We start from the raw sequence: 144,179 nt of genomic DNA, 5'->3' as shown, positions 1-144,179 counted from the left end.
CGAGACTTCAGAGAATCATCCCAGGGTTAAGCCCTCGTCCACCCAAGTCAGCGGTGCTACCCCAGTTTACACCAGCGGAGGAGCTGGCCCTTTTTGTTTAGCAAACGAGCTCGGGATAGGACGTGGCCTGTTACATAATTGCGATGCAGAGTGTGTTTACCACAGCTTGAGAGCTTCTTGTTGCTCCAGCAGCCGCCTGACAAGCTGCCATTGCAGCAACTGCAGTGTTATTGCAAATTCACGCACTCCATTGGCGGGATGAGGTTTGCAACATCCAGATTGAGAGTTTCGTGGCCCCTCTGACTCACAACATTGTTATTAGTAGCATTATTGCTTCCCTGCTCTATCTGAGGTGGTACCCGGTAACCCACCATTCCAGCGACCAGGTGGACAGTTCCGAGCCACGGATGTGGCTCTGGTGGCAGGCTCGGCTGCGGGCAGTGAGCTCTCGAGGAAAGATGGTTTCACTCTTCCCATTTCCCTTGCGTTTAAGGCCTCATCTCTGCTGAAGCCAAATCCCAAAGCCCTTGTCCAGTCCTTTTTCAGGCTAAACAGCTGTGCTGGTCTGGGAACTACGGGAGAGCAAAGGAGCCACAGCAGAGACCGCTTGGCTTGCGCCCATAGCAGCGCAACAGGGTCCCTTCTCAGGCTACTGGAATCGAAGAGGAGTCAAAACCCTAAGTGCACCTTCAGAGCCAAACCGGACATATAAAACTCGCGTGAATGTTTTAAGCGCTGCGGTCAGTTCTCTCTCCCGATCCGGGAACAGTTTCAGGAGCAACCCCAAAATTACTGATGCTCAGCTGTCCCATAACATATTCTTTCTGGGGGAAATCCACTCCCCTTGTTGCAAGCCTCCGTAGCTGTAGGACAGGGCAAGGAATCATCTTTTTAGCCCATTGGGACCGGAGAAGTCCCGAACCCAAACTCATTCCTACGCAGTATCTTAAGTCCTTGGTTATACCAGTACGCACACCTGTAACCTAACTCCTGTATTCCAAGCAGAGAGCAAGGTTTAACGGTAAACAAGCTATTACAGGATGGGACCTATTTTCCACATGAGAACAGAACAATTAACAAGTGCACAGGCCACCCGTAAATACTCAACAAAGGGGATCTTCTGGTTTTCCTCGCGCAGCTTGTTTGCTGTGCAGTCCCGCAAGGACCGCCGCAATTTTCCCCACCTTCCAACAAACTCCTTTCCCCCCCACCAATACCTCTCAAGAGCAGCCTGTAAACACAAGGAGCTTTTCTTCAAACCAAGACTCGTGTTGTCAAAGCCAAGAGGTCAGTAAGGTGTTACACAGGGAGTACCAGTCATTTAAGGTCAAGCACTGTTGAGAGAATGAAGGAGAAAGAGCGGGAACCTCAGTCAGCGGTGTGTAAGACCTGCTCAAAGCCCTTTGTTTTCACCGGAGGTTAGCCTGCCTCCGGGGGCCGTACCTGCCGCGTCCAGCCGAGGTTCGCAGAGCGCAACGACAGATGCCGGCCCAGCGCGTCAGCGGACAAGGAAGCGATCGACGCTCTCATCAAAGCAGCGTGCAGGCGTGTGTGCAGCTAGGACACGAACGCTCTTTTACAGCCCAGCTTCCACCCAAAGCTCCGAAACAGGCCACAATACACACGCTTTTCTGACTAGGTCTGTGCCCCTAAGGAAACCTGGCCCCTCCGCCCTAGTATTTCCCCCAGCCCACCAAGATCCCATTTCTACCCACTCACTCCCACATCCCGAGGCACATGCCTTTTCACCGGATGGAAAGAAAAATCAGAAGACGGCGGCACACGACACCAAGCAAGAGTTGTGGCACACACAATCCATGGGAGAGTGTTGCTTGGCAATACTGCGTGCGCTTAGCTTCCCGCCAACGGACCGGCGTTGTCTCTGTGCCAGGAAATCAGCCAGTCAGCTAACAGGCAGAGCAGCGGCCACAGAAGACGGAGAAGCAGAAGGGAGCCGTCAAACCCAAGAGACACGCTTTCTCTCTTCTCCTCATGCGCTACAACAAATAGCAGGGGGGTAGCGGTGGGTGCGGGGAGCGAGGAACCGGAGAGATGCTGTAAATTTTGGCTTAACCCGTTTATCTTCCTAACGCATCAAGGAAGAAAACTGCTTAGTCAGTGGTTAAAGAGGGACCAAAACCAACATACTGACACGGTATCTTAGAGCTCAGGTTATGAGCAAAAACCTTCCCATTTATGAGCTGTCTTGGAATGGAAAAGGGTGTAATTTTGTCACTGAATGATTTAGAAGTAGGGTGAGTAAAACACTCAGGAACAGGCTGTTAGGAACAACCCTGCAGTAGGCAGGTTTTTGCCATTGCCGATGCTTCATTTCCTTCCCTTGGAGACGATGTTTGATTCCGGTAGTCGGTGACAAGACTAGAGCAAGAAGCCAGCAAGGGAGAGGAAAGGCACACAAAGAAAAAGAAGAAAAAAAAAATCCACTCACGTAGCTCTCGAATAAAACCTTAGCTTTCCAAAACCTGTCCTTTCTGGGAACTTGCTGAGAGTAGGGTTTTATTCCTGGTTCGTACAAATGGGTTATCCTTGGGATGGAAACGCTGCTCATCAGCTTCACTAACCTTTTTAACAAGGTGCTGCTCAGATGCAAATCCGGAGCAATTGCACAGAAGCCCAACATCACACCTGCTACCAGTTTAGCCCAGTAAGACCCCGGATAGATAGCATTACCAGCAACATGAAGTTCAACTTCACAGCAAAATTCAGACAGAAAACTTTTTCCTGTAATAAATAACAGAAGCTGCCCCAAAACCCAGAGTCATGTATCTTTCTTCTTAAGCCAACAGGCACTAATGGCCCGGATGGATTTCCCAGCCATTTCCAACACCGAGTTCCTCCCTTCCCCTGTTGTTTAAAAGAAACCCCTCTGACAGCCTTGACGGGCGTAGGAGGCGTAAGGCACTGATGACGTGACCTACCTACATGCCGAAAGCACGGCTCTGACTTTTCTGAGAGAAAGACACTCAATCGCATTAATTTTCTCTCACTTGCGCCTCCGTCACTGTGCTCAAAACAACGCTGAATTAATTCACACCTACATAAAGCAGAGGTTTAAGAGGCCACATCCGACGGTGTCAACTGACAGAGCTCCCCTGAATCCGAAGGACCTACTTGGCCCGAGTATTTCCTGGTGGGAAGACCTTCCCTTCGAGACACGGTACGATGCTTGCAGCACCAGTGAACACCTATGGGCCACCATCGGTAGTTTTGAAAGGACTTAGGGGACATCCCAACAGAGCTCTCCAGAGGGCTGCTTTACTAACTAGAGACTTCTTCTGACCAGCTGTGGTGAAAGGCAGACACAGGCTGTCTCTCACACGGGCAGGGAAGGCAGCTGCCTGGGGCGGCAAAAGCGTTTCTTGACTCTGGGTTGCGCAAGGGGCTGCAGCCCGAAGAAAGGGGCCAACCGTTCTCAACCTGCCTCGGGCCACGGATGCCTGCGTGCCAGACCTGAATGGGACTGACTACCATAAAACTCCTCGTGGCTAGCGATGAGAGGGTAAAGCAGGGGCAAAGAGTTCTCATTTCACCTTCCGATCTCGGCTGTGGCAGGAGGATGGCGAGGCTGCAGCAACATCTGACCGAGTCCATCCCCAGATTTTCCGTATAAATATTTATGTTGCAGTTGGTATAAATTGCAACAGACCTGTGTCAGGTTCCTTCTGTGAGCCTCGTGAAGCACTATGCCTTGCAATTCAACTGTGTCGTCAGCTGAAGACATCTTCCCTGGTAGGGGAGGCGGGGAAAGGAAAAAAGAAAAAAAGGGAAAGCTTCAGGTCAAACGATTGATTACGGTTTTGAATTACAGGGGGCTATTGATTTTTCATTAAACACCATGTACTGCTGTAAAGCGGAAAAAAAGTAATTCATTGATCAGAGCTGTGGGCCATGTTCACTTATTGGCTTCCTGCCACATCCCATTATTCCCAGTTCTAAATGTATATTGAAGTCAGTTCATTCTAATCATTGCCTCCTGTCACCAGAAATGTCTCTCAGTAACTATTAGTTTAATCACCCCTTTCTTACAATGGTAATGAGTGATAATATCCAGCATTATGGCAGATTCATGAATATTATTCATTGTATTACAGCTTTGCATTTCACAATGCTACAGTTAAGGGTCTGTCAGCATTTCCATTACAAAGCCCCCAGGCCTGGGACTTTATAAATCACTCCTAAAAATTTGCTGCTGGCAGAAATAAGGAGCGGAGGGTGTCTCGGTTCTGGAGAGAATATTGTTGGAACTGCTCTCTGCAAAATCTTTCTGGCCACAGTTTAGCTGCATGGAACGAGTGCTGGAAAGGGGAGGAAAAAAGGGGGGAGAAAGAAGAGGAACTTTGCCAGCTCAAGCTGCTTTTTCCAATTGATTAAAATGCCATCATTTCAAAAACAGGATGATCTTGCTGTTACATTGGACGGCGATTAAGTAGACAGGCATTCTCTTCTTAAAGCTGACACACAGAGGCAGTACTACCATACTATCTTGCCGATAGTGACACTTTAAATTTAAGAATGTCTTCTCCGAAACCTTTTGACTTCCGCAGTATGCTTTTCTCTGTACTGGCTGCTGGCTTTTATGTTTGATAACCTGCATTTTGAGAAAGCTGCTTGCTGTAGGGCCAAGCGTTGCCATCTTCAGATTTGACGTAGCACCTGCTTAGGTAAAACCTCGGTCTGGGGACAAAGGCAGGTACAGCTTTAGCAAAAGGTTTGTATCTGATTCCAGAATCCAGCCTGGAGGTTTAGAGGGAAGCTGGTCATATTTGGGGTTTACACCCACACCTGTCGGAAACCCTTCTGTTTCCAGGGACAATCCATGAAGTTGTCACTGGAACTACATGCCCTGAAACTGACAGCAGGCTCTGCCCCATTATTTTCAAAACTTTGAGCCGATTAAGATTTGCTGAGGTGAACAGCTGCCTTTACGCTACCATCAAGGAAGAGGAGGAAAAGCAGATATTGCAGGAGCCAAAGCTGTGCTATGATGATAGAAGACAACAAACAAACGAAGCAAACAGAAATTGACTCCCAACTGCTTCCACCAGCGTAGAACCAAGGCTGAAATATATAATGGTGACCATAAAGACTGTTTTTATAAAAATGCCCAGGAGATCGTCTTTTTTAAATGCTACCTTCTGCACTGACAAAACAAAACCAACCAACCAACCAACCAAAAAAGTTGTGACTGAAAAGGAGTCAAAGAGAACAAGAAGCAACAAGGAATGTCAAGTGGCCGCACATTCTTAGGCTACTTGAGGACTTTTTACACTTGTCGACTCAGTCCTAGTTTTCCAGATGCCGAAAGTGTCTCTGATACTCAAGAGCACGTACTTCAACTTTGCACTGGCTCTTTGAAATCACTTCTCCGGAAGGAGAGAGTAAACTTACCATGTTCTGTAGGGAGCCCAAAATAGGTAACAGAACAAACACCACACACGCACATGTGCACAGGCTAATAAACGTAAGACAAATTTATTTACTCCAGTATGTGAAAGCATTTAGAAAAGAAAGATCCATTATAGGAGAAAATACGGAAACAAAAGAGATGGGTACCAAACCATAATGTAGCCTGACACTGATTAGGTAGAATAACTATCAGATGGACCCTCTTCAGCATCCACACAGCGAAGGTGGTGTCAATAATGACTTTTATCTGCCACTGTGTAGGTATGCTCCAAGCCACTGACTCCCGTCTCAAACTCGTGCAGCGCTGGAAAAATTTACAGACAACTCATCTCAACTCCCTGCACGAGAGTCTACTGTTACACACAGGCCAAGTTTTGCCTCTACTGCTAAAACTGTAGCTGCTTGCTCTCAGCGTTTAGTCCAGAGCTGCAAGTGCTACCCTTTTCATCAGCATTTCATCGCCACCATGTCCATCACCAACATTCGCTGATGGCGTGAACAGAAGAGTCGCGACACGGGGTATCCGCTGTTCCTCACGCGCTCAAGGAGAAAGGGACCCCTCCGAATGAAAACATTCGCATGAGACGCCCGAGGGAGTTCCTCTTTTTCAGCAGGGGTTTTCGGGCCCTCCAACCCTGCTGGAAAGCAAGTTCCAGCTACAGGCAGAAAAACAATAATTCATTTACTTACCCATGTTTTCTTGCATGAAGCGTCTTTTGCAATGTGTTCCGATACGTTGCCTCTCCCTGAAGCCAACCTCCTGCTGAAGCTCTTCACAGTTTGTTGCGAAGGAGAAGATGAAGCCTGCTAATTCCTGCTTTTGACTCCACAGCCTGCACTTGAGAGGTCAAGTGGGGCTCAGAGTGACCATCTGGACAGAAAAGAAACGGCAAATTCCAGCCATAAACTTGCTTTTGTACAACGGGGCTCTGCAGAGATAGAAAGAAGGGTCCTACACACGACGCAGCAGAGGAGGCGGTGGCCACTGTAAAAAAATTCTAGTGAGGAAAAGAGCTAATGGGTGGGTTATAATGTGTGGGAATAAGGTAGAGGATGACTGCAGGGCTGGCAGTAATCAGCCTAGAGGCATCAGGTGAAGCCCAGACAGAGCTCTCGATTCTCAGAGGATGCCGCTAGGGTAAATAACACTTTTCCTAACCAGACACATGCACAAAAGAGCAGCTTATCCATGTCAGGTAGTTATATGGCTCCTATTATCACGTAAGCACTTCGCAATCTTTGCTGTGTTTATCGTCAGAACACCCTGACGAGGGAGGAAAACACAATTCTCGCAGACGGGATCAGGTTTGCCTGGGTACATTTCGAGTACGGCAGGGAAAATAGCGTCGGTGAAGCCGAAGAGAGTAGGACCCAGACTGTCAAAGACACTTCAGCCTTCAGAAAATCACTTCAAAGTCCATGTGCCAATACTTCTGAGGATTTTGACCGAAGTGACTAACCCAAGCTCACACAAGGAGTCCGCAGCACAGCAGTAGACTTACCTCCGATGTTCTCAGGGAAATCTTACTTTCATTCTTGCTAAGGCAAATACACCCAACCATGGACAGGAGCATCCTGCATTTGCATGGCATTCACCTAGCCTTACAAAAAGTTAGAGAGAGAAATCAAAGCTGTTATTTTGGCTGCCTGAGCATTCCTCGTCTCCCAGAAAACTCCGTGCCTGCAGCAGCCAGGTCATTTAAAATGGATTGGTTGATGCTATTAAATCTACACCCTCGGAATGAAGCCCTTAACGGCAAGACCTGGTTTTTTCTCTAATGTCCTTACCTTGTGCCAAATAAACAGCGTTGATGTCACATCGTTTGCAAAGGACAGAAACCCTCTTCAGAGCTGCAACGAACAGCCCTTCTCCCATGCCAGTACGTAGCACGCATCCTGGGGTAATACAGCCTTCATTTCATGCTTCGGCACATCTGATCTAAGGCTCGGATTCAGCAATGTATTCAACGATAGCTCGGATTCAACAACAGCTCCCACCTAGCTTCGCTACGAATGCCCCCGTATTTTATTCACATTTTTAACATTTAACCCGGTTTCTCACGGGAAAGACAAAAACCGTTCAGACTCTATACCTTCCACTTCTCCGGTAACTTTTGCGCACGCTAGTCTACTGGAACCAAGTCTGGAAGAGCGCTGACACTCTTTAAGACAGTTAAGCTCCTGCAAGCGTCATGAAAATAGGTGGCTGGTTGGAGAGCACAAACGTTTTACTTCAACAGCAGTTTATACCACATCTTCAGAGTTGACCCCTTCTCTGACTCTCTCAGGCTAGCTGTTTCTTGCTGAGTGTCTCGTCATCAGTCCACGCGATTGGTCTATCGGACTCCAAGACGGTAGAGCGCCGTGAAAGGTGTGTGTGCTTGTCAAAAGCATAGCCTAAATAGTTACAGTGCTGTAAATGTAAAGTCAACAGCTGCTGTACCTTACAGTTCAAGGTAAGACAGAATAGCTGATGTAAATTGTACCAGCGTGCTATCAACATAAAACAACAGGGCACAATATATTACTGCGAGCCCCGAGCACTTCACATCTGTCTTGACACCATCCTAAGTTTGACACCCATCAGTTCAAAAGGTAAAATACAGCTTGCAAAGAGAAACGTTTTGGCCCTGCATCAGAGCGCTCGTCCCTACAACGGGGCAGGAAGACAGTAGTCTCTGTTCAGGCAGCATTAAAGGATTCAGGCAACGAAGCACGAGGCAAATACGCTGATCTGTTCTACAGGAAAACACGTGGCAAGGTAAGCCTCAGTCCCGCTGGGTGCTTGCGCTGGCATATAACCTCAAGCACCGACGTCAAGAGAGCTGCCTGCAATCTTGAAGTTATGCACATACTTATGCTGTACCCATATACTAGGGCATGCTAAAACAGGATCTACCAGACGCTACCTCGCCGCAGCATTTCAAACAGACTAAATGATATTGCTTGCCTAAGCCAGCTTGGGACCCAGTCTTCACTTCACCACAAATTTCACCATGCCCATTACCAACTCCACTGATTTAAAAACATCGCCTCTGCACTCCTGATAGGAAGCCTGCTTACTTCTGAACAGCAGGCGGCTTGATTAGATTATATACTATTTTAAAGCCAGCAAATAGGTGCACCCATCAAACAGGATACAATACTGAAGGCTCACGTGACAATCGGACACTGAAAATGCGCGATACAAGCCATAGACCATACCCGCTCTCCTGACCCAAGCCTTTTCTGATCTTAGCATTGCTTGGACGGGAAGATAAAAATAAGTCACTCTTTATATAAAGTCCTGATTTTTTTTATGGGGCTTTGACCTGACAGAAACCCTTGGCTTTCAGCTATTCCTCACTTTAAAACCCCAAAACTTTTCCTCCCTCCTGCTGGGACAAAATCCTTCTGCTCAGGTTTAACTCAAGGGACCTGCGTGATTCTATCGAGGTTCTTGGTGGCATTTGCACGCTGAGCAAGAGACGTTGCTGGAAAAACAGGGCGGGAGACAAATGTACATTCAGCTCCGCTTCCAACACGTACCTGGGCAGAGCGCTTGCCTGCGTCTGGGAGCCAGGAAGGACTTCGGGATCCCTGGGTTCGGAGGGACCCAACAAGACTGCATGCCTTCTTCAAGTTAAAGCTTCAGGGCTTTGTGGGATGTCAATCTAAACTGGTTCAAAGAATTCAGGTTATACGTTAGCAGAGCGCATCATCACAGGCCCAGCCTCAAGCACATTAGCCATCACGCTAAGGCCTGGCACGCACCTACGCAGCTGGCTGAATCATGACTTGAGATCACAAGAGATAGAGAACAAGTTGTGACTATGGTCACAACTTCTCCATATTCATTCTGCAGTGGCACCATCTATTCTGGACACCATTAGAAGGGTTATTGATTTCCACAGATAATCCCAGTCGCCTCACTCGGATTCAAACCTTCAGACACAGACTTAGCCCTAGGGAATGAATGGAGCAGAAGCAGAGCAGAGGCAGACACAGCAGGCGTTTGTGACTGTTAGTGAGCACTGAATATTGCCAACCGTTATAAAACACAGGAAAATAGCAAGCGAGGCTTTAACCGGTTTAGGTAATCCTGCAGGGAATACTACCAGTAGAAACGAATACATATGCAAGCAATAGCAAGCTGCCTGGGAAAGTGAGCATTTTGCCTTCGATAAAATGCAACACTTAAACTGCCTTTGGTCCAGCATTAAGGGTATTATTGAACATACATCTATCCCCAAAAGATTCTTCCTCAATATCTACACAGATCTTACCCTCTCGTGTTCAAAGTTTTAGCACGGGAGGGCAACGTTACGCTTGTGGTCTGAATTAAGAGCGACTGGTTTTGCTTGTCTGGAAGCAGTCCAGATTTCTCCCTAAGTACCTGGGAGAAGAATTTGCCCACGTGGAGACATCTCCCAGCCCGGATGGTGACAGCAGTCACTTGTGATTTCTTAGGAATACTCAGAGTTTCTCTATTTAACCATCCTGTGTTGTACTGTTGCACTTGCATTGTCCTAGACCTGCTCGCTCACCCGCTCCTGCTGTCGGTGTAAACTCAATTTGTCTCTCTTTCCACAATCCTTTCTTCCTCTGCTAGGAGGGCCGTATTGCTCTCCATTGTGCAATCCTGCTGCATATGCTTGTAAAACACTAATGTCCCTGAGAAAGGGAAAGGGTGAGGGCCCACACGCGACATAATAGCATTGCTATGCCAAGAACAAAGCATCCCCAAATGGGGGTGGTTGCGGTACAAGTGGCTATCAGAAAGTCAGTGCAAAATTCAAGAGGCTGAGCACTTTCAATTACGATTCAAATCTGCCATTTAGTTCATCATGTTTATTTAGGCATTAAAAGCAATTTGCCAAGCACATGTCTGTCACATTTAGACACAATGGGCTGGCCTGTAATTAGGAAGTATATGACCTCACTGGCTTTAATTGGGAGAAGCCTGCATCCAATCCGTTTACCAGATGATAGAAGGCAACTGGCATTAGAAGGGAAGTTCGGTGTCAGCTGGTAAAATGCGCACAATACCTGCTATAATGGCCCCCAATTCATCATCACCCCCTCTACCATCAGGACTTTGTCAATCGTTTGCTCATCAGTTTGCTCGTGTACCAACACAAGAGATCAGCAGACAGATACTGCATCATAGAGAATGATTGCAGACCCGGGGAAAAAAAAAAAAAAGGAAAAAAAACCAGGAACGGCAATTTCGGCTTTGGCCAGGGAGCAGGGCAGGCACAGGGCCAAAGTCGGGCTGAGCCTAAGAGGCTATAACTCTGCTGACTTTACACCTGCTTATGTTGGTCCAGAATTTAGCCCACACTACCCACGAGGGTATGCCGTAGCTTAATGCGCAAGAAAAAAAATATTTAAGACTGAAACACGCCAGCAAAAGGCACTAATAAGGAAAAGACTGTTTGTCGTAGGAAAATGCAGCAAAGAACTCCCAATTCTGCTCTATGCGTCCTACTGCACAGAAAGTACAATTTTGGCCTGGTTCACAGCCGACAGACACATCTCTCCACCTCCACTGCACTGCTCCTGACCGCTGGACAGGCCACATAACCGTGACCCATCCCAGGCACTGATTCTCAGAGGCGAATACACTTCTTGTCAGTAGTCCCAAACACAGACCGTCAGGCTCCAAAGGGATCTATGCTCAGGCCCACGTAGTCCTGCCCACTGATTTTTTTCAAAACAGGGAGGAGAGAGGGGAAAAGGTATTGTGTATGAACTACACGTAAAATTATTATTGCTTTTTTTTTTTTTACTGTGATAGCAACGGAACCTGCAGCTCTGCTACATTAAGACCTGGACAAGTTCAAGAGACGGGGGCAAAGAACGTGCAAAACAAGCATTAGAGAGAAGAGAGGCTCACGTTCACTTCCACCACCAACAATCTCCGTACGTTAAAATCACATCCTCTGTGTTTTGGGACTGACTTGTCAGCTCCATTTGCTGGTAGAAGGATACAATGATTTCCATACCTTTAAGAACAGGTCCCAGGTCAGTCACTGCATTTACTTCTGTCGGCTCTACTGCTTCGCCTTCATGTAAAAACCAGCTCCGCTCCCTCTACTGTAAGCAGCCTCTCTCTTCGGCTAACAATATCATATCGCCAGGAAAGAAGCAGAAAAAGTGAAAATTCAGAATTTTCATGCCTCAGCTATTTCCAATATTTAGAATATATATATATATATGTATGTAAATAGCCAGATAGATAGATAAATAGACAGATAGATCAATAGTTTTTTACCTTGATTTGGGCTAAAAAGCTAAGATCTCAGAACATTTTTCAGAACAAAATACTTGAGCCCATTTTCTATCAGAAAGTAACATGTCATTAACCATGGAATAAACCAACAAACCAAACACATTTCAGTCGCTCCCCACAGAAGTTGCCACGAGTCAGATAGAGACTCCTTCCATTGTTAAGAACGTGACTTTATGCCAGCCCTAACAAGACCGTGCGCACATCTAAACAACCTTAAAAAACCACAACAGCTCTGCTGTGTGGGCCAGGACGTTCCTCCACAAGAGCGACCTGGGGAAAGCAAAAGAGAGAAGAATGGGAGATAGAGCCAGCTACCGTACAACTCGCTTTGATACTCCTCTGCATGAAGTGAATTATATAAATGTCTGACAGTCATATATGGGGTTTTTCAGCCTCAGACACAGAGCATCGAAACCCTGAGAGATGTAAATGACACGATAGAAGTCCTGCGGCATTCCCAGTCCAGCTCCTATTTCTGTTGAGCATCCTCCAAAAGGCTCGGACATTTTAAACGGTACACCAGCCAAAACGTTCTCACTTGTAAAACCAGCCAAAGACCAAATACGTCCTCCTTCCCTTTACACAGCCTTCTGGTACGGCCTCAGTAATTCCACCTCTAACTCGGAGATCGGAAGGAGTGAGTAAGCACTCTCTCACCGTCATCCCGGAGGAGGGGAACCAGCCTCCCGTCCCCCTGCAAATTGCAGGGGAACCTTCAGGTGCCAAGAAAAGCCTAACCTGTGATGCGGGAAGTCAACGGGAGAGGTGAGCTCAGGAGGGGAACACGCTCCAAAGCGGGAGATCTTGTCAGCTCCTCCAGAACACTGCTGTTTCACAGGAAAGCTGAGTAAGCAGCTGGTCCCGAGGGACTCAGTAGCCCCATAATTTGGCTGTGCTTGCCGCAGCTCCCGGGCATTGGGCATGTAATCCAAAGAACATTCAAAACCAGGGAGGCTGGAAACGGGGCGTATCTGCATACAAGCGTTGCCTTTCACTCCTTTCTTGGGTTCAGACCCTCTGTCCTGGCCAGACCTTCGTTTTGAAGAAATTGTCATAATTGCACTGACCTTACCGCACAGGATTTACTTCGGAGAAGGAATACTTCCGAGATGCTGATCAGATGTTATCAGGCCAGGGGAAACGTTAAATGCCCAATGTAGTTATTCCGGCACTTCAATCTCTCGCTCTGCATAGTGTGGGTAGCCCTTCAGCACAACGGCAGGACTCAGTCTTCAACAGAGATTTTGCAAAGGAGGGCAGAACATTTACAAAGATATTTTTATTTCTGCTCAGTTGGGCATAAAAAAAAAAGGCTGATATATATGAACCGTTAGCACGTTTCTTAAAAAAAAAAAAATTTGCCGTAAGTGATACGCATCCGCTGCTGATCCCTAAGTGACCCACTAGAAGGTGCTTGTGGTGAACTCAAGCACCGTGACAGAATGGGTTCACAGAGATATGGGATAATCGTGCTTTGTCATTACTTGGGAGTACAGCGTGCAAGGTTTCTACCAGGTGAGCTGGTAGAAAGAAATCGCCAGCTTCTGATAGGAACATCTTGTTAAAGAACAACTGCATTCCCAGCAGATTTCCACCTTTTTTCTTCCTCTCTGTCAAACCTGCTAACCGCTTGGTCTTTCGCGGCTGACATATTTTACTGGGGCAACAGAGAACGTAAGCAAAGTGAGACAAATATTCGGGCGCAAGGAAACGCACCAGGTAGGTGGAAATAAAGGACAAAGTCACCCGGCTCTCCCACATAACTAGTTCCGCTTCTGTTCTGAGCACAATTAATGAGCTCTAACACCAAGAAATTGGCCTCCTAAGTGACAGCCAAAGCATGCACTAGCTGTAACAAGGCCTCTTGCTTCCTTCCATTTGCAGTTCCTTCCTTCGCGCCTACGCTAAAATAACCTACTTCTCCATGTGGTTTCTGCTGATTTCTGTCTGCTCTTGGCCTGCTTCAGTTTTCCTCTGGCATCCCAGCTCATCGGGTTCATCCCATGCTCCCGTCCCAGTCCGCCACGGAGTCCGTCTGAAAGACCTGACAAAGAGGGAGAGCCCAACCGTTTACTACAGGGAGCTGATTTGTATTCAGAGCACGACTGGGGGACAGACCCCAGCCTCCAGCCACAGCTTTAGGATATGAAGCTGGGCCAATGAGGGAGAGAGAAGCTGCCTGCTTACTGTTTCCAGCAAACATAAAACATGACTCCCAATGTGTGCTCCCAATCAAGAGGGGCTGGGGGGGTGGAATTAATAGCCATCGAGCGTATCGTGTACTAGATTGATGGGTTAAATAAGGAACCAAAAAAAAAAAAAAAAAAAGCACGCAGAGCAAACATACAGGGGAAGGCTTACTACATTATTTGCGTAAGAGAAAGGGAGCAGGCGATGGGCCTTGAGGGCATCCAGAGCAATTAAGCCCCCTCGCTGTTTTCGGATAGGCAGGGCTGGCCGCGGCTGTGACTTGTGTGCAAGCCCGCGGACATGGCAAGCTCCTCTCCGGAAGCTGCTCGCTGCTGCTGCCGCTGCTCTGACTCGGAGGCATCGCACGCGAAAGCTGTCAGCACGAGAGCCGGTTGTTTGGAAGCAGAGGCTGGTGCTGGTGGAGGGGGTGGGGGTGGCAGGGGCTGGGCCGTGCAGCGCACAAATGCGTGCCCACGGGCTGGGGGAGCCCCCAAGAGCGTGGGGACGGGGTGTCAGTTGCAGAAAACACAGTGCCTGGCACGGCACACGGCTAGAGAGTGGAAGGGAACATCATTTCTTTAAACTCATCTTGCATTCAGCCAGCTGCATATAAATTTCCCTCTATCTCATCAAGCTCTCACTGTTTGGCCTCCTCTGACTGATATTGGCTCATCATACTTAATCTAGGGTGAAATTTCCTCGTCTGAGCTAAATTACTCGCAGCCATCAAGGGAAACGATATTTATTTTTCGTGGGGCTAATGACCTGTCCCCCGGACCCACCCACTGATGGTTATTTACTAGGGCCCAGATGCTTGGGCTCAAAATGAGTGCTAATGTCAGCGGGGGCCATTTCTCATTCAGGTCTCTGATTGAATTGGAGCGATCCCATTGACATTGACTCTGTGACTTTTAAGGCCATTACCCTCAGCAAGAGATGAACCTCTCATCATTGCTCCAACACTGACAGCTGATTAGCGACAAATTACAAGCGGAAAGAACCTAAGACTTTGTTGGGTGAGGGAGGGGTGGGGGGAGGAAGAGGAGGAGGGATTCGGAGGAGGTAGGGGGAAAGCGCAGAGTCGGGGAAGGTGGAGTGAGTGGTAAAGAAAGAGGAAAGAGTGGGAGGGGAGAGCAACACCCAGAAGCTGATGCAGCCTGTTGGCATGGGTACTGCTCTACAGGCTTTCACCGAACGCAGAACAGGGCCCCAAGCCAAAGGCTGGAGGGAGCGCTGAAGACGCACACTGACTGCAGAGAGCTTGAATCAGAGCGCGGCTGGGAGGAAGAACCGCCACTTCGAGTCACTGAAGAACAGGGTGAAGGGTGAAGAACGGACAGCAGGGCCAAACCACAGCTGGGCGGTCAAAATGCCACCCGGGGGGGCCAGGCAGACAGCTGGGTGGCCGTGCCCCAACTCTCTCGGGAATCGCAGGTCCCGCGAAGACAGAAAAATCTCCAAGGAAGCAAAAAGCCGCTGCTGTGCCCTGGCAGCCCCAGGGGTCGAGTACGGCTCTGCCACCAGCTCTCACTGCGCACCCTCCGTCAGTCCCCTCACCTCGCTGCCTCCGTTTCCCTGCGAGGAGGCTGGGCGATCAGGAGCGACACCGATCCAGACAGCACCTTCCCATGGCTATCAGCCACTGATGCCTGACACACAAAACACTCGCTAAGCTGAGGCGAAAGGTGCCTGACAACCCTGAGACACGTTTCAGTCACGGCCCTTGCATTTTCGGTGTTCTTAGTTAACAGACAATAAGTAACCAAACGCACTGTCATCGTGACATTATTTCGCAAAGCACAGTGGTACCCGAGTTTCTCTTTTCACCGCTATTCTGTTACTTGAGGATAAAGCTTTGATTGACTCTGGGCCACACTCACAGTTTCGTTTCTAGCCACAGAAACGCAGCCACTTCTGCTGTCAAAGACGGGAGCCAGCCAGTAATGTGCACCAGCTTTCTGTTCCAGCTCCTGCAAGAGAGTGAAGAGTGGGTGTTATTTTAAAGCTGCCAGAGAAAAATTCCATACCTTAAAAAAAATGCTACCCGCTGTAGATACAGTTCTTATCTGGATGATTTGTGAGGCAGACTCTGCTCCCCTAAGTAAAAGGGAATATTTTTAGTGCCACAATTAATATAAATGGAGCCATCCTGAAAGGCATTACAAGGAGGCTTGTTGCTCTGCAGTCCTGCATAAGCAGGCTTGGAGACTCTTTACAGCTCACAAAACACCAGGCCCATTTAAAAGAAAAAGCGGCGTGAAATACAAACGGAGAAAATGCTTGCAAGGCTGAACTGTCACGGTCACAACTGCCCTCTCTGAAATAAAAACTGGCTTTGGATACTTGGGCAAACGAATGCAGTATGCCTAAGTACAGTCTCGGCATGCCATGTGAGCACCTGAGCTGTGATTTCTGTGAGTCGAGATCTAAAAATCCAAATGGACCTTCAACAGCAGTCACGGATGTTTGAATCTCAACCCCCATCTGAAGAAAAGTTGTTCCGAGGGAACCCGGGCCCGTGGCCAAACCTCCCCTTGCTGTTTCTTTACAGCGGCATTTGGCAAGTGTCTGCCCACCATTTCTGAGGAAAACCAGCAAAAGCAGTTGCACTGCTCTCCCCTCTCCTGCCCTTCCACTCTCCTCTCCACACCATTTCTTTTACTGATCTCAGGAGTTCGCTAGGAAAGATATCACATACTCAGACACCCTAAAAACCTCTCGGGGACTTGGCAACGAACAATGTATCGGACTAGCTGTACAACTCATTGCGTTTTATGGCCTGCTTAGAAAAACTGCGACCTCATTTATGCTGATGTAAGTCTAGAGCTAATCCATTCAAGTAGATTTAGATACCCCACTGCAGAGCTGGCGGGTCTGTGATCAGGGTTGGCTATAGTTCACCAACTGACACATACTTTTGATACAGCGACTGACTAACAACCCCGGACAGTGCTCTTCTCGTGTTACAAGCCTCGTCCCGCCTTCTGTCCTGCACATTTAACACTCGACGGCTTCCACAGAATATCCTACGAGTGAACGCAGGTTGTCTTTTTTTACACGAGCATAAGGCATGGCGAGCGGATCAGCACGAAAGACGTGCTAAGGGACGAATGTCCATCCTCTTGCCAGTCCGGGTCTGATCCTCACGGGAAGTTTCCCGGAGTACTGCCCAGGTTTTGAAAGACCCTGGTAGCAAAATTTCCACCCGAGAGACCACTCCATGAGCTCACCGCCCTCACTGAGGTTCTCCTCATACAGGGAACTCGTACTCCAGCACTTAACTCTTCCTCTAACCCGATTTCTATCTACCCACGCTAGCCCATCAGCGCGGCAGTGCAGCGAAGCGACCTGCCCCTTCAGCACTGGTCAAACCTGTTTTGAGAGAAAGCGTTGCCAAACCACCACCTCCCGGCGCTGCCGAGCTGCGTAAGGCTCTTCCCTCTCCTGGAGCAGGACAACATGTACCTGGAACACTCAACAGAAATAATAACTTTCTACAGAAAACAGACGGGGTTTGATGAGCTCTTTTTGAAGTGAAAGGAAAAAAAAAGGTTAACTGGCATCCAATAGGGTCAGGATATTAAACCCATTTGGTGTACAGGAACGCTTACATCTTCCAACTTCAGACAGTCTTCCCCCAAGAACAGGGCAGAAACAGAACGTCCTTTCCCCGCAGAATTTATTTCCCCAACAAATGCAGGGTTGCGGGGGTTTTATCACCTTCTAGAACAAAAAAGAAATCTAAGTAACTGAAGCAAATCTAGCTGTCAGTTGGCCAAACAAAACACAATCCATTCACTAACTGCAGCATCACAACACTTGGTCATCAAAGTACATCTGAGAGCATACAAACATTGCAAAAGATCTTGCATCATCCCTTAAAAAAACCAACACAAATAAAAAGGCAAAGAAGAGATTTCTTGCAACACGTTCTGAAAAAACAAAATGAAGCTTGCTAGTCTTAGGAGGTTTGAGCTAAGCTGACAGGTAAAAGCAGCTCCGATTTCCGGCTGCTGAGCAGCAGCGGGAAAGAAAAGCTGTCGGAGTGCCCGCCTGCCCGCGCGAGCTGCACAGTTGCTGGGGTGGGCCTGTAAGGCCACGCATCCAAACAGGCTAATGTTCCCCTTACCGGCCTGATTGGTCAATTTGGATGACATATTTTGGGCATCTCTGCTTACTCGGTGACTGCAACTTGTACACCGTCCACAAATCCCCATCTGTATCTACAGATGGTCCACTTCTTTTTTTTCCTTCCTTTCTCCATTGTATGTAACAGCTCTTCGAGGCCGCGGAAAGGAGAGAGAGAGATGCGGGTTTACTGTATTCTGCTATAGAAGCCAAGTAGACGTTCGATTCGACAGAAATAAGGAAACCCCAAATTCTGAATCTGCAATACCGTCCACTCTGTACCGTCAAAAACCTGTTTCTCACCTTCGAGCTTGCACACAAAGCACAACCTAACAGCAGCATTTAAACACTGACGTACATTTTTTTCTAGGACAAACCAGAAAAAAAAAAATCTTACGGAGTTTTTAACTATATGATCTTTATTTTTACTTTAGTATTTAATACGCTTTATCCCAGACTTGGTAAAACATTCTCTTTTTCTGCACCTTATGAGGAACGATAAGATTTACCCAAACCCGGGAATACTTTACAAAGCCTGGAAGATTGGTGAAGCGCCACAACGAAATCGAGCTCCAGTTCTACTTGCGCTTCAAAATATCTAACTCTCTTTTCACATTCCCCCATTCTTAACCCTCTATTTTCTTCTTCACTGTTGAACGGTGACACACAGAAGATGGAAAAGACCTGTTTCACCACTCATCCAACTTCCTTTTGCTTAAGCTCTAGTGAAACTGAACCAAAACCGGGGGAAACAAGTTAAATAGAGAAGATTAAAGAAACCTTGTCTGCATACACATATGCTCACACATACACTGCTTCTTTCAAAATGCTTCTTCTGAACGGAAGAGTTCATTTACCTGTATGTTAGTATTTAATGCTGGGCTGTTTGTGCTGTCAACCAAACTATTCTCAAGACCCAAGGCTTTTGCCTAGGAATTTATTTGTAGTTATTTTTCATTGTTATTATTATTGTTAACTTCAAAGAAAACAAATAAGGATTCAGAGCCTAACCATGCTCCAGTTCTGCAAAGAGCTAGACACGTGTTTACCTTTTAACGGAGGCCAGGGAAAGTCTCGTCCTCCCTCAATTTTGAGCTGGGCTCTTGTACTAGCTTTAAATGCGGCCCCCCCCACGTAAAGCCAAGGATGTGAGCAGACATACAAAGGATGACGACCTCTGGACTTGTTCAGATTTTTCTACAATGCCTGGGACCGCAGTACCCAATGCTTCAGTGTCACGAAAGTAGCACCAGGCATGGCACAGGTGATTTTTTTTCTTTACAAACTAATTCCACATCCTGTGTCTCTGCTCAGAGGCACCAAGCCCTGTGGAGAGTCACGCTTCAGGAGAGAAGTAGCCCCTGCGGTCCTGACCCCATCGAGCCACGGGGGTCCACAACAGCTTTTGTAAGACTTCCTGAGTTACGCTGACTACCCGATCACTTTCCAGCTTAGCAGGTAAGGCTACGCCACGTATTTTGTTTCCCGGCAGTTTGATTTCGACAATGCGTTTTCCAGGACCAGCCCTGCCTCGCTACATGCTTGCTCCTCTTTCGCTCCGGAGCAGGTTGGATTTGCAATGATCTCTGCGCGTATTTCTTACTGCAGGGCGCCACCGTCATTACTGAGCTGCATTTTTAAAGCGGCTCTTGCGTTTTGCATTCCTTCATACTACAAAGAGATCTTTTCTTTCTTTTTTTTTTTTTTGTTTTTGAGCGCATATTCTGGGTAGTTCTGCACTTGTAGAGGCCCACCTTGAGCGCCCTTAGTGGGATTTAATTTACATCGGTCCAACCCTGAAAACACATTTCACACGATATTTTGCCAGCTGGGCCCAAAACTATTAATCCATTTTTAAAATGCAGACCATTTTGTTTTTAATCACACACTTCTATTTTGAGTTGGGTGCACTGTAATCCATGGAGTTCTGTAATTTTCCAGTTCATTTATTTTGGATTTAATGAGCTGGTAATAATGTATATTTCCAGCTGAAATGACTGCCTGAAATGCGGAGCAGAAAAGTCACAAAAGTAAGGAACTTCAGGAGGGAACATTGCTGCCTGAAGTTTTATGGAAATAAAATTCCGCAACGTGAAGACGTGGAAGAGTCAAGAGATATCTGCCCGATATCACAGAGTGAAAGCCATGGTTAAGTGCCGATTTTCCTTTTTTAACCCTTTTTTTTTTTCATTTTTAGTACTAATTGCTATGCTAGGCTGGAACGTTGAAGAAGTTTTGATGCACCTCAGTACAGCATCAATTACAGCTGTGATTTCTAATAGCAGAAGGGAAATCCCTTCTTCAATAAAGCCTTTGGCCCAACTCCCATTGAAATCAGCCCAGGAAGACTCGGGTGATGAGTCCGCAAAGTTAGGCTCCTATCTTTCACTTGGGCAGCTAGGCGAGGGGGTTGATTTTTGGAGGCTCTGAGCAACCAGTAGCTCTGAAAGACGCTTGAAAATCAGGCTACTTAATTAGACGTAAAAATATGGGGCACTATTTTATACGTTGAAGCGTACTCTGAAGTACATTTCTTTCGTGGCTTGGAGATACAAACTGCTTTTCCTCTGCTCCAGGAAAGCAGCAACCAGAAGTTTCACACGTTCAATGCATGTTTATGTCTAGTGTGGGCTCTTCTGCTCCTTCTGGGCACGTACAATTGACACTATCATGTCATTATACCATCGAAATCCTTTTTGGTTTGCCAAAGATGGCAAGGATTAGATATTTACAAAGTAGCTTTGCTTTGTGTGAAAATACATGGCGTTTGCATCTTGTTTAATTTAAAAATAATCAAAAAAAGTTGCATCTTCTTGTATAGCACCTTCTCAAATACACTAATAGGTACAAAATCAATTCAGCGCTCTGTTCTTTGTCAGTCTCACCGGGTGCCAGAAAAGCGGGAGTATTTACAGCAGCTACGTTAGACAACTGTGTTCACTGCTACCACGCGCAAGCCAAACTTTGTGCTTTGGCATGGCTACTGCCGCAAGGATCTAGCCCGGTCGGTTCTGTGTCATCTAGATCTCAAGAGGAGACTTGGCAAAAAACCTCGTCTGTCTCTAACAGTGAAACTGCTTTTAAAGATGTTTAAAATGTTAGTTTAAATGCTACATTCACAGTCCTGCTCTGCAAACTGTAAACAAAAGCTGATTAGGCAAAAACTTTTCCCATGTAATCAGATTCACTCCTCAGTTTAAAAAAAAAAACACCAAAACCTCGTAAGGAAAAAAAAAAAGTCATGTGGTTTATTTTCACTGCTCTACACAGAGCGCTACAAATAATGTGGCTGTGCTAATTGGTACCCATTAGGGCACTGAATCAGAATCCCACTGCCCCAAACAGGCTGCCTTTTTCCTGATAATTATAACGCTAGGAAGCGACCCCCCAACAATTTCGGGGCTAATCACAGAGAATCCTGTATACAGTGTAACGTTGCATTATTCAAAAAGGTAATGAAATTCCAGGAAACATCAGATGCAGCAGGTACATGAAGATAATTTTGTTTTTATAACCAATTTCAGTCAGATAAATACTAGAATCCTTTCCAATTTTCCCCCCATGAAACTAAAGTGTCACTGAGATTTACAGCCCCCTCAAGTTCTCTTTTCAGAGGAACATTCATTTACATAAACAGATAATCCCAGATAAAAATTTCCATTAGACAAAGGTGAAATGGATCAATTTTCTCTGCCAAGACAAATCTTAAATCTTGAACAGATAGGGTCATTATTACACCAGGCCCATTTCAGAAATAATGTATTAAAAAAAAAATCAGCCGATAGCAGCCATTTCCAGCTTTCCAATTATCTTTAAGAAAAGCTTATTCTGTGGACAATAAAGCACATTACTGCACAATATGATACAGTCCATAAAGATCACAATGTTTTATGAAAGGTTAAAGAAAGCTCAGCACATTTAGGGGAATGTCATAACCCACAAAGTCTTTCAAGACTTAACGGAATCCACACGCAGGCTGTGCAAATATTGTGCTGCGGTTTGCGGTGCTCCCCTCCTGGTATCAAAACAGCGCACTAGGAAGCATATGCCACCCCGGTTCCACCCTGGAAATTGGGTATTCGCGTGCCATAAAACGGAAGGTAAAGGAGGCGCTTGCACAGCTCTTCCTCCTCCGTGGGGGAAGTGAATTCACCCATCCCTACTTTGTCCGCTAGAGAGGAAGGGGTGGTCGCTTACGAATACTTACCAAACCACGGGGTCCCTCTGCCCTCGTCTTCAAGACCAAATGGCTCGCCTCAACCCATAGGGAGGTTTGACCACACCAAGGAACATGGGGGCAAGTGACTGTCCATCTCGCCCGGCGCGTTGCCCCTTCCCTCTCCACCTCCACCCCAAAGCTGGTTTTGACATTAGCGCAGCACGGCGGAAGCACAGCCTCTCCTCCCCGTCACTGCCCGCTCGCTCCCCGCCGCTGGGATCCCGTGCTCCCCCACCAGCCGCTGTAGCCCTCGATGCAATGCCAGAGCAGAGCACCCAGCTCTTCAGCTCTTCGCCTGGCCCAAAGCTCCGGAGGGGGAACACGGCGAGGCAAGGCAGCCGGGGCAGGACTACCCTCCTGCGGCAGAGAGGCCACACCGCTCTCGAGTGCCACACAAGTTTGTCAGGCTCCTGGGAATGGAGTTTATGAGGGGTGACAGCAGCAAGGAGAAAGTGCTAGAAATCACTGCCTAATAGACACAGCCATCAAACCAAAAACCAGCAGCAACTTACCTGACTCATTTTTTCATCTAAAAAGAATCAGATCTATTTGCCGTTTAACTAACAGCTCCTTACAGACATCACGTGAGGAACGGGGAGAGCAACGATATGGGACTGAATGAAACCTAGCTAGCAGCAAGAAATAAGATCCCATCTTAAGAGAGAACCTGCAGGAAGGCTTTATACCGTTCAGTGCCAAATCCAGTCCTAAGGAGCGCTCAGCCTTCTCATGATTTAAGGTGATAAGGCTGCACGAATCCCTGGGAGAGCTTTAGAGACCACAGTGCTTTAGGTCTGTGGATGTGCTGTCACTGGCTCTGAAAGACGAGAAACAGGAATTACCTGAAAAAGAAACGGAAACCAACAGGCACATCTGGACACGTTTTTCCCAACTCTTCCCCTGTACCACAGTGTAAGGCAAAGTTATTTTCACTCCTTTGTTAAGGGCAGCACAAGACCATCGGGTGAACTGAAGAGTCTTCTCCTGAGCGGGGACCCGAGTCAGTGACTTTGTTTCTCACGTCTTTTAACAAGGTTCTTTTAATGCTCTTGCTGTGGACTGAAAGCCCGGTGGAACAGAGGCTGCTGGTTGCCATTTGCCCTTACGGCAGCTAGCACTCAGGATCCCTGGTTTCTCTTCTCTCTGGTCATCAACAAAACAGAAAATGCCAAAACTATGGAGTAACAGCAACTCTTTCACCTCTGGAAGGGAGGCCACCATCCATCTAAATGCAAGAAAGATGTGAATCTGCACAAGAAGTTTTCAAACTTCTCTTCAAGGCTCTTCCGGTTTAGCTTCTTTCAGAATTTTTTTGAGACACTGACCTAAAGGCCAGTTTCTTCACATCAGCATGATTGTATCGAGCAACTGCTAAAACAGAGAGGGGTCACGGCGTTCCCTCTAGGACCCCATTCCCCAAAGCTGTTATTCAGTGCTTGTATATTTGAACCCCTCAGAGAGAAAGCGATGCGTCGTCAGAAGTTGCCCCGTTCATAGGGGGAAAGATGGAGCAGTATGAGTCTTCATGATGACTAACTTGTTCTGTAGGAACTGATACTCGCAGAGCAAACATTTGTACTTGTGGACGTAAGATCTCTTTACTGAGTCTAGCCACCATAAAGAGAGACGTGCCAGATCTGAAAAGAAAAATCTAACTATCTGGAATACCTAATCGCTGGTAAAACAAATCACCACAGGACCAGTAATGAAAAGTTTCTTCCTGCATTGCTAGAAATGCAAGTATCTTTTACTGACACCAGAAGAAAAACCTGACATTATGCAACTAAAGAATTATACCGTTCAATATAGCTATATATCCAGTTCATTAGTTAGCTGCCAGCACTGATGTTGAATGAAACTATGCACGCTGTAGGAGATTAACACTGCTCTGAAATTACATCTGGTCAGATTTTTCAAGCAACATTTGTGCTTCTCTTTCTGTCCTAAAGAAGCAGGACGGAAAGCCTGTTGCCGACTCCTACAACTTGAAACTGATTGTGAACTACTACAAGCATCGCTTTGCGCAGAATTTCTGAATGACTATTGGAATTGTAACAAAATGACTTCTGCTTGAAAGAAGGTGATTTTCTGTAAAGTAAATAAACGCCCCAGCAGTGAACTTAAATAATTACTTAAAAATAATCACAGAAAATGCACCTGTTCTATCCTACCACAAATAGCAAAAAGCTCAGAAACAACACCACTTCTTTTCAACTTCTTAAACTCTCTTAGCCCATGTGTAAAGGATCATTACAGTTGAAAGAGGATGCAAAAAAGTACAAGATAAAGCAGAACCTCACCTCTACCAATGCCGTCTTTCAGACATATAGACACGATGAATTCACTCTCTGCGGTTTAGCGACACGTAAGACCAAGTAAGAGGTATGCCATTTTTGAGAGGGACAGAGTGTTTAACTTGGTAGTAGGTTTAAGGCTGAGGAGAGCAGATTTCAAAAAGGCTACGTGATTTACCGACCGCTGCACAGAAGTCATTGTAGAGGAGGGACTTGGGTTGCCCAAAGAGGGGTCACTGGATCATATTTCAACTCTAGATTTGGTCCCACATGCTTCTAAATAAAATAAGATAACCGTTGTAACCCCGGAAAAGAAAAAAAAAACAAGCAGGCTTTTCCTATTGTCGTGGTTTAACCCCAGCCGGCCACTGAGCACCACGCAGCCGCTCGCTCGCTCCCCCCACAATGGGATGGGGGAGAGAATCAGAAGGGTAAAAGTGAGAAAACCCGTGGGCTGAGATGAAGAGAGTTTAATAGGCAAAGCAAAAGCTGCGCGCGTAAGCAAAGCCAAACAAGGAATTCATTCACCGCTTCCCGTCGGCAGGCCGGTGTTCAGCCATTCCCAGGAAAGCGGGGCTCCATCACGCCTAACAGTTACTTGGGAAGACAAACGCCGTCACTCCGAACGTCCCCCCTTCCTTTTTCTTCGCCCAGCCTTATACGCTGAGCATGACGACATATGGTACGGAATAGCCCATTGGCCAGCTGGGCCAGCCGTCCCGGCCACGCTCCCTCCCAACCCCACGCGCACCCGGCAGGGCACGGGAAGATGAAAAGACCTTGACCAGCGTAAACATTACTTAGCAACAACCGAAACGTCAGCGTGTCATCAACCTTATTCTCACACTACATCCAAAACACAGCACTATACCAGTTAATAGGAAGAAAATCAACTCCATCCCAGCCGAAACCAGGACACCTATGAAGCAATACAACTACGGCAGATCAAGCTGGGGTCTCATCTGCCTCATTGCGCAACGTTTCAGGTGAATTTCGATTGGCCAAAGATGTAGAAATCACATGAAAAGAAAAATAATTTTGCTTTTCTAAAGCGTCAGGCAATGTGATTAAAGCTGTCAGGCGCAAAAATCAGCATGGCTTGAATAAACAGACTCTTGCAGTTTACTGGAAGACAGTACATGCCTGCCTTGATAATTTTAGGAAATTGCTTTAAGTTTGAGCTGAGAAAATCTTCCAAGTAGAGCCATACTTCCTTTAACTGCTTTCGGAAACTTTTTTAATGTGTGGAAATACTTACTATTGCAATCGCTGGCGCATCAGCCATAACATCTAATGATGTGGAGATTGTTGCCTTATAAAATTCACAGCTGGGTAGCTACATGGCTCAAGGCTAAAACCTATTTTAAAATCCAGTTTTTTAGGAGGGACAATGTTTATTAAAACATTTTGCCCATTAAAAATATATGACATATCATCGGTCATTCCATGTGATGCAGTGCCAGCCCTTGTTTAGGCAGTCCACTTGGGATGACTGCTGAAAACCTGGCAAGCTCGTTTGACAAGTCCACATCCTAATAATTTACTAGTCCATCAGAAAAAAAAAAAAAAAAAAAAAAAGAAGAAAAAAATGCATTCCAGCCGCCTGAAAGAAACTCACCAGTGCCCCTCACATAGCGTGCCCAGACACTTGCTCTCACATACAGCCACAGTTGGTCTCTCCACGCTGACAGTCAGAGATTGGCATTCAAAAAGGAGATAATTGCTTAATCTCCTCATGTCAGAAGTTACATTGAAATAATAATGAGGCTGTAGGTCTCTTTTTTTTTTTTTTTAATATATGTGGTAGAGGGAGAGATGCTGATATTCTTTCAGCAATTCCACGGGTATTTGGCACCTGCTTCCATGAGTTGATGCATGTCTTAACTCGGAGAACGCAAAGATGAATACTATGAGGCCAAACAAAAATACCAAAATTGCTGTCTCTTCTACCATTCACCCATCTGCACTGTGTAAGGACAACCTTTGGTGCTCCACAGGAAGGACCCCAGTTTTCAGGGGTGAAACTCACTCTCTCCAACAAGTACTCCCACTGAAGCGGGATTACCGCGGGAATGACTGATCACTAATGCGAGTGATGGAGTTCACCGTCTGATCCCACCTTAGAAACAGCTAGTGTGTCTGCAATCATTATTTGACGACATTATCTGAAAAACCCTGAAGAAAGCTGAGACGACTTGAATACAGAGGGATGGACGTGCAGTCCAAGTCATCTATTCTCCCAGGTGATTTGCTACTCGTCCTGCAACTCCCTCTCACTCGGGCTGGGAGCGGCAGGTCTCTCCAAGAGCTGAGAAACACCACAGCCATTCAGAGCTGTGGGCAGGCTATGTTTCAGGCGGGCTTTTCCCTACTGCAGCAGCACGGCCAACGAGGCCAGGCAGGAACTAAGAGGTCTCGCTCCCTGAACCTCTGACACAGCTTCTGGATAGCAAAGGGCAGCTCGGGGATGTGAGAATGAGTGCAGACTGCACTACCTGAATACGAGGAGGATGGCGGGTCCCCAGATCAGAGGTGGCAACCGTGTTCTGTTTAGTCTTTGCCCCGTCATGCCCAGCCAGACTCCTCACCGCTGGTAGAGTTACCTGCTCTTCCTACTCGATACGCAGACGAGAGGGCCAAGCACAGAACAGACAGAACTCACTCCACAGCTGTTAACATGGCTTTCCTGCCACAGCAGAGGTTTCCTCAGGGAAGTTCAAGGAGGGGATGCACACAAATACGTCCAAGGGACCCAAGAAAGCACAGCCTATTCAGTAGGTCTTTGGTTTTAAAAGACCCCAGCTGAGCCTTTGCTTTGGACTAAATCTTCAGCAAAAAGAACACCGTGTTTTACACTTGAAACAAAAATGTCACCATCGCTGACAACCAGGAAAATAACCCTGACCTGACTGCGCATCCCCTTGTATGACAAAGCATGGATACTGTTATTCATACTTGTACTGTACAAATGTTCCCAAAATGTCAGCCTTTCCTAATGATACTAAAGTGATACAAAATTAAAGTGCAGTTCTGGGCAGGGAAGCGACTCTATTAAAAAGAGAGAGTCAGAGGGAGACCGTGGCCGTTGCCCATAGCTGTTCCTAGCTGTCTTCCAAGTTCTATATATTAACCAAGCTTATGTACAAAAGCCATTTTTTTAACTACTGTCAGCACTGCACAGTCAATACAGCAGCAATAGAGCAAGCTGTTCTGCCTCATGCCTCATCAACATTTCTCACACTCTGAATCAAAGCACGAACATTAACAAATTCAGCTGCCCTTCAAAACTTCCAGCTCCAGTCAGGAGAAAGCATCTGTGGCTGTTCAACTCCTTGCAAGGCTGCCGAAAAAAATCCTAGCATGCCAGCAATACCCGTAATAGGCAAGCCCGACTGTTCTCCATGACACACGGCCGTAGGACAAGCAAGAGAGCTGTTGAGCTCTGCTCACTTCCTATCGCTCCACAATATCCATGCTGCACTCCAACTACCACTCAAAATCCCTCCCTAGCAGCACAGATCACCGGGTTAGCTGTAAGCTTTCATAACTCACTCATGTCATTCGGCATGTCTACGAGAATCAAAAGCTGTTAGAAGGGGAAGAGGCACGCTTCAAATGTTTGTAAGATCACTTCCTAGTGACACAGCAGAAGCTGACAAAATAGTAGCTCTAGTGATATGCCTGGTGTGGAGTACAAAGCTTTCAATCCACCAGTCACTCCGAAGGCAGGAAGGCCGTCAGAAGGCATCCATCAGTTTCGCAGACTGTAGGAAAACATGAAACGGAATAAATATGGGCTTTGGGCAAGAGTAACGCAACTCTAACTCCTTATGGCTTAATGGGTACAGCACGAATAGGGAGTTAAATCACTGCCTCATTTTACCCAAGTATGGCATCGCAAGAAGAGACCCTATTATCTTTATTCCAAGGTTACAGAAAAAGGAGCAGAAGCGTAACAAAATTCTCAAGGTTGGTCAAATTCACGTGCTCGCCGCTTTCGGGATATGCTGATGAGTCTTCCATGACTGACAAGATACGGTACGAAGCATGGTTTGTGAACCAAAGGAAATGGCAAGGAAGATGCAACTGGAAAACAACAGAGGAAAATTCTAACAAATGCTTCTAAGACTGTGAAATGACCTTCTATGGATCTTGCTTAATGTTTGATAACTAAAAAAAATAAATCAACACATTAGCTTAAATATGTGGAATTAACTAATGAAACGGTCAAATAATTTGATGCAAAAAGGGGAAAATTAGTCAGTAAAGCAGGCTACCGACCCCCTTCCCGCTCTCCTCCGCGGAGAACTTCCAGTCCAAGTAATGCTGAAAAGAAGCATGCTAGGGCTCCCAGCCTCACACAGAGATGGGACTGGGGCATCTACTAGCATAAAAAGCAGACAAACAAAAGACATCACTAATTATTATATTAAAAACAATTGCAGGATTTTGCTAGTTACACTGTACTTCATTCTTCACGGACCTCCCAGCGCTTCCTAACACATTGTCTCCTCCATACATCTTTGCACTTAAAGGTCTCGATGATTTTGAGAAGCTAGACAGACAACGAGGATGAGAGCGGGAAGATGATGATCACGGGATTCCAATTTTAATAATCAAGATAACTGAGGAAGACCAAAAATCTCGTAAGACAAACTAACCAGCAAGGGGAAAAACGCAATCCTGGCAGAGAGGCAACAATATCCACAGTGCAGTCAGGAAAATGAGAGAATTGTTTGCTCCCCGTTTCCCAGATCTTTCCGCCCCAAAGCGTTTTTGGAGGCAAGGCAAACCTTTATTTTGACATCTCCAATTCTCAAACTATACCACTGCTACTTAGCGGAGATTTAGGCATTTAGCAACACAGTCAGGGAAAAAAAATCATGATGTGCATGCGCTCATCTTGGCAGATGAAGAAAAAACAAGACAAAAGTAAGTGCAGATGATCCCAAATGCCAAGTACCCAGGCCTGGTTTGGGCTTAAAGCGGCACTTCACAGATCAAATTTAAGAACATACTAAAAGTTTGGAAGGGATTTCGAAAAAGGTCAAGTCGATTTCGGCATACAAATCCTCATCAGAACTAAATGAGAACTTGTGTCTCCTGTCACATATACAACAACATTCAAACACCTGCAGAGGTCAGTCAGCAGCAGTATGGATTTACAACAAAACTGTTGGAAAGGGCACCGAGAAATCATTCTGAGCGTCCGCACAGGTCAAAACACGCTTAAACGTCACTGAAAATCCAGCCCCTCTTCTCTCGCGTGCTCTATTGAGAACCTACCCAAGAAATTACAATCGTGTAAACCAGAACTGTAGGACTATTTTACAGAAAGGGTATTTTGACTTTTAACAGTGTTTTAGAAACATGATCCCTTTTTGGGAAATTTGCTGTCAGACTTGGACCAGGTGAGGGGAGAGTCCAACTTTCACAGGAATGGTCTGGTCTGGTCTGGTTCTTACTTTACCAAAGTCAGAAACCCACACGGTTGTCCAAGAGCGAAATTACCGTATCGACCAAAGCTGTCCACAATTCCTGGAGTTTCACCCTCATCATAAGTAAATCAACTAAACTCGCCACAACTAGAGAAACAAAACCTCTGTGGTCAAAATAGTTTCCCTCGAAATGCCTTCTGTCATGGCATGAATTCCAGCTGTGATAAAATTTTATAGGCAAGCTGGAGTTAGAGAGAACTTGAAATGCGAAAAAAAACCACAACCCTATGCTGCTAAAATTCAGGACTCCACAGAAAGGAGTTCATTTTTTTCCCCTACCAACTTCACTGGGAGCAGGCTGTTGTGCTAGGAAATACCATCCCACATGATTAAGCACCTTTCCAAACAGCTTCTTTCTTTCCCTGAAAATCCCCACATTTCTCGAAAAAATTCCTTTATTGTCCCCTGACCACTTTCACCTTCAGAACCTATCCAGAAAAAAGCCGTTTGTCAATAAATTCCAGTTCTTTAGGTTCAGGACTCTATTATGCTGCACAATTGTTCATATGCGTCCGCTTAATACGGAGGGAAAAGATGCTGCTAAATTGGAAAAAAAAAATAGTAGGCTGGGCAGAAGAAGTGCCTTCTTCCATTGTGTGCACAGTGCATTTTTGCTGACTGTAAGCTCTCACACAGCAGGAAGAAGCCCAAATGCCATCCTCGCTCTTGCTATTGGCAGCTGTTCTCTTATCACCAAAGAGAATTTATCGCACCACTGACAGATGCTGAGATTCAGAAGCCGGAGCTGAAAGCCAAAGGGATTGAATCAGAAAACAAAAACGCTGGAAAAAGAAAAAAAAAAAAAGGAAGAGCCCTACCAAAACAAGTCACTTCACTGCACACATCACACATGCATCTCTCCACAGGGAGAGGAAAGAGAGCCTGAACCTCCCACGGCAGATGTCAGGCGTGCTGTTTCGGGCACTCCTGGAAGCCGCTCAGGCTCTATACCGAGGAGCACGCTACAGGAAACCACGGAGAACTTCACCACAAAAATCCTAGCGGGGACAGTGCGAGGAAGAAAGATGTATCGTCAGGGAAGAGGGCCTTGAAATCAAGCTTTCTTAGTATTAAGGTCACACTAATTCTAAAACACAAGGTACTTGCATTCCTACTGCTCTCTCGTGAAGGGAGTTTGTAGATCAGGGGTGTCCGGGCATTTCTATTCTACCTCCCGCCCCACTCTTTCAAAGAGTCTTTGACTTCCACAAAGCTATGAACCTTATTTTCTTATAGGCAACTCCACCACATATTGACATCCAGTAGTTAATTTCACAGATGCTTTGGCTACTTCCAAGGAAGGATGAGAGAGGATGTATCTGTTTTACATGGCAAGGGGCTTTCGATACCTATATCTCCTGACGCAATTGTCAGTAAACATGTATTCTATACATGGCCGCTTGCAAGCTTTCTTTGCACATTGATACAGAACCTAAAGTGCTTTATGCACATGAATAAATACACGGTCTCTGTGGTCATAAACCGGTGCCTGTATTTTATCGACAGGCTTTGCATTGAAACATACTCCTGAACGCAGTATTCTGAAGTACACTTCCTTCTTCCCATCCCCAGGAAAAACACAACTGTTTTTATACACAGGCAAAATAAAACAGAGCTATGCACTGACACAGCTGTAAGCATGATGCAAAGGAAGACACGCGATACCTTCGACCAACATTCCCAAATACGTTTTCTCAACCAAGCTCAGACTGATGCCAGATTTCCTTCTTGGGCACTGAACTGCCTTTTCTGGAAAAGTCAGAGCAAGCCGAACTCTCCCACGGCAGCAGATTCCAACAGTGGGAAAAGGACTCCCAGGGCACCTCCCACTTATTTGCTCGCAACAAACACATGAAAAGCCAGAACCCCGCGGCCAAACATCAGGAGGAGGTGCCTTGCCGGGCACTTCAGAAGAAGAGGATCAGGATCAAACGCCGCGCCACAGCTACTTCAGGAATACCGGCACAGACCTGATGCGCACTGCTACGAGAAAGGGCACCGCCGGGATGAGAAGCCCAGTCTCGGTACCGGTCCTCCGCTGGTCAGTAGCCGATGAAGAGGCAGCCCCTGGAGCCGGCGAGGACACGGACCCGCGGCCGGCAGGGCGGATAGCGCGGTGCCAGGCTGACACCTGCAGGGAGAGCCAAGCGTGAGCGCGGGGAGAGGATGCCCCGCCAACGGCCTCCCATCCCTTCATCGCCCACCCGCCGGAGCCAGCCTCCTTGTCCAGCTGGAGCAGTTCTGGGACGGGCCTGCCAGAAACAGGGAAACCAGGGGGACAGAAAAAGGTTTCAATGCCTCCAAAATCAGCACCTTTCAGTTTCAAAATCGAGCAACTTTTTCTTTGCTCCCATTTTGTCACGCGCATTTCAGATACTTGGTTTGGATAATTATGCTTCCAAGTCAGTTGCCCCCTGTGGCCCCCTGAAAAAAAACCAGCAGAATGGAGCAGGGCATTAAAAGATCCTGTCGGTGCTACAGAGCCGATACTACGTCGTACGAATAAGCTGGCTGTTCTTTGCTAGCTTTTCCTCAAACAGCAGGCTAAACAGTGGTTGCGGGGTTACACTTCACGCGCCTGAACAGGACATTGTACAGGTACACTGCTGGCGATAGGAGAAGGGAACTCAGCAGGGCGCAGTTAGGGTTAACAAGAAACAGTTGGGCTCATTTGTGACCTCCTCAGCCCTCTCTTTGAAAGCCTTCCCCACCTTTGTCTGCACAGGTGATTTTAGGTTCAATAGAGAAGTATGGAACCTCTCAGGTACGTTCATCTTCACTCCCAATCAAGCTTATCTGCCAGTAAAATTAGGGATATAGAGTATAAGAATTAGGGCAAGCTACCTTCTTATCCAAGAAGGTCAGTTTAGGTCAAAGCTATCTTGCACAGATGGCTAATTTCAATCACTTACACATACAACACAATTGTTCAATAAGCTCAAAATAAATAGTGTAAGTAATTAATTTAAAGCTGCCCTAATTGTTTCTCAATTTTCCCTATTAATTTAACCTACAACACTTTTCCTATCAAAGCTTCAAAGCTTTAACTTAACAGCCAATTAAAGCTTCCTTTATTAAAAAAAAAAAGTGCTGTCAGCTCCAATTGCTTCTGACTGAGCTCTCTGAAGCACTTGGGATTTCATTTAGAATGCACAGGGCTTAGAAACAAAGTGTTTTTTCCAGGTATAATGTTCTCAGCGAGCTAACGATTCAATGAACAATTAAGACTAATTAAGGTTTTAACTTGGTAGCAACTTTCTAAGCAGTGTTTGGCTCGATGAAAGCGAGTCACCACTCGAGCCAACACTGAACCTCCTCATTTATCAGCAGGAGCTGGCAGGAACACGACTTCCCCAGCTCCGTTTCCCCGGACAGTCGGAGTTCGCTCACCTGAATTAACGTGGCAGCTATATTCTTATTCCTTTAAATGCATGTGTCTGCATAAACATATATTATGCCCCTCATTCTCCAAGTGAATAGTGCAAAGTGATGAGCCAGTGGGAAACTTGTCAGGAAAAAATATTGCCATCACGTAGATACCATTCTTGTTAGGTTGGTCCCACTAGTCTAGTTCAGAGATTTTAGCTTCCAAGTGCGCTAGGTTAACCAAAACAGGACAGTTCACTATTTTTAGCACAGCTGATACAGGTCAGCTGGAAATTGAACTGGTCTTCCACCACACAACAGAAACGTCGGCAGCCTTTTTTATTTCCGTTTTGAGCAAGCTACCAGATAACTCCTTTGTGGCCTCCTAAGATTTTGTTTCTGGGAAACCCCGTTATCTGTATTCTCAGTCCTCCTGTGACCCCGTTACGTGTGAGACTCGCCGAGCCATCTCCCGAGTATCGGCCAACTTAGCTTTCCCCAGCACCGCACCACTCCACAAGGTGTTTTATTGCGCCGTGCTTCCCCGTGTACCTAATGCGACTCTGCTGTCTGCAGAAGAGATATCCTGTGCTCCATCCTAAATGCAGCCAGCAGTACGATCCGGGTGTCTCCCCTCCTGGCAAAAGAACTACGTCTATGGATCTTCTTTCGGAACGCATTTTCTCTGTGTATCTTGTCCTAAATTATTCTTATTAATTTCAGTAATAGCAAGCTCAGGTGAAGGGAAAAAACAGAAACAAAGAAGCCATGGAAAGGAAGAGAGAAGCTAGGTAAAATAGGAACGAAGCATTCAGAGACATGCTTCAGATACATCCCGGAAGGGTGAGAACACGAGGAAGTTCCTTTGAACTAAGTCTGCTGAATTACTGCTGTGAACACGATTCCTCTGGGTAACTCTCCAAAGTCCTGCGGTACATTCAGGAGAAAAATATACCCAGCACGCAGAACAGGTACGAAGGAGGGAGAAGGCATGAGGAATACAGTCAGCAGGTCCGCAGGGGCAGGAGGAATACAGTTTTCAGAGCACGGATGTTAAGAAATCTCAGTGAATGATTAATTAGCAGAAATATTCAAGAGCTGCTGTTGACCAAAACCAATTTAATTTGGGTAACCAAATGGTCTAACATGGAAATTTGGGGGTGATGTAGCACAGCTGGGTACATTGCAATGTCTAGAATTTGAACACCTGGTCTTTACTGTCATTCTTCATTTCAAACACCCACCACCCTGCATCTTTTACTTCACAATACAAATCTCTGCCCTGGGTAAACCTTTCATACTTGTCACACTATCTCGGAAAAATGCTCTCACATTTTCTTTAAAGAGACAAAAGGCCTTCGAAGAATTCTACATGGCACATTACTGGAGGGGAGGGGCAGCTGAATGAGGATTACCATTCAGCACACTTGTTTTCAACTTTGAAAACAAGAGCCAGATGATACCTAGTGAATGACTTCTTTCTCCCTTTTTTTTTTAATTAGGAAAAAAAAAATTAAAAGCAACTGGCAAACAACCCAAAACTTTTCTTATTTAGGCAAAGCAAATCCTTCAGAAGTGTCTTTCTCACGACTAAGATGCTTTTTTTTTTTGGTACTTCATAGGGTACATAGAAAAAACCACAAAATGCTAATGATCAGTATCACAATTAACCAGAGATTGCTCTTGCAAGACGCAAGTACAATTCCCACAAACAGTGATCATCCTCAGCACTTTTTAACTTCACATGTCTGTTTCTGGCCTCTGTTTTAGGAAGGTTTGCATCGTTCAGGTCCACCTGAAAGAAATGGCTGATTTTCCCAAAGGAATACCTTTCTCCAAAAGTTTCTCAGAGACGTACAGCATGTCCTTTCCGACAAAATTCTCGGCCGTGACAGCCGCGTAACATTTTCCTGGATATCTTATGTTACAGGAGCTGTAACTGGAAGATGTCACACCCACGCCGACGGCTGCCAAGCAGTGCAGCCTTTTGCACCGCTTCCCCCCAGTTTGGGGCACTTACGGACACCCCCCCCACACCACGCAGCCACCTTTCACCCTACGTTGAAATCTCCGCTCTCTGAGACTGGTTTCCTTCGAAAGGCTTCCAGAAGCACCTCACCCCCCTCCGGCCGCCCAGCCCTTCCACCTGGATCGCTGCGGCCGGGGGCGGCGGGAGAGCCTCGCCGGCGGCGCTGCTGCCCGTGCAGGGCGGAACCCGGCGAAGAGCCGGGGGTCCCTCACAGCCCCGCCCGCCCCGGCGGAGGGGCTGCGCCCGGGCCGCCAACGGCCGCGCCTCACGGCCGCCCGCGCGCCCCTGCCCGCGCGGCGGGGAACAGCGCCCCCGCGCGGCCGCAGCCAGCGCCACGTGCTGCCGGCAGGGCGCGGGCGCAGGCGCGGCGGGAGGAGCCGCCGCGCTGTGACGCCATCGCCTCGCGACGCGGCCGCTCGCCCTCCCGCTTCGCCCAGCGCCCTCACGGCCGGTGCCCGGGCGGCGGCGGGCCGGGGCGGGCGGCGTGCGGGAGGCCCTCGCGGGCGATGCGGGCGATCCCCGCGGGCGGCGGCCCGTGAGGGCGGCGGCGGCGGCGGGGCGGTCCGATGCGGCGGCGGGGCGGCGGGGCGCTGAGGCGGCGCGGCGGGCAGGATGCACCAGAAGCTGCTGCGGAGCGCGCACTACATCGAGCTGGGGAGCTACCAGTACTGGCCCGTGCTGGTGCCCCGCGGCATCCGCCTCTACACCTACGAGCAGATCCCCGTCTTCCTGAAGGACAACCCCTACATCACCGACGGCTACCGGGCCTACCTGCCCTCCCGCCTCTGCCTCAAGAGGTGAGGGCGGCCCCCGCCGCACCGCCCCGGCCCCGGCGGGCCGAGCCCCGGCTCACCGCGCCCCGTTGCGTCTCCCCGCAGCCTCTTCATCCTCTCCAACGAGACCGTCAACATCTGGAGCCACCTGCTCGGCTTCGTCCTCTTCTTCACGCTGGGCATCTACGACCTGACGGCCGTCCTGCCGGCCGCCGGCGCCTCGCGGGAGGACTTCGTCATCTGCTCCGTCTGCCTCTTCTGCTTCCAGGTAGGGGCCGGCTCCCCGCCGGGGCGCGGCGGCCCGGGCGCGGGCTGGGGAGCCTGCTCAGGGCAGTGCCGCCTTTGGGAAGGAGAGCGTTAAAGCCTCGCTCGCAGGCCTGGAGCAAGTAGGACTGCAGGGCAAGAGGGGCTCGGGTCGGGCCGGGGAAACTCAGGCTGCGTTGCTTCTAAGGGTAACTGACAAGCTCGGTGGCTGAGTTGATTTTGACCTGTTTAAAATACGGAGTGGACCAGGGAGGACTGAGCATAGCTCACGGCCTAGGAGGGAGTCTGTGAAAAACCACTAAAATGTCCCAGGCCGTATTTCACAGCCTCAGCTGGGCGTGGGGGTTCAGTAGAGTCTGACGTGGCTCCCAGACAGCATCAGTCGCTGCTGGAGAGGGTCAGGGAAAATGAGCCACGGCCTGGCGCTGGTCTGGAATGGCAGTAGGGCGTGTATTCTAACTTCTTGTCTGTTCTCAACAGCAGAATTCAAGTGTGTCATAATTCGACCGCTGAAGCTCCTGTAAAGTATGCTGTCCTTAACAAAGCGTGAAGAGCCAAAGAGCGCTGTGTATATTCCCTGAAGAGTACAGGATGCCTTGGCATAGCTAGAAGCAGGGAAAACCCCCTTGCTGGCTTGGAAAGCAGTGCTGTTGTGCTCTTCCCTAATCCTGTTGAGGGTTGCAGAGAAACACAAAAACCATTTCTCAGGGAAACAATTTGATGCCAGCCTAGAAGCAAATAAGCGGCCTGTGCGTAGGAGTTTAATTTCTTGTGTGTTCCCTCACTAAAGCAACTTGGGTGCCGGGCAGTCAGGGCCGATTTGGGCTTTGGTTTCTGCTGGTGGTAGTTTGGCCAAGCAGAATTCATCGTCCCCCTGTACTCCTGCAGACACGGCCCCGCTGCCTTGCGTACCGGCTTTTCGCTCGGCCTCATGGTGTAGGCCGCAGTAGCCCGATTTTCTTCGCTGTGCAACTTGGGGTGATCCAGTATTGCAAAGTTTTCTGTTCCTTCTCCAATCTGCCAGAGAAGCCTCCATTAGTTTCTGTTGATTATTGGCAGGAATCATGATTGCCTACACCAAGTTGCACTGCAAAACACGTGACGGGTCAATCGCATGCGCTAAGCTTCAGAGTTTAAGCTTGCTGTACTCTCTGTTAATTTTTAAGGGATTAATGCATCCTTGTTTGAACATTTGTACAGGTCTGTATGCTTTGCTCAGTAGGATATCATCTTTTCTGTTGTCACCGCTCAGAGAAGACCAGCCGACGATGGATGGCGTTAGATTACGCGGGGATTTCCATTGGTATCCTGGGCTGCTATGTGTCAGGCGTGTTTTATGCATTTTATTGTAATAATGTAAGTTTGAAGCGCTCGTTCATGTAACCTTTAGTTCCTGGGGTCTCGTTGTTGTAGTTTCCAGTCCGTAGGAAGGGGGTTCGTTGCAGGGTGTCCAAATAGAACATTAGCCAGGAGACAGAGGTGGAAACTGAAACGAGTTCCTTCTGGCACCAGCAGAACTTAGCTTGCTGGAGTGATAGGCAAATTGAGGTTTTCCTTTCAAGTTGTCAACCGCAGAAACCTCAAGAAAATATTTAAATTTATAGGAAGGCAGGGTAAACTTTACAGGTCCTTCCTTCGTCAAACGCATGAGGCTGATTATGGGATGCGTCCCCATCACAAGTAACTCAAACGTCATTTCCCACTAGGTAACTTACACGAGGCAGAAACAAGCTTATTTTCTCTTCATCTCATAGAGAACAAGTAAAAATAGTTCCCTTCAAAGGCCTAGATGACATCCACGTCTGCAGCGGATGCAGCGATCGGGTAGTTGAACAAGTCTGCTTAGGCCCAGCTGTATGTAAAACGTTTTGGTGAAGGTGCTGCTTGGAATAAGTGATGTTCTACCAGGTGTGCCCGAGCAATAGAGACCCGTCCCCTCACTGTCCCTTGACTTGTATTTATCAAGCCCCATCGTTTGTGCTCGCAGCAGCGAAAGGAGAACTGGTATCTCATTACACATTTAGCAATGTAAACTTTCTACCCAGAGTTTACTTCCACACATGATGAGAGCACCCACAAACTTGCGTTTGTTTCTTTTTTTCTCAGTACTGGCGTCAGGTATATTTGATCACTGTGCTGGCAATGATCTTGGCAGTATTTTTTGCTCAGATTCATCCCAGTTACCTCACGCAACAGTGGCACAGGCTGCGCTCCATCATCTTTTGCTCAGTGTCTGGATATGGAATTATTCCCACCATCCACTGGGTTTGGCTCAACGGCGGTATTGGTGCATCTATTGTACAGGTAAAAAAAAAAAGAAGGAAATAAGATTCCCTTTTGCTTTTCACTTCCCATCTTCCTTCAGTCCTCGTACACTTCAGGAAATGAGGGGGAAGCAGCCGTGATGAAAATTTCTTGAAGCACAAAGTTTTTTCGGACGATACGATCCGAGTGCAAACACTTAGAAATTTATTGAGAAGCAGTAAACAGGTTGAGTAGATTAAATCTGCTTTACTGATTTAAAACCGCACCGTGAGAAGGAAGACTGGGTGCAAATGTGACCGAGCGTATCTGCCCGCGGGACAGAGCCGGCTGGGTAGGTGGGACGCGCCCTCGCTTGCCCCAGGGCGAGGGACAGGAGCGACGCGGTGAGTCGGCTGCGGAGTGGGAAGCAGCCTGTCAGGCTGCGCGAGCGCTCTGGGCTGTCCGCCTCCACAGCCCGAGAGGAGAGAGGGGAACCAGAAGACACTGACGGGATGATTATTTGCTTCCTCTTCTGTTCCCTGGGTTGGCAGCAAAAATCAGTATTTGCCTACTCAGCCCTCTGCCTCTTACGCAACCCTCATTTAACATCACTGTGAAGTTACTGAACTATTTTCCTGTTCTTGTTTTACCACTTAGAATTATGCTCTGAAAAACAAGCAGCACAGTACAGCTAAAGACAGTAAAGTATGCCCCAATATGAAAACCCCAGAAATCATTGCAGTTACCCAGCGACCTAGTCTTGCTGAAGAAAAGGTTGCCTTTTCATGGTAAGCAGTAACTGTGCTCGTTCTTAGACTGGCCCTGCTGGGGGACTGTCACCCGGAGTGATAGTTTAGGCCAGTCCAGAGCTGCTGTTGAATGCGGAAGAGCAACATTTATGAATACATGTAGTCTGTAGACAGGACGCTTAACGCTGGCCTTCTAAAAATCCGATAAACAATAGTTCTCCCCCCACTTCTTCCCTCATTTAGTTTCTCCCGGTGTAGCAGAACGGTGGGTATGGTACGCATTTTGTTTCCATACTTCAGAAAAACGCTCCACTTGTGGTAACAAAACTTGCCGTTAAGGAAAACAAAAAGCAACTCGTGAATGGGTTGCTTGATTATTTACCATCCAGCGCGTAGCAGTCCCGTGGCCTTGGGTTCTAGCGACTGCAGTCCCGACCGGTAAATGAAATTTTGCACTGAAGTCATCCTTCTCGCTTATCCTGGCCATTCTGCGTAAGCTCAGTGTATTGGAAGACGTCCTTTCACCGACAGATTTCACGTCTGCTGCAGGCTGCACGGAAACACTAAGTAGCTTCTGTATTGTAGCAGAGGGGTCGAGATAAAACAAGTCTCTTCCCATTCAGATTTTCCCAAACTTTGGCATTTGCTTCCCTGTTGGACTTTGTCCATAGATAACATAGGCAGTGAAGTAAGATTCAGTTTCGTCATGCCCTTTTCTTTTTTTATCTTTAGGGACTTTTTTTTTTTTTTTCTGTTTTTACCTTCTAACAGAATAGGAGAGCTTCCTTTTCTTTTGCAGGAGTTTGCTCCGCGTGTAGTTGTCATGTACTTCATCGCTGCTGTAGCTTTTCTCTTCTATATTTCCAAAGTTCCAGAAAGATACTTCCCAGGTAGGAAATTCTCTTCTGGGTGTTTTTTTCTGCAGTTAAGCTTCCTGCAGTGTCACAGTCCTTGCTGTGAGTCCTGAACTTCCTGTGAGAGAACAGGTTGACCATGTTCTACGTGAAGTGTTCTCATACGGAGTAAAATGTTGTGCCTATTTGCATGAAAAGAAGGCAGACAACTTCTGATCACGTTCGTTAAAGAACTTGCACTGCCTCCCAGCAAGCGGAGAATACGGTTGAGCTTTGGAGGAGACCGATTGCTCATTGCATTGCATGAGTTACTGCTGAATTCAACAACTTAACCACTTGCCCTTTTTCTTCCCCACAGGACAGCTGAACTACCTCGGCTCGAGTCACCAAGTATGGCATATCCTTGCAGTGGTGATGCTGTATTGGTGGCATCAGTCCACAGTGTACATCATGCAATATCGACACAGCAAGCCCTGTCCTGTGTATAGCACGGACTTGTGAGCGAAGGTACAGCAGTTTTCATACTCGTGGGAATAGGATATTCTAACGCCTACAGCGTTAACTAATCCCGGTTTTAACTTGTCACAAGTTTCAGTCAACCTCCCTAATTAGCTTCCCTAAAGAAAATGCTGATTGGTGTAATGCTCGCTCGTAAATATAAAAGTAGCGATCGTGATGCCAGGCGCTCTGCCCATCTGTACTGCTGGATTGCATGAGGCTCCACGAGACTGCAGCGCCCTTGAGCAGTTTCAGAACAGGCTGGGCAGAGCTCTGGCAGATCCCTTTCAGCTCTGTTTCACCATTTTAATAGCCTCAAGCAGTCAGTAGTGTTTGTTCCTAAGTCGCCTTTTCTTCAGGCTTTGGTCAGGTTGTCAGCCTACTAAACTCTGATCTGGATTTTTTGGAAATCAGGTAAGAGTTGATAATTTCATAGGCACAGTAAATGACTAAACTTGTTTCCCCACTGTATTTCAGAGGCACTGCGATGAAATTTCTGACTTTGAGGGTCTGGACCTTACCTAACGAGCTAAGCTATGAAGTTAAGCACTGAGGCAGTTCCTTTTCTGACTTCTGGACTGTTAGCCGCTTGCTGGGACAGTATATTATCAGGAGTTTTGAAAAAAAACAACAGCATTTTCTAGGATCTGACAATAATTTCCTGTTCTGCAATCAAGCACGTAACAGGTCGTCCTGGAGCGGGAGGAAAGGTGGGCTGTAAAACTCAGCATTCGGATCACAGCAGGACTTTCTTTGCTTGGTAAACACAAACAACAGAAGACATTACCCTTGCTGAGCTAACAGGCCCATATACCAGGTTGTCAGGTTTTATTCAAGGGCATAATTAAGAAACCGCCCCTGACAGCGTGCTTGTAGAACCGTGGTAACTGTGGGACCCGGTCTTGGATCTAAATCACAGCGGTACGCTGTGTTGCATCCTTCAGAGTCTTTGAATGACACGCTTACGCTTCAGCATCGGAACAGTAACGTATAAAATTGAATTCAGTGGACTCTTGTACTTTTCCGGACAAGCTCTTTTCCTTTTTCGGGAAGATAAGGTCACATGTCATCCACCATAGCTGTATCTTCGTTTCACATCTTAAAAATTGCCTCCCCCAATATGGGTAGTGCCATTACTTCAAGAAATTTCTCTAGATCCCTTCGGTAATTTGGAATTAGTATTCTAAAATATTTCAGGAGTAGCAGTAAGCCTCTGTGTTCATGTTCGTTACTATCTTGCAATCAGTAGAGTTGCTAAGAATTTTAAGTTACTTTCGTTTAGCAGGATGAAATAACACACCCCGAGTAGTGAACCTGCTGTGGATTCAAATCACTGAACTTTGGCCTTTTAATTGCGATGTATTGTACTGTACTTGCAGACTTTGTTACCGAAAATGACTGATCGCCATAAACTTTCCACAGTTAAGAGGTGGCCTTGGGTTTTAGAGTCTGTCTTGAAACGGTCTCTTACAAACTCTAACACGGGGGAGACACGAAATACGCCGGTTATGAGCAAGCCGTAGCTCAGCATGATTAAGCTCAGTGGGTGCCCCTTTTTCAAACAGGAGTGGAATTATTTGGATTTTGGGGTTAGAATAAACATTTTTAAGTGGCTGTTGTATAGCAGCTGTGCTTGTGTTTACAATTCAGTGGAGCAGTGGTAGCAAATGCTGCTGCTTCACACCATCCAGCGTTAGTCAGCGTCAGCCATGCGGAGATAACTCCGTGCGCCTCAGAGGCTGTTACGACTTAATCCCCAGTGGTTAAAGTTTGAGACCACAGCTGTTGAAGGACGCGATTGCACCGGCACGGCTAGACAGGAGGAGATACCCTCACTGTTTCTGCTTTGACTACAGGCAGAAAAGTTCTGTTCTGCGATTATAAACTCTCCTAGCTGAACTCGCTACAACTCCCCTTGTGACCTGCAGCGTGGCCTTCGACGCTGTCCCAGAATCTTCTCTCGTTTTTTTATGATCGTCTGCCAGCAGCCAGCTTAATACGCACTGGTAGAGGCCTTGTAAGGTTTCAAACCTGTTGTCTGACACCCGAGGCCGAGGAAGAAACAGCACTGCTGCGCAGCGGGCTAGGAAAGCCTTAGGCAACCACGTTAAGAGCTGCGTGACACACGAGAAGCCCTTAATGGACTATCGGCCTTGTCAGGGCTGTGCTATTGCCTCTTTCCTCTCGGGGAGGGTTCTCCCTTGACGGGATTTAGCACCCTCAGCGCGGGGGGAGGCTGGCTTCTCGCCGTGCCCTCCTCGGGGCAGGCGGGCTGCTGTTAGGTCCCCCCAAAGCTGCCTCCTCGCCGGGGCTAAACACGCCCCGCTCCCTCAGCCTTTCTCGTCAGCGGTGGGCCAAGGAGTACGGAATAGCGATGGAAACGTACTGTCGGGCATCTGAACGGATCGGGGATGGAGCAGACAGGATACTGCTTTCTCTACGGGGATGCTGGAGGGTAATGCTAACTGTCCGTTAAGTTCAGGGGGTGGTTTTTGGGTTTTTTTCAACTCCAGAAACAAGTAGTGGCAAGAACTGACTTTGCAATCAAGATTCAACTCCCAGACCTTTAAGCCTTTCAGTGTAAGCACTGATTTTTTAATTTTTCTTTTTTTTAAACTTGACAGCCAAGCAAGCTTCAAGTGCACTAATTACTACTACTGAAGCCTGACAAGGAACCTGCAAGTATAAAAGCTTGTTTCCAGTGTTACGTGAATGATAATATTTAAAGAATGTGTGTTTGTGTACTGAAAGCATACTGACTTGATAGTTTGCTAATGTATTTTTTTTATGTAAACTCTTAACTACTGTAGCAGTTTTCACTGGATAAGGAAACTGACGGCAAAGCTGCACATTTTTATTACCCTGACAAAATTTATCAAGCTGCATGATGGTCTTTCCTGTACATACTGAACCTGTAAATAAATTTCAGTTCATTGGCTGTTTACTGGGAGTAACACCATTCTTGCATCTGACATAGGGAACCGGCAGATGTGAACTGCTCAGCCACGCAACTTCTGTCACCTCCCCCGGGTTTTACACGTACAGGGAGACGGTCTGTTGGATTATCAAGGCACAGCACGGACAGGCAGGGCAGGTGTTCGAACTGCGTCCAGTATTGCGTGCCGTATATGCTACTAGCGTTTTTGGCGGAGCATCTCCAGATGCATCCGCTGATGAACTCAGCTTTGCAACCCACCCCCTTTAAGATGTAGATAGTTTCCAAGCAGGGCCTCGTTCGTATCTTAAGAGCTCCGGCCATTGCTGTTGCTGTGTCCTAATCAAAAGAAGGAAAGGTTCACCCTGACTCTGCTTCGGCTGAAACCACAGTACTCTTTCCCACCTCCACTTCGTAACCGTGCTTTTCCCCTAACAGAAGTAGTTCAACTGCATGCAAAAACCAGTGATGAGCAATCAAGTGCTACAGTTACGCTGCAAAAACAAACCAGAAAATTCCAGCCAGAACTTTTCGTAACTGCAGGGGCTGAAAACAAACCCACCCTCTATCAGGAATGGCACAGGCAGAAAAGCTCCGACCCTAGGAAGCTATCTACCTATGCAGGCAGCCTGCAGCGGGCAGCTGCACCAGCCAGCAGGGAGGACCCTGCGCCCTCCGTTGCCAGCACCCGTTCTCACCCGGTCCTGCAGCACAGGGCTAGCGCGCCCACAACAGTTATTACCAGTAACCCTCAGGACTGCCCCGAGCCCTCTGCCTCTCGCCCTCTGCCAAGCCTTTAAACCATGGGCAGCGTGCGGATTGAAAAGATCGCATTATCCATGAAAAACTAACTTGAAAGCAAGAATTTTACAGCCACGGTTGTTCATTTTCGCGTAAGCTGAAGCCTCCAGTTAAACTGCATTTGCTTGTAACAAAATTAGACTGAAATGGGCAATAGGCAGAAGACAGAACAGCTAGGACATGAGCTACTCTTTAGTAATTCAGTCCCGCACCATCTTTTCTTGACCGTTTTCAGCCTTACTTCAGCTTACCGAAGAGTAACACCAGTACAAGCAGCATCCAAAGAAACTGCTGTGGTAAACCATCGGTAGGAGAGGGTCAAGTCACATGAAAATTGTGTCTATAAGATTAGGTGCAGAACTAAGTCCACGGAGACAGCATCAGGAACTGCACTTAACATACTGCCTATAGAAAAGGGACCAAGCTTCGGTTACCGCCTAGGAATCAGAACGCATCCTTTCAGTACTGTTCTGCAGGAAGGCTTTAGGGAGTAATACTGAACCTAAGGAATTAAAAATAGTGTATGATCAACAGGTTTTTAATAAGTTGGACAAAGAAAGATGATTGGGCAGCAAATACAAGTATTTTGAAACATTTTTGAAAGAGCGACAGCAAGCCTACAGCCACAAAAAGCCATCAGCAGAAGCACCATTGCTTACGGTGAATAACTTAAAGCCTAAATGTGAATACTTAATAATGCAATGTTTAAGGAGATCTGCAAAGTCACCGTTATCACGTTTGTTTGTTTATTTAACAACTGCAAGTATTTTATGACGTACATCAGTTTCACAAAAAAGTTAAAGTTCTCTGTTTAGTGGTACACAAAAAAGCTTTAGAAACTTGAAATCTAACAAGAAATGGAAGTGTAGTTCAGGAAAGTGCACTTAAAAGCTGAATGCCAGCAATTTTAAAATAGTTTTTATGCTCTTTAATATTAGGTGATGCCTTAGTCACGAATTTAGCTATACACACAATTTCCTTGCTTTTCCTTTCAAAATAAGCACTACACAAAAGTAACACAGCAGCCACCCTTTGCACTTGTTTTTCGTTTGCAGCTTTCACTCATATTCGCTCCCTAAAGTCACACAAAAGTGATTGTGGCTGCCGTGTTACGGAAAACACAGCAACTCCAAGAGATACATGATGTGTGCGAGCATGTGTATATTTTATATATATCTTTCATATATAAAAATACACCATATAGTATAAAAAACTCCAGATAAACTCTTATTCTCACAGTAGCAAATATATTCACAGTACTTGGTTTTACTAACTGGGACACCCAGAATGATTAAAAGTTATTTCCTCCAAAGCTGGTTTTCACAGGTCCCACATTACGCAGGTCAGCCAAAGCAACTGCGCGCATCTCAAGGCCGTTTGGGAGGCTGCAGAGAAACACGACTATCTTATTTTTCTTTCAGTGACCGCAGCCATTAAGGGCTTCTTAGTACCTTTTCACAGAATCTCTCTCTCAAGCAGCTGATGCTAAAAGGCCTGTGGTTCAGTTATTCAACACGCCGAAACAAAAGCTGTGAAAATCAATCGGTATTTTCTGCTGGAAGGGAAATGTCAGTTCCTTACCTTGCCATTATTGTCTTCACAGACAGTACGGTGCACGTCTAGCGCAGCAAGGTCTCTCCCGTACGTCAGGTAAGGTCACGGTACGCTCCATGGCGAGCACACACGTGAGCACGCACACACACCAAATAAAGGCATAAGGATGTCACATTCCCCAACAGTACCACAATTTGTCTCTGTTGAGCAGTGGATCTTAGCCGAAATTAAACCCAAACTTGGGTTTAGTTGCGTATAAACGATCTATACCACGCAAAGTCAACTTAGCGAGGCATACTAATCTCTCTTCAGCCACAAGGATAAAATCATTTTAACTCTAGCAACAAAAAAGTTACGTTTATGCAAAAACCTGTTTCATAACTAGAATACCAAGAACAAGGTTTATTAAGGCCATTAGAAAGCAAGTATCATCGGCCCTAACCTATAAGCAGCCAGAGGCATTATGCTAGTTTTAGAGTAACTTGGGTTTACAGTTTGCTTTCATCTCGTCTCTTGGTTTCCGCGTACAGTGTCACTTCAGCCTCCCCGTACTGCAATATAACCACTCACAGACCCTCTGCCAAAAAACAAACCAACCCGCCACACAAGGAAAACGTGTAGCGCTCCACAGCCTGAAGCCTCAGGATAAACAGACAAAAACCAAACACGCTTCCTTCTAATCTTCAGTTACCTGAATATTTAGGCCCACACTAAGTCTGCCGATGCACAGCCTTCTCCCTCTGCGTCCAACAGCGAACCACCTCTCCTTTCAGGCAGGGGAGCTAAGCCCCAGTCCCATGCGCGTTGTTATCCCTTTCCTCTGGCAAGGGAAGGGCCGAGCAAGCCCTGAAGTTGCTTTTCCACCAGGGAAAGTAGCGGCAGCGTGGTTTCGGCGAGGACTAGCCGCATTTAAGACCACGGGTTAAGACAACATTTAAGACAACAGTTGCCTGTTGTTTTATTCTCGTTTTGTTTCCACCCACCTGCCCCATTTGTAACAACATTCTGTTCCAACAGGTCTTTAGGCAGGTCAGTAACAGCTCAGAAAGAAAGCGCAGGAAGGCAGCTCATAAGCACGCGCAGAGAGAAGGGGAAAAAAAAAAAAACCCACAAAACACAAAACAGTTAACCTGAGTATCAGAAAATGCTACAAACCTTGGCACGCGCTTCTTACAGCCTTTGGCACAAAAAACCCAGGTGAGAACAGCAGTAATAAAGCCTAAGAAACTCCTGTGCAAATAGAGTTGAAATATTTCTACTCATAACCTCTTAAGAGCTTAATTTCTAAGCCTGAAAAAGGCATACTTAACCAAGCACTGCTGTAATATTTCACTTTCACTCTGTGAGAAAAATGAGAACGAGGAAGATGAAGGTAATGAAGATGTACGGATACGTATGAGCTACTTTCCAATTCCAGGACAGGGGGAAGCAATCTCACATATATCCGCGGGAGCGTTTTATCAAACCAACCCCCAAAGGAGTCAAGTGACATGTTTTTAATGTGTTGTTTTCAACAAACAGTGTAAGGGATCCACCCCTCACCCTCACAGATCTCAGGACGACTGTATAACCAGCAGGAGACTTTGAACAAAAATCCACAACCCTAAATATTTCACTTGACCTCCTGTGAAAGGGGGGGGACACAGGCACACACAACCACGAATGCTTATGTCCTGCATACGTAAACATCCAATGATCTACTCATCAGCATTCAGTAGAGCAGGATATAAAGTTGAGACAAGTAGAGGAACTACCTCCTTCCACTTCCTCTTTAGGACTGCCATGGAAAAAAGGCAGACTAATTGGACCGTCCCGATTCGTACTCGCTCTGCAGAGGGTGTACGTGGCTTGGCACAAGTTGCGAGGCAGCAGAGAAGCCGCCCCGCCTACACGCGGCACGTACTTCTACAACACGGTAACGAAATCTTGTCCTCGATGAGTCTGTTCACATCGCCTTCCCATCGCCTACCGGCACCGCACGCTCCCGAGCTTTAGCCACGTCTGTGCACCTAGTGTCTCAGAGGTACCGTGCAGCAGGACGGGAGTCCTGCCTGTAAGGCTTCGTGGTGTGAAATGCAGCTTACTGGTACGGTTGCGATCAGCTTCTGCAAGCTACCTGCTGCTTACTGCTTCTGTTCTGAAACAAATCCAGGTTCAGAAAAGTTTCTTCAAAGCTCAGTGCATTTAGCAAAACTTTCTTATAAAATACACTTAAGTACAATAATAGATTCACAACAACTTAAAAGAACATTAGGTTACAGTCATTTCATAAAAGTGTTATTGTTTAAAAAAACAACAGGTTTGAAAGAATACACGTTTTCTTTGCAATAAAAATCCAAGAGGAATCAGACACAAATCCCAATTTGTAATCTAATAAGTCTGATGGTTGCATCTCACAGTCAACTGTACAATATGTCATCTGAAATACTCCATACGTGCCAAATGATTTCCTCCTGTAAAGCAGCCTGTCCTCCCAGCGTACTGAGTAGTCTTCAAAGTGCTGCAAACACTGGCTGCGTCCCTTCTGGTTTACTCCCCTACATTCAGGCTTTTCATCTCGCAAACCGTTATGTTCTCCGTATCTTTAGTTTTAACTCTAAACTTCCAGTTTGCTATTTTACATTAATGGCACTTACTGTAAAAAAAAGAAATAAAATTTGAACGCTTAGGCACACAAAAAAATAATCTGCCTTTCAACTCTGCAGCTGCATAGATGTCTACCAGGTCCCAAGCCATAGCCGTGCTCTGGAATTCTGGGCCACAGCCCCTTGAGGACTTGGCTTCTTTATTTTTAAGATTAATAAAGGTAGTTTTCACCTCGGAAGCAAAGACTCGACTATTTCCAGCAGATCAACCTGGATATTGGTATATTTTCGTTCTTAGGTCTACTGCAGCTGAGACGCGAAGGACCACCACAGTTCCATTGGCCTACCTGTACGTACGGAAAATGTTCTTCGTGTGATCTCTGCCCGTGCCCCTCCCTCCATCTCAGCACATCACAGAGGACTGAAGAGGCAACGCAAAAGTGCAGAATGACACTACGTCCCAGGGCCCAAAGTCAGTGACGGACAACGATTCATATTTGATTTCTCTCTTCATTCCGGGAGCCATCTGTCATAACAAAATGATGCTCCTGGTCTGTTTTTTCTATTTTTCTCCAAACAAAAAAAATAAACATTTGCCATCTTTCTAATTTTCTTCGTGCAAGTTGGCCACGCCTTCTTGAACTTGAACAAACTGTACAACCCATGTCCTTGTCAATTCAACCAGATAAATTACTCCACTAATTAAAACCTCTATTAAGTAACTTGGAGAGGTGGAGGGGGGAAACCCACTGGAAGCATTCACTGTTTGGAAGGAAACGGAGCTGCTCCAAAGGGATCTAATTCCAGCGCCTGTTGCTGCTGGCTCTGCGCACTCTGCACAACCAGTTCCGTGAAGGGTACTGCACCAAAGTCATCTGTTTTCAGGCCGTCACTGCCGTGAATGGCTCCGTGCAAGGAGCTTTGCCTAGGTCTACCAGCCACTACTACCGTGCCGTGATCCCCGCGGTTGTCACCAAACCCTTGATGCTGGGGATGCCGCATCAAGTCCGGCGGGTGGAAGGGTTTAGCTCCGAAAGGATCCAGCAGACTCTCGTCTGTCTGCAGAGGGTTGGTTCGATCTTTGCCGTCAGTCAGCGCAACGCTGATGTTCTCTTTGGAGTCCGAGATAGTCAGGAACTCGTTGCTGCTCTGCGAGTCCCTGCGGCCTGCTTTCTTGTGCCTGCGGGCTCTCTCAGGGGTGCGGTAGCTTGGTTTCAACGCCTTCTTCGTGCTGGTTGGGGTGCCGTGGTGACGCTTCCCGTTGTTCTTCGAGACCTCCTGTTTCATGCGCCTTTGGCGGGAAGAAAGTTTCTGCAGGTTACGCTGCTGCTTCACCTTCTGCTGCTGCTGTTGACTCCCCGTAATCTCTTCAAAAGGAACCAGCCCAAACAGGTCCTCTTTACTCCCACCAGTCTTGGGGAGAAGGGAAGGCTGAAATGGGGTGCAGCCAAAAATATCGACGCTCCGTGGAGAGGTGGGGGAGAGCAGAGGCTCAGTTCCCGCCACCTGGCCATCTTGCTGAGACACCTTTTTGCTGAAGGGGGCTTTTGTGAAAACATCAAAGTCATCCTGCTCTTGGTTCAAGCCGGGAAAAGCCATCTGAGAAGAGGCATCTTTATCCATCTTCTCTCTTGCCTGAGGCTGCAGAGTGAAAAAGGGCACTGCCCCGAACACGTCAAATTCTTGGCCAGGATTCACCTTGATTACGGTACTCGGCACCTCAGACAAGGACATATGCATTGAACTGGGTTCTTTGATTTCACCGCTGCCCACACCATCTCTGAACCTACTGCTCAGAAGCCCTTCCCCAGATTTTTGCTTGGTACGATCAGAATCGGAGTCAGAACTTTGCTTCTCTTCCTCCTCTTCCTCCACCTCTTCCTCAGAGTCCATGAGGAGAGGTCGGTGGCCTAAATTCTCTGGTTCTGTATCATTGTCATCATTGAAGTCTCCATTCTCTCCTTGAAGGACTTCTTCATCCTCCTGTTCTTCTTCTTCTTCACTGCTCTTGGGAGAAGGAGGATCAGATTCAAAATCACTCTCTGACTCATCACCACCTTTTGTCACTTGTCCCTCTGCAGTTTTCCTTCCTGGCCGGGGATCTCTAAAAGCATGGCTCAGTTTTCCAGCCTTGGTTGGGGTCCCTAAGTTATTTCCTTGATTGTTGGCTGAGTTATCTGCTTGTTTTCCAGGGGAACCTGCAGGTCCGAAGAAAAATGCAAAAAAAACCCTTGAAATACACTCTTAAAGTCAACACTTATTCCACACACGCCACAGCCACACATACCAAGAATTGATGCAAACCTATGTTCTGTACCTACTGAGGAAAATGAGGTAAAATCAAATCTAATATTTCAAACAACACTCAAAATTGGTCAATAGTCAGACCTTCTAGCCTTTCTCCTCAAGCACAAGATGTCTAGAAATACAATACTAGTATTTTCTGGGCAGGGAGCAGGGACCAATGGACACGGGGGATCTCTAAAAGCAGCTTTGGAAACACACTCATGACGCAGCCGCTCCTCTCCAGGGAAACGGAAGCCAGTGTGCTTCAAAGATTTAAAGTTGGTTTCCCCCCCGAAAGCAGACTACCTATTTCTTGAAGGGCTTCTGCTCCGATAAGTCTGTTCTGACAAACTAACTGCTCTAGTCATGAAAACAGTCAGCACAGGCAAAAGAAAAATATTTAGCGATTTCAGATAATTAACTTCAGATCTCGGGTACCATTTTACAGCAAGGACAGACCTCAGACGGCTCTGCTCTGCTGGCCTACCAACCAGTCTGCTGTGCAGTTTCTGTATACCAGAAAGCAAGTGCACCTTGTTGACAAACAGATCCCTTAAGGTTGCCTTCTGAAAAGGTTCTCCAAGACCGACCCGCTACACTAAAGTTCTTACCACCCAGTCAGATACGTGTGGCAATACTGACATATTCAACGTACTTTCAAAGGGAAACGAGTCCATGACACTCCGTTAGTCCCCAGTCTTTCCCCTCCCAAGCTTTCATAGCACGAGACAATCCTACACAACATCTCCAAGACAAGTAGGTTCCTCTAAGGCCTACGAAAATTAGGGACTGGGCGAGAGAGAAGTCGTTTGTTCATGTCCCAGCCGCAGGGAAGGTTACACGAGGTCACGATCTCTCGGTCCTGCCCTCGAGGGCACCAACTCCTCACACGAGCTGAACAAGTGGGACCTGCAGCCTGCCAACAGCCTCAGCAAAGATGTGGGGGTTTTTGCCTCACTGGTGTGGTTTGAGGCATACAAAGGGGAAGGGACAAGACAACAATCCCTATGGGGAGATCGCAACGTAATCGGCTAATATCACTACGTGGAAATGGAGATGCAGGGACAAGGATGTTTTGCAACACGCGTCTCGGTTTGAAATACTCCCTCCCTCCCTCCCCCCAGTCAGGACCAAAACTGTAATTTGGACTCAGAAATCCCACCAAGAGTGAGCTCGATGGCCACTGCCATTTGGGCATTCGAAAAGGTCTCTCCAAGTGCTCCCCCTTAGTTACAGCACGAACAGCCTCTCTCCACCACGGCCTTCCCCACGAATAACGCCAAGAAAGCACACACTGTGATGACGACACGGGAGAGCTTTTACTTACTTTTTTTTTTTCTTTGAAAGCAATACTTGCCTTGGCACGTCAAGCCTATGCTTAGAAAATGTCTTTTTCGCTAGTGACACTGAAGCTCCACATTCAGCCCCTTCTAACTTCTCGTGTAGGAATTCAGGCAAAGAAAAGCTATTGCTTTAATTAAAGTTTGAGAGAAGTGCTTTCTTGTTTGTTTCTAAATAGGATCTGTCAGCTCAGTTTCTCTACGGGAAGACAATTGATCTATTCACTTTACTCCAACACCTTCATCCCCACTATTTGCTATCTGACAACTAGAGCTAAGAGAACAATTCACTGATGACTCTTTCGTGGGGTGGTTGCCTTAGAAATACTGGAAGCAGTAAAAACTTTGCATCGGTAAACAAAACAGATGGCAAGAGCACACAGACCAGATCAGCCTGCAGTGCCATTGGTATGGCACCCATCAGACTTCGGCAAAGCAAGTTAGTCCCCATGTCACAGCCCCGCTGCTGCGCAGAGATGTTTTCAGGAGCATAACTGACTGTTGGATTTCTATTTGAGGAGAGTGAGTAGGACGAAGAATGAAACACTCGATCTCAGCTGGGGAAAGCGTACTTGCTCCGGAGATGTCCTTTTCTCTAGGACACAGAACACACGGCAGCCACGCTGCTTTAAGAATGTATAATTGAACACGTGATGCTAATAACAGCAATCATAATTCACCTCTTTGCAGACACAGAGCAACAACCAAAAATTTGTATGCAATACTTGGACGTGACGCTATATTACAGTCACTCCAGGCTGAATATTATGTGGGTACCAATCTTTAGATGGGGACCAGAAAAACGGTTTCTGCTTGTGCCAGTGAGGACTTGGACTGACAACCCGTTTATGCTTACCTAACAGTCACGCTGAGTTCACTTTTACCCGGCCAGAAACATCCACGTACCCCACTTCACAGCCTTCACCAGCGAGATACTGTGCAACACACACAGTACAGCCTGGCTGCTGGGTACAAACGTCTTCTGCCTCCTGTATTTGACCTAGACTTGCGGACAGGGGCTGGTCCTCACTGAAGCAGTTATTAACAAGCTCTATTCACAGCACTGCGCTAGATCGCTGACCCTTTCACCTAACCAAAATTAACACCTTCCATTTATGGCTTTGTTAAACAGTTATTGAAATTTAATCAACTCAATGTGTTCACAGGATTAAAAAAGCTGGTGACGGATGCGTGCACCAGTTACTTCTCTGAAAAAAATCTTCAGCCAGAATCCAGCTCGTGACTTTCTTGTTCTTGTAATATACAAGACCATTTCTCTTTACTTCTGCCGAGTAACTAGCGATAGGACGAGAGGAAACGGCCTCAAGTTGCGCCAGGGGAGGTTTAGATTGGACATTAGGAGAAATTTCTTTACTGAAAGAGTGGTCAGGCCTTGGAACAGGCTGCCCAGGGAAGGGGTTGAGTCACCATCCCTGGCAGTATTTAAAAGACGTGTGGATGAGGCGCTTAGGGACATGGGGTAGTGGGCGTGGTGGTGTTGGGTTGACGGTTGGACTCGATGATCTTAGAGGTCTTTTCCAACCTGTATGATTCTATGATTCACTTCTCAGGTAATTTCTTCTTTCACAAGGAAACTAGCCTGGAACTTCCAGGCCAAGTCAGATTTTTTCTTTCTACGCTCCAGTTTAGACCAGAATATTAAGTTTTACAACAACAATTTCTTCCTTTTTTAAAAGGAATTAATAGCAGATTTGTTCATCCCACAGCCTTTTTGCTCTTCTGCAATTACACTTAGAGTAACAATAAAAATTCCGCAGCAATGTATTTTATGTATGGGTTTAAAAACAAAATGACCAGAATGACTAAAACCATCAGGTGACTGGGGCTTGGAGCTGTTTCTTTTTTGCTTCTGGTGTTAGATTGCTTCTTATCTACTGTAATTTTAAATACTACATATTTGCTTTACGCACTAAATTAGAATCTGGATTATTTGGCTGCTTGCTTTAGATTTCCCAAAGGTACAGCCTTCACATTGCACTATATAACCCCCTATCTTCCAAATCCTGTTGTTTCGGATATTTACTGAAACACTAATGTGAACATAAATGCAATTAGATTTAAAAGGAGAAGAGAAAGGAAATATTTCTAGGTTAAATGTTAACACCACTTACACGACAAAAAACCCAAACCTTCCATGTATGTCAATATTCCCTTACACTCCCAAGAAATGATTATACCTTTGTACGTAACTTCTATATGTAGGAAACAATTTATAAAGTAATTTTTTTTAAAGACAAGAACTGAACCACAGTGTATCTAATATACCTGACTTCCCAAAAAGCTTCAATATTATTTGTTAATTGCTGCCACAGTCACGCTCACTGGAAAACACACGGCGAAGGACACCGACAAGACAAAAAACCCCAACCTCTACCAACAGCTGCTGACTTGCTGAACAAGTCATTTAAGCCACGCGATGTTTAGCTCTCAGTAGCAGACCTCTCTGGACATCACATACATCAAACAGGAGCTGACAACACATGGCAAAACACTTCAAGCAGTTTCCCAAACCATACTCAATGTATTAGTAGCGGCACACAAGCCATTCCAACATCTTCTAATAGACCCACCTATAACTGTTATTCTTGCCGACAATACGCAGCAAATGATTTTGGGAATCGGTCATGCAGACAACCTAGCTTTTATGGAATCTGTATTAGCATCCTAAATTTCCTTTCTCGAGTCTAACGTCAGGAACAATTCATTGAGCAATCCCACGTGCTGGAGATTCGTGTTCTATAGTAAATGCAGAGACTGCGTCCTCGCTATGCATGAAGCTACGTGTTTTGTTCACATACTTGGAGCTCTGAACCACTCTTCAAGGAAATGCTGAGCACACTACTCAGTGACCGAGGCAGAGATATGGAAGGTGCTTTAATAGCTAGCAAGAGCATTGAAAATTTGAAGTACTTGCTCATTTTTACAATACTTGACACGCAGCAGTCTGTCTTGGCACGAGTCAGTTTTGTGGCCTCTTGTTCTACGAAGGGCAACGGGGCTAAGCCATCGCTCACGGAACATAGCGTACAACACCCTTTTTAACAGCAAGAATGAAGCAGCACACAGGGAAAGTAAGGTTGAGCCTGTGTATTTGTAGGTATGTCCCTGCATGCGAGCAAACGCTTTCTGAAAGATCTCCATTCTGAGGCCACGCAAAGATACTGCAAGCATATTTATTTTTCCAGGCGTAACATCATCACAGCACCAGGCAATTAACGGCCTATTAGCTCATTAGCCTCAAACCCCTCATTTCACTACACGTGATTTCTGAACAGGGCTTCTGAATTTCTGGCTCTTTAGCCCTGACATTCCTCCTTATCTACCATTGCCAGAGTTACGAGTATTACTTCTTTATCACAGCAGGAAATTTATGTTACTGTATTGTGTACAGACTCTGAATTATCAAAAAGACAACGAATTTTGCAATGAGGAGAAACTCACAAACTATTAGAGTTTGAGAACCAGCACGTATGCCCCTACATGCACAACTTGAACAGGAAAGCAAGCGGCACACGTCAGGAGACGCTGGGAGCGGCACCTGCTCCTGCTACACAGTTTTGAAGAAAGCACTGTTATTTTTGAAGGATTTCGACAGTAATGACCTGACTGCTCCCACATTTGTACCTTTCAGGAAAGAGCCAGTATCTTTCTTTATTCTTCAGTTCGTGTTGTGGTGTTGTAAACAAAGAGAGCCATCTGCTCCAACCAGACATTAGTCTAAGATACTAGTCTTAAACACTTTATAGTCTAACGTAGCCAAACCTCACGGAAGAGTCCGTCTCTCCATGCACCTTCCCATCTGCAGTATCTTTGGTTTAGTCCCAATAGCAGGGAGAAAACTGCAGCAGACCGGTGTCAAAACGAAACCAAAGAAATAAAAATATCCTCCATGAAGCTATCAGTTTTAAACCCATGACAGGAATATTTTGTTTTGTTTTTCTAGATGACAGTTGCCCCTCTTTCACTGTTGAAGAAGTTAGCAAACTAAATAAATAGAAAGAGCACTACAAACAGAAACCATGTCCCAAAAGGGAAAATTCCCCCATTAATGACAATGTAATGCTCTGGCCAAATAGATTTCAAAAATTAAGTGTTCTGTCATGTTGATTTCATGCAATCTTCTCAACCTAAACTGCTGCAGAGATTGTTCGGATATGTATTTATGAAAAAATGCTGCGAAATGTGGAGTAACATCTGTTTGTAATGTACTGTTCGGATTACCACACTTCTAATCAGGTTTGCATCTTCTAGGAGACAATTGTTCTTCGCTCAAATGCAAGCCAGGTGGAACATCTTTAATCATATAAGATGATCCAAATCTTCAAGGAAATTTTCTGTTCTGATGTTCTTTTTCGAGACATCCGATTATAAGAGGATGAATTCCCTCTAACAACTGCAGTAATTACATGCCTTCTGCTGGTTCATCATTTTAGGGTATTGCGGGGGTGGCGAAAGAGCGGGGCATAAGGGCCTTAAGCTTTCTTTGAATTGGTAACATACTGCCACCATCATTTCAGAACAATTTGCCACATGTCAGGCCCAAGGATTACCGGCATGCTGCAACTAAATCTGCACTATTTCTTTGACAAAAGCCAGAGCAGCAGCTGCTGAATCTTGTAATGGATTTTCACTGCTTACCACCTTTATTTTCAAGAACAAAAATGGGAGAAAAAAACACTTCTGTCGGGCATCTATTGCTTGATATTCTTTCAAATAATTAGTCTATAGGTTGAATTGTGTTATAAAAAAAAAGGTGAAAGGTGACTGATGGCTCCAAGATTTGAAAAGAATAAAATAAAGAAAAAAAACACGGAATCATTTTGGAGAGAAAAAGCACACCACTGGCGCAGCCCACACATACCATTTATTCTTGTGATGTGCGAGTAAGTTCAAGTTACTTTGGAAGTGTTATCGAGAAAAGCTCAAGTCTAAAGATTATCTTGACACAGGGAAAGATCCTGAACCTGGTTTCAGCAAGTAGTATAAGTACCTGAAACCACAGCCAAAGAGAGGTTTTTAAGTAACATAAGCAGTATTTTCAGTGAGTACAAATCTTGATATGAACCTATATTAATTGTCAAGTTACCTAAGTCTGGAACACTGTACAGCAGCCACATCAAGTTGCGGGTCTAGGCATCTTTCAACAAACAATTCTAAAACATCCATTGCCGAAGAAACGTGAACTGATGACGTGAGCTGTTTTAGTGTTGTATAGGAAGTAGGCTCAAGTCTTCTTGTTTCTCCTGTTCTCCTGTTTGTAATTTCTTGCTAAATTATAGTGAGTTGTGTTTCATTTCAAACTCTAGACTGCACGGTAGCCCAAGGGCTCCAAAGCAGCGATACAGAAACTTGCAGTCATCGGAAAACTTCTTCGAAGCAGTATACCAAAAGTAACCAAACGAACAGTCGTCACCCACACGTCTTCAGGCCAGAAGAACGCACTTTTCTGCTGTAACACAGTGAATGCTAATCAGCTATCGCAGCAGAGTCCTTTCGGGGACGTACCGTGTCCAAGCCTCCAGACGATTTCTTTCGCGCTGCTATCTGGCACACAGCTGGCTGGCTTTCTGCCAGATCCCCCCAGCTGTTACTAGCGAGTTACATGCAACACCACCAAATTGCACTTACTCCAAGACAGACACCTATCATGACCATTTAAAGGCACTACCAAGCCTTCGAGTGCAGGAAGTCTGGAAGTCAAAAGGAAGTCACTACAGAACTGAACTTGCTTTCACCCCCAGTCTCCGCCCAGTGAACACGCATGCGCTGACTGGGAAGGGGTTACCTACGTATGTTAGAATAAACAGCAGTGGCTTGATCAAGAAGCACCACGTCTACAGCACAGAAGGTGAGTTTTACAAACCTTGAGTTGAACAGTTAAATAGATGACCTGAACTAGAGACTGATCCCAATAAGACAAGCCAGAAGACAGCTCACTGAGATTCTCCACAGGAGAAAACACCTAACAGACGGCTTTAGGTCAGCAGTTGAAAAAATTCCCAATATCTCTGGTTCTCACACAGTCCATCTGTATCATTTTGAGAGTTACCTCAAATCTTTTATCACTTCTCTGAATTCCAGAATTAAGCTGAGGGAAGCAAAAGGCAATCTAGCCCAGTATAATCCCAGAAAGAATTAGTGTAAACCAACTTAAGATAGCGAGAGGCCACAGTCCACAACTCAACAGCAAACTGCACTATATTCATGATGTGTCCTTCATATATTTTCTAGAGAGCAGAAAACGTGTCTCTTCTCAGTTTCTGAAACACTCAAGTTGATGTTAACAAAGGATGTTACAACACAAGCTGCTTAACGCGCACTTGAATCAAAAGCTTCCATTCCAAAATGCTGCCTGCAGGAACCGATTTTTACACTGTCACCATCGAGTATTTCAGGCATTCAAGAAGCAGAATCTGTTTTCCACGTGTTAGGTGCATGTCCTAAATGCCCCATTACTGGCTATTCAACTGTGTTGTCTTCTCTCTTTTTCATGAACAGTTTGCAATGTTAGTTTTATTTCAGATTGAACATTGGAATTCTTTCTCAAGCCGTCTGAAGTTGTAAGCCCTATTTTCCACAAACATTTACGCGTAAAATAGCGTGTATAGCAATTTTCCATGTAGCACCCGTTAAAATACTTTTCATAGGAGATACACCAAGTGTGACTAACACGAAGTGCTTCTAAACTGTTTTCCTATCGACTATAATAAGAGGAACCCGACAATACGTTAGTTCATTTCACACAGCTATTTGCCCTCTGCGTAGCACGTCCAGTGATATATATGTTGTTGCTGGCTCTCCACGCCCACCTGAGAAGAATAAGCACAGAAGCTCGGTCGGATAAGCAGCCTTAGCCGATCCAGTTCCAGGCTCTCCTTCCCGGTGATCCTTGCTGCAGCAGCGGCCTGAAATGCACTCAGCTCCACAGGGAAATCCCGAGGGGTTCCAACCGTCAGCAACCCACGGTCCTTTCCAGCGGTGATAAAAGCTTTCCAATTTCATCCTCTGCATCTCCCGTGCCCTTGCATCACGTTCCCAGACAAATGTAAACGTACCCGATAGCACTTATTTTGCTGGACTACCAGCACCTTATGTTAAGTTGTTAAGTCAAGAGATGATACATGATCTTCAGCTTCTTGCTGCTATCTCACATCGGATGATAGAAATTAGTTAAGTATTTAGTCTAGTGCTACTTTCAGCAGAGAACCCTTAAGCCTCCGAAACAAAAGAAATACTCTGCGTGACTCTACTCAGCTATAGTTCATATACAACAACATTTACGAAACGGAGACCCACGTCACACGTCAAAAAAAAACAAAGCAGAAAAGGACCACAGTTCCAACTCAAAGGTTGTTAATACAGTGGAAAACATCTTCAATAGGAACGATGACCTCATGAGCAAGTTAAATTTTCTTTTTTTTATTTATTTTAAATAGCCTGTGTTGTTAACATCAACATTTCATCTCATCATAGTTCAAGAAGTCAAAATTCAGTAGTCAGAAACCTGGGTGGATAGTGATAACACACTCCATACCTGCACTGTAGACGTGTTACAATAAGGAAGTGAAACTTCTGCTCGAACTAGTTAAAGACAGTGTCTCACCCCAACGCTGGAATTGCGCTCAAGGTATTAAACCTCTGTTCCACTTGCTATTCAGTCATCTTCCCTTTGATGCCCTGAGTAAGGTACGCACGTGGTTTACTTCTCACTTAAATCTTTTACAGTCACAAGCAACAAACCAGAAAGAACACATTATACAGAAACGTTAAGTACAAGAGGAAATCCAAATACTAGGGACATGGATCAAGTTTGTCCTAGAAAGCCCTCAGCTAGGAATAAAGTGAAGTAAGTCAACACAATTCTCCTCTTCTCAGTTGTCTTAAAACACCTCACTTCAAGACAGTTCAAGAACAATTCTGGGGGGAAAACAAACCAGCTTTTAAAAGACTTATCTTCAGATTTAATGATTTATCCTATGAGATTTCTTCAAGTAAGTGTAATTCCCTGTTAACACAGAATTAAAAATACCTTCCCTGCAATCAAACCAGTATTTACACTTTTTAAAATTCCAGTTATGAGTCAGTGGAAGAAAGACTATTGAAAAACACATGATTTTTTTTCCAATGCAACAGGTAGCAGTTCACTACCAACTCAACTTTTCTCAAGCAATCTGTTTTTCCAGCCGTGACTGAACTTGTGTTGTTTTTTTTTTTTCCTTAAGAGATGGCATCTCCCCTTTTTTTTCCATGTCAAGAATTAAAGCTTGGATTCAAAGTAACAAAAATAAAACCTATGACACTGCAGCGAGGCCATTCATTTCAATCTAAGCTATATTGTAACAATCTGAAAAACAGCAGTGAGCCTTTTTAAGACCTAAGGTGAGCAAAGAAAAAAAAATTCCTAGACCCATGGTATGAATACTCAAGACAGTAGTCAGATCAAGTATAACCATTCCGTTCAAGTTGCATGTGAATTAAGGGTCACCTATAAAACAAAGCAACCTCTTTAATGAAGACTCTAGGCTAAATCCTTCCAAATTGCCACCTGTAGACTGCACCTATAGAACAAACATTTCTCCACTTAAGAATTGCTTTCACATTCTATTGAACTACTGAATATTAACAGCATGACAAAAGGTAAACTTGTCCTTTCTCAAGGAGCAGAACAAAAAAAGAAACTAAGATGACAGTAATAGAACAAGCAGAATTAATTCAAGTCTTACTAACAGCGGGAGAGGATACGGATGCAGAGGTGTTTTTACAAATTGCCTTGCAGAATACAGCGTTATCTTGTTCACTACGTATAGTAGAAGAGCACTTGTGAGCATTAAGCAGCCCCAGGAGACGGTCTTCAGGAATGCAAGATGAAAGCGAAAGGAAACACGGATGCTGACTTAGGTTGACGCCAAGTGATTTATTTTAAGGCATGTTATCTGAGCTTTTGAACTTCTGTAAGAATAGTTTTTAAAAAGTCTTATTAAGGCACCTTTATCACACAAGCACTCTCAACAAAACTTAGGTAGGCGCCCAAGTGGCTCCATAAGTAATTGAAGCTCTTTTTACCATTTAACTGTCATGTAGGCGTTACTTTGCCACAGGTACCAAAAAAATTATTAAAGTGCTGATCAAGCAAATGTTAAAAATGGCGATTAAGTTGCAAGATGATGCAGTTTCACCATCACAGTCAATGTTCACATACAATGTTGTTTTTACTTCCATCCAAGGTAAAAATGGCCAAACCTGAACTGAAACACAATAATGAATCCTCCCCCCCCCCCCCTTCAAATGTGCAGACAACATAAGGTATTTTGTTTGGTTTGACTCAACTTGCACCAAAACTATGCATTAAATGCAGCAGAAGCTGAAGTCTTAACTTGGCTGGAGAACTGAACTAAAGAAACAGCATGACTCGGAAGCAGACTACAGCTAAGTAGCAAAATTTGGTCTTCACAAGTAATTTGCCTTTAGCAAAAGCACTTCTGGCTCTACGCAAGTGATTCACACTGCACTGGTCGAATGTAATTGCGCTGCGAAGACTACATAGTCTGTACGCTGTATGAGTACCACAAATTGGATGCAGAAGTTCTTTTGAATTGGAGGTAGTCACCATCTTAAAAATATCTCTTCAACCCATTTACTGTCATGAGGCAGCCATTCATTCTTTGGTCATTTAACCGGATGTACGTATTTCAACAGAGACATACATACATATATATATATGTACGTATGTATACATATATATATGAGGTAGTGATGTTACCGATGTAACTTGCCTGGGTGAGAAATGAAAGGAACAGAACCAAAGGGATCTTCAGGAGGATTTTTCTGTGGAGCAGAATGTGGCTCCACATTCTTATCTGAAGATGCTCTCCTGTCCACCAGCCTGTCTGTAAAAAACAAAATGACACAGAACAAAAAATAAAATAAAATAAAAATGGCAGGTCTTATGCCTATGCAAAGTTTTCTACTCTATGGGGTGAGCGAGGAATATACTCTCTGTTAGGGGTTTTGTGATGTTTTAAAGATACCCTTTATCTTGAATTCACGGTTCTTGATCATTCAAGAAAATTCACCTGCGCAAATCTATTGTTAATCCCCCTGCTCTGCCGAGAGCCGCATGTATGTGGTGATGGAATGCTTTAAATGAGGATATCTATTTCATGTTATATGCAGCCTATGCGCTCAGTAATAGAACCTACTAGTCCTCTGTGCTCTTGAGGTTTTGAAGTCAGAATCACTATGCTTATCCAAAACACAAAATCATTCATTTTGTCCAAGTTTTGGCCAGCCTTTGCCACAAGACAAGAAAAGTTGACGATCACAGCAAAATAGTTGAGAATACTTTTTATTCAACATGTAAAATATGTTTGTAATTAAAAACAATTTGAGTATCATATACAGAGAAATGTAGTATCTGTTTTATATGGTCTTCAACCCTTAGGAGGCAGGTTCGGTTTTGTTTTTTAATAATTTTTTTTTTTCTTTTTAAGAGAGACATACATAAGATTTTTAACACAGTCAAAAATTCAAAGCACTAGGAACAGTAAATAGAAGTTTTTCTGTCTAATCTCTTATTGTAATATGGCTGCCAACTTAAGGTAAGATCCAGACCATCCAGGCCAACCTTCACACTGCAACTCAGGAGGGTCCAGCAAGGCCCATCAGCCAGTCAACAGTATCACCGTGACAAGGCGTTCCACCTTCAGCTAACATCCTACATCCTCTATGCAGAAGACACAGCATTTTGCTTTCCCTCTTTTTCACAGCAAGCAGCTGCTCTTCCAAACCATTGGCCGCACCACCTCCTTGACAACTTGCCACTGCAGAGATGCAGCTGAACAGCGCCCTAGTTGCGTATCAAGCTACCTGCACATTTTCTGTTCAGTCCTTCAACACCGCAACCAGGAGGCTTTACTAAGACAACCAGCAGGGACTAGACTAGCTCGTCTACTGCAGACGGATGTATATTAACCCTGTGTACAAAGCCCCAAAGTTTAGAAATCACACGCCAGTTTTCACAGACACGCGTTCTGCTCGTATTCAAGTGTCCATACTGAGAATTGTCTTACTCTTACCTACCATTAGACTCTCCAAGGAAATACAAGTGGGAGTTGTTCCGCTACAGGCAACCCCTACTTAAAACAGAATCCCCGCTGGGGACTCCTAGTGCCAAGTAGTTGCCCTCACCTCAACATAAACATATTGAAATAGGCAGAGACTAACCGATCCGAACAAAATTATCCTACAGTGACACAGCCGTGCAAAAGAGAATACTAACAGAGGTGCACAAAAGACTAGCAGCTGTATGTTTTATACCGTCGGCTTTGAGCCTTGACGACAAACAACTGCCAAGCATCACATCCAACAGCAGTACTTATTCCTGATCCTGAACAGTCATACCCACATTGCTTCCTCTGCTCAGGGAGGAAAGGTTTGGGTTTTTTGGTGGTTTGGGTTGGTTTTTTTGTTGGTTTGGAGTTTTTTGGGGGGGAGGGTAGTGTTTTGTTTTGCTGGGTTTTTTGGTTTGGGGTTTTTTTGAGTTTTGTTTTAGAAGAAACATATGTGACCTTTAACTAGCATCTTTATAAATGCAGACTGACTGAGGGATACTTTTCTTCTTTTATCCCTAGCGTCTTGCCTCCAGAGGAAAACCAGTTGACTGCCGCACAGTTTGCAGGCAACCAAACTCTAGAGTAACTTTCAAGGGTGCAACAACTTGAACTACCCTTTGGAGTGTCCCTGCAAACGCTGGCTTGCAAGACTATGCAAGTTCAAGCCCCCAGATCATGATCAGATCTCCCAAATTCAGCAGCAGGGCTAGGGAAAGCAGAAAACAAAATGGATTGGTATGCTAAGCATGCAAGAAAAATCAGGTCAAGTGAGTAAACAGAAGGTTTCAACTCCTTCATGGCACCTAGGCATCTACGTATTGGGATACATTTGCCTAGAAACTTAAGTTGAAAACTTGTCAACTCATCAAATCTAAGGCTATTGGAAAAGGACTAGCCATTTTTCCAGTCTTCTGAGGCCCATGTCTCATTTGTGCACCTCGTATCAAGATCCACTTCTCTTTATCAAAGAGTGTTTAGGAGAAAAGAGACAGTGATGGTTTCTCCAGCTTCCCACAAGCAGAAGTAGATTCAGAGGGACTGTCAGTATTGGACTTTATTGTACTTCAGATGCAGCTTCCTCAAAATAAAGATGCAAGGTTTCTTCCCCCCGGTGAATAATCAAACAAATGCAGCCCAGACCGCTGCCAGAGACACGATCATGTGCCACACGGCACAGCGGACCCTTCCATAGTCAAGTGCAGTTATTTAAAACCACGAACAAAGAATCCAGCTGTTTGCATTCAAGTGACAGGTCCAAGATTCCTCAGGAGAGAGAGCTCTCGGGAATTTCTCAAGTACGAGAAGCACTCGTGCACAAGGAAAGCCTGGTAAGAACCACAGCTCTTTCCTGCACAGATGGCCGAGGTAGTTCTTTGATACTGTACATCCTGCAAAGGAGATGGGCGCAGAGCTTTGTAGGCTTTGCACCCACAGGTGTGTCTGTTGAAGCACCAAGACCATTCCGGGCCTAACAAGAATCTTTGTGCCATTCAGTGTGAAGGCTGCACTGGTATTTTTTCCCGGTGAAAAAGACGACTCATTTTCTTGGCTCCCAAATTCTGCACGGGTTATTAAGTGGTTACAGGAGCTCTTCGTAAGAAATCAATTTCTTCACAATGTTGTCAGAATCTTAGCATCACGTGTTGCTTCTGGACCATCATTAATACAGGTATCAGCAACAGGAAAACAACAGTGTACGCAAGAACCAGGAACTCCACCCTGTAACTCCGTACCAAAGTTCTCCACAAAGGTTCTCAGTTCAGAGATCTTCATTCAATCGCACATCACGTTTTACTGCAACTGTGATCTTTTCACTAAGAAAAAAACTTTCACCAAGTTTAAGCCAGGTATTCTGTTCTATGAGTTAGCTCCCTTTTTTAAGGAAATGTGATTCATCATCACAGCAATACCCATCACTACACGCACTATGACATCAAGCTACTAAATGCATGAAATCGTACAGTAACGTTAGCCTGACAAATTACGGTGACATCTTGATCCTCTAACAAAGGCTGTGTATATTTCATTACTCGTGTATTACTGTCACGAACACAACAGCTTTAAAAATATTTCACAGTTGTAAAAATATTTTTAATGTATGTATAAAGCATCAGCTCAACAATACAAACCAGGCTTTTGGAAGTGGAAAGAAAGGATTAATATTTTGAATGCTACTCAGCACCAGGTAACATTGCAAAAAGACAAAGTTACGTAACACTGTACATGAGCTATAAACTACAGGACAGCGACTGGGTTTCCCAACCGAAAACGTAACGATTTATCAAACCTGTATCTTCAATTATCCTTCCTCTAGATGGCAAAATGATTCACGGTAAACGCAAAAATAGAGCAAAAAAAGGGCTTAGTAGTAAACAGCAGTTTTCTCTCATAGAAGATAACCTACATCTAAAGAGAATTAAGCCTTGATCCTTAAAAATGTATCTGAGGAAATTCCAGGAATTATTATACAGTTGAAGACAATTTTATAGGTATAAGCCTTAATTGTATAATACATCTCCCATTTCTCATTAATCCGCTTGAGTTTGCGCAAGCGGCAGTAGACAAAATTAGGTATAAATCTTTCTGCTTGGACTGCAGTAAAGGCATTAACGCCGCAAGGTAAGTTTATATGATCTTTGGCACAACATCCTTGATATCAAAAAACGAAATTAAAAGGTGTTTGAAGTCCTTGATGTATGTATCCACGTTTACACACAAACACACATTAAGGTGAGATTAAAACGAGCAATGCCCCCCGCTCCACTGGACCTCTAACAGAACTCAAGCCAAAAGGCCAAAGAAAAGCTGTAAGTGCATCTCATGTTACGTATAAACAAGCCTGCCATCTAGTGTACCCTCGGTCAAGCGACTATTTTATTTTTATCTTTTCTGTATTCAGGAGACTCAAAAACCCTAATGCTGGTTATTACTAAGCAAAATATGCTGTTACGTTTACTTCTCTGATACAGCATACGAAGTTTATTATCACATCCAGCTCTTCTGTGCATTGAATTATCTTTACTAAGAGGTGAGCCAAAAACATGCCTAAGTAGGTTTAGTCTCTAAAAACTTCAGACTGTTTTCACACATGGAGTACCAAAAAATGGATAATGGAATTAGAGTAGCAGTTAACTGTTGCTTCTGCCAGAGATTTAGAGACAGCAGTTAGCGGCATTTAGCTCCAAGTTATTCTAGCCTTAACTAAGTCTAACTGTTTGCACACAGTTTAGCTTTTTCACCCAAAGGGTTGTCAAGCCCTGGCACAGGCTGCCCAGGGAAGCGGTTGAGTCGCCATCCCTGGAGGTATTTAAAAGACACGTAGACGTGGCGCTTAGGGACACGGTTCAGTGGTGGACTTAGCGGTGATAGGTTAACGGTTGGACTCGATGATCTTAAGGGTCTTTTCCAACCTAAGTGATTCTATGATTTTCCCCTTCCCCAGCTTACTATAACCAGCCCATTAAGCTACTCCAGGCAAGCATATTTCTTGTATGGCATTTACCAGCTTTATTGTAAAGCCACTTGAAATACGTCCCTGTTTAGTTATCTTCTTCTGTTCTTACATTTGTTCAGAACACGTGCCTTAACCGAATCAGTCTCATAAAACTCACCATAACTGCAGTCAGCATTCCAACAGTCAGTTAAAGATTCTGGAAACGGGTCATGTTGTGCTGACCTTTTGGTTCAACCTAACCTTCTCCAGATTCAAGAGTGTATTATTTCAAAAGGCTTCTACGGCTTCATTTCGAAGCAGCACACTTAAAGGTACTCAATTCTACTACTAAATAATTTCAAATACTAAATCTGGTTTCAGAAAGAATGCTTATTTTTCAGCTGGTACATGATCCATTTTCCGCAGCTAGCGATAAGTCCTTTGACTGTAAAATGTGTGCAGGCTACCCCGCAACTCAGAAATAGGAGTCTTATTTGGTCAACACAGGATACAGGTGAAAGCAATCAACTAGCATTTCACAAAAAAACCCCAAACCAGTCGCTTTCTTTAAGGATTAACAGGTAATGCACACATCTTGTTCAGCTACATTTAAGGACACAGAAATCCAAGAAGAAAGAGTCAACTGAAGGCATAGGTTTTTTTTCAATTACTTGAAATTCAACTTTACTGCATTTTTAATTCCAACGAACTTGCTGATAGTCAGACAAGTATGTACAATCTGTTTATTGACACTGTCACATCTTACAAGTCTCACTAATAAATCTGGTCTCGACAAAACCGGTTTTCGGAAGAGCATCTAATGAGCATGCGTTAAGCAACTAAGAAGAGGACGTAATTCCAAGTAAAAACCATTGAGATAACTGACTTCAGGAGAAAAAAGTTTATTCAACTATTGCCATATCGGAACAATAAAGCAGCCCTTACATGTAGCCACTCATCAAAAAGGACATTACAAAACATTAACATAATGTAATAGATCCATTTTCTTTCAGGCATTTTCAAAGGACGTATCAGACCCACAGAATCTTCTGCTCTGGTGTGCAAGAAAAAAGCTGGAAAGAAATAAAGCAAGCAGCCCAACTTATCTTCCCATCTGACAACATACCTCTGCTCTTAAGAGCTTCTTGACAATCAAGGTGACACAAGCAGTATTTAAGAGCTAAGATATTACCATTTCTGCAGTATTTCAGCCAGTAACTACCTATTTTAGACAGTGAGTTCCTATCGCACACGTTTTCAAAACTGAAAGCAAAGAAAGAAGACAGGCCCAACGCTGCCCTCAAATGCTCAGAAAGAATTTTCCGTACACAGACCGCATGGCCCTTCTACAAGACAGGTGTTGGAACTGCTGAGCAGCTACAGAACCCTTATTTACTGCGAAGCAAAGTAAGCCTTCAAGCGTCCCTTACTTGATCTTAGCAGGTCAAATTCTCTGTCCAGCAGCTCTTCCTCTGTCAACTTGGAAAAATTGTCCTCTCCAAATGGGTTCCAGCCCGACATATCAGGTGGGTTATTGATGCTCTGCTTTGGGTAACCGGCAATTGCTTCAGCATCAGGAATACCTGACCTGCAAAGTCAGTTCAAGGAAGCAAATAAAGAGAAACATTATGGGATTGTCTATCAGGGTGAAAAATCTGTGACATGCTTCCTTATGCCAAAGTACGACATAGAAGTAACACACAGGCATTAGCAGCTTATCCCAAAGGCATCTGAAAGCTAATTTAAGGGAAAACAAGTCACTCGAAATACGTGGTTTGATCGCATCATTTCTGTACGCAATCCTTGGACTTTTACTTTTTATTTCTTAATTGTAGCCAAAGCACAAAATCCTTCATCGAGGTGACATTGCAAGGGCCTAAACTATATTTCACCTGTGGTCATTTCTATATTGCCGTAAGAGACTGCCTTGTTTTCCTCAAAAAAAAGCCCACTACGTATGTTTGAAGTTTTCATTGGTTCTCTCTAGTTTCCAATTATTTTTTCTTCGGGAAGACATTAAGTATCTTGGAATCCTACATACATCCAACTGATACGCTTAACCACTTGACATCACAGCTTCTGCTTGAATTATTCTCATCTACACAGATAAGGACATCTTTCACCAGATGTGCCTTTCCTTTCATGCACCTTTTAGCTAATTACGCCTACCGCTTCTCTGTTTGAAGCGGACTAGACAAGCGGCAATCAACGCGTTACTGCACGCTAACTGGTTCTCTCTCTAGGCCTAGCCAGGCTCTGCAGGCCGCACCTGCAGCCCAGCTCCACATGGAACCATCTCTTCAAGACAAGAGAAGCGGAAAGGGGCTCCTTCCCATCAGCTTGGGTGCGGCCACCCCACAAGACTACTGGCTCGCTTTACTGAGACAAGGACAACGTGCGACAGCATGCAACGCATTTAGCATGTCAAGGGAAAATAAACTCATCGCCCCTTCCTTTTATACAAGAACACTTTTTTTTTTTTTTTGAAACCCAAATCTATCTTACACAGTGCAAACCATTGCTAACTCGCCGTCATTGACCTGAAGCTAAACAGCAGGATCAAAATCTTCAGCCGAACACACACAGAAGAGAAACTGGAAATTTTTTATTTTCTTCCAGACTAGAATGATTCCTTTCAGAAATTATTTGCGACAGAAGTACTCTGGCAACAGACCCGACCGAAGTACAGCTGGTAAGTCTCAGATACGGGCACAAAAGTGCAGGACAACACTCTCTGCTAGGGATTAGACTACTTAGTTGGCGAGATGAAGCCAAACTGCTCACAGTTATATATGGTATTATATCAATCCAGGCTACGGCAGGAAATATTTTGCCTTTTACTCTTTCAACACACTGTAACCTAGTAGAGACTAAGAATGACAGCAACGCCTGAAACACGTAAGCCACACTGTTAACTGAAAGCCTGTGTCAAGACTGACTGCACCAACGACTGCAGCGTTCCCGCAATTGCAAAGGACTTCTCTTTCTATATTGTATAGTAAAAACCTATATAAATATATAACATAGTTCATCAAGTAAGTTAAACTGAACGAATGGGTGATTTTTTAATTTTTAAATCACAAACGGAAGGTTTTTTTATTCCACACACTTTTTCGTAAGAATTCATGGGAAAGTCATCATTCATTATACTTTATTAATCAAGGGCAAGTCCATAGGCCCCTGCAAAGGGCGCGTACTGATGAGGTGTAATCCGTCGTATACCATACTTCAGTCAGACCTCTGATCAATAGACATAAGAGTTAAAAGCCCTAGCAAATAAATGCCAACTATAAAGCCTCTCTTCAATAGAGTGTTTGAGATGACTTCTACACACCCATAACTTCAGTCAACATAGGCTACTGACCATCCTATGCGAAGTGGTTAGCAGCCAGTTCCTGCAATAAGCGCATGAACAAGAAAAAGCCTAAGACAGGTTCTTTAACAAGTTGTACCAGGTTCATCCGTTAACAAGTTAAGCGTCATTCCACTTCTCTCCCAAAATATCCTTTACCACTAAACAGCAACTGTCCGACTGCTTAAAGTGATATCTTACTAGGGAAGCAAGTAATTTTTGAGGAAAGGATTCAGCAGTGCTCATCACAATTAGAAATGTAAGCAAAAAGTCACCCTTGGGTACATCTATGTCAGAATACTCGCCTGCTTGCAGGGTAGGGAGAATCTGCCACTGTTCCAGCATGCGCTGGAAGTGACCCAGGGTAGGAGATTAAGGCTGGTGAGAAGTCTCGTGGCGAAGTGATATATTCAGGAGATTGCGCCTGTTGCGACCGCTGTTGCTGCTGAGCAAGCATCTGCTGCTGTAGGAGAGCCTGCTGATATTGCTGCACCTAAGCAAGATAACGATCACGTTACTACAATTCACACGGGGCAACGTGACTCTCTTCTGCTAAGTAACAATACCGGCCTTGCAGACAAACGCACTAACAACCACCACACTCCGGAAAAGCTTGGTAGCTTCGGCAGAAGCAAGAAGCCAGACCTGCCGGTTACACGGATGGAAACAAACTGCCCTAACAGGTCAGTGATACCATTTTTCTCTTCCAACATATTACCACCTAGCTTTTTGTAATCATTGCAACCTAAGTATATGCTACCGCAGCACACAGAAGTTGGTTTTCATCGTACCTTATTCTTAAACATCAATAATCAACATTTCAGGACAATTTCTCCTGACTTTTGACAAACAGATTATGCCAGTTAGCTCTCTTGCTTTTCATGTAGGAATTCGATGCCACCGTGCCTTCTGTCGCTTTGTAGCATAACATACATTTGTTGCTGTGGTCACTACTGGACACCTTAAGCATCAAGTACGTTTCAAATTAGTATATACCTACTTAATGAATTTTAGGCTCTATCTCATCCGATTAACAGAGCGGTGCAACTTCAGGTAAGCTTTCGCAACCAAGTTTGGGTTAACTTTTTTTTTTCCCCAACTGATTATCATTTCAGACGCTGACCTTCACACTACTTACCACGTCCACAGCTCATTACAACTACTCACAAACTTCTCTTACTGCGTCTTCACAATAGACTTAGAAACACAGCACGTATTTTAAGATTTTACCATCTACCATTTTTCCATTCTTGACATACCATAGCAGGATATTGAGATTGGGAAGGTTGCTGCTGGTACACAGACTGCATCAACAGCTGCTGTTGGACCATCTGCTGGTGCATTGCTTGTTGATACTAGAGTTGAAAAGAAGAAAATGGCTTTAAGACGACATGATGCCCCCTGTAGAAATATCCAGATATCTAGAAGAAGCATCAATTTAGATATCGCTTCTGTGACTCAACAGCATTTTTTAGTTAAGACATCACATGACCGAGAATCCGCTTGAAATTCAGTCACGGCGTTTTAATGCTCTGTGTTTGGAAGCTTTTCCATTTTTTTTTCCCCACTTAATACCAGCGTGTTTAACAAAAAATCACACTACATATTCAGCACTGCCTTTTCTAATGCAGGCCAATTAACGTCCTAACCTTTGCAATTTTCATCAGCGCTGAGCACCTTTGGAAAATACATCAGCTGTGTTTTTAAGAATCACATGTCTCAACGGGGGGGGGAAAAAAAATGAATAGCAGTAGGTGTCTTGGACAGGATCTGAAAGTTCTTGTCTGACCTCGCTGCTCTTTGTTACGTTTCCAGTTATTTATGCTACGCGACTTAAGCAATTATACTTGACAGTATGCAGGCTGAACAGTGTTAAAATACGTGGTGTCCGTGAAAAACCTGGGCAGACAGGCAAACTACAAAAATAAAGCTTTTCACTGACCAAGAAAAATTGAAGCAAGCAAAAACTGCAAAAATCCTACTCAGATGGTGTATGTACAACCATCTACTGCAAGCATAGCATCATCACCTAGATAGTTCCTAACGTTCACCTCCAGCACATTTACACATACACAAAAGCTTTATTCGGGCCACACGGTGGTGATTCAAAGCTAGCTGGGTTTCAGGGTCAAACTACAAAAACAAGACACCACAACGAAAGCAACTTGCTACGATAAGCATTACAGTGCCTATGACGAGACAAATCAAAGGTAAAAACAAGGGGCAGGAGCCACGATCCCTTTCTCTCCCTCCTAGCAGGGCAAAAAAAAGGCAGCAACAGCAGACATGTTTAAGTAGCACATGATTCCAAGTGTTACCAAGAAGCATGACACGTGTCTCTCAGAAACTCGTCTAACAGATTTGACGTGTACCTGCTGAATATAAGCATCCTGAATCGTAGGCTGCTGCTGCTGGTGATGTACATGGTGTAGCTGCTGTAGTCTCCAGTCCCCCTGCTGCAGCTGCTGAAGAACCCTGTTCTGCTGCGGGGGGTGCTGGTTGGTCCCTTGGGACTGTAAGATTTCTTGCCCATTCCCTGGTCTCGTGGTTCCTGTGATATTCAGACAACACTACTGACACGCTGATCTCTCAAGTTGAGCTAGAGAGCTCCCTGGCAGTTAACCTCTTCACCTAACACTTCAAGGTGAAACAGTTTATAAACTTCCCTTCCCAGTTGGGCAACTAGTACGGCTGATAGATACTAAGTTCACGTCTCCAAAAATACTTCCAGGTCTGTCGATGCACGACATCTACTTACAAAACGCAGGAAGCTTCCTTTGGTCTCAGGACAGAGCAACTGGGTTGAAGAATTCTGCTTTACTAACACTTAAGTTGTACCTTCTAGCATCTCAAACCCTAACCCTCAACGCATATAATTTTGCATGCATACACCGCATAAAACTTCTTTTTTTAAGGGAACTATAGGCTCACTTGTCAAATTCCCTTAAAGAGAACACCTGAATAATTTCGCCATTCAATTGTTTTTGCAGCCTTTTAAGCAAGCAGTTACTAACATAAATCAATCTCTCCTGCATGCTGTATTTAGATTCTGAAGTGCCCACGAACGATCTGTTTCTTGTCGTAACAGGAAAAGCTTTCCTACTCGGATGTTATTTGGATCCTGTCTAGTAAAAGTTGTTTACACCCGGGACACCAACATTCTAGTTGGCCTTTTGATTGAAGGCTTTCCCAATACCGTCCCTGAAGCTACTCTTCCTGTAGTATAACAGACACATAACATCACAAATTACGCCTCTGTTACCCCTCAATTACTCCTCTGTTGCCCCGCTATAGCGCCCACAGTGCAATGTGAAATGCATCAATCATTAGAGAAACCAAGTTTTTTACACGGTTCCAGCCTACAAATAACACCAACATACCGTCGGTATCTCATGCGTTACGAGGCACAAGGAAAAACATTTTTCCTACTAGAAGGAATGCAGTTTGTCACGAGAGCTCAGTACTTTTAGTGAATTACTTGAAAGTCAAAACCGAACATGAACTTCTCTCACAGTCCACAGCAGTCAAGTCCAAAATCAGTGTTACGCATGATGAAAAAAATGCCTTCACTTCTCAACAATTTGGATTTAATTTTTGTGGCACCTGGTCAAACTTCTTACTTGCCCATTTAGAGTCTTTCAGAAAGAACGAAGATTTGTTTTTTGGCATATAAAAAAATAACAGATCAATATGAGTTTTAAATAATATCCCTACTAGAGCAAGAAGGAAAAGAAATTCCAAATTCATTCTTCATTTATTTTGGCCCATCCTTGGACTTTTTTAAGTTACCTTTTTGCCCACGATTACCTAATTCACCAGGAACTTGTACTTTGACTGGAGTTGCTGAGCTCTGGATCGTCAGCACACTAGAAGTGGCAGTGCTTGAATTGGCCTTTGGTCTCTGTCGCGGTGCAATTGAGGTTTCTGTTGGTCCAACAGTATCTGTTATTCTGAAATGGCAAGTTTTCCATAGAAGAGACTTTATAAAAAAAGACCGTTTCTTGTTCAAATTAGACACAATATATCTCTTAATTATGTTTTAACCATGTGCTGCTCTATGTCTGAATTGGATTTTAGTACCTTAAAATTTGCTTCCTAAAATTCCACTCACCACCCATAGCAGCCATAGGATATACGGCTGCTGCAGAACAGCGTTAAGAAGGAGCTATGCAACAGCCTTATTCCCAAGGAGACCATGGCACTAGATGAAATTTCTCTGTATAAGCTTTCCTCAGTTCACAGCTGTGAGTGAAACTCATGTGCAGCGCTTGAGTCAGCAACCCTGTGGCTAGAGATAATATTACTGTTCATACATACAGGAAGTAAGATTAAAAAAAAAAAACTTATCTGTTAAGTCAACTCATTTCTATTTGTTGTTACAGATTTAGCCTCCAGCAGTTATAACACCCATAAGCTATGCAAAATATTTGGATCTTCTGTCAAGTACTTCACAGCTGTGTAATAGTCCACCAGGGTAATAAAGATGTTCAAAATACTTTTGAGCTTTAATCCCACTATCAGGTTACAGCATACGCATTTTTCAAAACTGTCCAACTGCTTAAAAACACTAAATCGCCATCTGAGCTCCAGTACTTAAGACCTCATATTAGTTCCGACCATATTATATCAAGACACCATCTGCCTTAACCTGTGTAACTTAGGGCCATCAGGAAAACATACTTTAGGAAGAACTACCGATCTTCCTACTGTGGTCTAGCAGATTTAGTTGGCGTTTAAAACATTATTGCACTGGCACTCTACGCCTGCCCTCTGCTGCACGAAACCAACTGACAGCAGAGCCAGCAAAACCAACCACATCCAGACCATGACATTACCTTAAAATGGCACAGACATATCTACATCGCTCAAACACAGCTTAGATGAGCCCATTCATTTGCTTCTCATTCACAACAGGGTAATGAAGTCAGAGTTGAAATAGAGCTTATAATTATAGCTGAAGATAAAAGTACCCAAGTCACACACGGTAGATTCAAAACCCAAACAACTTCCTTTAACCAGGAATAAAAGGCGTAAAGGATTCTTCCAGCATTAGCGTTAAGCGTACACCATGTATCACAGCAGAAGTAAAAAGCAAGAATAGGAGTTCCTGAGGTTTTGGTTTTGTTTTCATTAACAAGTACAAAAAAAGGAGTATTTAGGTATAAAATTCAGAATTTTTCACCGCACAAAATGCACTTACCTTTATCAATCAGATTTGATTAGCGCATTTAAATACAACTCCTAAGAACAGTTTACCCGTACCATATTAACCTCACCTACCACTAAAACCTTTTATTTCAAAATTCACTCATCACACTAGGAGAAAATAAAGCAGATCAGAAACAGACTGCTAGCACTTACTTATTCCACCGCGAAACAGGCTCTCAGTTTCTCTCCGTGGATTCTCAATGCCATGAAAAAAGCAACGGTGTGGAATCCGAAGAGAGACTGGAAGCTCTCAGAATTGCAGATTATCTATTCAAATGACCTCTGCTACTAAGAATTTTTCATTTCTTAACTAGCATATGAAAACAGGTTTCAGACAAGCATGTAGCTTAACAATATCAGCAAAAAAAATTGAAGTCACATCCGCTGCTCACCTTGCTTTTATTTGGCTTTTTCTAGCAGCTGCCTCACTAGCTGTCATGGGTTCAGGAAGAGCGGAAGGGACAGGAGAATTCTTGGGAAAAATAAATTTGAATAAATTAAAAAACCGAAATCCTGAAAGAAAAAAATCATTACATATTGAAGAGGAACACTTGCATTTAAGTTTTTCATGTTACAAGGCTTCACGCAGATAACACTCACACAGCTGTAGACAATTGTGTTTTACGTTAACGGTATCTCTGTGTTCTCTTATCTGTTGCTGAAGTAAAACCAAAACATCACTGGTCTGACTGTTTTGTCAACTACTTCACTTTATTGTCGATAGTTGGTAGCACGTAAATGAAGTAAAACATTTTCTCCATATGTTTTCTTGTAACTGCACAGAACAAAGACTTATTTCAGCCTCAAGTTTAAGAACTAAAACAAAGCCTAGCCTTTGGATGAAACAACATCCAAACAACATCCAGTATTTTTTTAGCGCGCTCAGCTCTTCCACCGCAACACATATTCCGGAAAACCATGCAGCATCTAAGCTTCTACGGTCCTTTAACTTAACCCCATCTCAATCAAATTCCTGAATGAATTGCATGTCACTTAAACTACATTTCACCAAGGAAAAAGGCAATTCCGGGGAAGGGAGGAGGAAGATTATCTCTAATGATGCATGCACTACCTCCTTACATAAAGAACGCAAATGTAAGTCTGGTCACAAATAGCAGAGACAGAGTTAATTATCAAATACTGCTTCTGAAGACCACCAGTACCGGAACTAGTCAAGAGTCTAGGAAAGAGACAGACAGGCATACTTCTGACCTTCCCTTGAAAAAATAAGCTGCTGTCAAAGACACTATACCGCAGTCAGCCAGCCCCTCTTCTAACCTGTAACGGTCATTCTCATATTCCCACAAAACTTTGAAGGGGAGGGTCAGGGGTGTCCACGTGCACGTTTTTGTCCTGCTTCTCTTTTAAGGCAGCCGTGGGTGCTAGAGGGACAAGCACCACCAGAGGAAATCAACAGCGACAGAAACCAGGCCATAGACTGCTGCTCTTACTCCTGTTTTAACATTCCAGCGGAAGAAACACACACACCCCAAACAGCTTCACTTCGCAAGAACACTCCAGGCACTTTTACTTTTCTATGTCTGTCACAAGGCAAAGGGCCAAATAAGCAGGCAATTCCTATCTGCAAGGAAAAAAAAAAAAATCCAAGAGACAGACATATTCTCAAGTCACCTGAGCGAGGTGATACTACTCCTCCAATGAGTAAGACAGTAAATTACCAAATTATGTTATGTCAAGATATGCTCCTATCTCACGATAAAGTATTCAAGGGAAAGCGTAGTTATTGCACCTCCTAATCACACGCTGCAGCAGCATAATGGAAAACCATTCAAACCGCTTGAAATTTAGCCTTCACCTACAAACAGTAAATACTTCAAGATTTTCCGATTTTTTTTTTACCTTAAGTTTCTGAAAAGCCACACTCATAATTACTGAGCACCTTCTTCTACAAGGATCAGTGATTAAGGAATTCAAAGGGATCTCAGTAAGTCAACTCGTCTGCCTCTGAAGGCAGAGTTTACTATAATCAACAGTTGTTTCAAAATGAATTTTGAGACGGATTTTTCCCAATGCCTACCTTGAGAATCACTTTATAATACTAAACATTATTGATGTGCCCTGAACTTCCATTGCACAGTGATCAGATCTGTGAACGAGATGATTTTTGCGAGAAAGTTCAGACTTTCAAACAAAGTTCAAACTCACTTGGAAAGCAAGGGCAGGAATGCAGGCTAAGCAAGGCACTATTCTGTTTGCCTTCCAGTTCGCTGTAGTCCTTCCAATGGATTAACATAATTTATAAGGACGATCAAGAAAAAGGGTTTATCCAGAACAAACATAAATGCTCTTGACATTACAGTTACCACATTAAACCTTCTACTGTCAACAAGTTTAAGTTCTGGAGTATATTTCATATTAATTGTATTAGACACAAGACATGAGTTATGGTTAAAACCACAAGTCAGGTATTGGTGCAGAATAAATATAACTCATGAAGCTATGCCCTCAAAATTAAAAAAAATATTTTGTTTGGAGAGCTAATATTGCATGTATGCAAGAGCAACTTGAAGCGTACTCTACTTGACGTTTTAAATTTAGGAACAAGTTTTATCAAGAAATTGAAATAATCTTTCTCAGCTTATTTGATAGACTCTTCTCAATGCTACCTACAAAATACATTCAGAACACAGAAAAAAAGACTACTTACATTAATATTAGACACCGGACAATCCTTTTTGGCAAGTTTAAAGGCAAAGTAAGATACTTGAAAGATATCAGGTCTCTGTTCTTGATCAGGTTCAAGCATATATCCTGCAAAAATGGATAAAACCAAGTTATCCCTGTTGGATATCTAAAAGCCTGTTGAGAGAGCGTGCTACGAGCAAGAAGAAATTCGGCAGCTCTGCCAAATAAGCTTATGCCAGAAAGAGTCATTTTTACTGTTATGATGTTTTTTTGAGTTTTTTTTAAATACTTTTTGTCAAGTCAAATAATTTCTAGGGTCAAATATAATTGGAGAAGATGTATGCTGTTTGATATTTTGACACTCAGTTGTGGAAAGGGTAGCTAAACCGAATTGATAACTTCAGAGAGAAACAACACAAAACCAACTCGTAGTACTAGAATTTTCTGGGGTTTATACAAAATTCTATGTAGCTAACAGAAGATTCAAATATACATTCAACTGCATCAGGCTAAGGTTCTACATCATCTTTTGTCTCGTACGTTTAGTTGGCTATGCACACTTTCTGTATATTCAGAAAATACAGTTCCACGGATAAAAGGACTTTTTCGTGACAAGACACTATCTCTGACGTGCCTCTCAAACAACAGCTTCCCAAATTAGAAGGTTTGGTGTTTTTCAAGCAAATAAAAGTTACTTTATAGTGTTTAGACTATGATACAGAGTACATAATCAGGATATCCTGCCTAACTGACCAAAGAACCTAAATAAACAGTGAAAGATATTTTCTTAACAAGCTAAGCCCCTAAAAATATGTTCAGCTACAAAGAAAATAAACAACCTAAGAAAATTTAATTCTCAGTTTTGATGAGAAAGTTGGCCTACACTTCCATTACTGTTCAGTAGTACAGCCATTAAACAAGACGTTAAAAAAAAACTACATCAAGATTTTTTACAAATTAATATCATTTTAGACAGATCTCACAATTTTACCCAAAGCCATTATTTCATGGCCAATATAGTTCACAGCAAGTTTTATTTTTAATAGGTTTTACAAAATAAAGCACATTTAAACTACCAGTGACAGCACCATTAAGCAGAAACAGAACACTTATCATGAAGCGACTCCTACCACTTGATTCTGAAATTTTAGATTTACGAGACTGAGAATGTTCAGCTTGTAGTGTCCCCGTCTGCTTTGTAGAAGAGCTGACCTGAAGCCACAAGTCCCTGAAACACCTTTTATTACCAACTGCAGCTTTTTTTGGCTTCCATTCCAAATGGAAAGAAGGGAAGTTTACAACATGAGATTCTTCCCCACCCACATATATTCCATGCCAGTAATGCTCATCTTGGCACCGTAGTTCATCGAATCTTAATACATCAGCATTCATACTTTTCAGGAGACAGGATTAAAATCTGTACTCTTCTTAAAGTAGCAGTGAGACACAGAGAAAAGTATTTTATCACTTGGAAATTAATCTCATTTTGTCAGTAATTACGTATTACCAGAAGGTAAACGCTTACCGTGGCAACTGCTATTTCTCAATTATGAATGTGTGCTCAAGAAAGTGGTTTGGATTTGGTATTCCCTATTATACAAAAGCATAAACTATGCGGTCAACACATTCGTAAGTTAGAAAAAATTATAAGAGCTCCTATTCAAACTTTCTGAATTTTTCATATTCTGTCAGTCACACTCTTCCAAGTTAACCTGCTCAAAGTTGAACACAAAGACAAGTTAAAATACTCATTATCACTCTAACTATTAGATCCTGCATCTCTGTACTCGGACAACAGACTAATCGCTAGCCTCAGAGCTTGTTGTTGTCTGACGTTTTCCCTCATACTCTTTGTGCTTTCAAAATTTTGCCAGAGTTGACGTCCGACACTGTGGGTTGCACAAACTTCATCCGATTTTTGTTCTGTTATAAACCACGAAACTACTATAAAATTCCCCCCAGTGCAATTCACCTCAGTACTTTCATGTTTCTAAACTTAACGTGCACTTCAAATTCATCTAAGCACAACTCTCCAGTTAGGATAGAGAATACTACTAGCGGTCTGACCATTCCATAGAAAATACACACTTAAGAGCAAAAAGGAACTATGAATAAACTAACAGCTACTCTTCTCATTCCCCTTATCCCTTTGTGGTTTATGGCCACCTAAGGGGAGGGGGGAAGGGGGGGGGGGGAATCATCCACGCCTCCCAAAGAAACCCGAAAGTTCTCCGAACTGCAACAAAGCTCTTCTGAGTTGAGAGATACAATTTTATCCGGCAGGTCTTTGCACTGTTTTTTTCTGTTTAAATTCTGAAGTTATTATCAACTCATCCATTAAATGCCCAGAATACAGTAGCTGATTTTAACATGTCAGCTGTCCAGGAGAAAGACTTGTTTGTACTTCATTCACCTGGCTTGCTTCTAGAGCCATTTCAAAGAAGATACCTCTAGGTTTCTGAAATTCCTCTCGAGGCCAGCACCTCAGTTTTGTACCCTGTGGCACAGTCCTCGGTTGAGCAAAGGAATAAGGAAGCTTCCTTTAAGAGGCAGTGCAGGAGTCGCAAGACAGGTGGTAGCCAGGAGCAACTGCCACCGTTCACTCAAGAACCCAGCCAGTCTGCACCACCCATCCAAGTCACTCGCCTACATTAGCGGGATGTTCTCTGTTTTATTTGATTTACGACGCAAAAGAATTGCCGTGCTGCCCAGATACTTACTTATCAAACAGTGTATACTATGAGAGTATCGGGAATTGTCCGGAATGGTAAAGCTTCCATCGCAAATAGCAACTTGACTTTCGCCAAAGGGAAGTGAAAAGAAACAAAGTTTATACAGCAAGCAGCCAAGTGCCTGTAAAAAACAAATACAGGCATTGTGAAGGGATGAGAGTACGCCTTTTATACAACAAAGCAGCCCCAACAAGAAACAAATGGCATCCTAGCTACAGCTGATGCTTACACTGTTATGTAGAAGCTGCATTATGAAACACTCTGTTGATGTGACAAGCCGATATATAAAGCAGCTCTAAAAAGGCTTTATTTTCCACTGACTCCTGTGTTAGACAGCGAACCACCAAAATTAGAGCATACCCCAAGAGCTGCATTCACATCGTCGTATCACCCAGAGATACCACCAGCGTTTCAGCTGAATTTAGTCTTTATTTACTTCATTGCATATCACCTAATAAAAACACCTTTCCTTATCACGCTGCCAACATCTTTCCACAAGTATTCGCTGCTGACTGCCAAGCAGCAACCTCAGCTGACAAAAAGGAAAAAAAAATTCTAAATCATGTCCCCCTGAACTCAAAGTGATCATCACACATGGCCTTCATTATATTTACAGAAGACGTAACTACGAAAGATACCTCTCTACCATATTCTGCATTGTACAGCTCCATGATATAGTTCACTTGCAAAGAATTAGTTTTTCAGTTCGTCAATGCTACTTTTGATTCCCCCCCCCCACCTCTTAATTAGTACCGTATTTCACAGTACCCAATTTTTTGCTTACCCAGATATCTGCCTTGGTAGTAATTGGTTTTCCTCCATAAAGATTGATCATTTCGGGAGCTCTGTACGATAGTGTTGTGTACCTAGCAGTATATAATTAAAAGAGGACATAGACGAAAAGTGTGCCTCAGAACAGAAAGCTTTATTTCTTGCATCTGCCATGCACACACCCTTCACGCCCAAGTTTCAGATATGCACCTAGAGTTGTCTTACACTATGCAAGTAATTTATTGCGTTTGCAGCATCACAGAGAGGATCTGGAGTAGCAAAATTATTATACACAAGAATAAACATTAAGGTAGCTAAAATTTGCTTTTCATGTTATTTCCCCAGCAAAAGCACTTTTGCCAGAGTCACTTTGCTTAAGTACCACAATAACCAGTCATTTCTAAGATGTAATGTACGAGTCCTACAAGAGCATTCCCTAACACATATTGAAACATACAGAACATGGACTTCAAAAAACCAACATCTCAAAACAATTACTGAACTGGTAGTCAAAGTATTTTTCAGTGCTGGGAAAAAACTCTTTAACTTAAGAAGAAGCAGCCTGTATTTATTCCTCTGCAGCAGTTAGCCTGAAGGCGCAAAACCAAACTAATACATGTTTTCAAGAGTGCGCCTGTAATAAGAGTTAAAGTACTTCTCTAATCAGTCTTAGGAGGATGAACATGGGCCTTACTGTACAAATAAGACTCTACGTAAATCCATTCTAATGCTTATATAGATCAGTTCTTTTTCTCTCATACCATTCGCTGTATCAAAACAGCACAAATTTAAAATATCAAACTCCTAAAACGGCCAGCAGCCGACATACATCTTCGAAAAACCAAATTTCAAAACAGCATGCTTTTTTCCCCGACCGTTTTATTCTGAAGAGTCTCAGTTTTGCAAAAACAATCTGCGACTAAATGGAAGCAACCTACGTTATCCGATGGTTCCACTGTTTTACTATATTTATGTCAACACTATTTCAAATGCAACCATTAGGTTCAATTCATATTAATAAGATAGGAGCACACCGCACAATAATACATGCAGCTTACTAGCAGCACAATTATTGCTTACGATAGGCCACTTAAAAGTGAACTTACTTTTTAATTTCTTCTTCAACCACATTAACACCATCTTTTTGAGGATTAAGATATTTGTTAGTGGCACTGCCAAAATCACAAAGAACATAGTTCCCGCTATCGTTTAACAGTATGTTCTCCACCTTGAAAAGAAATCAACACACAGAAACATTGGATGAAAATCATGGCATTAATTTCCACGTTAACCGTTACTACGTGTTCTCACACACAAACAGGAAAGTTTGCAGAAAAATCAATCGATAGACTACGCATTAGCAACAAGCGATGTTTTATGGTTCAGTCTCTCTGTTTACAGCTCCACCAACAGCAAGTGCTTCCTTAACGAGAAGTCAGTCTTAGTGAAATACCTCCTGTATTTCTCAATATTTCTTAAGTAGATCATTGATTTTAACCTAGATGTTCCGTTTTATTAATTTCATACCTTTAGATCCCGGTGAACTACAGGTGTTTTGCACTGATGCAACCGGGCAACAGCTTCACAGGTATCACAAAATATTCTCATTACTTCTGACTCAGTAAAGCCTGTCTGCAGACGCTGATTCATCTGATTCACAACTTGCCCAGCTAAAGAAACAACAAGGGTTTTTTTGCCTTTTTTAGTAATTACTGTCACGTACAGAAGTAAAGACTTGCTTATATGCAAAAAGTCCACAAGTAAGATGAAAGAAAGATTTCCACAGTCACTACATTTAAATAAAACAAGCCTGTTTTTCCAAATGCACACTCTTGCATCGTCCTAGACAGAAAAATTACTGTATCAAGTGAAAAAAAAAAAGTCCCTATGACTGAAACCCGTTTGGGACGAATTGTCACCGAGTTCAATTTAATTCAGATTCTAGATACCCTCTCTCTTTGTCTTTCTGGGAGACAAACTTGGGGAAAAAAAAAAAGAGACGGAAAAAAAAAGAGACAAAAAAAAAAAGAGCCCCGAATCCACCCTTCGAGAAACACCTCACTTAACCTCTTCATAGGTTTCTTTCCAAGATCGTGAATCATTATTTCCTTGTTTCTTGAAGTAAATTTACCAGATAATACTAGGCTCTGCCTACCACAATGCTTACTTAACACTAACAAATGAAGCAAGACTCACTATCTGCAGGGCCTTGGTGAGTGTTCTGCTGAAACAAGGATGCTTTGAAAAAGAAAAGCCTAACACTGTCAAGTCATCCAACAGTTGACATCCACATGGCTATTTACCATTATAATTAAGGAAAGAGCGCTACCAACAGGGAGTCAGAAGTGAGCTCCCTCAAGGGTACTGAAATTCACCCATAAAAGCAGGGTAGAGGGCCAAAAATGTGGCCATTCGTTTTCACTTTATCTCCTTACTCCCTTTCCCAAAACGTACATCAAGACTGTCTTTGGCTCCTTATGGTACAGATTGTACAAGCTGTAATGGTTGCTGCTTCTACCGCAAATAAAACCCATGTATAACTCAACTAAAATTATTCTTCAAGCATTACTGACAATGGGGTGGCTTTTCTTTCTAGTCTAGAAATATTTACTTTATTCTTGCAGCACTTGTTCTAATATCATCACCTACTCGGGTTAATCACCACCTCGTATTATGAGGCCAGTGCCCCGTTACCCTAGATAAACTTCAGAAGTTAAACTCAATGGCACGTTTATTCCAATGCGTATGTGAGCTGGGGAAAAAAAAAAAATCATCTCGAAACTACCTGTTTTAACATATTGTTTGAAGCAAAATTAGATTATAAAGCGGGACCACAGGACTATTTTTTTTTTTTTGGCCAGCATTATTAACACTCACTCTGCTATGCTCGCTTATAACAAGTCACCTGTCAGATAAGAGTAAAGGATCTTTAATGTTGTTATCTAAAACAAAAATAGCAGCAGGAGAACTGCAGTGAAAAGCTTGCCAATCTTTCCTATCGAATTATGCTCTAGCTAAGTGTTGATGAGCAAAAACAGAACTGAACTATTTCACTTTATACTTTAACAAATAATTTCCCTGTTTCTAATCATACTTAATTACAAAGCCGTGTGAAACTGACTTTTACACTTTCTCAGTGTTCAAAAGCTCAGTGCCTCAACAGCGACAATGCAAACAGAAAAGCAAAAGGAACTAATTGGATTCTAACTGTGAGATATATATGTTAACCTTTTACATTAAGGGAACAATTCTAAGTAAAAATCCCAGGTGATCCATCCAAACATTTTCCCTGCATTTACTTTGAAAACTTAAGAGTTGTCTCTTACCTCGACAGTACTCCATAAGAATGAGTACCTCCCAAACGTTATCGCTTATAGAGTTAACAGCACAATCCAAATAGCTCACAACATTCTTGTGCCCAGATAACTCTTTCTGAAAAAGAAAATGCACATTACACTTCAGCAGAGAAAAATTTAAACAAATAAAGATGGTATAAGTTTTCAGAAAATCCTTTAGGATTTCACGTTTAGTCACCCCTGTCCCACATCCACTACTCTTGAGAAAGTACGACAAACACCGAACATAAGCTCATCGCTGCCAGCCATGTCAGAGCGACCGCCACGTATCAAACACAATGCAATTACTAGTCAGAGAAGAACATTTACGTGCTACTTGTTGGACAGTGCAAACACATCCCAACTGTTGCATTTTAAAACAATGTTGTTAAGTAGTAACAGTTAGAGCCTTGATATGTAGGGAAATACGGAAGAATCAAGGTACTCGTGCCCATCCTAAGCTGTGTTGGTTTTAGCTGGGGTAGAGTTAATTTCTACTTCACAGTAGCTAGTAAGGGGCTGTGTTTTGGATTTGTGCCTGATAGAGTGTTGATAACACAGGGATGTTTTCGTTCCTGCTGAGCAGGGCTTACACAGGGTCAAGGGCTGTTCTGCTCCTCACCCCGCCCCACCAGCGAGGAGGCTGGGGGTGCACAAAGAGTTGGGAGGGGACACAGCCGGGACAGCTGACCCCAACTGACCAAGGGGACGTTCCATACCATGTGGCGTTATGCTCAACACATAAAGCTGGGGGGGGAAGAAGGAGGAAGGGGGTGACGTTCAGAGTGATGGCGTTTGTCCTCCCAAGTCACCCTTACGCGTGACGGAGCCCTGCTTTCCCGGACACGGCTGAACACCGGCCTGCCGAGGGGAAGCAGTGAATGAATTCCTCGTTTCGCTTGGCTTCCGTGCACAGCCTTTGCTTTGCCTACTAAACTGTCTTGATCTCAACGCACGAGTTTCCTCGCTTTTACTCTTCCGATTCTCTGCCCCATCCCACCGAAGGATTGAGCGAGCGGCTGGGTGGGGCTTGGTTGCCAGCTGGGGTTCAACCACGACATAAGCAAATTGAAAAACAGTCTCTCTCAGTTACTAAAAAAGGTGGCTGGAAAAAAGCCGTAACTGTTGTAGTCTGAACTATTACAAAGCTTTACAAAGTTATTACACACAAACAACTACACGTGACCGCAAGGAAAAAAACCCAACTTTTAAGAGCCATTTTACATGCAGAATTTAAGGAATTTCACATCTGACTAAACAAGTCGTGTTATATGTACTACGGAGTTACTGCCTATAAGGTAACTTCAGGTTAACATAAAAGTACCTCTTATATCAGGTAATTAAATAGGTGCTTCTATAATTAGAACACGTGTAAGCTAGAAGTGTATGGAGATGGAGATAAATAGTGTTCATAGTATCTGCTGGAAGGCAATATAACAGATTTTCTCTTGCCTAGTCAGCAACTGATTTTTTTCCTTAAATTTCTTCTTTTACCTATCAAGTTGTCATAAACCCAAGTGTGCCTGACTAAACCTTATAGTTTTTCGTTATTTGCTAGTCAGCTGCTGAAAAACAATAGAAACCCTGATGATTAGGGGAGCAGGGGAGTTCAGCTGCACTCATATCAGTTACCTCAACATTGGACTGCAACTTCAAGAACGTGCTTACGCCTACTCAAGATGACAATGCTCGGGGAAGCCACTAGCAGCATCATTCAGCTAACGGAGCTGTGGCACACAGAGACCTTGAGAATTTAAGTTACCACTGCAAAACTGGATGAAATTACTTTCAATTGGGAACCAGATGTACCGACCAAATTAACTGTGATGTCAAATACCTTTTTTGTAATTGCTTTTCAAGTGAATCACGCACCAACCCTAAACTCAGTATTACTTTCTGAAACTAGCGGTGCAAAATAGAACCGCAACGTCAAAAGAAAACGTGGTCTAGACGCGATTGACACTGAAATGCATTTGGCGTACGTATATTACATATCAATACATTCTCCAGTTACAAATAATGGGCTTCTTACCATAATTGTAATTTCTCTCTTGCATATGTTGAGATCCGGCACATTATTAACATACATTCGTTTCAGTGCACAACGTATCCCACCGTGGGTACGTACTAGAAACACAGTTGAGAAGCCACCTGAAAAAAACAATTACAAGCAAGTGAAGCTACTCGAGTTTTTGTTGTTCCTCTAGCCAACATCACTACATGCTAAGAAATGAATGAGAAAATCTGTGTCAGTCATTGAGCGAGGAGTAACGAATACTTAAAAAGCTGTAACGATTTGCTACCTCCATCCATTTCATAAAGGTGAAGTATTCTTGACGAAAACCTAAGGATCTTGCTATTTTGTTACAACATGACACAAAAATATTTGAAGAGCATTGTCACATTCAAATGAATTTTCAACCCTGAAGTACTTTCAGAGTCATCCAGAAACGGGAACAAAGGGAAGGTATTCTCCAAATAGTCACCATTTCTAAATCCCCCAATACTTGACAAAGGTTGATATTAATGCCCTAAGCCTACATGTTAAAACATAAAAATTAAAATACTAAGGAAAGAGAAAGTCTTGAGAGATACTGAAGAAGTCATGCGACCTTTCACCATAGCCTCAAAACAGGTAGAATCTCCCTGCAATCACAGATGGTGCAAGCAATCAACTCTTAAGTAGCCTTTTCACTTAAACCCATACTAAATGCACAGTTAATAAATAGCCATTTTTCCACAACTAGTCCCATCAGGAGCATTCTTAGTCCAACAGCGGCATGAACTGCGAGCCACATACTTGGGCCCACCTCCCAGCTTCCCAGTATGAGGTTTTTGTTTTTCTCTTCACTGGTATAGAAGCATCGTGCCGACGGGAATTATAGACGGAAACAAAGTGAAACAGCCTACACAGAAAGTACTTCCAAACACCCAGGCAAACCAAAGGGAAAAACACCACTCCTGTTTTATCCGTCTTCTGTTAGTCTTAACTACCGCTCAAGGCCTCAAGCAGATTACATTAGCATCACCTCAAGGTTCACACGCACAGCTTTCCCACCGTTTCAGGAAATCTGCCTCATAGAAGAGCTCATGTCAATCCATGCTTCCCTTAATGGACTGCTGTCTGATGGCAAGCCAACTATTACCATGGGAACCGGCAACTAGTGCAAAAACTCAGGTATACAATCAGGACAGAAATACGTAAATTGAAACGATTAACTACTCTGATGATCAGGCAGCCAATTGTAACGCATGCGTTTCACGTTTCCTGATACAATCTGCAAGTAGCATTTATTAAATATAATGCACCTCATTTGACACAAGTCTCGTGCTTGAACGAACGTGCACATATCAATTTACAATTCAAGAAGTTAAGTTTTATTAGGAAATTCTGTTGAAGATTAAATATCTATTATTTTTTAACTTAATTGCTCACTTAGCCAAATGAGATGCTACGCCGTCAAAACAGAATTACTGCCAATTTTAATACGACAGCCTAAGTTCTGCAAAATTATTCTACTTCACCTAGTTTACATAGGGCCTTCCCAAAACATTAAGAGGACACCTTCTCTTAGGCTACTCAAGTTTTAATGCCAAACTCCAGCTGGTGCTGAAATGATCCTGTAGGGCTCCCCTCCTAACAGCCTGGGGCATTATGTTAGGAGTGATGTGCAGACCTTCGTTAGCAGAAGATTTTTTCTACTATCCTCTCAATAAGAAGAGGCTTCTTTTTTGAGCACCAATACTTGACCAGAAATACGAAGCAATACTTAGGTAAAGCACACAAGTCTAACTATGAGAAGGCAAAAATCGCTAATTGTCTTTTTAGCCAGTTTTGTAGCCTTGAAATTCTCTATGAATAGCAGGAGGACAAGAACAAAATGCCAGATTTCAAGCTTCCCTGACAATTTTTTTTATGCAACCAGAGCAGATACGACTGGGTCAAAACAATCAGTAGAAAGCAGTGAAAAATATCCAAATACTCCGGCAACTGCTCTTCTTGCCATTAGATGGCAATATTAACTAATACTTGAACCCTGACAGAGCCATAGAAGCAGACCTATTCCCCATTTTACCAAGGAGTATATACGTGATCTTGAATGGTATTCCATTACTAAATATCACCACTATTAAAGTCCTTACATCAAAGAACCACGTGGCAGAACTCTGAACCAAACTTGAATAGGTATATTAATTTTTACAGGAAAATCAATAGCCACCAATGTTTTGAGAATCTTTATCCAGCAAAACCCTGAACCATTAAACTTTAAACCTTTTAAGTCATTTCTGATGTTAAACTTCTCGCTGAATGCACCGAAGCAAGCAATAATCAGTGTTGTAAACATTAACGGAAACTCTTTATTAAGCATTGCTATTGGGGGGGCAGGAGGCAGGGAAGGAGGTGGGTGCATAGATGGCCTTACCCCATACAGGAACACAACCAGAAATATGAGCAGTTCCTTCGCCCGGAGACTCAAGATCGCAGACTGAACAGAACTACACTTCCAATGTCCATCAGCATAGGAGCTGGCATTTCACCAACATTTGCGAAGCTGAAAACATTTTCTATTATCTCTTATCAGTGAAGACAGAAAATACAGTCACTTTTCCGTAACACAATGCATCCTAAAAAGCTTAAAATAAAACTGTCCTAGGCTATGGCACCGAAGAAGATGACAAGGAAGCTCCACATGTTAAGTCGCTATCTTCTCTACACACTTCCATTCTTTACCACCCATCGTGACAAATTCTGGTTGCCTTCTTAAATTCCTGACATAGCCAAGTCACAACTCCCCCACAGCATCCCACAAGTACCTCCCCATCTTCCCACAGACAAGAAATACCACAACATGCTGCAGCTGGGCCCAAGACAGGTATGCAGGCACGAACTGACTAGCAGATGTGCTTCACCTACTGGGCAACGAGCAACAGCTTTGCCGGCTTTGAGGCCTTTCCATCTAAAAGCAACATAACTTTGGGTGGTCTTATTAATGAGCACAACCAAATTCACAGTACCTCTGCTTAAAAATTTACAGAAAGGGCACAATGACCAAATTTAATAACCTAGCAAATTGCATAGGTGCTCAGGCTGTCAACAGGTTTGGCCATAAAATTTCACGAACCTCACCACCCTTGGCCATTTCAGTATTTCAGCGTAGCAAGCCCTTTAGCTTAATTGCCAGTAAATAATTTTAGATACCATCTAAAAATAGCCACTAACGTATTCAAGACAACAGTACACAAGGCTACCAGGCATATGCAGAGAGCATAATGCCACAATGCCTTTTTTTCTCCTTTGTTCCAGATTCTCAAGAACCAACTCAAATGTAAATTGAGAGGCCACAGAAAAATCAACTAAGGAAACCATACAGCCAGCAACACAGTCAGCGCTCGAGACCTGTACAAGGGACTGACTGCAGTTATGAAGAGACTCGTATGCAAAGCAAAAAAGTATCTTTTTGCATGAGGACAGCAGCACTGCATTTAGCCAACCTGTATTGGCCTACATTAACTTTGCAAGAACACCCCACTGTCTTGCCGCTAAGCGTGAATCCATGAGGCACGGCATCTGTGGGCCTCACAGCCAAAACTCATCTCTTACTCTCAGACCGTGCCACAAAGAGCTTACCAGATGCTATTTTCCCCTGAATATACACATCCTTTTCATCGTGTTCATTATGTTTGGCTCAAATTATCTCTATCCCTTTTCCCAGATTTGAGACTTTGTCCTGGTCTTGGCTGGGGTAGAGTTAATTTTCTTCACAGTAGCCAGTACGGGGCTATGTTTTGGATTTGTGCCAAAAACACTGTTGGTAACACAGGGATGTTTTCGTTCCTGCTGAGCAGGGCTTACACAGGGTCAAGGCCTTTTCTGCTCCTCACCCCGCCCCACCAGCGAGCAGGCTGGGGGTGCACAAGGAGTTGGGAGGGGACACAGCCGGGACAGCTGACCCCAGCTGACCGAATGGATATTCCATACCATATGGCATCAGGCTCAGCACATAAAGCTGGGGGAAGAAGGAGAAAGGGGGGGACGTTCAGAGTGACGGCGTTTGTCTTCCCAAGTCACCGCTACGCGTGATGGAGCCCTGCTTTCCTGGAGATGGCTGAACACCGGCGGGCCGATGGGAAGCAGTGAATGAATTGCTTGTTGTGCTTTGCTGGCGTGTGCGGCTTTTGCTTTGCCTGTTAAACCGTCTTTATCTCAACCCACGAGTTTTCTCACTTTTACTCTTCCGATTCTCTCCCCCATCCCACCGGGGGAGAGTGAGCGAGCGGCTGTGTGGGGCTGAGCTGCCAGCTGGGGTTAAACCACGACACTGACAAACAGAACAGAACTTCATGAGCAGAAGGATTTTACCTGTATAGCAACACGCAATAACCTCTACCCACACCTGTAAATGCTGGACCAGGAACAGTAGCTACTACAGTCACTCTCACAAAACCAGCAAGGTATAAAAGCTTCCCTGCAAATGCATTATAACCTGGCTGTTAGGGAGAGGTGGCTGAGTTTTAACATCGATTTCCATTTAGACACAAACAGATACTCAAAGTAAGTTTTTATAAAGCTAATCATTATACAAAAGTGTATTTTCAGATACAGTTTTTACATCCAGTTTTCCTGTACATTTCAGAAACCTGACAAGAACGAAGAAATACAAGTGTGAAGCAACAGATCCTAGTTGTTCTTATATACCTACGCAATCTGGACAGTTCAATATTTATTAACTTCCTCAACAACTTAATATAATCTTGCACTAAAAAAAAGGACTGTTTTTGAAAAAACTAACCCTTAGAGCTATGAGCCCTACGACAGACTGTAAGAGCAACACGACCTCCTCCGTTACTGCACGGTTCTAGGACTGGCTTTAAACAGTCATTATGTAAAGTTGTTCTTAACAGAAGCTGAATCACCCGAAGGACCGTTTACTTCTAATTTGAAGCGAGTTTGCACGTTCGGCTCTCAGCTTTGTACGACTTTGGCCGGCGAGATGGCCTTGTGTCCCTCTCTTCGCGAAGCTGGATAAACAGGTTAAAGTGCAAATTATTTTCCAGCTACCCATCTACGCACATATATGCCGCTGCTAACCCTTTTTTTTCCCCTTCTCAACAAGATGGCTATCAGTCCACACGCTAATATACTGTAAAACACCAGATGTGGCTTTTTTGCTTGTCAGATCATCTAATATACAACCAAAATTTAGGTGTATTCATCTGTGTTCTGAATGAACTTCTGCCTTTAGTAATACTTTCACTGCTGTCTTACTCTGCATCACTTGGTGCCTGGATCACTTTGTACATGTCTGCTCTCTGTTAATTCTAGAGCCAAAAGTCATCCAGCTGTCTCAAGCATCTTCCAAAATCAGGCTGATCTGCAGCCAGCGGCACCCTCCTTCACAAGTTACACACCTCCTGAAATTGCAGAGCCTTCTGAGCAGTATAGTTTGCAAACCCAGTACACAAGCATGAACCATTTTATGAACTATGAATCCACTCAAAATACAGAATAAGACCAGTCCCTCTCAAAGTAGTAGCATGAAGGCCCTGCAGATAGGCTCCAAGCAATATGAAGAAATAAAAACCTTCTTGCAAGTTCATCATGAACGACAGCACTAAGTCATCATTAAATGTTTCAAGGGCATGCTCTTTGCCGGAAAAAAACCCAACTCTGACCTCTATCGCTTTATGACGTGCCAAGACACCCAAGAAGCCAGTGTCCAAAAGAACAGGACGCTTACGAAGGTAACGAGGAAAGCAGTCGTCCTTCTCCACAAGAAAAGCATGACCTCATGAAAAAACAGCTAATACCCATGTGCACTTCCACATAGAGCGCTGGGAAAGGCCCTTTTTCAATGTGTTAAGCACCACATCAATGTGCTGTTTTACCAAGAATTTTGAGTCAACTCCTTTCTGCCACAGTTGCAGATGAACCCATGTCGAGAGCTACTTCTTGCAGCTCAGTTTTAATCACACCTTCACAGAGTATATAATAAACACCACGCATTCTCGGAGCTCAGATAGTACTTTTGTGATCCTGATACACTGCTATCATGCACACAGCGCATGCTACTGGTCCTGCTGCTCAATTTCTTCTCTCATGGTGTACTGCTACAATGCCCGTAAGTCCATACATTCATTGGCACCCTATTACGATAATTACAGGGCACTTCTTCAAATTATCAGAAACTCCCTCCTTCCTGCAACGAAGGGACTCCTTCCTCCACAGAGGCACTGCCTTCTGTTCGTCAGTACAGAGGATGTATTGCAGGCATGTTTATGGGAGCGATAGACTAAAAGAATACACAAGAAATACTTCCGTTTTGCATAGAGAAAGCTATTTAGAGTTCTTCAAGCTAACAAAATTTGTTTCCGTTTGTGACAGCGAAACCTTCAAAAATGCACAGAACTCAAACATTTAAAAATTTTTAATCAGACTCCAAACAGCGCTTGACTGAAGAAGCTACATATTAACAGATACTTATAATGCAGTTTTCCAGCCTTATAAAGAAGTTTTGCTCAAGGACCCCGTTTTTGTCAAAACCTCCACAAGGCAAGGGAGCCACTAATGACGATTCTGCCTCTCCTTTCGCAAAGCACCTCTACACGAAAAGATGATGGGACATCCCATTCATAAAGGTATCAGCTTCCCAGCAATACAACAAGAACTTCTGCAACACCTGATATATACCTCATGTTGTACGCTACGCTTCCAGAGCGTGGGTTGAAGGTCATCCGGTTTTCATCATCCCAGTACGCTGCCACCGCTTTATTGGCTCCTACACCGCTGCCTCACTGCACCAGTCACTGCTAGCCCCAAGCTCAGCAAAAGCACTCCGGCTACCGGGCAGGTGCCGTACATCAACAGTGCCCACCACCGTGGCTGTATGGCTGCCAGCCGAAGCCGTAGACCCGCGGGTACTCCTTGGCCGGAAAGCACCAGCCTTCCTGCTGAATAAAGGCAATATTTAATGACACTAATCATTTATATACACACACATTTACATCTTTGTGTATTTATATGTATGCTCTTGTGTGTGTACACATGTGTGCGTATATTTTCAGTAAAGCATATTCTGCAAGTCTCAGTCACGAACACAAGGCTCTGAAACGCAGCTCTATCCAGAAGAGCAGTTGACAGATCTTGCCTGCAAGCTCAAGCGCTCAGCTTTCCCATAACCAAGAGCAGAAATAGCTCCCCACTTTTAAAATAACCCATTTCTACACACACACATTTTGGAGTTCAACATTTCTGCACTTCATTTTCAGCATGTGGACAATGCATTCCAAGGGACATACCATTGTTTCTTTTCCCACTGCCCACACAAATTCCCACTGTGTAAGAATCTGAGTATCAGGGCTAGTTTAGACAAGAAGCACTGCTTTCTTCAAACCGGCATCTGCTCTTAAGACAGCGCTGTGAAAATAGCAGCTGTGAATCCCATACTAACAGTACACCCCATGAAAAGCTTTGCGATATGCTCCTGAGGCTACTTGAGGCATCCAAGACACTTTAAGTTACTTTGGTGCTCTGAGAAAGACGAATTAAGGTCTGCTATGGATTCGTGTGAAAAGTTTTCTCATTTAGTAACACCTATGTACCAGACACGCCCACGTGCCAAACTGGGGAAAAAAATTAATCGTGTGTTCTTACTGGGAAACAGAGAAGCAGTCACGTTGCAAAGGACAGCACACAAATGCCAAATGCACAAACCACTTGATTTTTTTAGCTATTTAAAAATAATTAGATCAATTGATACAATGTGCAGTCATAACCAAAACCCACGGGCTCCAGTGCTGCAAACAGGTACTGGTATTTTTATCATGAAGCAGTAGTAAAGCTTTAACCCCAGCAAAGTTTAGAGAGACTTCCACAAGTCAACTATACTTTCTGTTAACACCAAAGATCCCAAAAGCTTGCTACAGTGCAAAAAATTAACACTGTGCATACTGAAGCGCTACACAACATGCTACAGGAAACTGCCCAGGTATCACAGCAAAACCCCTCACATCAGGAACAGGCAATAAGTACGACAGACGAGGGGGTGGAATACAGAGAAACATTGAAAATATCAGTACCAAACTGGCATCTTATTCCTCTTTTAAATCCCAAGAAGTACTCCCATGGCATTGACCTTGACCATTTTTCCTCGCATTGGCGAAGCTGCCATTCGTCAAAAAGCCTTCACAGGAAATTTTAGCCATCACCTCTGACAACGCTGTCATTCCCTCTTGGCCCGCAAGGACCAGCAAGGAAGCTTGAAATTGTCAATGGATAAACCTTTCAGCTGTTTGGGTGAAGTTCTCTAAATTTTGAAAATCCTATCCTCTGTAAAGCCTCTGCTCTCCTCCCTTCCAGCAGGCAACATCCCTCTCTCTCAAGGAAAAAATATCTAAGACTAAAGAGCCTAATCCAAGTGCGTGTGTGTTTGTGTGAGAGCAACAAACTAAGATACCATTAATTGGCCTTTTAATAGGCAAGCCTCCACAGAATCCCGAACATGTCATTGCAGTTGGCAGTGTGACTTCTTTGTGAGAATGTCCCAGAGAGAAGCTTGGATCAAGCCCCCCCACGCAAGAAAAGGGTTTCTACAGACATCTGCTCTGTCAACGCCGTTTTAAGCGCATTTAAATAATTATAAGCTAATAAGGTAATACAGCCTTCACAACATTCTTTTTCTGTATGGAGCAAACCTGTTCTAGTCAGCTAGAGTCCTACAGCACTATACCGGATCATCAACTAAATCTACCTCAGACAACTTTAAGTGCTAACACTGTAGTTCTAGATTTAATCACATTTTGTCTGACAGCTGGCCTATTGAGATGCTCAAGCTTTGATGTAGCCAACAGCAAAAGGAACAAAGCTCAGCGTCCTGCATTAAAGACAATCATGCTACTCACCCTACATGCTTGTCCGAGTATCCAGGTGACTTGCTACCCACAGTTAACTACTATAACAACGATATTGCTTCCGTGACATCTTCTGACTGTCTGCCCCAGCTATTTTGCTTCTAGAGAACCACAAAGAAACCCCAATTTCCTAATGCAGATAAATTTGCCAACTATTTGAATTGAGCACAGCTACTGAAATAGATGCACTGGCAATTCCTGCAATATTCTGTCTAGTTTGAGGAAGATGAAACCACATTGACCGAATAGCTGATTTAATTCATGCTCTTAAAAAAAGGCAAGCGTTTGATGTGCCCCGTAAGTAATACATCTTATGCACCTAAGGCAAAACATAGTACTTGTTAGGGTAAAAGTGATCCCTTCTTTACCTCATGCTCCTGTTAGAAGAAAAATGAAAAACCTCACTACATTTCCATTTTGAATCAAGCTGCCTGAGAATTAGTCACAACCACTGTACTAGTTTCATATATTATGTTATCATCTCCTATTGCTATTCACTGAAAAAAAAAAAATCTAACACATATACCTCTACAACTGTATTTAACAGATTCTTGTACTTAAGTCAACTAATACTTACCTTCTCTCAATAATGAAGAGAGCACGGAACATGACTAGTAGATCACCAACAGTTCAATTAATTGATTGTCAAGATCAAAACGTTAACCTCTTTTCACCTACAGATTCTGAAATCACACTGTAACAGAAATTACTTGAGAGCATTAAACAGGTCCATTATCTATACCAACAGAAACCGGAAGTAGGGAATTAAGGTAAAATTGGGCAACAAATCACAATCCACTGGGCTTCATTCACAAAGTCAGCTCTTAAAGCTCTAGGGCTACACTGTCATGCAGACACTTGCTACTTGAGTTATTAAAAACAAAAGTTAAACGTAACACAGAGGGAAGGGTACTGTATTGTTTTCTAACAAAAAGAACGAGAGCTTTCTTCTCACAGAAACAGCACAAGTGTTTATGCTTGAAGAGAGCGACCCAGTCCACTCCCAGCATTGGTGGGGACCCGGAAACACTTCAGCGCAACGCCGAGTTATCAGAGTAATCTTATGCAGTTTACTGAACGAAGTCAGTACAACAATCTGTTTACAGGCACATCAGTAAAAGAAGCAAAACGGCATTCAGTTCGGCATCTTCTAGTTCACTGCTCGAGGAACCATCTTCCAGCCTGGGAACAACACTACCTTCCAACAATGCAAGGATCTTCAAATGATTTCTACTTTTGAGATGTACAGTAATACAACCAATCCATTGATTTTCTTCAAACTCTTCCTTCCTTTACAAATGCACTTCTCGCACATCCCAGTACGCTTAAACAAACATGCTCTCTCTTTATAGAGCAGGTCAGCGTTCTTAAAGTTGCCTTTGTACAGGCATACCAAGTTCTGTCAAGTATCGCTGTTGGGTTTCCCATCCATAGTGCGTTATAGTACTCATAATAGCATCCCTTACTAACTCGGCATTTTTAGAATCTCCCTAGCTGGCATAAACCGGTTCTAGAACTAAAAAAAAAAAAAACAAAACCCAGATAAAGTTCGAGAAACACTATCCACACTTCCAAAGCCAAGAAACATTTGTCAAGCATGACAGCTGTTTGCAGTAGCAAACAAGATTTTCCGCCAAGATGCAGAGCTTCACGTCCCTTAGGCTTCCCTTTCCTAACAGTAAGCTTTAAGAACAAATAGAAACCCCCACAACAGAACCCTACCAACCAACCTGAAGACTATTTTTTTTGGTCAAGGTCAAGCCTGTTGACTAAACATTTACGTAACGGATTATGCTGTGTAATCTAGGCCAGCACAGTTAGTTCAATTCCATTTCACTGTGCCATTAAACCTCTTGTCTCTAAAACTTTAGTACGCTAGACATATCACGTTACTCGAAATGTAACCAAGGTGATGCGTTTAGGCAGGATGTGCTTCCTACCCAACTTTTCACAAGAACGCTTCTCAACTTGTCCGAGACATTGAGAAGACACCTACAACGAGCATCCGCTAGCACGGTGGGGAAAAAAAAAAAAAAAAAACAAAAAAGAAACACACCCCCCCCCCAAAACTTACAACAGTAGTTGTATCTTGAACAGTGGTAAAGTTTTTTCCCCTCATCCCTCCCGACTTTGTTCACTGAACTCGGCTCCATCTGTTGGTTACCCTGAACTGAAAAGAGAAGTAGTTTGAAAAGCAGGATGATGACATTATCTGTGAATATAGACCAGACAGGATAACTATGTTACTCATTCTAGAGTACTGAGGCTATGATCAATAGAACCCATTAATTCAATTCATTTTATAGATTGATTTCAAACGTCATTTGCTAAGCATTTTTAACGCACACAACAGTTTATTTTTTTAAAAAAACTTGATTTTAACTCCCACGTAATAAACAAGTATTGAAATAATACAGGTTTACAGAATGGTTAAATCAGTGGGTACAGATACATTATACACCTAATATGCACCCACCGCAACTCTTTTTGAACTAAACTCCATTTTCACACTAAATGGTTACTACCCAATTTAAAAAAAAAACTAACACACACCTTTTCTTTAACTAACTCTTATTTGCTCTGTAGTTGGTCCTTCATTTTTCCTTGAAATCACTATTTTAATTGTGATTTAAATATGCAAGCGTAAGAATCCAACGCAGAGGAAGTCAGAAAATGGATCTATAACCTCACACATGAATAACTCGCCCACTGAATACAAAGCTAGGGTGGCACAGAAACAAGGCAAAGCATAAGGTTCCCAGCTTCAGCAAAACGGCTAGTTCTACAGCATCTTGGAGAAGTGCCACCTTTCGTTGCAACAGAAACAAAAGAGTCACCAGGCCATGCAGAGATAAACCAAGCAATTCATAACGCTAGAAACATTTCAGACTATGGCAGATGTCATAGGAAGATTCTCCGGTTTACTACTTTTCTACGGCATCACACACGTACTAAATTAGCAAGATGAAACGCATCTCTCTTCCCTGCTAGGAAGAGTCTACATACTCTTATTCACATCTTCACATCCAAGAGTAATCACCAGTGAACTCATTGACCGTTTTTCATCCGTGAGCATGATCAAAACTGGATTAACTGTCTGGAATTAGTTGTTAAGAATAAACGATACGAATATTTGAAGCAATCGGTATAAGGATTTTCATTATCTCACCTCATCTTCTTTAGCTGTCTGCAAATACTAGTATACGTTTACACCGAGCGTACCAAGGGAGAAGATGTAGACCTACCTGGCGTATGAACAACAGGGCGCTAATCAACTTGAAGAGCAAAATATCTTAGATTCGACCTAGTAATACTAATAAATAGAATTTTAAAATATTTTAGGTAACATTATTTCCTTGGCACCTTCACGGGCGCAGGCAGTTCTTAAAGCTGTATCTGGTACATGTTGAAAACATCTCAATACTTCAATTTGCAATCAAACCATCTCTTTATTAAGACTGCTATCAGAATTATCTTACATCACTTTTACGCTTGGGATTCGTTCAGTAATAATACTTCCAAACTCCACGCTGTGACATTTGACAATTTCAAAAGAGACTTTGAAACTTCTAAACAGTATAAGCAGCTTGATCACTTTAAATAAACAAGCTATGCTGCAATGCCAACAGGATTCTGAGTATCAGAGTCAAGATTCTCAAAAGCATTTAATACCTCTCATACAGCTACTGTGTTTCAAGGCAGAGCCAGTCAACAGCAATAACTCTGAACAAGGCAGTTATTCATTAAATGGACCAGTCTGGAAGCCGGCGTGTTTTTGGGTTAGTCTCAAAAAATGAAAACATTAGGACCCGTCTACCACGTAAACCCAAAGATGTCCTTCAACAAAAACGTGCCCTTACAAATGCAACTATGTAATTCAATGTCAGCTTAACGGAACAGCAAGTCAAAAGGAAGAAGTAAAATAGTCAGTTTGATGGAAACACTCAAACATTTTAAGAAAGCACAAAGCTGAGAAGGTAATACTGTAAATTCAAACCAAAATTGGAGGAACTCGAAGACATCTACGTGACGAAACCAAATTAAGTGCAGCACACAGTGGGGTTTTTTTTATGAGTTCCTGTATTGTTACACTGCTTTTAGAACTCCCGTAACAATATCAGCTTTCTTTTCTATCTTCAGATTGCCTAAGCAATCTCTGGATAGCTCATACTAAGAACAAATAATCCTCCTGCTGCTTTCCTAAGTTCTCATTAAGTAAAAGCCAAGTGATACTACTGAAGTGATAACTCAAGGTGAAGGTCTCAACTCTAGTGACACAGACCGTGCTACTGAGCTCTATGCAGAGACAGCAGGGCTCCGAATAATGCAATTATTTAATTTCCTTTTTCCCAGCAAGTTTTCTTTTCCTGCACGTCATGCACAAAACAGAACCGATCCCATGTCTAACACTGACATGACAAATTTTACTCACACTTCTTATTATTGTCTCACGGAACATATGCTATACTCAAGTCAAGTCCTTATACGTATGTGTCAGCAGAGTAATTAAGTGCCTTATATTCTTTCATGATCTATTTGCTCCGTATCCGAGACATCGAGGTCAAAACCAAAGTACTAAGAGGAATCACCTTCTCCTGCGTGTACACCACTGCAATCCAAAAGAGCACTTGGCTCTCTCAGAGTTCTTAAACAGCACAGATCAAGCCCATGCACATTTAGCAGTTAGATGATTAGCTCCAAGTTTTGTTCCTCCATAGCTCGACTCTGCAAAGAAACACCGCTTTCATACAGTTTCACGCAAGTAATTTAGTGATTATCCAAAACAAAAAAGAAAAAAATTGTTTAGCAACAATTTGTCTAAATAAAAGCACATTCAGTTTTTCGATCTACAGGAATTGCGAAAGAACGTAAGAATATGTCACATTAATCACTGACTTCTAAAACTATCTTTTGTATTATAAGAAAAGTGACAAAATGCTGCAATAGCAACTCATTAGAACTGCTATCGAAAGACAAGACGCACAGATAGAAATCACAGTCCAAATAAATTTAAAAAAATGAGAATTAAATGAGTCAGTACAACAGAACAGGAATTAAGAATCGGACCATTCCTATATATTAGCGCGTAACTCTTCGAGACTTGTGCACTAAAGTTTTCAGGCGCCACAGGAACAAATTCATCTATTAAACTAATGTGGAAGATTGGAAGGAAGCCCAATATATACACGATTCCAAATAACAAGTCCTCAAGTCCCGGAATATCAGAATTCCATTCATAGTGTTGTATATGGCAATCAAGACATAGCGTATTACAGAGGCGATGAGGAAGAGAGCGTCACAGAGCCAGGACGTTTCAAACTCTACCCGTATCTCTTGTACAGACTTGTGTGACTTGGGGCAAATCCCTTCATCTTCTTTTGTTTCTCCATCTGCGGAATAATGACTCTCCCTGAAGGGATGCAGTGTTCTTCAGATCAATACCAGCTTTGACACCTCTTGAAGAGCAAGACAAAAAATGCTAAGAGGCGTTCACTCTCACATGAGTCTACACAATAATTTCTTCAGTATTTTTACCGTTTTCATCAGAAGTAGCAAGGCAGACGTAACGAGAATCAAGGCTAAGAAGAGACTGTCGTACCTTTACAGGGAGAACACTGCAAGTTAGCTATTTTCAGTTCCACAACACAGACTTCATGTTTCGTAACACCTGTGTTCATGTTGCTCAAGAACAAAGCAGCATGTCTTTTGCTACTCAAACCAAAAGAAGTATTCCCCACTTAATTAGAACAGACACCTAGAATCAAGTAATTTTTGTAATTCCAGTTGTTAACCCGTACTTTTCTGTGCTTTTTCCTCCACTCCGCTTCTGTTCAGAAACCCAGTTTCACAACTGACCCCACCTATATCCAGGACATCCCACTGCTACTAGTAAAAAACAACTAACCTAGACAAGCATGAGCAAGCAACACATGAATCAGACGAGAGGAAGGACAAGGTTCCTACCTTCTTAACCAGTCGACCAACGCTCAAGAGACTGAAATCCATCCCCAAGAGAACCAGGAAAGCAAGAGAAGAATTCATCCTCCTTCTTTGTCAGCAGCTAGACAATGATGAAGAGAAAAAAGAGAACCTAGCCCTTCGAGAAAACAGGGGTTTCACGTTTACTGCCTAACTTCTTAAGCCGGAGAGCAAATACAGTACAAGCCATCTCTACCACAGCGAAACGACAGACTAGAAATGACTGGACCTGCGTCAGCGCACCGCTGCTTAGCGTCAATAGGATCCGCAAACTAGCCTGACTTTCAGCTTAAGGTATTCGAAATAGGCAAATATTCCCAACATTTCTGGAAGCAGCTGTTCATCCAGTATATTAGCAGGTTTTAAGCTAAACCTATAAAAACACATGAGCAAAAACTTCCATTCCAAAGCAGATGCGTGCAAATCTAACCATTTCTTAGGAAAAGGACAGCATCTCAAACAATCAAGTTCCAATTAGGTGACTGACCACGTCCGTGTTCCTGGTTAGTCCCACACGCAGAATAAAATTTTTTTACTAGAACCACCTGTTAGCTGACACTCTTACACTCCACATTTTGGCAGGCAGAGAGCATTTGTAGTGTCAGTTAACACAGCTCTGCTTACAAACAGCAACTTATTCGACTGTGGTAACCTACTTATCTAGACCATTATGAAGGCAAAAAATAGCCACAACAAGTGAAATACAGCCCAGGGTTGAAAAGTTAAACAGTTTCGAGAACGAAGACCTAAAAAGAACGCTGTAAACTCAAACAGTGCCAGAGACAAGCAGCACAACCTAACTGATTACCTCAAGCACTTCCCCTCTGAACCCGAGGTGAAACCTATTTAGCAAGAAGCAAGGCATTCATCAGACAGCATGTGTGCACACATTCACAACTAAAACAAACAAACACCTACAGCTAGAAAGATGCCTAAGTTCACACAGTTAAAGTGTATGTATTAAAACATGCTCGTTCTTCCCAGATGCTAAAGGACAGTAAGCCTGTAATTACGCTGCTCCGCAGAGACAGAGTCCCATCTCTGGCTTCAAGTTCAGTTCTCCGCGCACAGAAGAACTGCACAAATACTTCCGTATGGGTAACATACTAGTTAATGACCGACAGCTCTGATATTACTCTAACAAAAGCCCACAGAAATAAACACAGTCTTCCCAGAATCACTGGTTTCTAGCTAACACCTGTCTGAAAATGACTTCTACTTTTATTAGCTAACAAAGTTTTTCTTTCCTATGTTGACAAGCAAAATACTGAGATCTAATAAAAAAAGAAAAAAAACACTTTCAGTTGAACCAACAAAAGACTCGCACCCATAAGAAGATCCTGCACAACTTCTTTTAAAGCCAGGCCAAGCCTTTCACAGACAAAGCTAATATATTCTCTATTATTACATGCTGCCTCACCCTTTCAGGGTGTCCAGGCGTTTCACAGTAAAAGCACCTCCACGCATACACCACCTTTTATGACTACTGCAACCTTAGCGTACTTTATCAAAACACACCCGCAAGAAAGAAAAGCAAGTAGATGGCACACAGATTTGCTACATCTGTCTTTCGTCAAAATTTGGCAAAGGAAAGACGGCTTGAGTTTGTGCATCTTATTAACACGTACTGCTACAAATCAAGTTGCTTCTCCTACATAACCACCTGACTGTTGGCCACTATCCCAAAAACTTAGCTCAGAATTACTAGATTCCAAAGCACTTGCTCAGTATTTAACTACTTCTGGGCACACAAAAGTTAAATTGATAACGTTCTTCGAAAAGAACGGAACCATTACGTGCAGATAACAGAGGCGTAATATTACACGTTCATGTACACTGCCATGCAGAAAGGAGTGTCCTTAGGGGATACAAAGACTAATAATTTGACAATTGAAGAGCATTAGACCACGTGTCTTCAAGAGCTGAACTCTGTCTTAGCTGTACGATAGATACTTTGGTCAGCCTAGAGATGTTTCCCAACCTATGAATTTCTCCATCTCTGTCAAAGAGGCACACGACACCTCTGGAAAGTACAGTGAAAATGACTGTTTTCCCCAAGTACCACCGGAGTTCACACAGTACACTAGCTATCCGACTAACAAAACTGAAGTTAAAGCATTCCTTTTGTGCTCTATGTTACATGAAAAGATATTTCTACCTGCATATTGACGTAAGACTAGGATCACATGCAAATACTCGAACTGCTTCCTGGTTTGTTTTCTTTTTCGTTACACAGAGTACAGCTACATCCTGTAATAGGCAAAACAATGCTTTTGTTTCAAGTTGCTAGCTGCCTTCATTAGGCTTGAAAAGCCAGAAGATGAATCTCAAGAACTACAGCACAGGCTCCCTATCTTTCATTACCCAGAGATCAAAACTTGGTTCAGCATCTCACCACCTGCCATTCTAAGCTACGCTTGGAGTAAAGCGGCCACGCCTATTATTGGGACTGCGCAAGATCTTCCCATGCGTTGTATTATACTCCTAGCCAAAATGAAAATCAGAAAGTTTCAAGAACTCACACTGCTTTTTTTTCCTCTTTATCTTTTCAACTCAAACAAACCATTTATGCTACTCAAATATTAGCAGAGCAAAACCGTTTGAGACAGAAAAACAGGCTTGACCTTTACGGTCACGTGTGAACATAGATTCAGTCATGTTACACTCTGAAAAAAATGACATGACCAATCCCAACTCAAATTCCACAAGTTAACTTTCCAGACAGCCTTCCAGCGCATAATCCACCTGAACAACTGAACTAGATTCCAACCAAAAATAAAACAGTAGCTACTGCTAAGAGCAGCAATTCACATGCTACATAACCACTAAACTAACAAAGAAAACCAATAGTGAACATGTCAACTCGTCACGTGTGAGACTGCCACGCCACATAGACATGACAGAAGCGACCTGCCACAAAAATCGTAACACCTGCCACAAAACTCAGCTCTCCCACTGTACGATCAGAATCTCAGAATTAAATGAGTTAGATGTCCACACCACATGTAAACGCTTTGAAGTGCTGAAGTTAACAGATCCATTACAATGGCACTTCTCTCTATTCACCTCTTCAGAACAAAGCACAATAAATGAGCCACATCTTCACACGAGAGAAAGCAGTGTATGCTGTACAACAGGATGCTTAAAAATTTACAGCACCTGCCGGAGTTGGAAATCCCCAAGAGAACTTACTCTATAGACCTAAAAATCAGTGTATGAAAGGTTAATTGAAATGGGGCTTAACAAAGCATCCTAGAAGGGCAAGAACCTTACGCACATCAGAAAGTTCATCTATTTGGATTACTAATTTAACTGCTATTTCTAAGACACAGAAGGCAGGAAAAAAACCACCCACAACAAAACTTTCAAGACTATCCTAAATTTAAGGCTGATTTTGAAAAACTTAATACGACTCCTTCCTGGACAATAAGCAATTCAATCTTTACCACAACTGTGATGTTGATCCAATTGTAAGACTCCCTTTCTTCCCTTAGACAATTCATTGAAGAAAAACCTCCAGGAGAAGACACGCGCTGAAAGTTAAACAGCGGGACAATCTGCGAATGCGCAGCACAAGATCTGACATAACAGGACTGGGATTCCTCTCCATTAATGTGCTAGTTTTCTTAGGCCTCGACTGGAACAGTATGAAAATAAAAGACCAACTGAATAATGAACGTCATCAAGTACTTGCAAAGACTGCATGCTCAATTTAAATAGGATGGCAGAGCTTGCAAGAAGCTCACTCCCTCACTAGTTTGCCAGTAACGGCTCCAAGAGGTTGCAGCGTGAGAGGGATTATCAAAGAAAGGAAAATGAGTTTCCAATCTTGTAAAGGGAATATTTGAGGTTTTCACTTGTCCTCCCTATTAAGAGGTCCCTCTTCACAGAAAACTATTCTTTAACCATCATATTAAGTAAATGAATCAGACCTTCTATGTTATACAAACATTAACTAATTAACTTAAAAGCAGTCACCGCTGGAGTGGCCTTTTTTTCTGCCTCTCGAGTCCTAGACATAGGGTCACTTAGAAAAATGACGCTTCCTAAGATACAGCACTGGAAGGCTCAACACCACACAGCCCCACACTCACCGTTTTATCAGCTAGAACGATTAAAAAAACCAGTATAACCACTATCACACAACTTCTTTCCACATATACTAGGGCAAAGGAAACAGGGAAAGTTACAGCACGAGAGCAGTCATGTGTCTTCTTCAATCCCTCCTAGCCAAAGTTTCAAGACACAAAAAAGCTTACAAGCAGCCTATTGCCTTTTCTACACACAGCGACACGACCTACCGCTACTTTACATCCAGTTTGGGTACTTTTGGCAGCAAGTCGCGCAGGGTATTACCCCGTTTCTTCCGTGTATGTCTCTAGCATCTCACCTCCGCTTTTATAAGCGATGCACTTACTGGTGGGAGAGTTGAGATGGAGAAAACCGTACTGCATTTATGACAAGAGAGTTTTGCTTCCTCCAAATACAGCCAGCCTAGCCCTTCCCAAAAACCCAAGGTTTTCAGGCGCGAGATCATCACCCTCTCGTGCTATATTCACAGCACCCTAGGACATTCCTCATCTGTAACTATTGTTAACATCTGCATCGCAGGCAAACAGTAATTATTGGATCATCCTGTGAAATCCAGTTCAGTAAAGCTCACCCACGGCCAGATCAGCATTCCCAGTATGTGACAGAAAACCAAAACATAACAACAAAAAAAAAAAACCCTCATGCTTGTTTCCAGGACACTACTTCTTTTACTTCAAGGTTCTTTGCTGAAGATGACTGCAAGTCCAGTAGCACCGGCCTAGTATTTAACTACACAACTACCCGCTAGCCGCATAACGCTTCTATCACGACATAACAGAGTACCCCATCAGAACATGCAAGCTCCAACCCTCTTACCTTCTCCAAAAAGTATCAGCCCCAGATGGTCTAAGCTTTACGTCCAACCATCTCCCTTCTTCTTTTAGCAGGGGACCAAGTCCCAGCTCATTTTTCCGAAGCACTGCTAGCTTCATGAACAAGGAGAGGTATGGATTTCCGCCTCTTTGGCGGAGACCTTCTAACGGGACAAATGTTTAATGCCTCTATAGGCTGTTCCCTTACGGGGAAGTGGGGGGATCACGATGGCGACAAACAACAGGGGACTACTGCCTGACATGGAGTTACCCCATTTCTCTGTTGGACTCAAAATAGTCTAATTAAGGAATCAGAAAGCGTCCAGATATGGTACCAATTTTCCTGGACAACGGGAGAACAACCAGCCTGAAGCATCCCTTGAAACTGCGGTATTTTAAACACCAGATCAAGACACGCAGGACACTGGATGGCAGTTTATTAGCCGTACCACAAGGGAGAAAAACACTACACAGTACTACTATTTTTTTTTTTTCCTCTTCAAATAAGGTGCAACAGCATATGCCCCATGATTCCATTAATCAATTCTGAATTGGAAACAATGAAAGCAGTATGGTGATCGTCTTTCCATGCCCACAAATAAGCTTCCAAACCAATCCAGTCATGTTTGAGAGTGAAGCTTGAGAGTCCACTGCACGTTCCATGTACAGTCTTTTTTTTTTTTTTTTTAACATCCACAACTGTCTCTGCTTGCTTTATCCACACTCATTAAAAACATACCCACATGCTTAATTTCAACACAACGCTTAGCATGGCCACTTAGGTCTGCTCGTGGTACAAAGACAACTTCAAACCCAGAAAAGTCTTTATTTACTGAGTCTAAACACCCCCAAGTCCTGCCAAGCAATCAAGATGCTAAGACAACTGAGCATCTTCCAACGCCTACCCTTATAGTCTCCAGAAAAGTTAGTTTTACTGCAGTCCTTGCACTTCAATAACTCCTTTCTGTTTAAGTCCATGCAAATAATGAAGTAATATTATCCCCATGTCAAGCCACAACTTTCTACCTCCTTCTTAGATAAACCAAAAATGTTTTGGGAAGTTGCTAATTTTTACTTTCCTTTTCACTTTTCACAACATTCACTGTTTTGCACTGACAATTGAGATGAATTTAAAAGGATGTTTCCTACTTCGTCACATCCAGTTTGCTGCAATTTCTGAACTAGAAAGTCTTTTTCAATATTGGAGTGACCATAACTGACCTGCAACTAAGCACCACCTGCAACTTTGAACAGTGAGTTCTCCGTATTTTTGTCAGATTTAATTTTCCAAACTTCAGCTGCAATGCATATACTGTTGTTCAACAGGAAGTTATAAAACGAAGGCCTTCACTCTGCCTGTATCAGTCATTTATTCTGCATACTTCTATCACCCCCTCGAAATGGATAGGAACTCATTTTCTACATCAAAACTTCACCCAAATTGATTCGTTTTTCCCCATCTTTGAGAAATAAACCTTAAAAACAAGTACCTCCACTCAACAACATACTGATCATGGGGTTACGAAGGCTAAGAAGTCCACCGGAGAGAGGTGTATTTAAAACAAAAGAAACCATCTAACAACCTACTAACTACAGCACTTCAACCTTTATACCCACTTTACTACACAAGGATGCAGTTGCTTTAAACAGCAATAAACTATTGCATTTAGTTTGAATGCAAGAGAACTAGATTATAATGCTACATACTTCTGCCTTTAAAATACTGCAATAAAACAATTTTGTCAAAGACTACAGAACAGCATTTTCAGGGCAACATCTGTATCAACAAGGGAAATCTACCACAAGTTCATTACTGCAGTCCAGCAAGGTAGTTACAACTTGAGCCTTTTGGCTTCGCTACTGCCACTCGCTCTAGTTACCGGGAGCCTAAGTCCATTGCAAAACCAAAAGCTAGCTTCCTAAGGCAACTCAGATGCAAAATTTGGAAGGCGGGGGGGCGACGAGGGGAGGGGGGGTGTCTAAACAGTTTGAATCTGACAGACATATAAAGCTATGAATTCTAATACCTAGTAATAAAATCTATCCATACCACACCACTGCTAACAGAACATTATATATCCTTTCTGAAATAGGCTTGTCACGTTCATTATATTCATTAACTTACTAACAACGCTTCGTGACACAACATAAAACTCGCGTATTAGCCTCTTAAATTAACTTGTAAGTGACACTTCATCAGCACTGAATAACAGGAACTACCTGACAAGCCTAAGACCCTCAGTAAAACTGGGTTTCAGAAAATAAAAGAAGACGAGAATGCCTTACGCAAAGGGACTAGGGGAAAAAAAAAATTTGTTCCCCCCAAGGAGGAGGATTATTAAGCTGGGGATTTCTAAAGTGTTAAATGTTCATAATAGATAGCAATATGACTAATATAAATCAATAACATTTAATTACTTACTACTAATTGTTACTAAGTCAAGGGAAAATCTGACTGTCAAGAAGTAATTCCCAGACAAAACGCAACTTGTTCATTCATAAACTACTGTGGTCAGTTAGGAGCACTGAAGTGCCACTCGAACCCTTTCTCGCAGTGACCTTCTCACCAGTCACCTCGGGGCACACATCTGCTCCCCACACACACACCGTTAACGCAGCTGCTTCCCGACAGTCAGAGAACTTCTAAGAGTATCATTCCCCCAGCTCCCTCACTACCCTGCTACCTCAACCTTGCAGTTAGGCCACCTGTTATTTTCTTCTCCTCTACGCCTTTTTGGATCATCCCTACTGAACAGCTCTGGCGTTAGCTTTGAAGGCTTTTCCCAAGGTGCAGCAGATTTTCACTGCCCTGACTCTTACCAGTTCTAGTCCTAGGCATCCATATTTAACAGACCACATAAAAGCTGTATAAAACTTTCTATTTCGGTCTCAAAAGTAAGGAAGCCAATTTGCACAACACCCAACTCTTACAATTCGTACTCCCCTTGCCCCCAAGCCCTTAAGGGCTATGAAATTGTTTCCGCAAACTACAGAAAGAAGAAGGAAAAAAAAAAAAAGTTATCTATAGTGACTCTTAAAACAGCACATTACGAGGAAACTTTTAATAAAACGCTAAACCGAAGCAAGCGCCATGCTATTTTTCTCCTTTCCGCTACCAGTATCGTTTTTGTGTTACCCCCTCAATTTGTTCAGGAACCTATTTCCATAATTTCTTTAACAAGTCTCTGCCCTGCAACCAGCCCTGCAGAGCAATGACCTCCTGTCAGACCACAATGACTTTGAAGGAGCTCCCAGCAAGGACCACTCATATTTTAGGCAACCAGGTATGTGGTTGGCTAAGCCCTGACCTCATTTTCCTAGCCAAAGTATTGCCTTCTAACTATTAAGTACCAATTCCACTCTTCTACTGATACTTTTTCCAGACAGCAATGAAAATTTAAGGACCACCTATACGTTTCTATTTTAAATACTAATAGTATCTGTATGTACTTGTTAAAACCGCACCTTACATCTTCATCAAGAAATGCACACAAGCCATGTAAGTTTACTAGTACATTTATACATAAACCAGCCTAAACAATACACAGACATAAAAATTACAAAGACGAATTATTTTACGCACAACATCCAAACTGGCGTGCTGCGGTGCTGAGAAATTCAGTGACTACGAAGCATGCAGGACTAGCCCTGTGCTCCGTGACCTAGGAAGTGAATTATACTGTATGCATCACAACAACAGCTGCCACCAACTACGAGATATCAATACTGCACCGTTTCCCCCACACACGCACAGAGCAGAACTCAAATACGGCTGTTTTGATGACGGCCCATGCCAGCATCTATTAAAGTCGTACAACTAACAAAGTCTAGCGAATTATAAGACTATCTGAATTCACGCAACTCTTCTGTAAGACCCAATGGAGGTCCAAGACATAAAGTGCAAGTTAACGAGACGAATTAGAAGGCAAGCACCCTGCAACAAGGGGAGGACGGCAGAAGGATTCTCTACGGCAGAAGTTGCCAGCACTGCAACTTCACTCGTGACCCTGCCAGACATCTTCTGCATTCCAGCAAGGAAGATCACGGCTTTTATTTTTTGTCGTTTCCAGATTAGCTAGCAAAAGCCTACTACAGGATTAAACCGCCCTCCTCTGAGGCGCCGGTCACCGGCCACACCGTCGCCAACCCCAGCTGATCTGACCCCGTGAACCACCAGCCCCGCCAGCAGCGTGCCGCTCTCTCGGACATCTCATCCCGGTTTACTCAGTACAATATCAGGAAACTCTAAGCCGCCTAAGGAGCCCCAGGCACCAGCCAGCAGCCGTAACAAAAAATAAAACAAAACCCCCTTAACCGGCTTACAGCGGGTAAGCAGCTATTCAGGGACGGGGAGAGCGAACCAGCGGCTGGCAGGGGCGGGGGAGCCCGTCCCGGCGAGGAGCGGGGGCAGCGGGCCCCCGCCTCGCCCCACGGCCGCGCTCGGCCTCCGCCGCTCCCGCCCTGTCCCACGGGCACCTCGCACGGCCCGGTCCCCCCCCGTTACCTTCCGCCAGCAGCTCCTCGGGGGTGACTTGGTAGCGTCCGACGGCGAACACCTTGCCCAAGGCGACGCCGCTCCCCCCGCCGCCCCCGCCGCCGGAGCCGACACACGCCGTCCCGCCGCCGCCGCTCCCCTCGGACTTGGGCATCCGAGAAAACTTCTTCATGGCGAGCGCGGCCCCGCCGGGCCCGCGGGACGGGCGCCGGGCGCAGGCGGCTGCCCGGCCCCGCGCGGCGCAGGGCGGCCGAGGAAGAAGCCGCCGGGCGGGCGGGCGGGCGGCGGCGCGCGGCGCGTCTGAGGCGAGGGGCGGCCGTTGCCCAACGGCTGCCGGAGCGGGGAGGGGGCTGCCCCGCTTCACATGCCGGCCGCGGCCCCCGCCCCGCTTCTGCTCAGCCGTTCCCCCGCCACCGCCGGCTGCCTGCGCCCGCAGCGACGCCCGCTCCGGGAGGAGGAGGAGGACGAGGAAAAGGAGGAGGAGGAGGAGGAGGAAGGGGGCGGGCGCAGCCCAGCCACAGCCCGGCGGCGGCCGGGACGGCGGAGGCGGGCGGGGAGGGAGGGGGAAAGGAGCGCGCTGCCGGGAGCAGCCGCCCCGCCAGTGTGCGGCGCGACGGCGCATGCGCGGCCCCCGCTCCCTCACACACACAGGCGTTACACGCCCCCCCGCCGCCCGGCCGGAAGTGAGGTTGTCAGCCTTGGGCGAGCACGTGGAGCGGGAGCGGGGGGGAGCGAGGCGCATCGCGCAGCCCGCTCACCCTCCCCACCCCCCGCGCAGCCTCGCGCGCCCTCCTTCAGGCCGCTGCGCGCGTCGCGACCGTTAGGGGCTGCAGCGGCCTCGCCGGCCTCGCGCCACCCCTGAGGCGCCGCGGGGCGCCCAGCGACGGGGCCCGCCGAGGGAAACACGCGTGGGGCGGACGGGGCCCCTCAGCCTTGGCCCCGGCCGCCGCGACGGCGCTGATCGCGCTCCACGGACCCGCCCGGGTGCGGGGCGCGCCCTCGAGAAGGGGGCCTACGGAGAGGCGCAGCCTGGCGCGGTGCGGGCATGGCGTGGTAAAGCACCGCCGTGGTGAAGATGGCTCTGCAGACCCTGGTCAGGCCGGCGGTTGCCTGTAGACCCTCTGGGGTCTGCAGCGTGCTTCCTGTAGGGGAAATAACCGTAAAAAGCATTGACGACAAGTATAAATTCCCAGCGGTGGGTCTCCACGCGTGCGCTACGCGGAGGCTAGGAGTTAGCTGACTGAAAAGAAGCGGTAAAAGGACGGATCTGGACAGGAAAACATCAGCCGTAAATTTCTCACTGTGAAATGTACCATCCGTGGACATCTTCCCTACAGACATTGACAAAGCAACCCTGGGAATTTTCGAATACAAGCTTCGTTTCACCTGTGAAATTTTCAGGAAAGTAAGAATTGTATCTGAAAAACGGTTTCTGAACCGCAAGAAGCCCTGTGTCCCGCAGTCCCTCGCATAAGTTTCTCAGCTTGACTGGAAAGGCACAGAGCCAGAGCAGCCAGGGAGCCACTGACTGTAAGGTACGTTGTTATCACCATGCTGCTAGATGGCAAGTGTGCCTATTTAAGGCAGTATTTGTCACAGTTCCTTAGGAACAACACTTGGGAAACACCCTACACTTCCAAATCATTTATCTCAAATTTCCAATTCAAATTCACATTCAGACTGAAACCTCGTTTCAAACTTTCCAAAATGCCAATGACACCCAGTTTTTGTACTTAAACAGTGATTCTAGTCATCAAAAAATAGTGACAGATCAGAGTCATTGAAAAGGTAACTTCGTTCCAAGCCTGTTCTCCTTGTGTAGTCCCATACAAATGAGGTACTCGTGCATTTTTTCCCCCCCTAACTAAATGAAATCATACAATAAAAGCAAAATTTATATGGGATCTCCTGTCAATCTCTCATATGAATGAATGAAGCTGCATTTTTGGCATCTATAGCGGGAATTTAACAGCACAGCCTTTCACACCGAACGCCAAGGTTTTGGACGGATATCGATTGCAGCCATCGGTTCAGTAAAACCGCTGGAGAAGTCAGAAGCTTAAATCCTTGGGGTAACGTTTCAATAATCAAATTAGTTTTGACTTAATCATATTGCCGTACTCTTAGTCAGTAACAAAAAGACAATATTTCTGTATTGAAGTGACAACTTGTCATACGTTGAAAGCACTGATAACAGCTATTTGCATTAGTAGTCCCCTTTCTGTAGTCGTTGCCATCCTTTCAGTAAAGGGAGATCAATTTTTCAGCAGTATATAGAGACTCTTAATTCACAGTTTTCCTTAGAAGAGAAAGGTATTTTGACTGCAGATGAAAAGAAGAGAGTACTGTGAGAGGAATGGCACGATCAGCAGCATTTCGTTAATGAGGGCATTTTTACAGTGATATATGCCTGCGCTCCTTAGATATACGCTTTTAATTAAGTCTGAGAAAAAATGCGGCTAGGTTAAAAGCACATAAGTTTAGTGCCATTGAGTAATACAATTTTGCTCGTCCTCAGTAAAAATAATGTATTTTCTAAAAGTCACTGCGAGAGGGTAGGATTGGCTTTTAGGTTAGCTGGTTAGTTTTTATTTGTTTTGGGAGTCCCTCTCCCCGCCCATGTATTTTTGTTCTTTTTAAAGTAATTATTGCTTGAGTGAGTTATAGACCGGACAAAATGAGCACTCTTGTTATACTGGGATTAGCACTACTAATCTCTGTCTTGACATACTAGAGGACGAAGAGGTCAGCTACTAGGCTTCGCTGGCAAATAAGTGTATCGGTATTGCACACCGAGGTGTGGTCATGAACGCGTAGGTGGCTGCAGAACTGGCTAGTCTCTCGTGAGTAATCTCAAAGAGCCACGCCGCAGCTACCTTACAATGTTCCACAGCCTCTTTAATTGCAAACGTGGTACCCAAATGGTCTTTTTCTGTAAGACGCCAGCATAGTGTGAGGAGTTTTTTTGTTAAGGATTCCCTTTTATTAAGTATAGGTCAATGAAGTTGAATAATAGAGAAGATTTTGACAGATCTCTTAAATTTAAAATTATGGGCCCGATCCTTCAAGCAGGTAAATGAGTGATAATTTTCAATACGTGAATAGGCCCACTGACTTTGATTTAATTCCTCACCTGCGTGGAAGGACATTTTGACGTTTCTAGAAGATACATTAATTTCCAGAAAGGAAGAGTTGTGAGACTTCTTTCACTCAGGGTATGAAAGCCAAGGTAAACTTTGCTCTCCCTTACTGAAATGAAACCTCTCGCTTGGTTCAGGCAGAGCAGGGATGCTTTGGTCTTCTGCATCTGGAATGCATGCAGTAAAACCAACCTCTTCAGTGCAATGCATACTTGACAGTGTGACAAACAGATCAGAAAGGTCTTTGCGCTACTTAAAAAAACCAACAGAAAACAAATTTTAAAACCTTGAAAGTACCCACAAGCACAGTTATTTTCTGGTTGATGTGGAACAGTAGATGGTGTGAAGAAAAATCCAGTGACAAAGAACAGCAAATCAGAAGCATTGAATCCTAAAGTGAGGAGAGATCCACTGCTAAGGTGGAGAAGATGGGGGTTCTTAATGCAGAGGCTGCACTGAAGCCGGGATATCAGTTAGCATTATTGGCGGGGGGGGGGGGGAGGGGGTTGCTATACAATATTTTTTTTTAAACCTTCAACTCGATGAATCATGAAATCATAGGAGATGTTGAGCTTTCATTATCAAAAAAATAAAAGAGCAATAAAGGTCAACTTCTGCTTTTTATGACTGGAGTCAACAGTGAACTTTCACTGCATGAAAACATGAGAGAAAACAAAAAAGTCCCAGTCACATGCTGTGTATGTCTCCGTCGCAATATTGGTACGTCTTGCTTCTTCCTTTCATTTGTTGCCTAAAATGCTGATAACGTTCTTCCTTTTTTAATAATTGTGCAATGGCAGATCTATAATGACATATAAATTATTCCACTTAGTGTCTTTATTCAGCACATAAGACGCAACTTGACACTTCTCTCACAAGTTAGTTTCACAAAAGAAAACCTCCGGAGTTTTTTTTTTAATACAAGATTAACTGTATTCTCAGTGTCAAGATAGCGAGAGTCATAGCTTGTGTCAGATAGTGTATCCGTGACTTTATTGCACAGTGCTTGAAATCTGGGTCCCCCTCCTGACTCTTGGCTAGACAGCCTTAAGCATGCTGCTTCACCTCAGTATACAAAAAAGTTTCCCGTCTAGAAAATCAGGATAAGGCAGCTTTAAGTATTCTGCTTCACCTCCATATATGAAGAATTTTCCCATCTATAAAATTAGGGTAGTGATTATTTACTCCATTGTAAATACTTTGAAGATTTATGGAGGAAAGCTCTAGGTGAGAACACTACTTGAAAATGAAACATCAGATATTTCACATGTGCTTGGAGTTTGAAACGTGATGATTTAATCCTCTTTAAACTGCTGAATGGTTCAAATGCTTTTACCTTGATGACTGTTTCTTAACCATTTCTCTCCTTAAATCTCTCCCTACTCATAAGTCTTTCCTCTGTACAATACATAAATTGGTTTTAAATCAATCCCGTGAGAATAAAACAGCTGCCTGCAAAAATGTTAAATATCCCTTACAGAAAGTAGTTATTAAGGCAAAATAGAAGTGGAAAACTTTCTTTGTGTGAGTGTTGTTTTGGAAATGTCTCTTGCTGTTTCTGGACAAACGCTTTTCATTCTAGTTACTCAAGCTGAGTGCTAGAAATGAAAGAAAAAAAATCCTAATTTTCTAGAAATATGTTCTTTACCTATTAAAACTTTTTTTTTTTTAAGTGTCACTTCATTATTCTTCACCTTCATTTAAAACACACGGATCTGTGTCTTTGTAATACAGACTCTCAAGTGTTCAGCAATTACTGCGGTAAAATTTTTTTGTTCTTCTTCAGGTATGTGAGGGTTATTTTCTATTTTGTAATAATTCAGTCAGTGTGAACAAAGGACTGCCAGAGAGGAGGTTTTCCCAATAAGCACTTTGAATTCCTTTTCCCCTCTTATCGCCTCATTGTTGCATGTTTGTTTTCCTTCTGGTCCTTGGAGCCCTGAGAAACATCATTTTACACAGAGAAGTAGCTATACAATATTCCTATCTTAGTAAATACTATGTCTTATTTTCATACCGCTGACCCTGATGGAGTCTGTTTTAGACACAATTACTAAAACTTATGTTTAGCTTATGACGAGCTAAAAGCTAAGAAAACCCCAGGAGACAGCTGGTTTGGGTTTGGTTTTGCTTTTTTCTAGGATCAAGTCATATCCCTGGTCCGCATCTCAGAGGCAGCAGTAGTAATGAAAGGCTTTTTTTGTTTGCTTAATTATATATACAAAATAGCAGCAAGATTTTGGTGTGTTGTGAAACATGTTGGCATGGAAAATAGGTTGATGTGGGGGAAAAAAAACCAAAGAAAAAGATTGATGGTGCAGAGGGATGGCACAAATCATCTAGAAAGCAAGTGCATTCTCTGACGTCTCCTCTGGTTTTGCATTGCCAGGTAGAGGCTTGGCATTGACCTTGTGAACTGAGACAAATTTTCATTCGTTTCGGTTTCTATCAGCTGTTCTAATCAGGAAAGAAACAAAAGGAGCTGTGGAAAAGAACTACAAGTCACCGATTTCTGACATTAAAATGGAAACAAACTGAGGAGCAAGCCGGTGAAAATACTTAAGGTACAAACAGCTGACATCAGCTTTGGTGACGCCCAGCGCAACTCTCATTGACACTGAGGTCAAGAGTCTTTTATTGCAACGCGAGATTCGGTCATTTGTACTACAGCCGGCATTGGGACCAAACAAAATATAAATTGCTTGGTGATACGACAACCCTGGGCCGGTTCAAAATATCCACGGAAAGTGGGGAAAACATAAAGGCAGATGTGTTTGTAAGAGTCGTAGGTAGAAATCCTAGAGGAAGGAATAGGAAAGAGGTTATAACGGGCTCAGGATTGTTTGCATCTTGACCTGGTAAATTGCTTCACATTACTAATAATCTGTTTCCTTTCTGGAGAAGAAGTGTCTCCTATGTTTGTCCTGATGACCAAGACTCCTGCTTCATTTGATAAGGTTACATATTCCTGCTTGCTTTGTAAGATCATTGATCTCTTCCCTGCCTTCTATTGGCCAGGTTTCCGGTTATTCCCAGCTACCACCAGTCCAGTTGATTTCATTCTCTCTTATAAACAAAACCCGATTTCACCCTTGCTTTAACAACTAACTTTTGCAGTCCTGAAGATAGCTAAGAAGTTTCTCTTATAGGAATGAAGTGTGCTCTTTGCAGCCTTTTGAAGGAAGGCCACCATCCTAACTTATTTAATGAACAAGTCTTAGAAAGTGACCTTCTTCCTTGAAAAAGTTACGCATGTGACTAAAACATGTGGCCTTTCTCAGCAATTCTTAAACCGTGGTACGCAGTTTATAAAGGGCCTGCTGATAGTCCACAGAGATCTGGCTGGTGGCACAACGTTCCCCCTCCCGAAAGCTGAACTTTGTTGCAAGAAAACTAAAATGCCCACATTCCAACACTAATACTACTCTCCTGCTTCTACAACTGCTATTGAGATAAAAAGAAGGACAAAAGGTGAAGGTCAAGCACAAATGGCAAATCTGAACGATGTCTTAATTTTTGCAGCATACAAATCAGAATATAGCATCCTTCATTTAAGTACCTTTGAGATGCAAATACATTACGTTATAGCGCAAAGAAAATCCAAGCGTCACCGAAAACCCCCAGAGGCATTGGTACGCCCCAAAATTACTTGTAGCAATAAAAAGTCATGGAAAAGCCGCAGCCATTGAGGTTCAACAAATAATTTTGTTTCAAATCTTTTTCTTTTTACCCTATTTGCAGCAATAGGTTTTACTGTTACAGTTGTTCTGTAAAATGAGCAATGGGCTTTTTTTCCCCCGTGTAATTTTTGAGTCTTAGAGAAGTGCAAAAATATCGCTGGTCATCGGTCCTTATGCTAAAAATAATACTTACTTCTTTATATAGTGTTATAAGCTTGAAGGGAGGGGAAGAATCCTTGGAACTGAGAGCCTGGGAAGAAAGAATGTCTTTTGGGTCACAACTGAACAGTCTCTGTGCTGATGCACATTAAAACATTGAAATGGTATAACTACATTGACTACAGATGCCATTGCTGGCTGACTCGTACCTTTAAAAGCCCACTTATAAATACAGTTACGTTGCTTATAAATGGTTTAATTTTGCAAACGGGCTATTTCCACTCACAAGCTGTTAGCTGAAAGTACATTTCAAATCCTACGGAGGTATGAACTCTAGTTTTAGTTTTGTTCGGTTAGAAAAATCATTAAGACTTTTGCGAATTGTTTAGCCAATAGCATTTGCATTCAGGCTAAGGAAAGAGAAGAATTTTATCTGCCGCTAGCGTAGTTGAAGTTACATGCCACAACAGAAGTAGTGGGAAAGATGAAGAAAAAAGAATTGCTGCAAGTTTATGCCAGATCTAAGTAGGCACAGAAATAGTGTAATAACTGTTAATAATTTTGCAATAGCTTTTCCTGATATAGGCTGTCCATTTTTCCACTATGCAAAAAGACAGACAGAGCTATTGCATATCCTAATGACTGCCGTTTCATGCGCTGCAGCCCAAGTGCTTATTAAATAAGATAGATAAGTCTTTGGCACGAGACGGGAATAACTTTCTGTTCTGGAAAGCAGAGAAGATTATTAGGGGAAGAACTGTGTTGGATCTGGTTTTGAATAATATGTTGAGAGTAGTTGTAAATCTAAGAATAGTGAAGTGTATTGAATGGAAGTCATCACAAAACAATTAAGTTCACCATGTAAATAAAGGAGTAGTCATGGCAAAGCACAGGCGAGGGACTTGGAAATTTCATTAAGTATCACGATACTTAAGGATGGGACCTTGGGATAGTAAGTCAAGGAATAAAGGAGCGCAGGACACCTGATGACTTCTGAAAGGTACGTGACAGACTTAGCAGCGAAATTTTCTGATGCAGTGGAAAGAAGGGCAGCTTAGTAAGGAAACAATATAAAAGTCTGAGATGGAAGCATTTTAAAGGATTATATAAATATGTGGAAGAACTCATGTCAGGGCTACCGTTGCCTCTGACTGTGAACTGGGGCACTGCAGTGGTCTCCTCTGGAACTATTTTATTCGAGACTACTGGATAGCCTGGATGGTGGCGGACGAATGTACGCTTCCAAACTGTTTTGAGGACTCAATACCTGAGAGGAGCTGAAAGTAATTTGGAAGGGAGAATTCAGAATCAGAGGGATCTTTAGAAATGGAGAAATGGTCTGAAAATAACCCCGTAAGATTCAACAAATACAAATGCAATAGCTAAGGGCAAGAGGAAAAAAAATTCTTAAGTACAAAATTAGAAGTATCTGACAAAGCAGCAGGTCTGTCAAAAAGGGTCTGAGGGCTACAGCGGCTCACAGTCTGAACAGAAATCTGCAATAGAGAAACAAAGGCAAAATTCAGTCCAGCACATACTGAAAGAAACGACATCTGTACGACATGAAGATAATGAATCTGCTGAGGCTTCACCTGAAGTACCACATCCCATTTTGGGTATCCCACATTAAGACAAGTTATTTTACATCAATTAGTTCAGAGAAATGCAGCAAATACAAGACCTTTAGAAAAGATGTCCTCTGAAGAAAGGTTAAACAAGTGATATTCCTCTGGAGAAGAGGAGAAGAGAGTGAGTTGTTTTTCTGTGATAGAAAGGTTGTTAATTACGAGACGTCGATCGATGTTTCTTAATATTTACTACTACGAAGACAAGAATAATTTGTCTTAATTTATAGGAGAGAAAATTTAAACTAGACAGTGGGAAAACCTTTGCTATAATTAGGGTAAGGAAGCAATAAAAGAAAACTCATTAAATGCAGTACCCCTATCAAAAAGGTTGTAGAAGCTCTAAACTTTTCGACGTTTCATTTGCGTTTTTTTTAAAGGGTAAATCGACAAGTATCAGTTCAGAAAAGCTGAAAGTTGAGTTGTAGATAGACATGATATTCTTCAGTGCATAGTGATAGAGGGGCTGAGTACGTTCTTCTCAACTCTGTATTTCTGCGTATGCATTCAGAACAAGGAAACGCTAACTCAATCCAATTTAATGTGACATGTAACGAAGATGTCACAGAACTTAAGAATTATTGGTTCCATCCTGCAGTGTGCTGGCTGCTTTCATTTACTCGCATGTTCCTCTATGCTTGGTTGGAATGGGCCTTCAAATGGCTGTAGTGTTGCCTTTACTGAGGAAATTATTCCAATTTTTTTGAAAAGTCAGTAAAGTAGTGTAGGTTAGATTTCGAAACACATGAAAACTAGCTTTAACGTAGAAGGAAAAACGACTCGTGTGGCAGAAATACCAACACAGGCCCATAAATAAAGATTTGTGACAGGATATGTTTGGAAGGAGGGACTGGGAGCTAAACCCAGCAAAAGCATAAAATGTTTTTCAAGTTCACTTTTTAAGCTGGCTAGGAAGTTGAAAGATGATTGAAACAATCTGACAAGCTTTCAGGACATACATTCTTTTCAGAGCATGCATTGGCTTTCCGGTGCCAATAAAATTGTGTAATCCGTTAAAAAAATCCTTTCTGCATTTTTTCCCTTGTTTTTTCTCAGCTTACAATTGCAATAACAATTTCTCTGCAGGATCTTGGCCCATCACTTCCTTCCAGCCTTTTATTAGTCTCTAGGAAATGCCTACACCTAGTCATTATTGTTTAATTGGAGTGTCACCAAATAATAGTAATGCTTCGAATCGTTACAAAGGGTGATGAATTAAGACTTGCAGTGTCCTTGAGAGGAGATGAGTAAAAGCAATCCAACGAGCCGTGAACAAAACCTGGGCGCTGCCCACGTAAACACTGTTATTGCTGACAAGAGCGGAAAGAAACAAAAAGGCATGAGCACTTTAGACTGCAACCACCAGAGCCTGGCTCTCTAGCAGCGAGTGATTCATCATTCGCGAGCAATTCCTACTCACCTCTAGACCTTCAAACAGGCCAGGCACAGGTTTTTAGCATTTCAATTCTACATATTTTTTTTGTCTCCTACATCTTACAGGCAGAATTGTCAAAAGCTGCTTAGCATTATGACCGTTTCTGTGGTACCACTATTCCAGACCTCCTGAAGACCTCCACTATTCCTGCCTCGTGAAGATGCTGCGTCATCTCTAGTTCATTTTGTCCACAGTTAAAAGGCTGTGAACTTCTGACCACTCACGAAGACATGGGATCAGACAAGAAGGTACCAACTAGCCCAGGATGTTAGTCATGACTACCATCTGTAATTTTATGCTCCAGCTAGGACATAAAGGGAATGCTGTATCCTCCACACTTAGTTTAGTAATCCCAGTAGCAAAAGCAGCTTCCGTTGGGCTGCAACGCTTCTTCTCATCGACACGAATGGGGAGCTGGTGCATGGGAAAATGGAGCTGACTGAGTGTCGACTGTGCTCCTACACACATGAGAGAAGCATCAGAGAAGCATCGGCTCGGAGAGGCGGTTAGGAGAGAAAGGATCAAGGCTTGGCACAGCTTTTTATCCTGTGGGAGCAAGGGGAAACTCTCAGCTTCTGCTTGGCCTTTCGTTTTACTTTTAGGGACAGCCCAACTATGCGCTGTGCCAAGTCCACAGTAACATCCAGTAACGATAAAAACGCGTTACACATCAGCTGAGATTTCAAACATTTGCCGCTACCTATAGTGATTGAATTCGGGGGGCTCGCATTCACTACAGTATAGCAGCACCGGTTTAGACGTGAGCTTAATTAAATCACTGCAGTGTGCACACTGCTCAAGCAGTTTCTAAAATGATCTAATTAAATCAATCAAGGCAAATTCTTTATTCAAACTCTTGCTCAAGTACTTCATCTGTGATCAAAGAGATCGCTTCCTCCTGTTCTCTGCGAGCAGCGGGTATACCCGGAGAGTAGCATGGCATTCATGTTTATTTGTTGCTATCCTGCCCTATATCAAACTCAAGTGCTTAGAAAATAAATCAGCAATCAGCAAAGGGCCACATCCAAATCTAAGGCAACAACGTCCATAGCGAATACCTGTTAGCATTACTATAGAAACCCCAGGAAGAGACTACGTGAGGAAAGTTAGTAAAGATTGGACCGGGCAATGTTGATAAGGCTATGACCCTGGTATTGGTATATAAAACAATGAATAACATAAGAATATGTATTTAGCACGCTGTGTATTTTATTCCAAAAATAAGGTAGCCAATTAAACCCAAAAGCAGACAGTTTAAACTGCTTCTGGAAAAAAATATGAATACTCAGCAGCAGATATACATAAATATACATCGAAATAATACTATGTATGTATATAATACTGGACTAACCTGTAGAACTCTTTGCGACTAAGGTTATGGAGATTAAAAGCTTAGGTATAGGCAAAGGAGACATCTATTTTGATAATGAGAAGAGTCACAATTACCTCAAGCGGCTTGATAAATTATTCAATCATTAATGAGCACTATTAACTTTAGTGCTTCGTTCCAGTTAATGGGAAAAGTGTTTCCATTATTTCCATATATATTGTTTACTTTCTCCTTTTTAACATGTGGTGTGGTTCACTTTCAAAGTCTAGATGAACCAGTGTCAGTTACCAAATTATACTTCATACAACAATATATTCTAATATTGTTGTATAAATATTCTAATTTACCTAAACAGCTCATCTATCTGCAGAACACGTATCTGTGTGTGCTAGAATTTTTAAACAGTAATAAGATGTAAACATTTTTCAAAAAAATGGTCCATTTATTTAAAAGCAAAACCTGTTGGGGGGATTTGTCTTCTATTGAGGGAAACGGCGTTACTGTTTTCTTAGCTTTCTTACATTAGATACAGTTTGAGAAATGAGAAGAAATGTCACAGTTGTGCTTCATTTAGTTTGGATTCATTGATTCAGTAAGTGTAATTTCCAAAAGCATTTTCAAGCCCCATTACCCTTATGAAGCCAGCCACTTTACTTTTCAGTTAATAACTCTTGAGTTATCTGGAAATGAAAAACACGGGCCGTGACCTAGGAAAGCAGAACTTTCCTACATATCCTCCTGCTTTTCTCCGTCACCAAGAGGCGCTTACTGTCAGTCGTATCTATGCTTAAATATCTGTGGTGAAATAACATTACAAAAGAAGGCAACAGCAGCCTTGCGCATGACCAAACCTGGACTTATTTACAATGTAGGCTGTGAGAAGCTTACGGTTACAGTGCCTGTTAATGCTGCCTGTTATGGTCTAGATCCAGCAAACAGCTCAAGAAACTGCACTGGTGTCTAAGCAGTCAGAAGCTGGGAAAAGTTTAGTAGTTCAAGATCGTAAGGGAGACATTGCTGAAGCGCAAAGGGCAGTTGAGCACATTTTCCCTCTTGTGCCTTTAACACCTCCTTTATTAAAATGGACAGCTGTCCAGAGCTAAGACATGAACATCTTTTCGGCCTCAATTATGGTTCTCTTTGAGTCTGCTCTCGTGGTTCAGCTGTAATGGTCTTTTTGCAAGGAACGCATGCAGTCACACGGCTTATAAGTGCAGGCAGCAGTACAGGGAATCACTATTGCTCCAATCACCTTCGCTTCTTGAATTACTTGTTTGGACCAGGAGTAACGCTAGACACTCAAATGTAGCATTTGGTACATCGCATTGCACAAGTTCCCTTTTTCTAATATATATTAAGCTGGGAATATATTATTCCTTAGATAAGGTACGGAAGTCTCTAGTTGGGCTTCTGCCAGCCTTAGCTGGTGATGAGAAGATGAGTTCTGCTTCCATTTGTGAACGGTACGCTTTCATATGTAAAATGCTTTAGGACATGGAAGAATACACAGCCTAGATTGTCTTAGCACAGGCTGGCTACTGAAGGCACCTATGTCTACCAGAAAAGCACATTATGATGCACTTTTTTTAACAACTGTGTGGCAAAAGTCACAGCTTCATGATATGACTTCTGAGTAGTCTACAAAAATGGGATCCAGGCCTTTATTCCTGCAGAACCCATTCATGAAGGCTAAATGAATAAAGTGGGATGTTTTGTACATTCTAGATATTGATACAGAGATTTGCAAGTTGCCTCTTTTTCCAGAGAAGAAGAAATAAATTATTTCTTTTAGTGCTATATAACTCTTGTATGAAAGAAAATTAGGCGTGAGGAGCTAACTTGCCATTTGTGCAACGATACGAACTCAGCTTTTTGAGAAAGGGGAGAACATAATACAAGTCATCAACTTAAACATTTCCATATCCACGGTGAACACGTGTACATGTTTACGACAGAAGTCAATACCAGCATACACTAAAAACCTGCGTGACAGGAAAAAATTGAGGACAGTTAACTGCAGCACAGGTTTTCTTCTTCTCTGCCACTATGTCTGAGGTTCAAAGCTACATTCTATTATCAAATGAAATCATTGCTCATCTGAAATGAGGTAAGCTGCATAGCTTGGAGTCAAACGAACCCATAAATGTGGTTTTGCTATTGTCATGCATTGTATAATGCTGCTAACCAATGACAGAAGACCGAGAGGGGCTGCGCTGTTTTCTGCAAAAGCACAGAAAGAAGCGTTTGCCCGCAAGTTTCATCGTAGGCTCTTACCACAGCACCAAACTCGTGTTTGTATTCATCAGCATCGTTTCGGCACAGAAAGGAGAGCGAGTGTATCCTTCAGCATCAGCTTATACCCTTTCTGGGGTGCAGCTTGTCCTCTGGTGTGTCTCGTCGGCCGTGATGATCGCATACACCTGCAGGTACTGAAATATTCCGATACACAAATGCTAAGCCTGGGCATTCTGAAAGGCACCAAAGGAGACAGAACCGCAGGGATGAGTGAGAAGCAAATGCAACAGTGAGGGCCCTCCCCACCCCGAGGGCCAGAGGACATACTACACCCATCCATCCCAACGAGGCAGGTGGCGCACGGTTATCCCACCCTCCCTGTGTCCCTGGGACAGAAGAGGGAGGACGCAGCATCTAACATAGAGTTAGCAGCAAATGATCTTTATATTAGCATCCTACAGCTAAAGCCTATGAGAAGGTAAAAATCATGCTACAAAGAGTACCAGCCTGATAAACAACCACTACAATACCCTAATCTGATGGGCGCATGAATCTTCTGCTGAGCTGTGCTCTACAGTTCTTCCCCGAACGTGCTTTCTCTCTGGAAAAATGCATCTGCGGCATCATTAAAAGCAGGATACGAGCTTGCCTGTCATTGATGAAGTAGATAAAGAATGGCTTGATGTTCTTTGAAGTACAGAACACAGAGCATATCTAAGAGCGTAGAATAAATTGCCCAATATATATTCTAGATGAGAAACAATATGTCACATTATTAAAGACACGCTAATGCACAAAAGAACAGGCTTAAGGTGGCAGACTCAACGTGCCGTTATCATTTCTTTGGCTTTCCCTCCCTCGGTGGCATATATAATTGTATTATTGCTGCGGGACCCAGTGAGAATTTCACTGTTGACTATCGTAATTCCCAGAGTAAATATCTGTAATGTATCAATTCCTTCTTTTGGTTTTTCAGGAGAGATTGAACTTGAGCCATCCTTACTCTGAAACTCAATGACCTTTATTCTACCATTTCGCTCAACAATAGCTTGTCTAAGTGTCTGCTTTTAATTGACAGAAAGTTAAAAGAAGGTTTCAAGTCTGCATAAGGCAGGCAAATGTGCAGCATTATTTTGAGACAGAAATTACTGCTTGACCTCCTGTGAACCGTATATACTTTGAACAATGAAGATTGATGTCTCTGGTGTCTCTCTCGGCTAGTATCAGCGCACAAGCTAGCTTCTGTTATACTGGTTTTTGTTTCCGTGATTGCTATCCTAGTAACAAGCAAAGCTCCCCTTACCCAGCCAAGCTTACAGTGATTAAACCAGGCAGCGCATCTCAAACTTCTTCTCTTCTTCCACTGCCTGCTCAAGTGGAGAATTAAGCCATGTTCACAAATACAATTCCAGCCATTTGTTTTGTATCCTCGTACACCGGTCAATGTTAGGCAACTACAGAAAAAAAAAATGCACAAACAATAAAACAAAAGTACAAAGAACAGCTTAATACTACAGTAAGCGATTTAAACAGCTGTCTTGGTTTATCCTTCCCACAGCACAGTGTTTTCTTCATTCCCCAGCAAGCATCTCTTCCAAAAAGAAAAGCAAACCTTTGTTAGTGCCTACCAGTTGGGCAGGGCTGGATAAAGTTGGCAAAGGTTTTCTTCATTTGTTTCCCGTTTAAAATATAAGGCTTTATTTGCCTTTTACGCTACTGTGGGGTTTGTGTTTCTGTAAGTTCATGCTTTCAATTTGCAGAAATTAATTTTGTACAGACACTATATATACATGGAGACTTGCTACTATTTGCAGACTTAAGGATTCTTAGCATCTTCACAGACAATTTTTCCCCGTAACCAAAGTGGCAAAGAAAATATCAGACTCCACAAAAGAAACATTGAGGTTGAAAAAATGTCCGGGTTCCGGCTGAGACAGAGTTAACTTTCTTCCCAGTAGCTTGGGGGCTGTGCTGTCTTTTGCGTTTGGTGTGAGAGGAGCGTTGATGGCCCATTGATGCTTTGGCTGTTGCTGGGTGGTGCCTGCACCGGGGAGACTTTTGGTTTCTCTTTTCGGCCTCCCGTGCCCTGCCCTGTGCAGGGCAGGCTGGGGCGGGGGGGCCGGAGCACAGCTGGGGTGGTTGACCCAGCTGGCCAATGGAGTGTTCTATACCATGTGACATCATGCTCAGTATAAAAAACAGGGGGGTGGGAGGGCCCGAGTCTCTCCCCCATCCCACCGGAGCTGGGGGGGTGAGCGAGCGGCTGCGTGGGGTTTATTTGCTGGCTGGGGTTAAACCACGACAAAAAATTAGATGCCCTTTCCCTCCTCATTCCCCAAATACGGGAAATACAGAATGTTCACGTTTCCACAAATATTACATTAGCTCTAAGTCATTCAAATAGGAGGAGTTCCTTTAACAAATAAAGGGGAATGAAATACGCTATATGTGCACGTAAGAACCCTACCCTTTCCGTATTCAAATCAGTCTTAGAGGCAGAGTCCGCTTTGCCGTTAACTTGTCCAACATCCTCTGTTTAGTTTTCCCTTTCCTCCGACTTCCATCTTGCAACGTTTGCCCTTGTTTGGTGAACTCTTTTGAAGAAGGAGGGTAATTTCTCATATTGAGAAAGCACAGAGCTCCCTGAGTCATTCTGTAAATGAATGTATGAAGACAGCAGCCCTGCAGTTGAAAGAAAAGAAGATCATGGGGTTATCAGAACTAATAATTCCACAACTTAATCGCAGTTCTTCTACAAATTCAGTCCAAGTTACTTGCACTAAAAACGTGGGATAAAACAAGGAAACGAGGGGGGAAGGGTGCGCATGCTGCACTGTCTCAGAGGGACAATACGGCTGCTGTCCGTCTTTGCAGTACTTTGAGGAAACCAGCGCTCAGGGGAAGGTAGGGAAGAGCAGTCCCTATGCATTTGAGGGCGCAGGAAGCGACAAAGGCAGACAGAGGAGCCACCTCCCAAGCACGCTGCCACGTGAGCCTGAGGCCTAGATCCTGCGTTAGGGTTGATACTGCTTTTTGACACAGGCAACAAATCCAGTTGACCTCCTCCTGGGAGAACAGTATTAAGACAGCCAGAGATAAAAGCTGAGTACCTCCCCTGCGTCAGGTCTCTTCCATCCCAGTGATGGCACACTGTTACTGCAGACCTCAAAACACCGCTGGCGTCGGATTTACAGGCATTTCTCACCTATCTCTAATGGAGCTAATTAAATCCACACAGTGCCATAGACCAGCATGAAGCTGTAGAATACAGCTAGGTACGTTTGCACCAGCAGTGTATCTACCTGGTTATTTCCAAATTTGATATTAACATATCAATCCTGCTTCCAGTTCTGACTCTTGAGGCACATCTTTCTGCCTGACTTGTCAGTGAACTCCATCTGGGAAAGCAATACTGTGGCTGTACTTCTGAGACACTCTGCATGCTGATGCAAGCCTGAACACGATTCCCTAGACTCAGGTTGCACGGAGAGGGAGCAACCGTGTTACAAAACATGCCCGCAGATAAATTCTTGAAGTATGTTGATTTTCATGTAACACAGTTTTCTTAAAAAAAGTTGACAGCGCAGCAATAGCAGGTTTCAAACTAACTCCCCTCGAGCCTGCGTCCACCCACTGTGCCCAAAAGCACGCTGCTACAGTTGCCTCTGGAAGTCCCCACGGCACTGAAATTCAGCAAGCTTTCAGCAGGGCACATGAAAAAGGACAGAGCCGATAACTGGCTCACTCCCTATACGGATGAGGTACTCCAACTGGACATAACGCAAGCCGGGACGAGACAGAAGACCAAATCTCTCTAGTTTAATCTGTAACTTCCAGCGAATTATGTTGCCCCACTAATTTCCGGTGCCTCTGTTTCTTTAGAAACCTACCATGAGGAGGGCATGTATTTTGCACCACAAGATCGTGTCCCAGTCAAGCTATTACAAAATTATTAAGAAGTCAGTTTACTTAGCCTACACAGATCTCTCTAAATAGATACTTCCCAAAATAACCTGATTTCAAAGGCTTTAAAAAAAATGCACACATAGAAGTTGTTTATTCCCAAAGAGATGAACCAAACCGTTCTCTGCACTCTAAAGTCCTTTCCAGAACTGGATGCGTTCCAATGCCGCCTTTTCATCTAAACACATTTGTTTTATTTTAAGTGGTGTGTTTTAATGTGTGTGTCTCTTGAACCTCATCTACCTCAGACTCGGCAAGAGTATCAGTGTCCCTTATGGGATAGCATCATGGAATATTTTATATGCTATGACAAGCCATCTCTTCTGTAGTATTTTGGCCCAACATTTCCTGGGCTATTTAATCTCAGCTTTTTAAAAATGGAGTGTCCTGTAAAAGGAAACGGCATTAGAGGGAAAGCGATAAATGCTTCATTCAGTGTGCTTGGCCAAAATAGCTCACAGAGTCTTGGAATGAAAAGACCCTTGTCCGTAACAACACAGACACAATTACAAGCACAGACGGGATGGTTTTGCCTAGAAGGCATTGTAGCATTAAGGAGGAGGGGTGAAATCTCTCAATGGGTAGGGCAACCAGTTTGATAATAATTAGGACACTTATAATGGGGAGTGGCGAAGAGATGGGAGGTCAGCAGTGCAGAAAGGGGACAGCAAAGTCAACCTCCCATCTTCCTAAGGAAACCACTTCCTCTTGTTCCCTTCCTGTCTCCCGTAAGAGAATATTTAGGATAACTCATCACGGAAGGAGAAAAACCCGTCAGTTATCACTCCCTCCTCCTCCATTGTTCTTTCTCAGCTGTACCTTCTTGAATGTTGCAACACTCGATCCAACGCTTTTCTGTGTCACCCTTCTCTTCAGTTGTCTGCATGTTACTCTTCTTCCTTAGCGCTCTCATAGATTTTGCACTTTGCCTTCCGCTTCCACCCCTTCATCCTGACTCTCCCGTTTGCTTCTCTGGTCTTAATCTGCAGCTCCCCTTTAACTCCTCATAACTCCTCTCTCCCGAGGGATTCATGTTTCAGATGGCAGCAGCAAAAGCAAACTGAGGTGCACCTTAGAAGCCGAAGGCTTGGACAATGATTTCCTACAGTATCAGATCCCACAGCAGTGGTAAGAGGGATCCTATAAAGACTTCATCTGTTAATGGGGGTCAGTCAAGCACGGTGCCTTTTTTAATTTGCCATCGGTTAAGGGCTCCCCAGGCCAATTAAAATTATCCCACAAGGTTCAAATCAGCATGAACACTGTCTTGCAGAACTGCAGCAGCACTGCAAACCTCAGGAAGGAAGCTTGACTGAGGCTCAGCACTTCATCGTGTTCACTTCTTGCTTCCCTGAAAGTAACTCAGAATCTGGTCTCAACAAGAAGGACCAAAGAAGCAGCAGTCATGCCTAAACCAAACATTTTATTCTGATAATGAAGTTACCAAAAAAACTTAGTCTTTTGGTAGGGCTATAAATGCAGAGTAGCTGTCAAATGTAGGGAATGCTGCTCTGCACGTCTACAATGCGATAACTGTTCCTGAAAGGATCTTTCAGATGTCACAGCATTTCTGAAACCTTCAGGGAGTGCTGCTTTCAGTTCCTCCCTCGATCACAAGCTCTCTGACAGAACCGCATTGGAAAAAAAATTGTTATTTGCAAGCTCTTTTCAGGCTATACTCTTTTCATGCTCACGATCACTAGACCTCCATTCTGTGAAAACTACGGGCTGCAGAGGCAAGACTTACATATTCACCCCACTTTGCAGTACACAGGAAATTTAAGGTAGAGAAGTGCATTGTGTAGTGAACCGTGCATGGGACTCGCAGTGAGGCGACGCCGGTGCTCTTCCTGCTTCTGCAGACAACCTGCAGTGACATGAGACTAACAAGTCTGTGATCCGGCTGCCTACGCTGAAAAAAACCATATTTTATGCATCCATTTACTTCACCAGCATGAAATCTGCAAATATAAAGAAAAGTCCTATGTTTTTAGGAGGAAGAGATGATCTCCCATCTCTTGCCACGGGAACAGAATCTCTGAAGACAATTTGCTCTCATAGTCCTCTGCTTTTTGAGAGCAATGGGATGTGGTTCCAAGGCAAAGTGCTTTCTGAAGAGGCTGTTGCATGCTTTCCAGATGGGCTTTGCATCATCTCTCCATACTGTTAGGGTACACTTAAACAGCACTGCCAGCAACAGGAAGTTGCTGATGTGCTTGCTCGTGTGTTTTAAGATGCCTTAAGGTGAGCTGCCAGATTTTCAAACAGAGGTTTTTCTGTTTTGCATGCCAAATATTTCTTAAAGAAAACATACTCTATTTTCTCGTGTCTGTGATATCACTCATTTGCTCATGGAAATTATGTTCTAGTCACATTGCAGAGTAAGAGAAAACAATTTCTGCTTTTTTCCCTGTAAGGGGTACCAAGTAAAACAAATAAATAGCTGGTTAAATTGCATCTTCACACTGAACGCGCCTCATATAAAAATTTTTGTCTGTTGATATTGCTATCGACTTTCAGATAGGTGATTATCTGTAGCAATGCCAGAAGCACTCACTGAGCTTATTTTCAAATGGGAGGCTGTCGTGGCACGGGCCAACATTATACCTTACACCACTGTCTAGATGTGGCCAAAAGTACTCTCAGCCTTTACTGACGCTGTTATGGGAACAGAGATAAGTCCGTAATAGAGCTTTTCAACCCACCCGACACAGTGCAAAGGAATTTCTTTAACCTGAACTACAAATGAACCCAGACAACAGAAGCGTTTTACCATCTTGGCCTACTAATGCAAAGCACAATTATTTTTGCCTTCACATGTCAAAATGAAAAATGTGCAGCTTAGTTATTATTTTTATATGGTAAATAAGAAATTTGTTCAAGACTGAAAAATGCAAAAAGCTACAGACAGTTCCTCGGGGAAAAAGCGTCCCCTCCTCCCCTCCCCAAAAGCCAAAACCAGCGGAAATTTACTCACTTAAGTAAATATACATCAACTCGTATGTATCTGCTTAGTCCGAAATGTAAGGTCTAAAGCACGTGATCTTTTTTCTTATTCCTTTTTATTAATTCTCACCATACGTATTGTCCGATCTCAGAACCGCGAGGCACGGAGTGTAAATAGAGAGTACCAAGCTCTGATTTCCCAGCTCCGTCTGTGCTTAAAACTGCAGGGTCTAAGACTTAACTAAGGCTTAAGCTTAACAGTACAAAAATTGCCGAAGGCAATACCCTTTTAATGTATAGCTGTCTCTGGCTTTCCCATCCCGGGTTTAATTCTCGCATTGCGAAATACCATCCTTTACCTAGGTTAGTTCAACTATCCGAGTAATTGCACTGCGAACTGAGCTGCTGAACGTAGCTGACAGCCATTCCTAACCCAAGAATCTCCACGTGAGAAGCTGCGGCGGCTTAACTACCTCCAGAATGGGCTTATGCACGTGCCCGACGCATAGACAAGACAAAGCAAAATGCCTCTTTTCTTTGGTAGGACCTGGTTTTTCTCCCAGGGAACCACACAGCTCCTAATTTGGTAGACAAGCCATGTCTTCTTTAAAATTATACCGGAAATGCTGTGAAAGAAAAAATTCATCTTTGATTTTTTTTTTTTTAAATAACCCATTTCTCTTATCCCCTAATGTAAATAACCTAACCGTGATGCACACAACATAGTCAACATCTGTCTCCTCCTCTGCCTTTTTCGTCCTGCTTGCTTGCCTTCCGCTTACATCACTTTTCTTCCCCTGTAGAAGAGCCTCTTCTCGATCAAGCCATCTCCCACCCAATTGTGGAGTTAAAGAAAACTTAACAAGGACATAACAAAAATTGTGTTGCCGCTACCTTCCTGGCTTAATCTGTGTTTTAAAAACGCTGTTCTTCCCTGTGCCCACCTTGCAGTGTTTTTTTTTTTTTTCAGGCAAAAGCTCTTCATTTCTTTGTACAGCACTTAGCACAGGGCCCATTTCGTGGTTGGTGTAGCTGCATTTTTGTAAAATAGGCGACGGAGGGGAGGAAAAAAAACCAAACAGTTTCTTCATGCTGGAGATGAGCAAAACAGTTATCCACTGGAAAGCGGATAGCGGTCGGTCTTTGTGTCATACCGGTTCCCATCTACTGGACAAAGCAACCACGCTGAAAATGATGATATGGTTATACAGCCCAGGCTCTAGCATAGTTCACAGCACCTAGGAACAAGCTATAAACATGGCTCAGTTCCCTACAAGACGTACAGCATTGTCACCAGAGTTCTATCACCTATATCGCTTAACTCTAGCCAGAAAAATGACATCAAAGCCCCCAAAAAGTCAAGAGTTGCTTTAAGACTGTTCATTAATGTTCGATATATTTAATCTAACATGCATGGCATATCTGAACTAAAAATTTGGTTATGCTTTAATTTGTCTTGAATTGCCTTTGGGGTTTTTCCTTTCCTCTGGTACTCGCTTTGCTTGTGTGTGTATATAAACACACACGTGTATATAAACACACAGAGAAAAGCTACATTTCTTACATAACAAGGTGACCACAAAAGCTGAAACAAACTAATACTGCAAACTACACAACGTCATATGCTCAGACTCAGACTATAAATCTGCAAGCAGCGCACGCTGCCCTCAGATTACTGAGACACAGGACTAAGTTTACGTGGTCTCTGCTGCTAATGCACTGGATGATGCTGGAAAAAATCCCTTTCTTTCACAAGACACGGACTGCCTCTTTGTAAGGTGAAAATGATACATATTCCTCAAGTGCCATTTACTGACATCAGCAGGAGTTGCGCTTGGTAACGAGTTGAGTAAGTCTAGGATCCATCCCTGTATTAGCCTGTATGAGATGACTTGCGTATCACAGGTGTTATTATGAGTCATCAGCTGCTCAAAACAGCTCTTTTGAAACCTTGGAGTTTCCCTTTAAGATCTGATGAGATCTGTGTCATTCAACAGCTCATTTTACTTCCTCAGCATTTTCTCACTTCCGCATTGTACGGACCGGCAGTCATGATCAGATTGTTTCAAAATAGCGCCCTTCTGAACACAGGAAAGTTTTAAGCGCCGGGTCTGATCTCACACCAGCACCGAGCTAGCAAAACATCATAAGTCAACAGTTACTCTGGATTGCTATTAGGATAGAAGGGGTGAAAAGCCAATCCAAACTCAAATGCAAAAAGTATAAACAACATTCTGCAAATTATTGAAGTCTGTCACTTTTTAAGACAAGAAATCCTGCTATCGAGAATTGAATAGCATTAACCAAACTCTGTCAGTGCCACCATCAGAAATCTAGAGCACCTCTGGAATTACACCAGCAGTGTAGGGAGCATACACCTTAAAAACCCCAAATCAATCTAAAAAAGCTTTCTCAGGGATGTTAAGTTTTTGCTTTTCACCATTCCCCCCTCCCATCCAGTGAAGCAGTAGATCTTTCTCTATCGTACAAAATTGCCGTTTCACTTTTGCCGAAGCATTCAGTGCGAGAGCTCAGTTCTTTCCTCCTGCGGTTCTGTTCTCGATTTCAGAGGAGTTGTGCCTGCTTTACACCAGTCTGAACGAGAAGAGAATCAGACATTCCATCTTCAGTGCTTTTGTTTCAAAGATAAATGACTGTGTTTTGCTGCTTTCCCCATGGCCTATTCCAGAGATCTGCTGCCAGTTCGGACTGGCTCGGTGTCAAGACCTGACACGCAGCAAAACCAGTCGAAAAATAGCAACGCTCCCTCCGATCGGCTCATTTGGAAGTTTTTTGCACTCAGAGCGGTAACAGTTGGGAAGGTAGCAGACCCACAGCATTTTTAGATACCTGCTTCTATTAGAGTGCTTTGCAAAAGTTTGCTCCGTGAGTTTTGGACAGGAAGCAGATGCCTCAAGAAGGTTAAACGTTGAAAGGAAAGAAAGGGGGAAGGGAGAGAGAAAAGAGAGAAACAGCTAATTGCTATAGAACGCGTGCAAATGTAAATGTGCAGCCAAGCAGGACACATCAATGTGTCACAATTGGACAGAAGATAAACTGAAGGTCGGGTAGAGCAGTGCTGCAAAGGCAAACTGATGACATGCAATTAAAGTCTCTTTTGTAAAGAATTGTCTAGTCCCAGCGTTTGATCCCCTGCAAGGATTCACAATTGTTTTATAACTTTTCACAAGAAAAAAAATATTTGCTTCCTGCCTTAGCTTAAAGACACTGAAAGAAGTAGGGCCAGATTCATTTCCTTTGAGGCTTTTTCTAGTGATCTGTCAGAAAGAAACATCTCCATAAACACTTAATACATTTCACCTCCGTGAGTAATCAAGTCCACATTGGTGAAAATAAAAGCATTAAAATGAAACAGACACCATTTCCGTAGGGAAATCTTATTTTACATTAACTCCAGAGTGGATAATCAGATTCACATCTTAAAGCAGTTTGCACATGGTGTACTGCTTTGGAAGCAAGTTTTGAGTTAGAGCAACTACTTTATCAGAAATAACTCCTAGAACTACAACATGTGGGAGGCAAAAGCGTTCAGTCCCAGTCAGAAACACGTCAGCTGTTCATGTCATGTTGTAATGTGCATAACTCATTAAAAAACTATTTAGACCACGGACTTTAGCTTCAGTCTAACACCTGCTTCCATACAGTTGCCTGTGCAATTTTGAGTGGAAGCTTCACCCTGCAGAGCGAGTCCGTATATGAAGTTATCTGTTTATTTTTGTTTCTTTTCTGTGAGCATCCAGAGCCACTGACTAATCAAAACGAGAGTCTCCTACTTCTGTGCTCCTCTTGGAGCTGAAAAGCAAACATAGTAACAGGAGTGAGACTTTTTTCATCTCACATCGTCAAGAAATGGGTTGCTGGGTACTGTTATTCACAGCATGCAGAATTTTATTTCACTGTCATCTCACCTGTGAGAGATGCTAATTAATTCAGAAAGATCTTTTTTTCTCTTCAGGATGTGTGCGAGAAAACCTAGCTGAAATGTCAGCTTCCACATTTCAACATTGGCAGTTAAAAAACCAAAAGTTTCTGCTTGTCAGCTGCTGGGGTTTGCTTGAGGGAGACACACCGGGAACTGCTCAACACTTTGATTCCACAGGGGATGCCCCCCCCCCTTTTTTTTTAAAAAACAGTCTCTTTTTGGACTAGGACTGCATTTCAAAATATTCTGACATAAGTGCCTGACTAAAAATAGGCTTTTTGAGAAACTGTTCAATAAACCATAGTGCAAAACTCCCACTGTGAGTAAGAAAATGAATATGATAGGGTCTTAGGCTTGTTCTGACAGAGACATTCTTTGGCCACCCCAGCTGCCCATCCGCTTGGAAATGGCATCGAAATCCTTTTCTTCAAGTAACAGCTGGAAGCAACCGTGGGAGAGGGAGGAGCACTGTCACAGAGCAATAACTCAGCTCTGAACCCAGCCTCAGCCAATTAATTTAGGATGCTCAAGTGTTCCTAAGGGATGGACAACATTTTCTGCATTGATGGCTGTAGCAGAGCAGAAATGTTACAACCAACAGATGGTTAAATTCACTATACTCCGGTGACTTCTTAAGCAAGGGTTATGTAAATACTTCAGGAGCTACCTCTTTTCATTAAAAAAAAAAAAAATCAAGAAATCTTTTACCCTACATCAAAAGCCTTGATGCTACTGACTATCTTAACTAGTTTGTTATCTCTCTGCTTTAAAACGCAGATTTCTACATCCTCACTGCTACCTACTAGAAGTGACTCTTGGCAAAAAGATTTTTTTCAGGTCTCTGACCGTTGTCAAGGCCATAACCCTTGAATATAAAGAGCAAGGTGTGCTCTCTTGGCTGGACCGCACGCTGATGGGCTGATCTGAAGGCAAATGGCAGTATGAGAGGACTTAGTTACACCATTACCCCATTAGCCTGTTCCTCTCATTCCGAGATGCCCGCATCCTCACGTCAATGACTCAAATGTGCTTTAAGTAGGCAGACCATGTATTCAAGTAATTGTTAAGCCAGGGAGTCACAAATCCCACCCAAATCATGGTGGTTTTTCTTTTTTCAAGCAGGAATATTTCTTAGCTTACTGGATTTTGTGCTTTTAGGATTCACTTTTTCAGCTTCTCTTCACCATCGTGAAAGAGGCCTGTTTAAAATTCCCCAGAAAACTCTCCCTTAATTGTAAGATTTCCAGAGCTGCTATTTCAAACAAGGAACAGCGCACACGAGATTTCTGGTTTTCAGTGGCAGAGTCAATAATACCGACCTGCCACACCTCTCAGTAGCTTCACGTTATTTAACTGACATAACAAAGGATATATTTTCCTCTGTAAAGCACAAAATCCTCCAGAAATTGAAGTGAAAGCTGCATGAGATCATCTACTGCCAGAAAGAGAAGGTAGCGTCAGTAACTCTAGGTAACGTAGCTGACTGCCTTCCAATTAAAGGACCATTCCCTGGGAGGCAGGTATCTTTTATCTTGGACATGGAAATCATCTAGTAGCCTCCCTCCTGCATTACCTCGGGTGTGTGCAGACAACCATCAGGATTATTATAAGCCTTACACCTAGAAAGTTCCAAAAGTGTCACATAAAGAAAAGACAAAACAGAGGCATAACAAATCATCGCTTTCTTACAGGACTGAAAGTAACATGTGTTGCTGTAGAAACATCTATTTGATTTGGATTTCGGGTCCTGTACTTTAGAAGATCCTAAAGCAATTTCCAAACCACAGCCCTAATTCTGAGGAGGTTTAAGGTCAACCGTAGCCTTACTCACTGGAGTTGGAAATGAACAAAAGCAAACAGAGAGAGAACTGGGTGGGGTGCAAAAGGCCAGGAACTCATAGCTATCTTCCCTTCTTTATGGCTCATCTCAGAGTTCATTCGACTGGAGAAGCACACACTTTAGGTAGAGGAGGGAAGGCAGGGGCAAGAGGGAGGATACACCCTGCCCCCTCAGCTCCAGAGCTCCTGAGCAGATGTTTCCTCCCCGCTGTGTTACAGAGGGACGTCAAAAGCATCCCCCTCAGCAGAGCCAGGTCTCAGCTGTGCTGCTTTTTTCATGCACATTCAGATTAGCGCGGCTTGCGCTAAATCACACACCTCTCACATTCACCTTCATTAGCACAAGGGCCAGCCTACCGTGCGTTGGGTGTTAGGTTGAACAAGGGTTCCTAGTACTGTGAAGCACGCAAACGGAAAGTTCTGGTGTTATATTCCCGAAGCTTGATAAACAGAGCTAGGGCAAAGTGTTCTCGAAAGCCTAGCAGTGCTTCTTTGAAAAAACATAGAAAAGGTGTTCCTGAAATAAAGCTGAAGGGCATATATGTGATGCCTACAACAGGATTTTTATAAAATATTTCCCTCTAGAAAAACTAGTCAGTCAAGCCCATGACCACATTTTAACTCTCCTGGACCTGGAGGGAGTCCTACACAGGGTCCCACACAGGCTAGAGCTGCCTGCCACACCAACAACATATGGCAAGACCTGGCAAGTGACCACAATCCAGTCCTACACCACATCTCTGCATGACTGTTAAGGGAAGGGAGAGACGGGAAACCCAGGACAACATACAGCCCTTGAGCCGGAAGCAGCAGATCAACATGGAGCTGAGGAACACGCCCATCGCTACAGATTAGTTTTGTTACACGTTTCCCCCCACCCAACCGTAAGCATCCATGATCAAAGCCTTGGGAAGCTCCAGAGGAGGGGCGTCTCCCAGCCGTGAACCTAGTACCGGTCGGTTTGTGAATATCGCTCCAACTACACAAGGTAAAACAAGCATAAAAATCCCTCCTTACTGTTTCAATGGACGTGAGTAGAGGGTAAAAAACCTAACTCTTTCCTCACACAGCCGCACTAGATAGGCAGGCTGTGGCCTTGGTAATACAGCTTTCTGTGATAAACGATCTGTACAAGGCAGTGGATTTCTTACGGAAGCAACACGTTCCCTTTTCTTACCCAAAGCCACGCCAGTGACAAAGGGGACTGGCATAGGGCTCCACTTCACCAGTCACATAAGGTCGTCTTCCTCATTGACAGACTGCTGGGAGAGAGAAACTCATTTCTAGAGAAGCCTCAGACACGGGCTAAGAAAAACTCCAAGGATTCTGTGAAATGCTGAATCCATTTACTCAGCAACCACAAAAAGAAACTGGTCTCAGATCCAGCTGCCGAGAAATGCTGCAAAGTGACATCGTCTCATTTAGTTTGGGCAGTCACACTAAGAGTTTTTGTTTTAAGCTTAGGAGAAATAATAATACTAGTATCGTAGTCCAGGAAGAAGTGCTGCAACATCTGTACTAACTCACGTCTCTAGAGAAGGAAGAGCAGGCTGGCCTGGTACACCGCATCATAACAAATCCACCTTTGAAGAAGACCCTCACACTTCTATTGCACAACAGCCTTTCGAATTATTTGTCCGGGTATGTGCCCCGTGGCCCAAGAAGTACCTTTTCCTAGCCCCCAAAAATTGCCATCAGGTTTAGTCGGCATATGAATAGCTAAGAGAGCCACAACTCCCCAAACAACTGTTTTCCTGCTTTGGCACGTCAGGAAAATCCTGACGGGTCCAAGTCTGTAGGCACGTGAGGGTCAGTCAGCGCAGCGCTGCCTGGAAAGCAGCAGCTGCCATGAATCATATCCTGGGAACTCCACAGAGAGGGTACGGGTAAGTGAGGACAGGGCAGCATTCCCTTTCCGGCCCGGGACCTGGCCGTCTCGTGTTCTAAACAAGCAAAAGAAACAGTATACGGGAAAATATTTTAATGGAAGTGCAAAAACTGCTTGAAAACTCTAGGTATTAATAATCTGCTGTCCAGATGGAAAAATGTATTTTTCAGGTTTCCAGAGGGGTGTTTTCCTACCCCAGTACTGTTAAATATTTCCACAGAAAATCTGGGTGATACTCGTAAAGAAAAAAAAAAAGAGATCACGCATCTAAAACCTGACACTGAGCCAGGAGGCCTGCTCGTACCACAGAAGAATAGAACTAGATTTAAGTGTGACTTGAAAAACAAGAGTGCAGCTAGGTATTTTACACTTTACAGTGTAAAGTGCTCTCTGCACTGGAGCAGGGGAAGGGAGGCAACCAGTCACTCCTCGGTTCTGCAGGAAGGGCTCAAGGGGTTGCAGCAGATCACAGACTATGTTAAACGAGATTAGAGGACGCAAGAGGTGTGAAGTAACCCTTCCCTTCTATTCTGTGTCCACAGGAGCGCTGGGTCCAAGTAGCACTTCAAAACGAGGTGTGGACAAACAGGATCAACTCCAGAGAATGGTCAGTGAGAACCATCAGAAGTCTGGAAACCACACGGCCTGTGAGTAAATATTAAGTGGAAGGAGCGGTTTAGCCCAGAAAAGAGAAGACAGAGCCAGTACATAGCCTATTATTAAAAAAATAGCAAATGGGAAGGGGACAGTCTGTGCAGCCATGTTCCCTTCAATCAGGGCAGATAAAGGTGTACCTAAATTATACCAAATGAAATTTAGGTTAAACATCATGGACAAATTTTGTAGCTGCAAGGATAATTAAGTAGTGAATGAATTGCCTGGGGAGATGGTGATGTTTCCAGCACAGGGAGGCTTTCTTAACAGGTTAGACAAACAGGTGTAGTTAATCCTGCTCGGGGGGGGGAGAAGAAACAGGATGAGCTTGTGAGATCCCTTTGAGACTTATCTTGTCGTCTAGAGGAAGCACTGAGAATGGTGAGCAGCTCAATTCCTCCTTTCTTCCACAAGTGAAAACAAGGGTGCAGGTATCTTTTTAGAATACAGTTCTTGACCAGCCCCATACTCCCCCTTTACCTGGCTAGTCCAGCCTCTCCCTTCCTCCTCTTTTCCCCTAGCTCATGAACAAGCATATTGGTTTTAGATTATTTCGAATTCTCCAGGCAGTCCCTTTTCCTACTGCTCCCTCGCTCTTTCCCTGAGGATTTAACTACTTCATCACTACCCCACCTATCCCGCAATCACCAGCTAACTTCTGAGGGTCTGACAGGTTTCGTATCCCATACAATCCTTGGCGACTTGCTTGGTTTTGCCACTTACTGCTTCTGTGTCAGACCGGCATAAGGCCTTGTGTGCCTTACCCTTGAAATAATATCTGTCGACTGATACTAGTTTACATAATAGAGATGCAAACTACTGCACATCATGTGGCTCAGCTAGAACCTAGACCAGCAACGCTACCAGGCCTACTTGCTGTCCTCCCACTCCCACCTGAATCAATCAGGTCAAGTGCCACAGAGCATTTTGCGAGGGCTGAAAAACAGACTTCTTTCCTGGCTTGGCTGACAGAGCCAGAGTACAGAGTCTTGCCCAAGGATAGCTTCCTCTTTGCTAATTGAGTATCACTGAGAATCCGTTGGTGGTTTTCAATGTTTCTGTTCCTGCTCTGGAAGTTGCCCCTCTTCAGCATTCTGCGGTCAGGCTGTGCCTGGTGCCTGCTAACAGCCTTACGGACAGCTGCTACAAAGGCAGTGGGAAGCACGTATGAACAAAATGGGTGCACATTTCCAACAGCTGCTTTTCAAAAAAGCCTTCTGGAGCTTAATGTAGAGTGAGCGCTTTGTACCCAGCTAGAGACAGTCCTTTTTCAGTCATGTTGCCTGACAAAACAAAAATCGTCCCATCTCTATGTAGCTCAACGGTTTTATAACAGATGATGCTGCAACAAAACCCCCCTCCCTCCAACTGGTAACGGACCACCTCTTAGTGACGCACGGTATGGCGCTGCCGCTAACTCCTAGGGCCTGTTTGATCAAGGCCTTCCCGCCCATTTCAGGATGGGTGGCTAACCAGTTGCAGTCATCTCCTCCACCCACCAAGATACTAACTGACGTCCAGGTGAGCCATGATTTGTTACTGAGATGGCATTTCTGTTCATTCTTCGATTTACACATGGAGGATTATGATAACTTCTTCTAGCTAAAGCTTGTGGCAGTTCTGCCTGGCTCTGCCCCCACGAGATTTCGGAGTTTGTCTTGAAGTTAGCTTTAGTGATGGATTACCAATGACCAAGCATTCAAATAGCCAAGCCCCACAGGATAGTTCTGCCTCCTGTAGCCTCTTGCTTGTCATCCTGTTTCTCCTGAAGGTCCCACGTCCAGGAGCTCTAATCCTCCAGGAAAATTTATCTAAGTTGTCCCTGTAATCAGGTGGATAACAGTGTATAACCCTTAAGGCAGACACGACACTCCACAGGCAGAGAAAGCACTTGCATTTGCACTGTGAAGCCTGCAAGACAAGTTTTCCTTTAACCTACCACCTGATAAGTGGAGAGCTTTAGCACTGCTGTCAGAGTTCCCTGAAGCAAAGGCTACAAAGAAGTAGGATTTGGCAAGAGCTGCTGTCATCTGCAAGACTGCCTCTTTGATCCTCCTTACACTTCTGTAATCATGCCAACATCTCTGCAAAACAGAACAACAGAGCTGCTGCATAAAGGCAGTCTCCTTCTCACTTCCTTTTTTTCCTCTGATGGCATTTTTGCTTGGTGACATTTCTTTTTATACTGTAAGAAAACCCCCGCACCTCCCTCTCCACAGTCTCTACCTCTTTATTGCAGCATTTCTCTTTAAGCTCACGGGAACCCTGACTCAAAGAAGTAGCGCTGACTAGGAGACAGGACACTGGTCTGCAAGTGAGGAGACCCTCACGCTGCCAGCCGTGCCTCTGACCAGTCATGAAACCGAGTAATTGAGCATTTCCCGTGTGCTGCTTTAGAGTAGAAGCTCTACAGCATCACAGCTGCAGCGTTACTGCGTATTTGCCTGGCACATTGCCTATAAATGGTCCCCTGAAGCAAATCAGAGCAAGCAAACCCAGACTGCTCTCTGACTTCAGGGGCTGCGTCTCCTGGACGCCATGAAAATGAAGAGGAGTGCAGATAAACTGTGATATGTGATTTCCAATGTACACGCACCAGTCCAGAGAGTGGTTAATCCATGCTTGTTACGGGTATTTCCTCTGATTTCTCACTGTATTTTCAGTACCATATTATGTTGCACAACAGCTGAAGAGTAATTAACAAAGTCAAATAGGAAACCTTGTCCTGAAGTGTCGGCCATCGCCAAAACCTGACTCTGCTATGCCAAAAGCTATGGCAAAACTCCAAGCAGTCTCTTCCAGGGCTCGCATTCATGTACTGCCAGTGTCAACCTTTCAGAATGCAGTCATTGAAGACATCAGTCAAACAACATGAATAAAAATTCAGGGTTTTTTCCCCTCTAGTGCTCTTCTGATTTCTGAGCCCTGACGGTAAGCATCAGCCACATTTCTGAACTCGTTTTTTTGCCTTGTTCTTTTTAACACAGTAAACTATGATTTCCCTATCAGTGTATTAACACAGAAGGTTAGTCTATAAGAAAAGAACCAAGCACTGGAGGACTACACAATGATATGCAAGGGCTGGCGATTATGACTTAAAGCATTTGAAGTCAAAGTCCCCCTTAATTAATGTCATAAAAAACTCTATGTACTTCATTAAAGTACATCCAATATGTTAATAATTCAGTATTCATTGAAATATGTCAAGATTAACAGTATAAAAGTACAGATGGAATACAGAGTCAAACAGAAATGGCGATTTTGCTTGAGACCCTTTGTACGTCATAGATGAAAGCTGAGGGAGATAAAAATATATGTATAACTAGCATGCAAGCTTTCACTTGCAATTATGATCAAACTAGCAAATCCTTTTACTACTTACGCTTCACTAGACTGTTTCTGTTTTTGAAAGGAACAAACCATGTCCAAGCTACTGAACTATACTTATCTAGAGAGCATGAAATCAGAGCTTCCCAACATGTGCCTTTACAGTTAACATCCACCACATAATTAGTACTTTCTTTAAGAACATGTGTTTTTAAGTGGGAGCATCTTGGAACCTTTGAATAGGTATTTTTAGCTTCAAAAACAAACAGAATTTGGACACTCAAAGCACTGTCTTTATTCTGTGTCGGTATAGCAGCCAGTACAACGGGTCTTGGTTCACAACCAGAGCTCCTGTAAATTGCCACAGCATTTGTTTTTTAAAAAACCCTCCGAGTGTCATCTAGTAGTGTGGGAATTATGCCCTGTAGAGGATCTTGCATTTTGCATGACTCTTGGTTATTTCCTTTTTGGGGACAAACAGAGCCCTTTCATTTACCAATGTTTTAAATAAAAGGTGCCATTTAGAAAAGATGCAGCGTTAGGCTCCCTTTCTCTTGTTGCCTGCGGTACAGTTCAGTATTGCAATGCAGCAGTTGCTAGCATATTCTTGAACAGAATTGGAGAGCGAGAGCGAGTTAAGCACAGTCTTCATTGTAAACATGGCGTGAATTCATTGACCCAAGGCAGCAGGCCAGGTCCAAAAGTTATCAGTTTGCATTTGACCTTTAATATTAGGCTTCCACGAGTATCTGTATTTAACAGGTTTGTCCCCTACTCATGCATCTTATTCTTTGTAAAGTCATTTGTACCAG

At 43.7% G+C, this 144,179-nt stretch overlaps 2 protein-coding genes across 13 annotated transcripts; one reads left to right on the top strand and one right to left on the bottom strand.

Annotated features, from left to right (window-relative positions):
• The first annotated feature begins 35,971 nt into the window (after positions 1-35,971).
• Positions 35,972-43,751, top strand: PAQR3 (progestin and adipoQ receptor family member 3). 4 transcript variants are annotated; one of them, XM_075150461.1, is made up of 7 exons: positions 35,972-36,222; positions 36,304-36,466; positions 37,663-37,818; positions 38,632-38,766; positions 40,255-40,345; positions 40,668-40,816; positions 41,285-43,751. In XM_075150461.1, exons 1-6 carry the CDS (start codon positions 36,038-36,040, stop codon positions 40,808-40,810), a joined length of 873 nt encoding a protein of 290 aa, XP_075006562.1. In that variant the 5' UTR covers positions 35,972-36,037; the 3' UTR covers positions 40,811-40,816; positions 41,285-43,751. The 4 variants fall into 4 exon arrangements, with proteins under 4 accessions (XP_075006562.1, XP_075006563.1, XP_075006561.1 ...); XM_075150460.1 differs by having other exon boundaries at positions 35,974-36,222; positions 38,569-38,766; XM_075150462.1 differs by lacking the exon at positions 37,663-37,818 and having other exon boundaries at positions 38,569-38,766.
• A 1,515-nt stretch (positions 43,752-45,266) lies between these two features.
• On the bottom strand, positions 45,267-111,850 carry BMP2K (BMP2 inducible kinase). Of its 9 annotated transcripts, none has more exons than XR_012673669.1 (17): positions 111,213-111,850; positions 86,950-87,068; positions 84,909-85,014; positions 83,110-83,252; positions 82,689-82,810; positions 81,596-81,677; positions 80,800-80,932; positions 78,102-78,205; positions 75,826-75,905; positions 74,015-74,175; positions 72,598-72,776; positions 71,485-71,580; positions 70,531-70,718; positions 68,304-68,461; positions 62,103-62,216; positions 46,125-50,880; positions 45,267-45,928 (listed from the first exon to the last, which is right to left on the bottom strand). XR_012673669.1 is itself a non-coding variant. In XM_075150436.1 (16 exons), exons 1-16 carry the CDS (start codon positions 111,823-111,825, stop codon positions 49,442-49,444), a joined length of 3,837 nt encoding a protein of 1,278 aa, XP_075006537.1. In that variant the 5' UTR covers positions 111,826-111,850; the 3' UTR covers positions 45,267-49,441. The 9 variants fall into 9 exon arrangements, 6 of the variants coding, with proteins under 6 accessions (XP_075006537.1, XP_075006539.1, XP_075006542.1 ...); XR_012673670.1 differs by having other exon boundaries at positions 45,267-48,234; positions 49,030-50,880; XR_012673671.1 differs by having other exon boundaries at positions 45,267-48,229; positions 49,030-50,880.
• Positions 111,851-144,179: the final 32,329 nt, after the last annotated feature.

This window comes from Calonectris borealis, chromosome 4 (genome assembly GCF_964195595.1).
Source record: "Calonectris borealis chromosome 4, bCalBor7.hap1.2, whole genome shotgun sequence".
Lineage (NCBI taxonomy): Eukaryota > Metazoa > Chordata > Aves > Procellariiformes > Procellariidae > Calonectris > Calonectris borealis.
This window is presented reverse-complemented; position numbering and strand designations above follow the sequence as displayed.

Coding starts and splice junctions, on each gene's coding strand:
- PAQR3 (XM_075150460.1), top strand. CDS start 36,038: ATGCACCAGAAGCTGCTGCGGAGCGCGCACTACATCGAGCTGGGGAGC. Junction 36,467..37,662: donor TCTGCCTCTTCTGCTTCCAG/GTAGGGGCCGGC, acceptor ACATTTGTACAG/GTCTGTATGCTTTGCTCAGT. Junction 40,346..40,667: donor TCCAGAAAGATACTTCCCAG/GTAGGAAATTCT, acceptor TCTTCCCCACAG/GACAGCTGAACTACCTCGGC.
- BMP2K (XM_075150436.1), bottom strand. CDS start 111,825: ATGCGCCGTCGCGCCGCACACTGGCGGGGCGGCTGCTCCCGGCAGCGC. Junction 70,719..71,484: donor AATCTCAATATCCTGCTATG/GTATGTCAAGAA, acceptor TATCTTGCTTAG/GTGCAGCAATATCAGCAGGC. Junction 68,462..70,530: donor TCTCCCTACCCTGCAAGCAG/GCGAGTATTCTG, acceptor CTGACTTTGCAG/GTCAGGTATTCCTGATGCTG.